General features: G+C 31.3%; 15 protein-coding genes across 20 annotated transcripts; 7 read left to right on the top strand and 8 right to left on the bottom strand.

Annotated features, from left to right (window-relative positions):
- Positions 1 to 14,679: 14,679 nt before the first annotated feature.
- LOC121209593 (two-component response regulator-like APRR3) lies at positions 14,680 to 15,942 on the top strand. Its single transcript, XM_041080511.1, has 4 exons — positions 14,680 to 15,116; positions 15,213 to 15,332; positions 15,423 to 15,551; positions 15,619 to 15,942. The coding sequence occupies exons 1-4, from the start codon at positions 14,763 to 14,765 to the stop codon at positions 15,715 to 15,717; spliced, it is 702 nt and encodes a 233-aa protein (XP_040936445.1). The 5' UTR covers positions 14,680 to 14,762; the 3' UTR covers positions 15,718 to 15,942.
- A 3,600-nt stretch (positions 15,943 to 19,542) lies between these two features.
- LOC107924629 (general transcription and DNA repair factor IIH helicase subunit XPB1) lies at positions 19,543 to 24,399 on the bottom strand. The gene is made up of 20 exons (XM_016855155.2): positions 24,252 to 24,399; positions 24,119 to 24,162; positions 23,956 to 24,034; positions 23,382 to 23,550; positions 23,081 to 23,303; positions 22,926 to 22,991; positions 22,697 to 22,840; positions 22,497 to 22,577; positions 22,292 to 22,379; positions 21,875 to 22,212; positions 21,717 to 21,792; positions 21,443 to 21,636; positions 21,197 to 21,360; positions 21,029 to 21,101; positions 20,732 to 20,845; positions 20,569 to 20,649; positions 20,416 to 20,475; positions 20,219 to 20,302; positions 19,997 to 20,139; positions 19,543 to 19,917 (listed from the first exon to the last, which is right to left on the bottom strand). The coding sequence occupies exons 1-20, from the start codon at positions 24,259 to 24,261 to the stop codon at positions 19,821 to 19,823; spliced, it is 2,328 nt and encodes a 775-aa protein (XP_016710644.2). The 5' UTR covers positions 24,262 to 24,399; the 3' UTR covers positions 19,543 to 19,820.
- Positions 24,400 to 26,110: 1,711 nt separating this feature from the next.
- On the top strand, positions 26,111 to 28,960 carry LOC107922740 (ubiquitin-conjugating enzyme E2 4). The gene is made up of 6 exons (XM_016852892.2): positions 26,111 to 26,323; positions 26,431 to 26,510; positions 26,826 to 26,940; positions 27,029 to 27,081; positions 27,209 to 27,337; positions 28,621 to 28,960. The coding sequence occupies exons 1-6, from the start codon at positions 26,280 to 26,282 to the stop codon at positions 28,752 to 28,754; spliced, it is 555 nt and encodes a 184-aa protein (XP_016708381.1). The 5' UTR covers positions 26,111 to 26,279; the 3' UTR covers positions 28,755 to 28,960.
- Positions 28,961 to 30,607: 1,647 nt separating this feature from the next.
- Positions 30,608 to 32,968, top strand: LOC107923242 (gibberellin 20-oxidase-like protein). Its single transcript, XM_016853457.2, has 2 exons — positions 30,608 to 31,217; positions 32,283 to 32,968. The coding sequence occupies exons 1-2, from the start codon at positions 30,850 to 30,852 to the stop codon at positions 32,881 to 32,883; spliced, it is 969 nt and encodes a 322-aa protein (XP_016708946.1). The 5' UTR covers positions 30,608 to 30,849; the 3' UTR covers positions 32,884 to 32,968.
- A 1,035-nt stretch (positions 32,969 to 34,003) lies between these two features.
- On the bottom strand, positions 34,004 to 37,235 carry LOC107922777 (transcription factor EGL1). The gene is made up of 7 exons (XM_016852943.2): positions 36,436 to 37,235; positions 36,101 to 36,358; positions 35,921 to 36,017; positions 35,727 to 35,798; positions 34,844 to 35,644; positions 34,335 to 34,772; positions 34,004 to 34,238 (listed from the first exon to the last, which is right to left on the bottom strand). Exons 1-7 carry the CDS (start codon positions 36,561 to 36,563, stop codon positions 34,143 to 34,145), a joined length of 1,890 nt encoding a protein of 629 aa, XP_016708432.2. The 5' UTR covers positions 36,564 to 37,235; the 3' UTR covers positions 34,004 to 34,142.
- An 11,934-nt stretch (positions 37,236 to 49,169) lies between these two features.
- On the bottom strand, positions 49,170 to 53,787 carry LOC107924541 (uncharacterized). 2 transcript variants are annotated; one of them, XM_016855037.2, is made up of 8 exons: positions 53,353 to 53,787; positions 52,411 to 52,473; positions 51,552 to 52,313; positions 51,266 to 51,397; positions 51,093 to 51,176; positions 50,756 to 50,815; positions 50,564 to 50,650; positions 49,170 to 49,699 (listed from the first exon to the last, which is right to left on the bottom strand). In XM_016855037.2, exons 1-8 carry the CDS (start codon positions 53,719 to 53,721, stop codon positions 49,511 to 49,513), a joined length of 1,746 nt encoding a protein of 581 aa, XP_016710526.2. In that variant the 5' UTR covers positions 53,722 to 53,787; the 3' UTR covers positions 49,170 to 49,510. The 2 variants fall into 2 exon arrangements, with proteins under 2 accessions (XP_016710526.2, XP_016710527.2); XM_016855038.2 differs by having other exon boundaries at positions 52,411 to 52,486; positions 53,353 to 53,774.
- A 1,484-nt stretch (positions 53,788 to 55,271) lies between these two features.
- LOC107924542 (glutathione S-transferase T1) lies at positions 55,272 to 57,496 on the bottom strand. The gene is made up of 7 exons (XM_016855039.2): positions 57,251 to 57,496; positions 57,081 to 57,154; positions 56,930 to 56,990; positions 56,785 to 56,838; positions 56,425 to 56,504; positions 55,837 to 56,042; positions 55,272 to 55,607 (listed from the first exon to the last, which is right to left on the bottom strand). The coding sequence occupies exons 1-7, from the start codon at positions 57,313 to 57,315 to the stop codon at positions 55,392 to 55,394; spliced, it is 756 nt and encodes a 251-aa protein (XP_016710528.2). The 5' UTR covers positions 57,316 to 57,496; the 3' UTR covers positions 55,272 to 55,391.
- Positions 57,497 to 57,620: 124 nt separating this feature from the next.
- LOC107924543 (glutathione S-transferase T1) lies at positions 57,621 to 60,710 on the bottom strand. The gene is made up of 7 exons (XM_016855040.2): positions 60,389 to 60,710; positions 60,215 to 60,288; positions 59,906 to 59,966; positions 59,777 to 59,830; positions 58,576 to 58,655; positions 58,101 to 58,306; positions 57,621 to 57,988 (listed from the first exon to the last, which is right to left on the bottom strand). The coding sequence occupies exons 1-7, from the start codon at positions 60,451 to 60,453 to the stop codon at positions 57,842 to 57,844; spliced, it is 687 nt and encodes a 228-aa protein (XP_016710529.1). The 5' UTR covers positions 60,454 to 60,710; the 3' UTR covers positions 57,621 to 57,841.
- Positions 60,711 to 63,149: 2,439 nt separating this feature from the next.
- On the top strand, positions 63,150 to 64,727 carry LOC107923711 (LIM domain-containing protein PLIM2b). Its single transcript, XM_016853881.2, has 5 exons — positions 63,150 to 63,389; positions 63,724 to 63,814; positions 63,936 to 63,952; positions 64,042 to 64,131; positions 64,213 to 64,727. Exons 1-5 carry the CDS (start codon positions 63,255 to 63,257, stop codon positions 64,486 to 64,488), a joined length of 609 nt encoding a protein of 202 aa, XP_016709370.1. The 5' UTR covers positions 63,150 to 63,254; the 3' UTR covers positions 64,489 to 64,727.
- Positions 64,728 to 72,210: 7,483 nt separating this feature from the next.
- On the bottom strand, positions 72,211 to 75,190 carry LOC107922749 (general transcription factor IIE subunit 2). The gene is made up of 5 exons (XM_016852904.2): positions 74,956 to 75,190; positions 74,132 to 74,429; positions 73,455 to 73,586; positions 73,235 to 73,351; positions 72,211 to 72,677 (listed from the first exon to the last, which is right to left on the bottom strand). The coding sequence occupies exons 2-5, from the start codon at positions 74,390 to 74,392 to the stop codon at positions 72,336 to 72,338; spliced, it is 852 nt and encodes a 283-aa protein (XP_016708393.2). The 5' UTR covers positions 74,393 to 74,429; positions 74,956 to 75,190; the 3' UTR covers positions 72,211 to 72,335.
- Positions 75,191 to 76,475: 1,285 nt separating this feature from the next.
- Positions 76,476 to 81,810, top strand: LOC107922893 (methyl-CpG-binding domain-containing protein 13). Its single transcript, XM_016853098.2, has 8 exons — positions 76,476 to 76,698; positions 77,262 to 77,417; positions 77,896 to 77,997; positions 78,345 to 78,473; positions 78,626 to 78,721; positions 78,988 to 79,131; positions 79,408 to 79,471; positions 79,581 to 81,810. The coding sequence occupies exons 1-8, from the start codon at positions 76,615 to 76,617 to the stop codon at positions 81,548 to 81,550; spliced, it is 2,745 nt and encodes a 914-aa protein (XP_016708587.2). The 5' UTR covers positions 76,476 to 76,614; the 3' UTR covers positions 81,551 to 81,810.
- Positions 81,811 to 82,458: 648 nt separating this feature from the next.
- On the bottom strand, positions 82,459 to 84,240 carry LOC107922822 (elicitor-responsive protein 3). 2 transcript variants are annotated; one of them, XM_016853001.2, is made up of 5 exons: positions 83,959 to 84,240; positions 83,435 to 83,500; positions 83,179 to 83,305; positions 82,824 to 82,938; positions 82,459 to 82,738 (listed from the first exon to the last, which is right to left on the bottom strand). In XM_016853001.2, exons 1-5 carry the CDS (start codon positions 84,023 to 84,025, stop codon positions 82,667 to 82,669), a joined length of 447 nt encoding a protein of 148 aa, XP_016708490.1. In that variant the 5' UTR covers positions 84,026 to 84,240; the 3' UTR covers positions 82,459 to 82,666. The 2 variants fall into 2 exon arrangements, with proteins under 2 accessions (XP_016708490.1, XP_016708491.1); XM_016853002.2 differs by lacking the exon at positions 82,824 to 82,938.
- A 3,559-nt stretch (positions 84,241 to 87,799) lies between these two features.
- LOC107924788 (E3 ubiquitin-protein ligase At4g11680) lies at positions 87,800 to 90,565 on the bottom strand. Its single transcript, XM_041080509.1, has 5 exons — positions 89,771 to 90,565; positions 89,382 to 89,501; positions 89,172 to 89,304; positions 88,502 to 88,666; positions 87,800 to 88,375 (listed from the first exon to the last, which is right to left on the bottom strand). The coding sequence occupies exons 1-5, from the start codon at positions 90,328 to 90,330 to the stop codon at positions 88,208 to 88,210; spliced, it is 1,146 nt and encodes a 381-aa protein (XP_040936443.1). The 5' UTR covers positions 90,331 to 90,565; the 3' UTR covers positions 87,800 to 88,207.
- Positions 90,566 to 92,220: 1,655 nt separating this feature from the next.
- LOC107923476 (protein HAPLESS 2) lies at positions 92,221 to 98,851 on the top strand. 2 transcript variants are annotated; one of them, XM_041080508.1, is made up of 18 exons: positions 92,221 to 92,459; positions 92,542 to 92,628; positions 92,833 to 92,921; positions 93,097 to 93,136; positions 93,391 to 93,448; positions 93,550 to 93,610; positions 93,929 to 94,007; positions 94,280 to 94,414; positions 95,011 to 95,205; positions 95,437 to 95,517; positions 95,604 to 95,704; positions 96,463 to 96,580; positions 96,734 to 96,766; positions 96,862 to 96,955; positions 97,078 to 97,166; positions 97,772 to 97,887; positions 98,008 to 98,108; positions 98,196 to 98,851. In XM_041080508.1, the coding sequence occupies exons 1-18, from the start codon at positions 92,277 to 92,279 to the stop codon at positions 98,618 to 98,620; spliced, it is 2,085 nt and encodes a 694-aa protein (XP_040936442.1). In that variant the 5' UTR covers positions 92,221 to 92,276; the 3' UTR covers positions 98,621 to 98,851. The 2 variants fall into 2 exon arrangements, with proteins under 2 accessions (XP_040936442.1, XP_040936441.1); XM_041080507.1 differs by having other exon boundaries at positions 92,542 to 92,685.
- Positions 98,852 to 108,572: 9,721 nt separating this feature from the next.
- Positions 108,573 to 111,791, top strand: LOC107922901 (ribosomal RNA processing protein 36 homolog). 3 transcript variants are annotated; one of them, XM_016853108.2, is made up of 10 exons: positions 108,573 to 108,685; positions 108,812 to 108,948; positions 109,042 to 109,172; positions 109,251 to 109,317; positions 110,103 to 110,155; positions 110,706 to 110,760; positions 110,838 to 110,912; positions 111,039 to 111,156; positions 111,317 to 111,363; positions 111,443 to 111,791. In XM_016853108.2, the coding sequence occupies exons 2-10, from the start codon at positions 108,823 to 108,825 to the stop codon at positions 111,554 to 111,556; spliced, it is 786 nt and encodes a 261-aa protein (XP_016708597.2). In that variant the 5' UTR covers positions 108,573 to 108,685; positions 108,812 to 108,822; the 3' UTR covers positions 111,557 to 111,791. The 3 variants fall into 3 exon arrangements, with proteins under 3 accessions (XP_016708597.2, XP_016708596.2, XP_040936440.1); XM_016853107.2 differs by having other exon boundaries at positions 108,594 to 108,690; XM_041080506.1 differs by lacking the exon at positions 108,573 to 108,685 and adding an exon at positions 108,703 to 108,721.
- The last annotated feature ends 5,638 nt before the right edge of the window (positions 111,792 to 117,429 follow it).

Raw genomic sequence — 117,429 nt, 5'->3', positions numbered from 1 at the left:
TTAGTGTTAAAATTCTGATTTTTAAAGATTTTGTAATAGTTTATAATGATGGAATAAAATGTTAATTGAGAAAAATTATCTTAATAGATGGGCTAATTGAGCAAGGACTGAATTGTATGACCTTTGAAATTTAGAGGAAAAATGGTAATAAACATCTTGAACTAAAACAATATTGGACAGCAAAAGTAGACTAACTTTGAAAAATCACCATAAATTGTAGAAATCGAATTAGAAGATGAATAAAATATGAAATTAAAGCTTATTGAGTCTAGTTTTTCATAGAAGAAACAGTGTAAGCAATGGATTTGTAAATTATGAGATATAATGAGTTTTGTGAGACAATGTTAGAATGAATTCGGGTTCCCCTGTTTTGACTTTGGAAAATCACTAAAAATTGGAGAAAATTAATTAGAGTCTCAAATTTATATACTTAGAATTCTTAATGAGTCTATTTTCAATAGAAATCAATGGGAATATTATCCGAGTTTTGTACTGTGATATAATTAATTTTTAGTGAAGAGAGGTCAGAACTGTTGGATAGTGAAATAGGGGAAACTTAAATGAATAAACTGTACTAATTGGCTAAACCAAAAATTCTTAAAATTTTATGGTGGAATGATATGTGAGTGTAATTTTAGGGAAAATTTTAATGAGTCTATTGCCTGCCTTTTTCTCCCTCCCATCAACCATTTCTTTCTTTCTTCTTCTCATTCACTCCACATGATTTCACTTAACGTATTTGTTATATTTACAAGTTGTGATTGATAGATTCGCTAAAACTCCACCGGTCACTAGTAGTTTTTCTTGAAAAGTTGGTGGCTCTTCGTCAACTTCTTAATTTGTTTCTACGTTGAGAGTATTTCAGAATAATTAATGATTTCACAAGTTGATCTGAACCTATGTTGTCTTAAGTTTTATTGTAATGACCCGAATTTTACCGTTACCTAAAAAGTGTATTTTCGGGTCTCTGTTTTTGAAAAATGGATTCGTAAATATTTATTAAATATTTACGAAGTAAAATGAGTAGTTAATTAGAGTTTAATTAAGTGAATTTAATTTAATTAAGAGTAATTAAGAAAAAAGACTAAATTGAATAAGGGGTAAAAGTTAAATTATAGATTAAAGAAAATAAAAAAGACTAAAAAGGAAATTATACAAAAAGTATAAATTGAGGCGGTGTACCGTCAAGAAAATCTAAGATTTTTTTATGTTTAATATATTATTATATTATTATATTATTATATAATAAAGATATTTTATGTTTTAATTATATTATATTATATTATATTATATAAACTAAAGAAACAAAAGAAAGGAAATAGAAACAGAATGAAACGAAACAGAGAGCAGGGGAGAAAAAGAAAGAAAGAAAGGGAGAAAAGAGAAAATTTAAGGTTTGAAGTTTTAAGCTTTAATAGGTAAGTCAATCAAGCCCTTTTTACTTAATTTTGATATTTTAGAAGTTTTAGAACAAAGTTTTGATGAAATTAAGTTGATATTTTGAAAGTTATTAGATTTCTAGATATCGTCCATGTTAAATAAAATGATGAATTAAGGGCTAAATTGATAGAAATTCAAGTTAGAGATTATATAAGGATTGAATTGTAAAGTGATTCATAAGTTTTATGCTTTAAGGACTAAATTGAAAGAATTTCAAAATTATGGTTTTATGATGAAAAATAGATAATTATGTCTAAGTTTGGTTAAAAATTGAGTTGAAATAAAGTATGAATTAAGATAGAAAAGTAAGTGAATTTAGTTAGGATTAAATTGAAATTAAAGTAAATCAATATTTTGTACTAAACTATTTTGGACAGCAGCAGTAGTCTATGTTTGAAAAATCACCAAAAATTGTAGAAATTGAATTAGAGGATGAATAAAATATGGAATTAAAGCTTATTGAGTCTAGTTTTTATAGAAGAAACAATATAAGCAATTGAGTTGTAAATTATGATATATAATGAATTTTGTGAGATAAGGTCAGAATGAATTCGGGTTTCCCTGTTCTAACTTTGGAAAATCACCAAAAATTGAAGAAAAATAATTAGAGGCTTAAAGTTATGTGTTTAGAATCCATAATGAGTCTATTTTTAGGAGAAATCAACAGGAATATTATCCGAGTTCTGTACTGTGAGATAATTAATTTTTAGTGAAGAAGGGACGAAACTGTCAGACAGCAGAATAGGGGTGAATTTAAAGAATAAACTGTATTTAATGGCTAAACCAAAAATTCTGAAAATTTTATTGTAATAAGATTTGTGAGTCTAGTTTTAGGAAAAATTAGTGGATCTTAATTTAGAATTCTGTAACTCAAGATATAAATTAGTAATGTATTAATGATTATGAATTGTATTAATTTCGTAGTCAATGTGGTACCGGAAATCTCGGCTAAGAAAGGACAAGACAAAGTCAACTGGAGTTACCTCAAAAATTACGGTTTGTATTTCTATAATCCGAACTTAGTTATTATTTATTATATTTATATACATATGGCAATTGTTAGTGTTAGAATTATGATGTTTTACAATTGGAATGGATTGATTTTGGTATGCGATGAATTTATTGAATTTATATTGATTGAAATTATTTTGATTGAATTTATATTGAATGAATTATATAATATATATGACTTATGTAGAAATTTGAATATTGAATGAATGTTATATTGAAAAATATATTGATTAGAAATATGAGGAAATTGATATGAATATATGAGATTGTGATATTTGAATATTTGGTATTGAAAAGTAAATTGAATTGTATTGAATTATGAATTAATGTGCATAATTGAAATATATTTGTTGAATTGAATGAAATTGTATGAATTGTGAAAATGGGTAAATATGTGTAATTATCGGAATGAGATATTGATGAAAGAATTATTAAATTGAGAAAGTGAATGAAATACCCTATTAACTAGTCGGGCTGAGCCGGATATAATTGGCATGCCATAGGATCTGGAAGTGTACGGGATTTGCCGGCTTTATCGATCAGGCACTTTATGTGTCGTATCAGGCACCTCGTGTGTCGTTTTAGGCACTTTATGTGTCGTATACTGATTAGGTACTATGTACCGTTTTAGGCACAATGTGCCGTACTAGTGTGTTTGGGTTGGAATCCGTGTATCCGTCAAAGTCCGAGTTTGTTAATAGGGGTAAATAAGTGAAAGATAAATCGAATAAATTTGATTGATCAAGCTATTGAAATGAAACGAGAAATTGAATTGAGAATTGAAAATTTATATGAAATTGAAAATATGAACCAAAGGTTCATGAAATGATTAGAGTTTGAATTGATGATATATGATGTCACTTGATGAATTGAAATGTGATTTGAGATATATGAATCGTATGTTTATAGTGAAAGCTATCAGGGATAGTAAGTTGATATGATATAAATGAAATTGATTGTTATTGAAATGAATTAAAATAGAATATGATTGATAAGTGTATAGTTGAATATAGTTTAATGATATTGAATTGTGAATAAATTAAGGAAAGCTATACCGAATAGTAAGTGAAAGAATGGAGTAAATATTAATGGATTTAGTTAAGAATTGAACAATTATGTTATTGTGTTTATTATATGATTTGTATAAAATTTATATGGTAAGTAGTTGAAATTTATCTACGAATAAATAATTGAATAATTGTAATTGTTATTATGATCTTAAGTATTTGTTATATTATAAATTGTTCGGATTATAGAAATACCACTGAGTATACCATACTCAGCGTACGGTTTGTTTCCGTGCGCAGGTTAAGTAAAGATAGTACGTTGAATCAGCATCCCAGGATGATCCCGAATTCATTAAGGTAAAGTATGTTGAGTATTGATAGTGGCATGTACCCAGGATGTTTAATGAGAGTCATTTAGGTTGTAGAAGTATTGATGAAATGAGTTAATTATGGTTGGCAACGGTATGTAGTATGAATTTTGAAATTTACTAAAAATTCGTAGTGATTCTAAATTAGTCCCGAATTGAATTTACTGTTCATATTGGACCGCAAGGGCCCATTAAAGGGACGACATCTTAAAACTAGGATGTGTGTGAATATTTATTTTAATTAATGACCGGAATTGGACTGTACTGACTGGTAATGTCTCGTAACCCTGTTCCGGTGACGGTATAGGGTTAGGGGACGTTACATTTATATTTTTTTTGTTTGTTTTTCCATTATTTAATAAATTTTTAGTTTTAGAAGTTTTTGTTTGCTCTTGTAGCACTTTTTTAGTCTTGCTTATACATGTAATTTTAGTTTTACAAATGATTTTAGGAATGGTTTTATTGTCGTACTCTCTAGTTTGATGAACGCTTAGCTCTTTTGTCGATTTTTGCTCGCCGCTTTAGACCATCTAGGGTTGATTTTCTTATCGTATTAAGTGCTTACAATCACTCCAGATATGTCATACTTGAGTTGTGACAAAACCAATTGTGAACGTGTCATGATGTTCTATTGATGTTGAGGTTAAAGCTTTTGTTCTATTTACCAAGCTTTTGTTCTATTGTACAGTTCTATTAATTGAATGAATTTACTTTTCAAAAAAATAATTAAAAATTATACATATTTGAAAAATCTTTCAAAATAAAATAAGATGAAAAAAAAAGGTAATTTAGAATGATAAAATTGATTCGATAGTTTACTTGTTTGGTCCTTCAAATTATTATTTTGGATTTTTTACTGTTTTGAATCAAAATCTCATTCGCATGCACATTAAACAAATTTGTTTTGCAATATTAAGAAAATTAGACTTTTAGAAATGAAAACCACGTGCTTTGTTAAGAACTTTCCAACACTACTAATTGTGGAAATATTTACATATAATGAGAGATTAAAATCAAGGTGTGTTTGAAGTTATAACAAGTAACGCCAATCAACTAAAATAGGTAAGAGAAACTACAGATTTAAACTAAAATAAGTTGCGTATTTCAAATATTTCAAAATCTCAATCTTATCCTTATGACTTTTATTAATGAAAACCGTCAGCTTTTCTAACATTGAAAAGAGCATTCCATGTAATTGTGGGATGTGGATGCATTTTTCAAACTTCAATTTTTCGTTTTTGCTAGAAAAGTACACGACCTCAATTTCATACCAACAAAATGCAAATTAGCAAGAATTATCAAATATGACGTAATTACGTGTTCAAATTTTTATAATTTATGTATAATTATTAACATTTTTATTTTATTTTGATAAGTTTGTTGACATAATATTTTAAAATAATAATAGTAATGTAATTACAAAAAAATAATAATAATGTTGTAATGAACTATCTCTTTTAGAGGTGTTCATAGGTTAGGTAGGGTTCAGATCAGGTCTAAATATTATATTAACATATTTTATGATTTGTTCAAGTTCGACTTAGTTTGGGTCTGGTTTATATTAGAGTAGTATTATATATTTAGTATATGTTTATTTTGCTAATGTATTATAAATTACATAATATATAAAAACAACATAATATAAATTATTATAAACCTAAAAATGGGTCGAGTCGGACCGGGCTTGGGTGAATGTTCAAGCCCGAGCCCAACCTATATTTTAAACAAGTCTAATTTTTTTGTCCAATCCTATTTTTCATACCTAATATTTTTGGTCAAACCCTCTCAAGTAGGGGCGAAGCCAAAAAAATTTTTTTTGGGGCCGGATGAAATTTTATTTTTTTATAGTTTATATTTTTATAATTTGTAAATGATTAAATCAAATTTTTATAATTTTAGGGGGGCCAAAATAGAATTTTACCTTTACTAATTTAAAATTTTTAAAAAAATTCAAGGCCTAAAATGTAATTTTACATTTTAGGCCCATGCCAGCCCCCTGGCTTCGCCCCTGCTCTCAAGTTTCGGGAGGGCCTTCGGACTTGAACAAATAACCTGACCGATAAATAGGTCTACTCTCTTTGTAACACATCAACAATAATTATTTAAAACAAATTACAAAAAACAAATCAAAAAGGTATTTCAAGAAAATGACGAAAACATTTTTCTAGAAAATGGACAAATATTTGATTAAATGACTAGAAAAGGCCTATTTTCAAAAAAAAATAACGGAAATGGGTCGTTTTGTTAAAAAATGATTGAAAAGAACTAATTTCACTAAAACGCGCTGAGCTTTTTTCCTTCATGACCAGTAAAACGCGCCCACATTAGCGCACTTTAGTGGAGCGCGCCTCCACGTAGGCGTCTTTTTGCCTATGCTCCAACGGCTATTTGAACTAGCCGTTGGACTAGACTCCAATGGCAAAAAAAAAAAAAAGAAGTATAACTCCCATACAATTCTCACAATTCTCTCTTAAATCTCTCAAATAGTCTTTTAAATTATTTTCCTAAATTATATTTTTATCTAAATTATTTATTATTATTATTTTATTAGTATTTTCAAGAAATAGTATTTTTATTAAAAATTTATTTGTGTTCAATTATATATTTAGCAATAGTCAAGTCTTTAATCTGTCTTAATAAAAAGCACATCTTCTTCAACTAATTGCAAACAGTCAGAATAAATTTTAATTTTTTATGTCATAATTATAATTGAACTTAATTATTTTATAATTTTTATGTAAATATGCAGAATATCAAATTTTGTAATGCCATATTTGTAGTCTACTTGGTTCTCCATCACCGTTAATTAAAACATTCTAAAAGAAGCTAATTTTTTACATATAGCCCTTGTAGGCTGAGGGTATAAATTGAACTTGAAACTCATAAGCACATTGATGGAGAGATAAAAACCCGAGACGTAAACATTTCAATTTCATACCACATGATAATTTTATTTACTACTTGTCTCTTTATATTCACCCATGTTCCTTTACAAAATTTTATCTTTCTCTATTATACAACAAATAAACAGAGATTTGTGATGTCATATAGTGGTTTAATGATGTTACCAAAATCCCACTTCCACATTTTTTTTGTAACCCTACTTGTCTCTGTACTTGATTTTTTTTTTGTTTATCTTCGCAATTCTTTTTAATTAGAAGCGTTTTTACATTATTTCTCTTAAAATCGATCTATATATCTAATTAAAAATAAAATCAGCTTAAATACCTAAATAAAAAATAAAAACAGCCTATAGGCCTAGCCCCAACATAGCATTAACAACTACGAACAACTTTTGGATACTGCTACAAATTAATCACCAATTGGTCTTTTCCTAAATAATCACTCCAACATTGAATGACTTCTTTTTTTTTATAAAAATATTAAAAATTAATTAATTATAGAAATAGAGTAGAGAACAAGTTAAATACGAAAATATAGTATTTGTTATACTAATTTTGATGACACCACTGAATTTTAAAAAAAGCTGAAAAAATATTTTTTTGTGCTGCAATCCAATAGGAAAAAAATATTGAAAAAGTGAATTAAAAAAAATTTGATTTGTAGTTCCAACATCAAATAATAACATTTTCCTTACAGTTAATGCCTAGCTTATTTATTTATTTAATCAATGAATATCACTTGACAAATTCGCGGAATCAATTAAAAAAAATATTTTTTAAACTTTTTCAAAAAAAAATTTAAATACAATCAATGTGTCATACGACACCTAAAATTAAATGTAGTAAATATCTCATTTTTATAATTAAATTGTTACAAAATAAATCAAAATTTTATTTTAATAATTTTGTTGATATAATATTTTGAAATAATAATATTAATGTGATTAAAAAATAATATTGTAATGAACTTTCTCTTTTAGAAGTGTTTATGATTTGGGTCAAGTTCAGGCTAGGCTTAAATATGATATTAATATATACTTTATGCTTGTTCAAATCCAGTCTGGTTCAAAATATAGGCTTAAAATTTTATCCAAATTCGCTCATATTACATTTTAAATATTATTTTAAAATATTTATATTATATTATTTTAATATTAATAATTTTATTTTTTATATAGTTATTTTAATATTATTTTAATATTTACATTAGAGTAATATTATATATTTAGTCTATGTTTATTTTTTTAATGTGTTATAAATTACATAATATATAAAAATAACATAATATAAATTATTATAAACTTAAAAACAAGTCAGGTTGGATTGAGTTTGGGCCTTGAATGTTCAAGCTAAAGCTCGACTCATATTTTAAACAGGCCTAGTTTTTTTTGTCCAACCCCTTTTTTTGAGCCTAATATTTTTATCTAAACCCTCTCAACTTAAACGAATAACCCGACCCATTAACAGGCGTACTCTATTTGTATAGGATCAACAATTTAAATCCTACAATAAGCCCAACTATTTTAAATAATTAGTTAAAAGAAAACTTAATATCAATAATATTTGACTTGGAAAATACAAACAGAATTTAAAGCAAATTACAAAAAACACACATGTTTCCTTGGAAAAGGTATTACAAGAAAATGAGGAAATACACGTTTATAGAAAAAAATATTTGACTTTTTATAGGAAAAAAAATAATATTTGACTTTTTCTTGGAAAAAAATAATATTTGACTCTATGTCCAATATAGTAATTTCATTACTACTCGTCCCTTTGTATTCACCCATGTTCCTTTAAAAATCTGCTGTACAACAAATAACCAGAGCTTTGTCATGTCATATACTGGTTTAATGATGTTACCAAAATCCTACCTCGACATTTTTCTTGTAATTCTACTTGTCCCTATACTTAATCTTTTTGTTTATCTTCACAATTCCTTTTCCACTTTCTTTTTCTATTTGGGTCTCCCTTATTTCATCGAACCCGACATCACAGTGGACGCCGATCATGTTTCTTCCTCTTCTTCTCCCGCCACGCTCCGCTGTGAAATCCCACTCTCCGTGTTAGTATATTAAATTAGTATATTGCTAATTTAATTAGTCGAAATAGTCAAAGTTTGTTAGAATTAACAAACTATAGTTTAGTTTGTTAATAGTCAGTTTAGTCAGTTTTCTTCTCTTGTAATTTGTATAAATACATTCATTGAACGAATGAAAATACAAGTAAAATTTTACCAAATACACAATTTCCACATGGTATCAGACGTTTAAAGATTCTTCCGCATTCTCTCTGCTTTTCTGCATTTTCTTGGCATTTTCTTGGCATTTTCCTGGATTCTTTTTCCATTATGCCTGTTAATTCATCAACGATTGAGCTTTCTGATCCTACAATTCCTATCCAGTCCTTATTATTTGCATCCAAATGAAAATCCTTCACTTATACTTGTTTCACCAGCTCTCAATAGTTCCAACTATCATTCTTGGTCTCGTGCAATGCGTCTTGCACTTCTCTCGAAGAACAAGCTTCAGTTTGTTGATGGAAGCATTACAGTACCATCTGACACTGATTCTCTTTATCCTGCTTGGGAACGATGTAACACCATGGTAATTTCTTGGCTTAATCACTCTATCAGTTCCTTCATCTTTAGCAGTGTTCTTTGGGTTAATACTGCATTTGATATCTGGAATGATCTTCGAGAACGATTTTCTCAAGGTGATGTTTATCGAATCTCTGATTTGCAAGATGAGATTTCATCTTTTAAGCAAGATGATCGGTCAGTTACAGACTATTTTACTGAGCCTCCACCTACTTCAACACTAAGTGATTCCTCATCTAATAATTCTGGTTTTACTTTGACTCAAGAGCAATATTCTCAGCTTCTTGCTTTACTCAAACCATCACCCTTTCCATCCATTCCCTCTTCTACCTCTTTAACCAACAATGTTATCCGTGGCTCTCACTTTACTCTTGCTACCACTGAAGGTATATCTTTAACTCCTTTTTGGATCATTGATACTGGTGCTACTGATCATATTACCTATTCTTTATCATCTTTTGCCTCATATAAACATATTAAACCCATCCTTGTTACTTTACCTAATGGTACCAAACTTGAGGCATGTATATCTGGTACTGTTATTTTTCATGAACATTTATGTTTACATGATGTTCTTTATATTCCAGCTTTTACCTTCCATTTGCTTTCTGTAACCAAACTTACTACTACTTTGCCATGTTGTTTTACCTTTCATTCTAATGTTTGCAAGATACAGGCTCTCCCATCCTGGAAGATGATTGGTACAGCTAGAGCATATCGAGGTCTTTATCTACTTGACTATCCATCTCAAACTTTTACCCTTTCTACTACAACCTTTACTGCTACTCCTACTACAGATGTATGGCATTCTCGTCTTGGTCATCTTTCAGACTCGAGAATAAAACTCCTTTTACCAAAAATACCTACTTTACAACTTTTTGATAATTCAGCTTGTAAAACGTGTCACTTGGCAAGGCACAAAAAGCTTTCTTTTCCTGTAAGCAATTCTGTTTCAATAAAGAGATTTGATCTTATACATGCTGATATTTGGGGCCCTAATCCTGTTGTTTCTATTAATGGCCATAAATATTTCTTGACAATTGTTGATGATTACAGCCGTTATACCTGGCTTATTCTTTTAAAAACAAAGTCTGAAGTTCGAGAACATATTCAAAATTTTTTCCAAATGGTTGAGACCCAATTTTCAGCCAAAATTAAAGTGATTCGATCTGATAATGGTTCTGAATTTGCTATGCCTTCTTTTTATGCTTCTAAAGGAACCATACATCAAACATCTTGTGTGGAAACACCACAACAAAATGGCTCGGTGGAACGAAAACATCAACATATTTTAAATGTTGCTCGAGCCCTCTTGTTTCATTCTCATACACCTCAATATTTCTGGGGATATTCAGTCTTACATGCTGTCTATCTCATAAATAGAACACCTACACCTCTCCTTTCCAACTTTACACCTTATGAAAAGTTTCACCAAACCAAACCAGATTACTCTATTCTAAAAGTTTTTGGTTGTTTGACTTATGCATCTACTTTAACAGCTTATAGGCATAAATTTGATTCTCGTTCTCGAACATGTATTTTTCTTGGCCTTTCACCTACAGTTAAAGGTTATGTACTTTTTGACTTAGATACCAAAATCATTTTCATCTCTCGAAATGTAACCTTTCATGAACATCATTTTCCATTTTTTCACAGTTCATTGTCTCCTTCATCACCTTCATTACCAGTTTTAGCTTCCTCTCCTACCTATGATGAACCTATATCAGATTCATCTTCTTCTATTGAAACACCATCACCACCCACAAATACTGAACCACATATTGAACCACCACCCATAAATACTGAACCACATGATAAACCACATATTGAACCACCAACTCCAAATGTAACCCGTCCTACAAGAAACAGACAACCACCTCGTTATTTGAATGATTATCAATGCTCTTCTCTACAGGCTGGTACCAATCTTTTCCCAGGTAATAATTACCCTCTTACTCAAACTTTTTCCTATTCAAACCTTTCAGTTACACATTTACACTATACTTTAGCCATTACTGCCATTACCGAACCAAAAACATACACACAAGCTGTAAAACATTTACATTGGCGAGAGGCAATGCAAGCTGAGATTACTGCTCTTGAACAAACTAAGACCTGGATTATTACTGAGTTACCACCTGGTAAGCAAGCAATTGGTTGCAAATGGGTTTTTCGAGTCAAACATAAGGCTGATGGCTCAATTGAGCGATACAAAGCTCGCCTGGTTGCTAAGGGATACACACAACGAGAATGTGTTGATTATTTTGACACTTTCTCTCCGGTTGCAAATATTACTACTGTGCGACTTCTTCTTGCTTTAGCTGCATCTCAGAATTGGTTTCTCCAGCAGTTAGATGTCAATAATGCGTTCTTACATGGTGAATTGAATGAGGAAGTTTACATGAAGTTGCCCCCTGGATTTGAAAGATCAGACAAGAGCAAAGTCTGCAAATTACAAAAATCTCTATATGGCTTAAAACAAGCTAGCAGACAATGGTTCTCCAAACTTACAGCTTCTCTTTTATCCCTTGGCTACAAACAATCCTCCTCTGATCATTCTCTCTTTGTCAAAAAGGAAAATGATTCTTTTACAGCCTTGCTTGTTTATGTTGATGATATGATATTGGCTGGTAATAATCAACATGAAATTTCTACAGTTAAGAGTTTTCTAGATCAGGCATTTAAAATCAAAGATCTTGGTGAGCTTAAGTATTTTCTTGGTCTCGAGATTGCAAGGTCAACTGCAGGAATTCATTTATCTCAAAGGAAGTATTGTCTTGAGATTTTGACTGATAGTGGCTTCATGGAATGTAAACCAGCAAAAACTCCAATGGCAACCAAATCAAGTTCAAAATTGCGAAGTGATGACAGTGAATTACTTGCTGATAATACACTCTATAGATAGCTGGTTGGTCGACTCATTTATCTTACATCAACACGACCAGACATTTCATTTGCAGTTCAGCAGCTAAGTCAATTCTTGGATAAACCAACTGTGTTGCATCTTCAGGCAGCTCATCATGTATTGCGCTACTTAAAGAACTCTCCTAGTTCTGGAATATTTTTCTCAACAACTTCTTCTTTGCTACTTCGAGGCTTTAGTGATTCTGATTGGGCTGGTTGTCCAGAAACCAGACGATCTATAAGTGGTTTTTGTATTTTTCTTGGTGACTCCCTTATTAGTTGGAAAGCAAAGAAGCAAACCACAGTGTCTCGCTCATCCTCTGAAGCTGAGTATCGAGCATTAGCAGCAGCAGCTTGTGAAATTCAATGGTTGCACTATCTACTTGATGATCTTCATCAACCAGTTTCTTCATCAACAAGATTGTATTGTGATAATAATTCTACTTTACAGATAGCTGCTAATCCAACATTCCATGAAAGAACAAAACACATCGAGATTGATTGTCATATTGTAAGGGAGAAAGTTTCAACTGGTGTGATACAATTGTTGCCTTGTTCTTCTAAAGATCAGTTGGCTGACATGTTTACCAAATCCTTGGCTACTGCTCTATTTCGAGAAAATTTGTTCAAGCTAGGCATGTTGAATATACATTCTCTAGCTTGAGGGGGGATGTTAGTATATTAAATTAGTATATTGCTAATTTAATTAGTCGAAATAGTCAAAGTTTGTTAGAATTAACAAACTATAGTTTAGTTTGTTAATAGTCAGTTTAGTCAGTTTTCTTCTCTTGTAATTTGTATAAATACATTCATTGAACGAATGAAAATACAAGTAAAATTTTACCAAATACACAATTTCCACACTCCGCTCTCTTGTTACGTGAATTATTACCCGTCGTGAAGTTTTCCGACCTCGTCGACCCTCCAGATAGTTGCACCGTCTGTTTTAAGGACTTCGAACCGGAGGATGAGATTTGGCAGCTGACGAATTGTCGACATGTATTCCACCGGAGCTGTTTGAACCGTTGGATGGGATATAATCAGAAAACATGTCCACTTTGTAGATTGAGTTTGGTTCCTCATGATAAGGAAGAGATGTATAATGAGAGACTATGGTGGCTTTGTAACAGCTGTCAGCTTTAAGATGACAAAAACACCAAAAATGTTCCAAAATAGATATTACAAATATAATAATTTCTTTTTATAAAAAAATCAATCACAATTTTTCCTTTAAAAAATCATCAATTTATTTATTTTGATTTCAATTTTATAATAGATCTTTTTATACTTTAATAAATGTTTAAACTAAAAATTAAAAAAAAATTTGTGAAAAAAATTGCATTAGATATAATTCAACTACATTAAAAAAATTATTTACCGAATAAAAAGTTGATTAAATGAATAGTTTATATTAAATAGATAACTAAACAACTTTACACTCTGGATATTTTGTGAATATTTTTATTATTACGGATATTATAAGTATAACTCTTATATTCTATCAGCATATGTAGTTTTATATTTTTCACATTTTTTTCAGTAAATATGAATAATTATTAATTAAAAATTGTTTGTTCATCGAATAAAATGTGTTTGATATTCATGTCATTTTTTCAGTAAAGAAAAAAGAGCTTTGTCATGTCATACGGTGGTTCAATGGTGTTACCAAAACCCTACTTCGAAATTCTTCTTTTAATTCTACTTGTCCTTATACTTAATCTTCACGATTCCATTTTCACCGCCTTTTTCTATATAGGTCTCCCTTATTTCGTTGAACCCGACATCACGGAGGACGCTGATCATGTTTTTCCTCTCCTTAAACCGCCACGCGCCGCCGCAATATCCCACTCTTGGCTCTCTTGTTACGTCAACTATTACGCGTCGTGAAGTTTTCCAACTCGTCGACCCTCAAAATAGTTCTTCCGTCGGTTTTAAGGACTTCGAAGCGGAGGATGAAATTTGGCGGTTGATGAGTTGTCAACGTATATTCCACCGGAGCTGTTTGGACCGTTGGATGGGATATAATCAGAAGACGTGTCCACTTTGTAGATTGAGTTTTACTCTCCTTATATGCAAGATTCTGTAACGGGTGATATGAAATTACGTAATTAAAATATAAAAATTAGCCACTGACAGTATAATTAAATAATCATACATGTGCCATTTGTTTCTAAACCAATTTTTAAAAATAAAAATATATAAAATTTTAAATAAAAACTAATTTATTATTTAATTTAACGAATAAAAATTAATTAATTTATTTTCAAATTAGAGGAGATAAAAATGGTCCTCTATGGTAAATTTAACCTCATATATAGTATGTCATTTGAAAAACAATAGCCTTTGTCTTGTTCTTCCATGCAATGTCAAACCCTGTAATAAACAAACTCAGTTCTTCAGTGTGTCACTTTGTGCTTTCTGTCTGTTTCACAGCCGAATAAAAAAAAAAAAAACCAAATTGGCTTTGGTCTTTTTATTGCGTTTTTGGGCTTTAATTTCAATCAAAACTTGGTTCATTTTGGTTTCAAAAATGTCTTATAATCTTTCATCAATTTCTGATTACTCTTGCTTCAACTATAAAATTCCAGAAATGGTTTCCACTGAAACCATCGATTTTAACATATTGTCTGATCTTCCCAGTTATGATCTTCAAGCTCTGTTGAACAACAAGGGAAACGAACAAAACCGAAACCAACTTGAAAATCTCTGTCTTTATCGAACAACCCAGTTTCAATCTCTGTCTTCTAGTCGAAATCCAGACAAAGGGTATGAAAATTTCGATTTTGCTTACAACGATGAAAATGTGGCAAAGTTCTTACAAAGAAGCTGCTTTAATGGCCATTCTTTTCGAAATTTTCAAGGTCCTGACAACAGCTTTTTTGAGGTTCGCTTCATTTCTTTGTTACCTTAAGTCCCTGTTTTATTTTTTTGTACTATGTTTCTTTTTTTTCTGAAATTTTATAACTGTTGGGCAATAAAGAGCTCGTTAATGGAAGAACCAGTCTTTAAAATAGGAGGTTACAACCCAGAAGAGAGACAAGAGAGGATTTCAAAGTATAGAGCTAAACGTAATCAAAGGAACTTCAACAAAACAATTAAGGTTTGTAATTATCTTTTTTTTGTCTTTTTGTTTGATTTTGATTATGTTCTGAACTTCTAAAACATGTTTTTTTTAATGGTGATTGAAAAGTATGCTTGCCGAAAAACACTAGCCGACAACCGTCCTCGTATACGTGGCCGATTTGCACGTAACGATGAAACTGTCGAGATTCAGAAAGCTCCATGTTCAACCAGACATGAAGACGAATTTGAATTATGGGTACTTTTTTAATTCAATGTCCTATATATATCTACATATATATGTTATTAAAGAATTGTGTTTGCAGGCGTTGCATGCGGTGGAAGATGAAACAATGGCCAAAGGGACATTTATGAACAGTTTCAGTTTACATCAGTTTCAATACAGCCGCCATGGCCACTTCTGAAGCTTTTCTTTTAGTTATGGCAGTCTCATAGAGCCCAAAAAACAGGGGAAAATTGTAATTATAATAAGTACTGATAATAAAAAAGGGTCAAATTTTAATGTCGTTGTAATAAAAAAAATTAATAATAAAAAATAAGGTGATCAATGATAAATATTTGACCTCGAATCTTTGACCTTGTGTAAATATCCACTCAATTTTCTTTGTAATGGAACTATGCTTTCGTTCATGAAGTGCTCGTACTTTAATATTAAAAAGTGAACTTTATGCAATTATTTTGATGTAATAAAAATAAAAAAAATAGTGACTTTTGTTTGTCTCAAAATTATATTTTAGTCATTTATGTTAAAAATGTTATGTTTTAGTCACTTATATTATCGTTTTGTTACAAAATAGTCATTTTACCATTAAACTCCGTTACCTCCCTGACGACAGTCCAAATGAGTTTTAAATAATAATTTGGATGTCTCGTTAGAATGAAAATAGGTTTTTAATTAAATAAATTTAATTTGAATTGCTACGTAAGACATCTAAGTTGACATTTAAAACTCATTTGGACTGCCACGTAGAACTGCCGTTAGAGAAGTAACGGAGCTTAACTGTAGAGTGACCACTTCGTAACAAAACAATAACGTAAATGCTTAAAATGTAATATTTCAAAAATAATGTTTTTTTTGTATTTTTAATAAAATATTCGTATTTATTTTTAATAAAAATGAACATATTGGGAATAAGGAAATTGATTTTAGTTGAGCAGTCTCTATGTATAATAAGGAAATTGATTTTTGCAGATGAGACTATTAGTCCATCCTTTATGTGAACTGACACTTGTAGACAGCACTTTGAAAAAATTATACATATAATCATGACAGCCGACTTTACTTGTTAAATGCCATGGATTACATTAGAGGGTAAATTACTAAGTTATTAGTAGGTGTAAGTTTTAATCACTTAATTTTAAAAACTTACCAAAAGATTATTTAAATTAAAACTTTTAAATAATTCAGTAGTTGTTTTATAATATTTTAAAGTTGAATGACCAGGACATAAATTTATTAATAGTTTAGAGACCTTAAGTGTAATTTACCCTATATTTTAAATGAAATTTGAGAAAATGACCAAAGATGGAAGTATGGATTTCAATATATAATCGGATCGTTTGGATTGAGAATTGATTGGGGTACCGGTTCGGATAAAATATTTAGATCGATTGATTAGTAAATTGACGATTGAACTAGTTTTCCTATGAGAAAAATTTATTTCATTAAATCAAATAAATCATAACTAGTGATCTGACAGGTTTAATAATCAATATGATTCTGAAAACCTTGGTCAGGAGAACTTGGCATGGAAAGCAAGATGGGTCAATTCTACAATAATTGGTTGTAACTTGAAACATTTAAAATTTTTCCTGTACTGGTGAAAATTTTGAAATTCACTTATACATTTTATTCAAATCCATACTTCTGAACAATGCAAAATCTACTTAAATTATAAATGCATGTAAGTGAATCTTTAAAAAAAAAGTCGAATTAAAGTTCTTTAAGGAAAATATTGACAAAAATGTTAAAATTTTAAACATGCAATATATGTGTATTTCATGCTAATTTTTATGAACTTTTATTATTATTTTTAAATATTTTATAATTTTAAATTATATATTGACGTGACATGTAAAACAAAAAAAAAAACATATTAGCATGAAGTGTAGGTGAACTACCACGCGCAAAGGTGAAGTTAGGAAATTGCTTTAGGGGCATAGATGAACTATAATTTTTAGGGCCAAATTGCAACTTTATTATTATATTAACTTGTATCTTGTAAAATTTTAAAGGGATTACAAAGGAATTTTACCATTTTTTGGGGGCAAAACAATTGCTTTCCCCTATCTACCCCTGACAACATGGGATGCTGCACCAATATTATTAAAAAAATAATGTTTCAGTAAATATTTTTATTAAAAAAAGTGAATTGATTTTTTTAAAAGATTAATACATCAAATTTAATTTAAAAAAATAAATTAATAAAAAATATAAATATTAAAAATTAAATTTACCATTATAAAAACGGTTGTAATCAAAAAAGCATTTTGTTTGGTACTACAAAATTCCAACGAGAAGGTATTTTATTTGGCAAATTGAAGGAAAAAAGAATGTAAAGCCTTTTCGGCTTTGCCTTTTATAATGATGAGACCGTACGTACATATGAAATATGTCCTTAGTTCAATTAATCGAGACATTGGTCGTGATTGATATGAACAAACAACATTTAGTTTTCAATGTATTAATTAGATAGATTTGGACAGCCAATATTTTGGTGGAACATCTAATCCCATGTCCGAAAGGCGATAAAAAAAGAACAATTTCCAGATTTAGTTCTTGCTTTTCTAAGAAATTGACACCCAATAGAATATCACTCTTAATTTTTATTTTATATTTTTTATAATTATAAGTGCTTTTATCTATTTTACCAACTTCGAACTTTAATTTAATAGATAAAAAATATAAGATAAAAGTGTACTGAGAAATTTTAATTAGAGGTGATCATGAATTAGGTTAGATCTCAATAGAATATTAAGTTCGTTTTTTAGGTTTGAATTTGACTCGACTTGAAAAATAGGTCTAAAATTTTACTCAAACCCAGTCTAGCTAAAAATGATAAAATCCAAGTCCGCCGGTCTAACCTGTTCGTATTAATTTTTTTATATTATTATTTTTATATAAAAATAAATTTTAAAAATATAATATATCAAATACACTAAAAATATTAAAATAAATGTTTCCCAACAACTTGAAAATAAATTTTAAAAATTATTTATATTTAAAATAACACTAAGATAGGTACAACTTAGCAAGTAAATACTTCTAAATTAGTAACAAATTAACAATAAAACAAGAGTTATATAATATCTAAACAATAACAATATAGTAGTAATATAATAGCAAAACGGCACCAAAACAATGACCAAATAGCAGCAAAAAGCAACAATTTTTTTTTTTTACAAATTTGGATCGGGTCGGGACGGGCCTGAGCCAAAAAAGCTTATCCAAGAGCCGGTCAATTTAGAAAACGGATTTCTTATTTTTACTCAAACTTATTTTTTAAACCTCTATTTTTATCCAATCCTTAATTTTGAGAGAAGTTTTTAGGCCTAATTAAGTGACTCGACAGGTCTAAAGCCTCTAATTATGAAGCAAGAAGATTCTAAAACTGCCTTTTGACCATCTCAGCAAATAATTATTCCTTGAAATCTACTTCCAAAAAAACTTATTAAAGAACTGTCTTTCAAGTACGGCTTAAAGATAAGAATCATATGATTGAGATTTGAGAATTTTAAAACTGTATGTTCTGAGTTTTATTCAGCACTAACCCAAATTTTAAATTATTCAGTTTTGGTGATTATGCTTTAAAAAAGTTATTCGAATGTTTTTATTTTTATTACTAAATTATTAAAATTATTATTATCAATCAATCGATAAGTTCTATTCCATTATATCAATCGTTAAATCGTCGTTTAAAACTTGTTAATAAGATTTAAAAAAAAACTCATCAACTCAATAACTTAAATAAAAATTATCAAATAGTTTAATTACTTAAATAAAAACTTTCAAATAATTTAGTAACTATTTTGTAATTTTTTAAAGTCACGTGACTAAAACATAAACTTACTAAATAGAATGACCTCAAGTGTAATTTATAATTTTTTAATCTAGATTCAAATATATTTACAATTATTAATCTGATTTTAGTTATATTTATTCCGATGTATTAATTTAATTATTCTTGAATTTGCAATCTCTTTAAAAATGAAAACTTAATCCCAACGAGTTAAAATTCGAATTTAAATATAATTTAAGCAGTTAAGCATGTACACGAGTGGGACATGATTGTCAACAGACCAGTGATGTTTTTCTTACAGGGATTACTAAATTTTGAGAATTTAAGTGTACCAGAAATTCTAATTAAAGATGCCTGCTTGGATTACTTCAATCTTTTGTGATTACTTTTCAGACAAAATTTACAAATACTTCATAACACATTCATAGATTTTCTTTCTTTAACAAGAAAATCCGACGTTCGGTTTTTGCTCGGTTCAGTTTCCCAACTCAACCGTAGCGTTTCTTGAACAAATGATGACGCTTCGATGGATCTTTCGGCTTGCTCTTGTTCTGACCCTGCCCGATGAGTTTATGCTTTGCAGTGCTGCAAAGACAAGATTCATATATAGATCGTTAAATGGTGATCTTAAAAGCAAAACTCGGGGAAGTACGCAACACCATACCTGTATTCCATGTAAACCATTCCGTTCGCACCCGACATTGAGCTCATGGATCCCGTAGTGCGACGAGCTTTATGAAGAGCTATATCATCTGCATCTTCTTCCAATTGCTCTAAACCGACCACGTCATCGCCTGCAGTCAAGACCTGATAAACAGAAGACCTGTAAGCAACTGCAAGTTTGATTATCTCTTGGAACATAAGAATAAAGAGGGACGATAAGCACTTTTCCGAGTAGGGCCAATTGCTCGTTGAGATGGTAGTAACTCAACTCAGGACCAGCATCGGGAGGAGGCAAGCTTGTTATCACCTATAGAAAATAGCAACAAAGCACATAAGCTTGTTATTCAGACTCGGGTGTATTTTGGACGAGTACTTCCAAAATTTGAAAACCTGGGGCAACAAAAATAATAAATGATATACCTTAAAGCTGTAACCTTGATCAATTAAAAACTGTTGCCGTTTAGTTGAGTAGTACATTTCCTGGAATGAGAACCGGTTAAACATCTATACGAGTCCGTTTACACTATGATAAGAATAAACATTGTTCTTGTACGGAAAAATATATTCGTATACCTGAGTATCTGTTGAAACAAGGGAATAGAAAAACGCATTAAACTCCTCTTTGCCACCTGCCATCCTATCTTCGAGTCTACCCTGTCAATCCGTATAAAATTTAAGCAACTAGAGAAACAAAGACAAAAAATTTTAAGATGCAAGATAAAATCACAACACTAACCTTCGCCCTAAGAATACGTCCTAATCGCTGGGCTTCTTGACGTCTAGAACCAGCATGCGATGAAATCTGAATGATCACATTTGCCTCCGGGATATCTATAGAGTTATCACCGACCTGTGTATTGTAAAAATGGCATGAGATCATTTTCATAGGACACAAACAAAAGATTCATGTAACTGAAACTCGGGGTTGTTAGGTCCCAAATACAAGCAAGTAAAACAATGAAAAAGAGAATTTAGAACACATCACGGAACAACAGAATCAGACTCATCACCTTAAATTCGATATGAACAATACCTTTGAGAGAAAAATAGTGTTCACATTACGGCTAGTTTTGAAAGCCTGAAGAATTTTTGTCCTCTCGAGATGGCTGCACATCGCAAGGGCAGATTGCTGCTCAATAATTTAAGACAAGACAAAAAAGGCGAGAACTATAACAAGCTCGTTTTATGGTTTGAAAACAACCTGGTAGCACCATAGATCATAGGCTTGCGTAATTTCATTGCATACTCGGTCAATGCGAAAAGATTGTCTGCAAAAACAATTATCTTATCGCCGCGCTCTTGTTCATGGAATCGAATGAGAAACTCACATGCCCTGAACTTATTAGGATTCATCACATAAAGTGCCTGAAAATGCAAGAGGCAACCATTACAGAACATCAAAGGTAAGCCAATGTCTCGGCTTTCGTATTAAAAAGATAAAGCAAACCTGTTTCTTTTTGGAATTTTCTTTCTTCAAATATTCAGCAAAAAACTCCTTTGTCATAGGGCACCATACTTCGGCACACTGAACATTTGCTATAAACCCTCCTTTTACTAAATCGAGCCAATTTGCTTCGTATAACTTGGGACCAATAAGGAAGTTCAAATCCGTAATTCTTTCATCCTCTCTCACGAGTGTAGCTACAGATAGGATTTACGTATTTAAGTACGAGACAACTGAGAGCTAACTATGAATCGAAGAAAAAAGAAACCATAAGTACCAGTAAGCCCGAGTTTGCAGTGGGATTTAGTGAGACTGATGACTTTCCGAAACATGTGAGCAGGAACCACGTGCACCTGCTCAGAGGAGAATGCTTTCCCTTATTGCATACAAAGTTGAAAAATACAGATGACATGAATAATGGGAGTTTATAATTACCTCGTCCATTAGCAACAGTCCCCATTCTCTGTTTCTTATCTCTTCGATAATCTTTTCGGATTCTTCAGATCGCTTACCACCAAAAGCAACCATATTGTACGTTGTCACAACAACTCCAGCATTGCCACGGAATCTCTCTTTGCTGTCAGATGTAAAACGACAAATCTGATCATCCCGTACGGTTGACCAAAGCTTAAACTGAAATGCCCACTGATCCACTGACACTGCATTTGTTGCTAAACAAAGGCAACTTTTCCTTATTCGGCTTGCTGCAGAAACACCGACTAGAGATTTTCCGGCACCACAAGGTAGCACAATAATGCCAGATCTTGCTCTACCTGCAGTATCGTATTGAATTTCAACATGCTCTTTAAAGTCGCATATATAGATTCATGGATGAAATATACGTAATCTCACCATTTCCAAACATTTTACTAAGACTCTTTTCCTGATATGGCCGCGGCTGTGCATGAGGCTTCAGTTCCATGTCTAGGTCGGGATTGACCTATAGGTCAAAGGAACAATAAAATAAACAAAAGATAATATCAGGGTCCGTATAATATGAACCGAGTTTCAACAATTTATTGGAAGCTACTCTATTATTAGGGTCAAAAAATGTTACAGTGTCGTTTCTAAAATCATACTCCTCTAACATTGGATAATTTAGAGCATTTGGCAAGCATCGTTGCTTTACGTTTTCAACCTGTCAATACACAAAGTACAAGGTAAAATAGTTTAACATACCAACAATTGTATCCTCAAAGAGATCATGTAATAAAAAGGAACTTAAAATAAGAAGTCGAACAATAAAAAACAAAATACCTGTGCAGGGTCGATTTCAAAGGCATGGGTTTCTTTCTCCTCAGCAGCAGCTGCCAATTCTGCTTCGTTAAGCAAACCGTCATGACCTGTTCCCATTTCACCCGCAGTTTTGCTGATAGTAAATCCGTCACTTCCGGGTGCATTCTATATAGCACCAAGACGGATCGATTATAAACACGAACCAGAAGGGGACAATATAATAAGAAAGAAGAGAGCATCTTCAACTTACGTAACAAACCTCTGAAACAATCCGCGCTCGAGCTATAACCTCATCTTGAAGAAGTTTCTTTAGTACCTGCAAGGATCAACATCACAAAAGAATGCATATCAAAATAACATATACATTCTAATAAATTATCAAAAAACGAAATACAACCAACTTGCCTCCGGAAATGGGGATTCGATAAAGTAACGATTCTTCTTGAGTACAAGCTTCACTTTGCCATAATTAGCAGTAGAGGCATGTATGAAATCAATCATTTCTTTAGGAAGTTTAGTCTTGGACAATTTATTCAACACGGCGATAATAGTTTCCGTTTCCAGCCCCACAGATACGGCGGCATACAAGGAATGCGGCGTTAGATTGTACTCGTGCATCGACTCCGGTCTATGCAAATCAGAAATCACATTCATAAAACATATAAAGACACAATCCAACTAAGCAAACAACAACAAAAGTCAATACCTGCAAACAGGTTCGGCTATAGCAATGAGGAAATCATAAGCTTGCTTGTACAAAGGAGAGAATGTCTCCAAGAAAATACGCCCATCAGCACAAGCCCATAACGGCCTATTCGCATGGTCTGGTTTTAGTTCTAATTTGCTAAAATCTCTATTCTTTCCTTCTTTCTCACCTTCAAATTAATCACAAAACATCACTCGAATTCAATACACAAGCATACAGAAAAAACCCTTTTGTCACTTTGGCCCACCTTCAAAACATAATCAAATTACAGTTTAGTAAATGAAAAATCATGAAAATTTTAACGGGACTAATGAGACAATTTGTGTGGCAATTCAATCCATACTTCATAAAAATTCAAAAAATAATAAAAATTATTAAAGAATTCGGAAATTTTCAACAATTCATAAAATTTATCAATATCAACATTGTCCTACGAGCTGCCACAGTTAAGTAAACTCTTCCAAAACAAAGCAATTAAAGTAAAATTTAAAGATTAAGGGCCAAAGTGGCAACATGGATAAACTTTAGGAGATGAACTTATTATTATGCCAAAAGAAAACAAGCAAATGGTTACCATCACGAGAATCATCATCCCCTTCATCAGTATAAAACGAATTTTCATCTTCAACAGCTGAGCTCTTATGATTATTATCCTGCAAAATTTTTTAAAATAAAAGCTTTTTTTAAAGAAAAAAACCATAAATTTTCACTAAAAAGAGTTAAAGAATTTGGATTACCTTGGCGGCAAGTTTAAGCTTTTTGCTAGGTCTACCTCTTTCTCCTGAGAATCAATCAAAAACGTTAAAAACCCTAACAATATCTACAGACAAAAAATGAAAAAGTTTAAGAATTTTTTTAGTGTTTAATTACCGTGTCCCATGTTTGCCTTTCGATCAACTGTTTTTTTTTTTTTTTTGGTTTTTCCTTTTTTCTGGTTTTTAGTGTTTCGTTTTACTAATACTCTCGTTGCCTGAAAAACATAATATCGTTCACAAACGCCGAGTTTTATTTTAAGACCAACCGCCACGCCTCCTTTTTTTGTGGTGGTCCTAAGCCGACTGAAACTCTAAACGCAGCGTTTGGAGGTGGGTCTTTTGTTACCATTGGTCTAGTATGGGTTTGGATTTTGGGTCTCGTTATTGGCCCAATAAGCACCGTTTTTGCCGGTTATTCAAAATGAATTTACTACCCATTAACTCCAACTTTATTTTTGATTCGGTTCGGGTTCGGGTTCGGGTTCAGGTTCAGGTTCGGTTCGGAGTATGATTATTTAACTTTATTTTCTTTCCTTTTATTTTTTATATTTATATTTATATTATTTATTAGTATGATGTGTTTAATTGAATTTGTATTATTTAGTAATTGAATTTCAAATCAGTTTCAAAAATATAAAAAAAAAACTATTTGGAGGTATTTATATTTTTTATATCTTAATAAATTTAGAAAATTAAGTAAACATGATGGGAATTATGAAATTTGAACTGAAAATATTGTAATCTTTCCTAGTTTAATTTCACAATTTTAAAAAATGCATTCGGTTTTTCCACTGTTTTCATAACGAAACCAATTATCTCAAAAATTAACTGGGGTATTAGTTGACTCGTAAACTGATTGAACTGACAGTTAGCCCAGTTAAACATGCTTTCTCTATTTTTTTTAAATTCTAATTTTTTTTTATGATTTTTAATCTATTGATTGTACTGAGAATAGATGGTTTGGTTGGTTCAACCATCTTATATTTTTTCACCCATTGTGAGTGTGTCGTAAATTTGTGTTAAAAAATTAAATTATTTTTTCAAACACTTTGTATTGGATTAGATTTGAATAAAAACTCTAATTCAAAAGCATATTAATATTTAATGTGATTTTTTAAATAGAAAATGAGATCACACAGTTTGAATCTTTATTAAATACGTGTTTAACAAAATTTTAACTCGATTCAAATATTAGATAGATAAGAAATTCAAAGTTTAAAAGAAATATTGAAATTGAATTGAGATGATAATACTTAAAATTAATAAATAAATAAAAACTAAAATCCCTAATTAAATTTCCATTCTCTTAAATATTAGATTTTGATGATACAAATGATAATGATTATGATAATTATTTGTCTAGTAATTATAAATAACAAACAAATAAATGAAGACAAATGAGACTAGGTCAGACAATGGATGACTTTAACAGGGGATTCAATTTTTATTCTACAAGACTTGTTTTAGGGAAGCATTAATAATGGATTTTTTTTACTATAAATAAAAAATATTTAATTTTTTAGAAACATATTTGAAAATAATTTATATATCAAGTTGACCAATGGTTTGAAGAAGTCGGGGTTAAGTTTGAATAAAATATAAACGATTATTAAAATTATTCATAGATCGAACTATAATTTGATTTAAAATAATTTTCAAACTCGTTTTATTATTCATAATATTAATGAAAAATAAAAATATATTTTCATAATTATTTAATTATTTAAATCGAATTCGGGTTAAACTGAATTGACTTAGACATGAAATTATTATCTAAATATTTTAAAAATAAGATACTTTATATTTTATATTGAGTAAATACATTTATTTATTTACGCAATAAATGACTGTATAATATGGAAATTAAATCGAGATAAAAGATATATCATGTAACTTTTTTTTTTTTGGAAAATTTACAGTCTGGTAAAGTGAAAAAAATAGAAGAAAAGGGGAGTCACTGACGGTAAAACAGTAGTGCGGTGCTGCACATATAAACTCCTGGATTCACTCATTGATGCCTGAACAACTTTTCTGGGGTTGCTTTTCCTTGTGAAGAAATCTCAAAGTTTCCTCTTTATTTTTATTTTTATTTTTCCTCTCTAAAATTAACCCAAAAACAAAGAAAAGAAAAGGGGAAAAAGAGATGTCTTCTCCAAGCAAACGCCGAGAGATGGACTTGATGAAACTGTAAAATTTGTTTTTTTTACCCAAATTTATATCTAATAGAAATTCTTAATATTGTCTTTGTTTTTGGTTTTAATTTTATTTATTTTTTTGGGGCTTATTTTTATTAGGATGATGAGTGACTACAAGGTGGAGATGATCAATGATGGCATGCAAGAATTTTATGTTGAATTCAATGGACCAAAAGACAGTAAAAAAAATCCCTTCTTTAAACCCTCTTTTAATTTTCATTTTTTTTTCATGATCTATCTCTTTACTTTTGCTCAAACTTGATTTTATTGGGTTTTTCTTAGTCATCTCAAAAGTTGTCTTCTTTTTTTTGCGTGGAAAGTATGTTGACCGTCTTGTTATTGTTACTGGGTTTGAATATTAATGTTTATCTGTATATTTGTGTTTTTTGTTCTTATTTGAGCTGCCCCGTTTTTTATTTCTTTGAAATTTGTGAATGAGAATAGGATTTTTTGATAGATTTTGCGTCTGGGTATTTGATATGGAAATATAACAGGTCCTTATCATGGTGGTGTATGGAAGATTAGGGTGGAACTCCCAGATGCTTATCCTTATAAATCTCCATCAATTGGCTTTATAAACAAGATCTATCACCCGAATGTTGATGAAATGTAAGGTTTTTTGGATGTTGAAATGTTCTAAATTTGGCTTTTAAATGCTCCGTTATTGTTTAATATGTCTTTGAACTATGAGTTTCAGGTCTGGTTCAGTTTGTTTGGATGTCATCAATCAGACTTGGAGCCCTATGTTCGGTAAGCATTGTACACCATATTTGGTTTTCTTGATTCTTTCTTGTTTTAATGCTGTTAATATTACTCTTGGAACTCGACAATTGATTTAACTTGTTTATTTTTTTCAACTCTTCTGTTCGATTTTTAGACCTGGTAAATGTCTTTGAAGTGTTTCTTCCTCAACTTCTTTTATATCCCAACCCATCGGATCCATTGAATGGAGAAGCTGCTGCTCTTATGATGCGTGATCGTGCTGCCTATGAACAAAGAGTTAAAGGTGAGCATTTTTGCTCAAGCTTTTCTATGAGTTAACAGTCCTGTAGCAGTGAGCTTACAAGAAATTTTTGTGGCCATTCATGTTGTTAAAAGAACTCACATGAGGCCACGAGTCTCACATGTTGGGAGCCGGAAAATTGTTTCTATAACATTTGACCACTTACCCTATTTAACTTATATTCGATTAGCTAATGAGTAATACCCATCTTATTGAGTAGTCGAGAATCTTGAACTTTATCAAAAGTCTAAACTAGGTAGCACCAATCTAAACTAGTTCCGGTTTTAGTCCTTAAATGCCTTGGCATTATAGTTTTGTACCATTACATGTTTTATTCCATTTAGATGAAAAGGTTGATAATGGTATTTTAGTCCTTGATATTTGAAAATCATGTTGCTTGAACTCTTCATTTTGCTTGAAGTATCCATATGTAACACTCGTGTCTGACATATATGTGGACCTGGGTATGGGAATATGATATTCCAAGGGCCTTTCAAATACATGGAAATTTTTTTGAATATACCCATATGGGACACTTGTATCCAACACTGACACCCGAGTCCAAACAACTTGGGTGAGAATTGCTTAGCCTTTTTTGTTCATGTTTGTACCATTTGAGGGGATACTCGTGAATCATTTGCATTTTTCTGTAAGTTATCATATTTAGCTGTGAGTACAAGCCGGTTTCGTTTCTATTTGGTGTTATATCATTTACCTGCAAGTTGCTTTAGAGTAGTCATCATGCTTACAGAAATCAAGTGGAATGTTTTTATCTTTGGTTCTTTCTATGTTTCGATTTTAAAGAATATAATTCGTGCATTGTAAACCTTGTGGTATTTTGATTGAGCCAAGAAGAAAGATCTTCTGAGAGATAATGCAATTAGCAGGTATATTTATCGGCCTAGCTATGTGAAAGCATGGCGAGACGAGTTTCCTTTCTAGTGAATATGAAAATGAGATCTTGTCGATTCCAAATACTATTCCCTATGCCTCATAATTTTATTTATTGCTGGAGGAAAGATTTTATTGTATGTTTCTTCGCAGAGGTTTTACCGTACGAAATAAATGGCAGTATTTTAGTTGCTTAAAATTCGTTGTTGCCATTCCAGTTTTCCTTTTCTCGGTCACTGGTAATAAGTTATGGTAACATTTATCATCCTCGACAAGATCTGGCATTGTATATTGTTCTCTCATTGCCATTTCACTTCTGTAGCAACATTCTTCAATTTAAGGAATCTGATCGTTTTGCAATGCTTACAACTGTTTATCGTTTTTTGGATTTCCAGAGTATTGTGAGAAATATGCCAAACCCGAAGACATTGGAGCAAAGGCGGAAGAGAAGTCGAGCGACGAAGAGCTGAGTGAAGATGAATATGCTGCCTCTGATGATGAGGAAATCGCCGGAAAACCCGATCCTTAAGCCAACATAAGATTACCCTTTTTTTCCTAGAGAAAAAATTGTGTGTTGTACATTGATATTTTCAGGTCCAGGAAAATTTGAAGTTGAGCAAAAACTATGGGGGGACTTAATGGAAAAAATTTCCAACCCCTTGTTTTTCTGTCTATTTTCCATGGATGTTGTGTAAATTAAAATCAACTGTTTACTTAAATATTTTCAAACTTCCATCCTCTCTGTTTTAAGACTTAAAAAGCTGCGATTTGCTTATGCTACTGTTCTTCATGTGATTGCATATGTGCACGGGAAATCGCCATGGCTGCACAGCAAAAATGGGTTCTCTTTCTTTTTTAAGTGACTAAATCTCTGGTGGATCTTACTGTACTGATCTGCTCAGTTTCTGACAGAACTGAACTCTGAATTAAAAAAAAACTGCGGAAATGTCCAAAACAGTAACATTACAGACGGTGCGTAAATCCTGATGAACACTGCCTTAACATCCTCTTTTCTCTTCTTTTTTGCCTCTTTTTTTACAGCCTACCGCTTTTCTCTCGTGAATGAGAGCAATGGAACCTAGGGACTAGCAATTATGAGCGACAAAACAATGAGGTGGGCACGTTTTAATGTTGGAAGATCCAGTCCAGTTCTGGTCCTGCAAATCAACATGGCCGGTCCATTACTATGGGGTTTTAGGTGGGTTTATGCTTAAAATAAACCAAACCTTATCTATCTATATAACCAGGTTACAAGTAGTCTGGATTTTTATAACGGTTTATTATTCTCGCTTGTATCCGACTCGTGTAAGACCCAAGTCTTTGAATACGAGCATGACGTCTCTGCTTCCGATAAAGAAATCTAGTCCAGCTCCTAACATGAATCAGCAGCTGCATGTGAACATTGTTTTTTAAACGAATGGTGATCGAATTAATTAGGCCACTAATTCGTCTAAATAAAAAAATTATTAAAAATATAAAAATAAAAAATTTAGTTCAATTAATTCAATTATTAATTTAATCGATTTAACTAATTTATATCGAATCTCGATCTAATCAATTTAAAATTATTCTCCAGTCTATTACATTGATCAATTCCTAATTCGACCGATGAGTCGGATATTGTTCAAAGATGCTTGGATGTCTATGCTCTTATCTATGTAAACCTATTTCTCACAAAAGGAGTTCTTGTCCATGCCATCATGTCTCTTTGTCTGCTCAAAAACCATTTCCTTTCTCTTGATTCAATGTATATGATAGTTAGGTTTATGTCATTTTCCATGTTATTTGCAGATAACCATTCAATTTTTTTTTTTTCATTAGTAATTAGTCCGCTAACGGTAATAGTTTTTAAAATTGACATAATAGTAACTTTAACCCTCAACATTTATACATTATGTCAATTTAATTTTGATTCTAAAAAATCTAACCCTCAACATTTTACACATTGTGTATTTTGATCTTATATGTACTTTTGCTTTTCTTTGTGGTTTTTTCACCTAAAAAGTTAAAAAAATAAATTTATCAACTAAATTTGATTGAAAATATACAAAAATCTAAGATAATATTTTTAAAAAAATTAACCTTTAATGTCGAAAGAAATCAAAATTGCAAAAAAAAAAATTACACAACGTGTAAAGATTGAGGGTTAAAATTGCACAAAAAAAATTACACAACGTGTAAAGATTGATGGTTAAATTATTTTAAAATCAATATTAAATTGACATAATTTATAAATGTGAATGATTAAAGTTATTATTATATCAATAAAAAAACTATAAGTGACATATATAGTATTATTAATGATTCACTGGATTTGTGGTGTCAACCATTTTCCTTTCAATTCATAATCTCCCCGACATCACTTTTCTTCTTCACCAATCACTCCAAGCATTAGTGGTAATGGTTGCCATTTTTGTCATTTCATTACCACACTCGATGTTGATTAACCGGTGCCCCCTTACCTTTTTACTTAACCTTAATCATTTCCCTAATGTGCTACCATGTTTATCTGCAAACCATAACATAATCTTCCTCCCCCTATATCCCTATATCTAACCAACCTATACCATTCCTACACACTGCAACCCCAGTATCTATCTTGTCTTGTCTGGTTTCTTTTTTTAATGATGTCTGAACTTGAAGAAGATTCTTTAAAGCTTCCAGTACTTGATCTAACCCAACCTGATAATATTGAATCCTCTTTCTTGTCTTCTCTCTTAAAAGCTTGTCAAGAATGGGGTTTCTTTTATGTTACCAACCATGGCATCCCCATTAATCTATTTACCAAAATTCGTGAATTTTCGAACCATATATTTAGTCTTGGTTCAGACACTAAGCTCAAGCTTGGTCCATCATCTCGTCTTAAAACATATACTCCCCATTTCATTGCTTCTCCTTATTTCGAAAGCTTAAGAGTAAGTGGACCGGATTTCTTTGATTCTTCTAAAGCTTCCATTGATGAACTCTTTGGCCAACACAAGCCTGAATTTAGGTAACAATTTTGTTCATTGCATTCGATTTTGGTGATAACGGTTTGGTTTTTAAGGGTTAATATAAATTTTAGTCAATTAAACAGAATTTTTTTTTGTCTACTATCTAGATTCATTTTAGTCATTTCATTGGAAAGGTTTTTTTTTTTTTAAATGATGTGAAACAATTTCAGGTAAAAAATACTATGAGGTTTTTGTATTAAGAGTCAGGTTGTATTTTGCCCCCTTTATTTATAAAGGACAAGTTAATCTTTGTACATTAAATCAAAAAGAGAAATCGGTCTTTTTGTTAAAAATTTAATTTATTTCTACTGTTAAAAATTGATTATTGTATGTCAACATGATGTACACATGTCATGCTATGTATCAATGTCTGGTTATTCCATTAGCCATGTCAGTTTTTAATGATACAAATGGATGAAAATTTTCATAGAAAAAATCAATATTTTCTTTAAACAAACAAACAGGAACTAATTTGTCCATTTTTTTGAGTAGATGAGACAAAATGCAATCTGAGTATTAGTATAAGGGCTTCCATGGTACTTTTACCTACAATTTTAAAGTATTACCTTACCAAACTTTTATATTTTGTCAAGTTTAATGACCAAAATAGACTTAACTATCAAGTTCAATTACCAAAATAAATAAAAAAGATATACATATTAAAATAGACTTAATTGCAAAGTTGATATATTATAATAATATAACAGCAATTATGCATCTAGGTAAACAATTGAATTTAATAAAAAAAAACTTAAATTTAATTGATACATTAGACTTTTAAATTAAAAATTACAATTTATATAATATTTTAAGTTATATCACTAATTTAAATATATTTTTATATTATAAAAGATTCTAAATTAATTAAAATATATAGAATTCAATTCAATTAGAGTAATTATTAGATTTTAATTTATTGCCAGCAACCTCTTAGTCTAATGGCTAGAGAATTATATTGTAAGCATGAGAGCTTGAATTCAATCTCAAATAACACCATTCTCCTTATTTAATTATAAAAAATAAAATAAAAATTATTCATGTGCATTAATTGTTGATTTATTCAGTGAAATATTACAAGAGTATGGGAACCATATGATGAAGTTGTCAAAAAGGATCATTGAGATCATATTAAAGAGTTTAGGAACCGGTTACGAAAAAAAGTTCCTTGATTCGGAATTCGGGAACTGTCACGGATACATGAGGATAGTGAACTACACACCGCCAAGCAATGTTAAAGAAAACCAAGTCGAAGGGCTTGGAATGCATACCGACATGAGTTGCATAACAATCGTGTTTCAAGATGAACTCGGCGGCTTACAGATGAGATCGAAAGACGGTAAGTGGTTAAACATACATCCGTGCAAGAATTCATTAGTAGTTAACATAGGAGACCTAATGCAAGCATGGAGCAACGGACGATTACGATCGTCCGAACACCGAGTTGTTTTGAGACGATCCCAGAACCGGTTTTCGTTAGCGTTCTTTTGGTGCTTTGAAGATGAAAAGGAAGTTATTGCACCAAATGAAATTCTGGGAAATGGTAACCCTAGACTTTACCGACCATTTGTTTGCTGGAAATATATCAAGTTTAGGGAAAGTAATGAGGTTGGTAATTTTGAGAAAATTGGCGACACTGTAAAAGATTTTGCTGGGTTAAATGTTTAACCATTGCATTTACCTTTCAATGTCTGTAAATTTTATATCATTTGTAATCCACTAGCAGTAAAAATATTTGTAATGCTTTTTATCATTGAATCTTTGTTTTTTATTATACATTTAATATGAATCAACTACCAAATCTAACTGATTAGATATTATACATTTAATATGAATCAATTACCAAATCTAAGTGATTAGACATAAATTTATGTAGAACGTGAAATGGTAAATGTGTCATGAAAGTCCTTATATTAAGAGTTAAATTATATTTTATCTCTTTTATTTAAAAAATTAATAAATTTCTATGCGTTAAATCAAATACTAAACATATCCTTTTAAAATAGTTATCTATTTCTAATATTAATTTATTTAAATATTTTTTAACAATTTTCTTTTAAAAAAATAAATCGAATCATATCCATTGACAATCACGATATACACTTGAATTATAAATAATAATAAAAATCCAAATCATAATAATCTAAATATAAATAAAAACAAACATATTTAAGGACCGACATATCAAAATATCATATGGTTAGTGGAAAATTTGAGTGGATTGATGTCAATCATCATTATTACCTATTAAGAAGCCCGACAAAGTTCCTTCATTTCAAGCCCCACACTCTTTTAATTATTGATTTAGGGTATAATTAATGAACAAAAAAAAATTGGTACTTTCTTTTTGTTTTGTTTAAAGGACTTTTATTTAAAATTTTAAATAAATTTCATTACTAATCATAAATTCTTTTATCACTTAAATATAAAAAAAACTCAAATATTTAATTTTATCTTTATTAACACTAATACACTAAAAAATAAAAATTTTTAAAATTAATATAATAACAACTTTGACCTTTATACAATATCATATCTTTTTACAAACTTTGTCAGCTTTTTTTTTTTTCATTTAAAGAACTCAGCTCCTTTTTATGCATTTTTTGACTTTTACCCGAAATCAACCCCCCCCCCCTTTTTTGCCTTTGTTTAAAGCTAGAATTCTTTATTTTTCTTGGCCTATCTGGAATAATTTATAAAAATTAATACAATTCGAACCAATTTTCCATTGTTTTTTTCTCTGAAAGGTGGAAGGTGGGTATCAATTGCTTTCTTTAAATCCATTAGATAATCAAAATAATAAGGTTTCTTGCATTGCACGGAAACTGATTTTTTTTTTCCTGAAATGTTGCACAAAGTTCAAAAGATTGAATAACTTAGGGTTCTTTCAGAACTTACAAGGGCTATAAACTAGGCTAAATTTCCCTTCAATCGAACTGAAATAACACAAAGGTTAAAGATTGAACCTTTTGTAATAATGCTTGCTTGATTGTCCCTGGTTTTGCAACACTTGATCCTTTGTACTGCAATCAATGTCCCAAAAAGAAATCATTAACGGTAACAGACTTGGTTTCTTAAACATGTTCTTATAAAAGCATAAGCTAAAAAGATTGTTTTACCCTTGATTTTATAGTCACAGAAAGAATCCCTTCGACGGTAGACGATTGAACAGAGTGGCAATCCAAATCAAGTACGCTTAGTGCATCCATTATCTCAAACAGAATTCCATCCCGCCATCGACACTTAAACTCGATTGTTAAATCCTTGTTGTTCGTATTAACGGTTAGATTATCGGTCGAGCCGTCTTTAGATGCAACATGGTCAATATCCTGTTTTGTTTCCTCGATATCGTACGCTTTCCTTTTATTTGAGGAAGCCGATTTGTTTCCGTTGGTGACTTTGTTACTGGATGTTCGCTCAGCACGATCCCGATGATATTTCCGTTTCGTTTTAGTCTCGGACTCGGTTAATTCTCTGCAACATTCCAATTCTTCAACTCTTCTTTCGAGGTCTTGTAGGTACTCTATTGTATCATCTAATATAGAAACTTTATCAGCCTGCATTGTGAAAGTTAAAATTAGTGAAGGCCCAGTTATGAATACGAAAGGGGAATGGGGCATTAAGCTACCTTGCTATTCATAGGGACCAATGATTTGAGGATCGTAAGTCGTTCGTTTATTTTTTCCCGACGCCTCCTCTCTGTTAAGACGTGGCTTTTACAAAGTTCATCCGCTTCTGGTCTCCAAACCGCATCTCCAACACCATCACCGACTTGTGGAGGTTGAAGCAATCCTTTATCATGCATCCGAGGGACTTCAAACAACATCTTCTTCAATAACTTTTGAGGGGTTTCAACCTTTGCTTTCCGATATTTCACCAAGCTATTCATCTTCCAGCTAATGAACCCGGATTCCTTGTTCGAGTTTCCTAAATGCGGTCCCAGAATAAACTGGGGCGAGCTCTTTAATAGGACCGACACGACAGTTCGGTAGTGCATATCATTGCTTATAGGATCAAAAGCAGCCCGGTTTATACGATCACACTCTTCGACATCTCGGAAATCATTGTCATTATCATTTTCACCCTGGCACAGAGGAACAACATCTTCATGATCAGCAAAGGTTTGAGATATGCAGTCACTTGTATTCAAGGAATGGTGGTCATCCATGAATTGCCAACTTTGCACCTGAGAAGCCCCACCATTCACGAATGGATCTTCTGCTAGTTGGTTAGGCTCAAAACCATCCGAAATCTCGTTTGGAGAACATCTTTCTAGTTGTTCACAGCCTAAAAAGGGACTCAATTCGGACTCAATTTCGTTCGGACCAAGACCTGGACAAGCAACATCATTGATGTTCCCTGTTATCGTCTTAGGAGCATCCAACAACAAACTTTTAACACGACGAACAAGACCGAGGTCTTTCGATACCTACAGAACTCAATCCAAACATAGGACTTAAAATTCGAAATAAATCCACATTAAAAACCAAATTATGTCCAAAAAAAGTTACCAAATCAGTCACACCAAGCTCAATCACACCTCCTGCATATGGAAAGCATACTACTGTCTGAATAGATGCGCTCTGATAGAACCGATCGACAACATTTCCGACCCATGGAAACAGAAACCAAACTGTCAATTTAATAACTTATTAACCGATCTGGAAACTTAATCAAACCATTAAAAGCACATGAATGAACCAACCTTAGCAACCAGTGAACGACTAAACACTTTACTATCTGCATATTGAGCATTACATAGCCAAATAGGTTGACCAATTGATAATGTTCTTCCAGGCAATCTATCAAACACTTCAAACCCAAATAAGTTGACTAAAATGCTAACAAAACATGGGGGAAAAATGGGAAAAAAAAAATATTTTACCCTTGGTCAATGTTGAATACAAATGACATACAGACCAAATAATACCATTCAGTAGCAGTGAGATCTTCAGGGGATAATGCAACTGAAGGTCTTTTAGTATGAGGACTAGTTTCACCAGCTGAAAGTGATTCAAATAGTTCTCTTAACTGCTCACTTCTTTGTAAACCTAGTTGGTCATCAGCTTTAGGTTCAAAAGATTGAACTGTTTTCCTTGTCTTTATATCTCCATTGTAATAACCATCACCCCATTCCAAGACCCTGCAAGTGTGTTGTTTAAAAGACAAAGAAGAACATAAAAATGGGGGCAAAAAAAAAGATGGAACATGTTATATTACCCTGGTTGTTTAGCTGAAATGGACCAAAAAATCCCATAGCTCCATTGAATGTTTCTAACAGCAAGAGCAAGTTGTTTCTTCAAGTTCATTGGGACCTTCCCTTGATTTTGAACCCCGGTAGTAGCCATTTGAAGGTTTATCTATGTTTAAAAACTATATATATTTATATATACATATATGAACCGAAACATGTGCTATATAGCTGAAGATGATGATTCTTTTTAACCCCAAAAACAGCAAAACATAGATGGGTTTTTATCAAACTATAATGACAGTTTTTGCCTAAACCAGAAACAACTCAGAGCTCAAAACCCGACATGTTTTTTTTTTCAATGGGCAAGACCTAAAAGGTGGTGTTTTGGCCTTTTGGGGAGGTAGCTATGAAGCTCAAAAAACCAGATGAAAATGGGGTAAGAGAAAGGAAATTGGCAATGCTTATTAACAGAATCAAGTAGGTCAAGTTTCAATTAAGTTACTATTACAGTACAGAGCTAAATTATTAATAAAAAAACACACACACACTTTGATGGACAAAGAAACAAAAATGATGTAAGAAAAAAAAAAACTCACTTTGATTGAAAGTTTGAAAGACAAAAAAATCAAAAGATAAAATATTAATATATTAAGGGAAAATTGTATTAATAGTCACATTTAAGGATAAATTGCATTAATAGTCACTTAATTATTAATAAATTTTAATTTTAATCACTCAATTATGAAAAGTTATAAATTTATCACACAATTGTTCAATTTTGTTTTTTTTTTGTCATAAGCTAGCTATTAGTTGATAGCTTCTAATTAGCACAATAGCTACTTGAACTCTCAATATTTATACATCATGTCAATTTAGTCTTAGTTTTAAAAAAATATAACTCTTTCCACTTATCAGCTTTTTATCTAAAAAAATTAAAAAAATAAATTTATAAGTTAAATTTGATTCAAAATATAAAAAGATAATGATTTCCTTTTGGGTGGGATTTGGTGAGGAAAGATAAAGAACAGAAAAAATATATATTATTATATAATGTGGATATCATAATCTAAATCTGTGTCAATTTTCTATTATCCAATGATTCCACATCTTTGAATGCTTGAAAAAAGTGAGCTATCATGTTTATAATATTTTCCTTTAAAAAAAGAAAATTAGAATTAACTTGGAGTTATTACAAGTAATATTTATTATTAATTTAAAGTTAAAGAGCATGAAGTAATTAGTATTAGTCTTGGAATGAAACATGTGCAAGAAATAGATTAGTTAAATACTAAGAGACAGGAGCACAGTCGGAGACAGACAAAAGGTCACTGTTTATAGTCAAGCTCATCGGAGAGTGCAAAATAAATAAATTTCACTCTTTTCCCTGCATTGATGTAATGATTTCAACCTTAATTAATGTGTGTTTATTAGTAAGGTTAATATAATATTTGGTATTTGAATTGGACATTGAATTTTTTTTAATTTGGTATTTAATTTTTATTTTGGTTCAATTCAGTACTTGAATTTAACATTTTTTTCTAATTTGGTATCTAAATTTTTTTTGCCAAATTTGATACCTGAACTTGACACTTTTTCTTAGTTTGGTACATAAATTTTTTTGAGCCCAATTTGGTACCTGAACTTGACTTTTTTTCCTAATTTGGTACCTAAGCTTTTTTTTAGGTTCAATTTGATACTTAAATTTATTAAATGTTATACAAATTATGCAAAACACTAACAGTATGAAAAAAATTTGGTATGCTACAAAAATGTTGTTAGTATTAAAGGAAATGTTAAAAAAATAGATATTGAGCATTACTCAACAAATTAATATTACATAAGGAAAAAAAAAGGATTTCTTAAATCTTAAAGTAAAAGAAATTCATTGTTTTCAATTAATAAAATAAAACTAAAAGTATTTGAACATATAAAATAAAAAATATATTATATCATTTGTCACATATCAGTCATACATTGATTATTTTTTTTACTTCATTAAAAAACAATATTATTAATATATTAGAGTAATTTGTAAAATATTTGATAAGTACCAGATCGAACAAAAAAAAATTAGGTACCAATATAGGAAAAAAAGTCAAGTTCAGGTATCAAATTGGACCCCAAACAATTTAAGTACCAACTTAAGAAAAAATATCTAGTTTAGCTACCAAAATAGGAAAAAGTGTCAAGTTCAAGAACCAACTATTATATTAACCCATTTTTAAATAGTTATTCAATTATTCGATTTTTTTTAAAATTATTGGATTGTTAATTTTTTTTTTAAGTTTAATTATAGAGTTCAAAGTGATGATACGACTATCGGTACAATGGATTGTTAAGTTTTTTTTTTTTAAGTTTAATTATTAGATCCAAGTTAATTTGATTATTAGTGTCGGATATTGGAGAAGAAATATGTTTGTATTTTATTCACAGATTTGTGATGTTCAAAGTTATTTTATGAAAAAATTTGGATGGTAGATAGTAAGAAAAATAGAGCTTTCAATTGGTGTAGGGGATACGAATAGCGAAGATCATACAACAACAATTTTAACAATCCGGTGACTTAAATGAAAAAAGTTGAATAATTCAATGATCATTTTATAACTTTTTAAAATTAAATGACCAGAACACAAATTTACTAATAATTTAGTGACCTTGACTTTATTTACCCTAGAAGAATTTTTAATAAACTCTTGTAAGTAAAATAACTTAATTTTTTTAATGTAATTAAAAAAATAATTTATATTTTAATTCTGAATTTGATAATTTCTAATTAGTTAGTACTAAAAATTATTTTGGACTTAATTCATATTTGAAAATGAAATAGTTAAATAAGTTGGCATTTTCTTTTTAGGTTTGTGGAGGCCATTAACTTTTGTTTAGACTATTTTGGATTTGTATATTTTTAAATATTTTTTATTTTATAATTTAAAAATAATATTATTAAAAAGCTAAAATTTTAAAAATAATTTCAAGGATTTATAGAAAAAATTCAGGCTTCTTTGGGTTTTTTTTAATATTTTAGAATCTATTTTATTGATTTTTTTATATTTTATAAAATTTTAATATTTTTAATTTAACATTTTTAAATTTTTTTTACTTTAAAATAATATTATGACATGTAGGGTGTTTAAATTTCGGTTAAAATTGAATTAATTGATCTAATTAATTGATCTAATTCGATCAAAGGTGAATTAATGATTTTTGAAAGTTCAATTATCGGTTAATTCGATTCGAAATCGGGTAATTAATCGAATTAACCAAACGTAATAATTAATAATACAAATTATATGTTGTTTTAATTCGGTTAATTTAGTTAAATGAACATTATCAATTTATTATTTTAATATGTTTTATACCTGTTTTAACCAAAAAAAAAGAAAACATATAAATTTCAATTAATTCAGTTAATCGAAATATTTCTGTTCAGTTAAATTTTTTTTTAAAAAAAATTGGTTCAATTAATTGTTAAATGATTAAAATGTTTTGTCAATTCAATTAATATTAATTTGATTCGGTTAACTGTTTGAACACCCCTAATGATGTGTCGTGAGTTGAAGTTTGTCGCATAGTATTATGTTATTGGCTATGGATGTGAAATCATAAAAAAAAATTGATGTAGTTAGATATAGGTACCTAAAAAAGATTATCAACTTAGTTAACGGTTTCGATTAAGATATATTTTTTAAGTATTTAGTTAACTATATCAATTTTTTGATGATTTGACATTGGTAACCAATATCACATGATAATCTCAAAATAAGAAACCTGACAATTTTTAGTTGAAAAATAAAAGCTTAAAAAGTATTAAAAAACATAAAATAATTGTAAAATAATAATAGATATAAAAATAAAAACATCAAAATATCATAAAACTTCAAAAATAAATATTTTATAAAAAGTTTAAAAATTTTATTGAAATTATAAAAATATAAAATTAACAAAATGTATGTCTAGAATAAAATTGGACAAATTGACGTCTAAATTCCAGGACAATCTTTTGTTTAATTTCATTTAAATTTGAATATTTATTTCTCTAAATTCTTAATAAAAATAGAATAATCTCTGAAAATATATATTTTTTATTTTTTATTCAAAAATTTAAGGCACATGCTATTATTTTAATGGTTGCTGGTACAAAAATTAACAGTGTCATTCAGGTAACTAATAAAAGTATAAGTTTTTTCAATTTCAAAAAGGAATTTAAATACCTACAAGATAAAAATTATCGAGTTTAAAAACTAAAATATACATTAACAAAAATATAAAAACATCAATGTTCTAAAAATAGATTGATTGTCAAACCATTCAAACAAACCATTTTCAATTTGATTGTCGGTGCAACTATAATTAAAAAATCATAAATATTAAAATAATATTAAAATTTTATAATTCTGTTGACTTCAATTCAATATTTTCTATTTCAAATTTTTATCGATTTCGAGAGCCCCTTCATTCAAATTTATACATTAATATATTCTAACAACAGTGATAAATATTGAAAACGCTATAAAGGCAAATTATACATTTTGGAGGTCTGCAATGACTAGAAGGACGAATTGTCTGCTTTTACTACATCGGGGCATCGGGTGCTTTTGACAGACACTTTAAGGGTATGTGTACTACCAGCCATCACATATAATTGTCCTTATTTCCTTTTAAATTTTATTCGTCTATAAAATACTTCTGTTGAATATAAATATGATTCGATTGATGACTTTACAGGTTTCTTTTTCCCATTTTATCTCTATGATTGGTTTTTTTTCTTCCTTTAAACTAGTTTGTAAAAGCATGAAAATTTTACCATATGCTCCAAAGAAAAATCATATAAAGTTTTAGTATCAAGCATTAATGCTTATAGAAATATAAATCAAATGGAAGTGGTATGAGCACTTGACAAGTGTCAAGGCTATTGTATGTTAATACGACACACGTCATGGTCATAAACTATCATGGTCAGGACACGTCATGCTTATAGAAATATTGAATCTCTTTTATCAAACGTAAAAAATAAAAAATAAAATTCAGAGAATACGGGTCTTTACTTATTTAGAAACCTTTCATGTAAAAAGAGTTCATTTACGATCAAATTTAGATAGATTTTAAGAGTGAACAATCATAGAAGTTAAATATTTTTATACTTAATTTTATTATCAACGACGTATTATTATTATTATTATTTTGTAATAAGATGATATGTTATATTTAAACTTGTTTATAAGTTGAGCTATTTAGTTCAGCTCGAAGGTTTGTCCGAAAAGAGAGAAAATTTGAGTAAAAATATAAGCTCGGAAAATAAGTTTGAGAAAAAAATTAATACCTGTTTAAAAAACAAACAATGCCTCGAATAAGACATTTTTGGCCAGGCCCGACTAGAATTCACTAAATTAAAAAAAAATGTTGTTTCTTTATGTTATTTTAATGATATTTTATTGTTATTTTCTCCATATTTTGTTATTATTTATCTATTATGTTTAATATTTTGTTGTTATTGTTTGGATATTGTATAACACTTGTTTTTTTTGCTAATTTTGTTATTATTTTAGAGACATATGTTTGTTAAGTTGCATCTATCTTAGTATTATTTAAGTATACATATTTTTTTAAAAATTTATTTTCAATTTAGTATTTTTGATATATTATATATATTATGTAAAAGTTTTAATATGGGCGGGCCGGGTTAGGCTCGGGGTTTAAAATTTTTATCCGGGTCGAACTTGAGAAAATTTTTATTCCCATTTTTCAGGCCGAGTCGAGCCTGGACCTAACAAACTAGCCTATGTTTTTGCTTGGGCTCGGCCCAAACCATAAATACCTCTAGTCATATCTAGTTTATGTATTTTTAGATGGGCGATGCATTTTTCTATAATTAGTGTAAAAATAGTAACGGCGATGAAATTAAATATTGTAACTTATAACAAAAAAAATCTAAACACATCACATTAAAAATAGACGTTGATTCAAAAAGGCCGTAATAGTTTCTAGAATTACACATTTTGTTATATACAGAGAGCCAAAGTTGAACAAAATAGATTTTATTTATTTTTTATAAAAATTATATTCATTTATAAATTTTTAATATCTGTTGACTGCAACCAGTTAATTTTTTGTGTTGGTAATTGGTATCAATCACGTCAACATTTGTCAATGATCAAACTGACCAACAATAATTTCTTTTAAACTGAATTCAACTATTAATAGTATCAAATTTATCATAAAAGAAATTCAAATTAACACAAAAACTCCGAGGGAGCATAAAATAAATTTGTCATAATTTTAGATATTTGTTACGAAAGCTAAAATGGAATCAGAAATTATCATTTTTGTAAGTATCTGTCATAAACGACAAAATAATATTTAAATTAAAAAACATAACATAAATTATTATATTTTTAAATAGATTAAAATATATTATGAGTTCATATACTTTTCATAAATTTGAAATTTAATTATGATAATTTTATTTTTGGGTTAATCTATTTATTTTTTAATTTTTAAAATTCGAGTCTAGTTATTAATATTGTTGTTTTTTTATTAAATTCATTTGTAGAATATTTTGAAATAATAATAAAAAGTCACTTAATAATTATGTAACTAAATAATAAAGTTAGACTTAAATTCACAAAATAATTTTAATAATATTAACAGTGAACTTAAATTTTAAAATATAAAATTTATATTCTAAAAAATAAAAATATGAATTTACGAATAATATAATTATTTCTAATATATTTTAACCTTTTAAATATTTAAAATAAAATTTAAGAAATTCAGGAAAAAGAAAATAAAAGTGATGGTCCTGCAGACCCCTTAACGCCGCCCCCGGTCATTTCTTTTATCTCTTGTCAAAGCTTTTATTGGTTTTTGTTTTGGTCACATGTCCGACAATTCCGTGAACTGACTGGCGTTTGGTCCGTTTTACTTAGGTTCTCTTCTCCGTGCAAGGGGGACCTTTAAAACCCTGCAACTCCATTGTTGGAACTAAGAAATCCATCTAAAATCAACTCTAAAATAGTTGAGAATTTAGTAAAATTACCGTAAAGATCTTTATACTATGAGTTAGATTATATTTTGTACCTTCTATTTATAAAATGGTAAATTAATTTCTATATATTAGATCAAAAAGTAAATTTATACTTCTATTAAAAATATCATCAATTTATACTATTAAAATTTGATCCATGTACATCATAATGAGATACATATAGCGTGTTATTCTGTCAGCCACGCCAATTTTTTATAATAAAAATAGATAAAAATTTTAACAAAAAATCCCATATTACTCTTTGGTCTAATATACAATAATTAATTTGTCTTTTTCTTTTTAATAAAAGAAGCAATATATAATTCGAATCCTAGTTCAGGGGCCTCTATGGTACTTATATCTTGAGAATTTTTATTTTGGTATAATCAAATACAATCCATGAAAATTAATCATTTCGAGGTTTATGTCTTTCACTTTCACCAATGTCATTTTCCAGATTCAAATCTAAGTTCTCATTTTAAAACTGTAATATACCTTATCACTAGTTTACAAAATAGATATCTTGAATATATGATTAAAACCTTAATACCAACTGATTATTTAATTTACGTGGCATTTGAACTTCTACATGTGAAACCACATGGAAGGATCGATAATAATTAGTTGGATCAGGGTTATCTATGGTATTTGATAGAACTTTTTTTTAGTAAATTACAATAATATGACAGAGTCTAAACAATCAACGCATCTAGTGTGACTCAAACCCGGGCAAATCCAAACAACACTTAGGACAGTGATCACGATTGAGCCATCACATGGAATTTTATGTTACATTCACTTTCAAGGAGCTATTATAATTATCATTTATAAATTTATTTTAACATCATCTATTTACTTATATATAAATTATAATAAGAACAAAATTTATCATAATTTTCTATAAAACGAGACTGAAAAAAAAATTAAAAGAATTTTTTTTTAAAATTTAAATTTAGTAAAAGTATATTTTAAATTAATATTACATCCGATCAACTAAATATTTTAAAATATTACATTCTAGTCAAATGAACTAGGATATATAATATTCCCGACATTTCACCTCGTATATTATATTTTCATAATTCTATTACCAAAATAATTTTATATTTAAAAATTTATTTATTTTATAAAATAATTAATTTGAAACATATCTGAAACATTTTTAAACACACTAACAAAATTACAATTGAAATGGTAAAAAAAATGAAAAAAAAAAGAGTAAAAATATTTTCAAACAAACTACTTTTTAACTGTACAGAATTTATGAGAAATTCTCTCAAAAACAGCCGTCCCCAGAAAGAGCCTACGTATTCATTATTACTTATTTTTTAGCAAATAAAAGCCTGCGAAACATATTTTCACTGACGGTTTCAGACCGACTGTTTACATAACAGAGTTACTTTATTTATTTGTACATGTAGTATATAATTATTCATAAGCTTCGTATTTTAATATATTCAAACTCATTTTTTTAAAATATTAATAATGCTCATGCACGATGGACAAAGACTCAATCAGCATTTAATATATAATTTTATTTTCAATTAAGCTTGATAATAATAATTTGTAATCTATAATATTATAAAAAGTATAACCTGATAAAAATATCTTTTTATGTGAAAATTAACAAGATTCCACACAAAATAAAATTTAAAATTTTTTTGTTGAATAATCTAGATATAAGTTCTGATTATGTCCGATATTTTTGACACAATACCTAGAACTACTTATAATCTCTCCTCCCCAACCCATAAATGAGAGGATAATGTGAGCACTCGAACCCATATTTTTATGTCACAAGTCGATCAAACACTAACTCAATTGAGAAATAATTGAAAACCCATTATTTTTTATTTAAAATAAGTTATATTATTATAATAATTTAATATTTTTAAAATATTTTTATATAAAATTAATAAAATTCCTTATAAAAAATTTATTTAATTATTATATAATTTTTTAATAAATATATTTTTCCCCTCGTATTTACATAAATAAAAGTAAAAATATATAGGAATGTTTTAACTCAATAAAAAAAATACATTCTATATGTAAAGTCAGACATTATTAATTAGGATAAGATAAAATAAATAAATGTGAGAAAGACAAAAAAACATTTAAATTTCACCTTCTAATAAAAATATTATTATTCTATTAATGAAAAACTGAAATTTCTCTTTAAAAAATAATAAATTTATTTTCATTCAACGATTAAAATAGATTTTTTTATTGAGTACAAGAGATATGCATTTTTATAATGTAAGGTTCCAATCCAACCACACCAACCCAAAGAGATTAGCTGCCCTACTAGTCAAACTCTACCTACTTCTTAACATTATATATATACTTTTTTTTTATATTACATAATATATATTTATTTGCACTAAAAATAGCATATTTTTATATAAACTAGAATGTTTTGCCCGCTTTGGGGCCTCAAAAATTTTTTTAATTATATCTATAATTATATTATGGGTAAATTTTAAATTTGATAAATTTTGATTAAATGTGATATATGAATTTTGATTTGGTGTAATTATACACGTAAGATTTTAATTGTGGTTTAAATGTGTACATGAAATTTTAATTTTAATTTAATCATGTACACATTTAAAAAAATAAATATATCAATTTATTTATTTTATATTGAATAAATATAATTATTTGTTATGTAATATATAAACATCATATCAATAATCTGTGAGAATTGGATCAAATCAAAATTTTATTTATAAAATTGCACAAAATTAAAATTTAAGTACAAAATTATACATTAGACTGAAATTCATGTATAGTTTTGAGATTTATCCCATTATATTATAATTATTTATTCAATGTTTATTAAAATTGTAATATATATTTATTAAAATAATTAATATAGACTAAATCCTACACTTTACATTATATTATAATTATTTATTCAATGTTTATAAAAATTGTAATATATATTTATTAAAATAATTAATATAGACTAAATCCTACATTTTAGATAAGTAGAGGGATCAATACTAAAAAATTATCGTTATCTTATGGGGCCAAAAAAAAACGACACCTGTGATTAGAGAATCACTTAGGACATTCTTTTTATATAAATATCTCAGGAAATTACAGAACATTGAGGTACCGAATAATGTATAAGAATAAAGTATAGAGATCAAATATTAAATTCTAGCATGGTATAAGGACCAAAATTAAAATTAAACCATGTTTATGCCATCTACATAAAATAAAGGGAGCGGAATTGCAATTCAACCATTATGTTATAATAAAAAAGAAAAGCCTCCTGAGATGTCAAAAAGGCAGGCGGGTTCCTTTTTTATATAGTAGAATATATAGAGGGATATTTTATTTATGGTTAAATTGTGCTATAGGTCCTTGTATTGTGCTTAAATTATGGATTTAGTCCCTGTGGTTTAATTTAGGCATTTTTACTCTCTATACTTTTAGAATTTTGAAATTTTAGTCCTAATCGAATGATAACTATTAAATTCATTAAATTTTGATATTTTTAAAATTTAATTCGACAAATATATTATCACATGCGTAATATAATTTTTGTTTGTTATTTTCACATATTACTAAAAAAAATCAATTAATAGATATAATGACTGTTGTTTGCATTGAGATTGAAGATATAACAACTAAGAATCATCTAGTTGGAAAATATTGACTAAATCTATACATTTACGTATAAAATAAGACTAAAAATAAAATTTAATCAAATAAATTTAATTATTACTATTAAATAAGGACTAAAATGTGAAAAATTAAAAATTACAGAATATAAAAATAAAACATGAAAATAAATTTGATTCCTGCGACAATGAATGGGACAAATTTTAAAGATACGTACATATTAATCGTGTCTGCTTTCTATCTAATTGGCTAATAGGAGGTTGGGGTCCATTTTGATCATTTTCAAAATTTCAAATCTACAATCATTCAAAAAGAAAAAATCATGAAGGGAAACACGTTTAATTAATGTTTTGTTTCTTCGTTATTGATTTTATTTTTTAAGTAATACGTTTGGGGTAAATTGATGGGTAAATTATACTCAAGATTACTACTAACTATTAGTAAGTTTATGTTTTAGTCATTTAAGTTTAAAAAAATTAAAAAATGATCACTAAACTTTCAAAAATTTTCCTTTAAATCTCTAGGTTGATAAAATTGATGTTATATGACCCTTTCTACGATTTTTTTTTTCATGAAACAGTCTTGAATGTTACGAATATGCGAACTAAAATCTAAACAACTTTATTCTCTAATCTCCAACATTGGTCGTCAGATCAACTTGGATTTAATGTATGTTTTCTTGATTGTCAATGGGTACTAATCCACCATACCAATCATCGAATTATCACTTGAAGCTCGTTAGCCAGACTTTCGAAAAATAAAAATTTAACAACCCAATGACTTAAATAAAATTATTTGAACAATTCAGTTAATTAGATAAAATTTTTTGAATGATTCAGTGACCATTTTATAATATTTTAAAGCTGAATGACCAAAATAAAATTTATTAAAAAATTAGTTACCTTGAATAAATTAATCAAATAAATGATATAGGAGAAAGGAAAGAAGAGAATGCACGCTTTGTGGTTATTATTGAGTTTATAGAATAATAAAAATAACAAATAATAGATTAGGTGAAGGAGGCTGAGGACATGTGTTTTTTACACATTAAAATTCCTTTAAGCAGGCATGGTCGTACCATAAGTCAATATCTTGATTATGAAAACCACTGCATGCGTTTTAGATTTCATTTTTTATATACTTCGGATCTCGAAAATGACATTTTATTCCTTTTTTTCAAACTTTATTCTAAATTTTATTTGACTTATTAGTGCATTTTGATAGTTTTCAGCATTAAATTGCTATTGAATTAATTCAATCAACGACCACAAGTTCAATTAGCATTCTAGTATACATTATTGTATAATTTTATACATAAAATTTCGATTGATTTAATTTTTATAAATTATTAACGTATAATATCATTTTATGTTTATATATTGGACACATAAATAATTATATTTATCCAATATAAAAATAAATTAATGTATTTATTTCTTTAAATATGTATGATTAAATCAAAATTAAAATTTCAATTATACATTTGAACCGCAACTAGAATTTCACGTATAGAATTAAACCAAATTAAAGCTTATATATACAATTATACATTAAATCAAAATTCATGTATCTCATTATAAAACCAAAGAAAAATTGATGCGAAAAGAAAATAGAGATTGAATCCAATAAAATAAAGAATTAAAAAATCGTATGAATTAAATTTAACCTAATTTAGATATTTAATTTTATTGATATAATTTAAATGTTTATATTTATTGTTAGGGTTAAATCAAGATTAGGACTTGACAAAAATTCCCATAGGAGTTTGAATTTTTTTCAGTTGAAGTTAATCTTATAACTTTGTAATTATTCTTATATTAAGACTAAATTAAGTAATTATTCTCACATTAAGACTTAAATCTTTTTTATTCAAAAAAGTCCTTAAACTTAATAATTGGAACTTAAATTTTAAAGTTTTTAAGAAAATATTAGAGATTTACAATAGACCCAAATCACTATACATTTATTATTAAAAATTATTTTATAATTTCAAATTGACGATGCTGGCATATTCTCTTTAAGACCCTACATAATGAGAATAACTAAAATTTAGAAATGGGATTAGCTTATTCAAACTAGAAATTAAATGATAACCAGAAATAGTATGAAGAAGCAAAATGCCTTCCCATGATCCATTTCTAGGTAAAAATGGATTTCATTTTAAAGCATAATGCAAAATATCAGTCTATCCAAATGAACTGCTAAAGGACTTTTTTTGTAAATAGATTTCGGGGTGTAATGTGACTTCAAGAACTAACTTAACTAAATTCCGATATTTAAAAGTAATACTAGCTAAATCATGGCTTATGCTTGAGAACAAACCAATAATTTTTGCTGGAATCTCAGTACTAACCTAACCTTAATGTATATAGATGTATACATATATGACTATGTCTAACTGATAGGAAAACACTCAACTGTACAAAGGTCACTTTTGCTCCTTACTCCGCATTTTTTGTAGATTCTGATTCACGGGGGCTAACTGACTTCTTCTCGGGAATTTCAGGCTTCGCCATGGCTGGTTGTCCCAAACCAGCACCCTTGGCAGAACTTGATGATGGCTCTATTGTAAGTGAAGATGCCTCGTCTCTAGAAGCATACCAGGAATTTCCACATGCAATACATTCCAACTGAAAACACAAAGGGGAAGTTTTAAGGTTTAATGGTTAAAGATGAAAATGAATATCTGACTGTATATTCCAACAACAAATATACATATGCCTATCAAACACAATCAGACATTCACATATGTAGGAGCATGATACATGTTTATCCATTTTAGACAAAGATTTATAATACCATCTTCAATAAACGTACCATGTTGGTCCTTGTACTAGGAGTCGGATTGCATTTTGCCCCCTCTACTAAAAAACTGAGCAAATTAGTCCATGTACGTTATATCAAAGAGCAAACTAGTCCTTCTGTTAAAAATTCCATCCATTTTTACTGTTAAAAACTGCTCTATACATCAACATGAGGTGAATGTGGCATGCTGTCACATGTAACTGTCTGGTAATGCTAGTTTTTAACAGTAGAAATGGATGGAAGTTTTAACAAAAAGGACCACTTAGCTCTTTGATCTAATATATAGGGACTAATTTGCCTATTTTCAGGTAAAAGGAGCAAAATGCAATCTGACTCCTAGTTTAGGGGCCTCCATGGTACTTACTTTTACCTACCATCTTCTAAGTACTTGTGTCAATATTATGCCCTTATAAAATCAAATTTCTACGTGAAAGTATATTGTTCTCTTGCTCAACATGGCTTGTGAACTTCTAGTCATTGTCTGAAATCTTTGTACAAAGACAAATCTTTCTCTGCAGTTGCAGTTATTGGTCTCTCCTACATAAACAAGTTCGACATTTGTGCCTGTACATGTCTAACTAGGGTGAATCACAATATTTAGACATACACTAGCTTAATCAACTTAGTACCATCCTAATAATCCAAGCTTATTCTCGATGATGGAAATGGAGAAGAAAATATGAGATAACCTGGTAGCGATCTCCATGTCCTGCTTGGATAATGTCCCTTAGACAGACTTTAAATTCATTGCATCTTGAGCACCGAGCATCAGTCATCTGCTTAAAGAGTAATCGAACAATCAATGAGCATATGTCAACCAAGTTAAAAAGAAAATTGTAATCAGATTTATTCTTCAACAAAAATTAGGTTAAGAGAATGACCTGCATGCGCTCTGATTCATCGGGCTCTTTTTTTGCTGTCTCTTCAGCAGTTAAACCCTCCTACATAGAAATCATTAATCACAAAACAATGCCACTTGCAATAAACAAAAATCCTAAGGACATATATATAATGAAGTGGGGGATCAATATTTGCAGTTAAAATTAGTTGCAAAGAATTGTAAGCTTAAAATTTTTCTAAGCCATTGAGATATTGAAACCAAAATGACACAAAGATAACCAAGTTCAAGAGTTGAACACATTTCCACCTACATGAGGTAGCTATCGCTCTCTTAAACCGACACGAAAGAAGAGAACTCAAGGCCCTTATAGACTATACCTTTAACTCAGCAGGTGTCATGTTAAGTATTGTTGAAGGCTCCAACTCTCCATTTAGTAGACGTCGAGCGAGCAATGGATTGTTCTATAAAAAAGAAACAAGAACCAACACCATCTTAAAGTGAAACAAGGGAATATATATCTATATAGGCTAATAAGCAGAAAGCTCTTGACCTTCAGGTTGAACATAAGTTGCCGTAACTTCTGGTTATATTTCATGTCAGGTGAAAAAGCATCATGTGAGGCCTTCTCGAGTGCAGTTACAGCAGCAACAGCAGCATCTGGCCACTGAAAAGACTTGCCAGCCTGCAAATCAAGAAGGGCAACAAATATTATGCAAATCATTGGATCAATAACCATTCAATAATACCTATTTCTACTTATCATCACATGGGAAAGAAAAAAAAAGAAAGATATCCCTACTATAAAAGCTAAACATAGGTAAAAAGTCACTGCACACATTTGAACTCTTCTCTTGTGATCCATTTGCAGTTCCTGAACTCTTAGCACCTCTTTCAGGTTCCAAGCTATCAGAACCACCTTTTACTTTGTCATCATTATGCACGCTATCAGGAGAACTACACATATATTGAACTGCTTGGAGAAGCCTCTCCATCCACTTATCACGATGGGTTACTCCAGTTAGCACGTTAGCTTTTGACAAAATAGTGTAGTATTCAGTGGTATTACTTGTACAGCTTCCAGGAGTTTCAGCTTTCATATGTTGATCAGACCTTGTAGTTCCTTCATCGTTCCTCGTAACATCAAGAGGTGAAATGTTCTTTTTCCTGAGTGTTCTTTTCGCTTTCAATTGCTCTTCCTGATCAACAACTGCAGCAGCAGCATCAATCTCAAGGTCAGGGAGATCTCCCAAACGTGATAAAGTTTTCTGAACAAGTAGATCAATCTCATGCTGTTTACTATCCTCATAATCTTTATCAGTTAGCTTCCAAAGTTTCCGCTCTACAGTGTCATAAACTCTTTGCACAATAAAACCTGGATGCTGTTTACGGTTTGGATGTTGCTTATGTATGGGAACAAAGTGCACTACACACTTGTGCATCACAGATTCAGCTGGAACCTCATCCCTATGGAAACTATAAAACAGCTCTCTGGTATCACGTGATTGCCAGCTTCCACCACCTTTTTTCTCAGCCTCTTCAGGGCGATAAAACCACTGGCCAGTAACCATAATGCTCCCATCCTTAGTCTGACTAATGTCCTATCATTGAGAAAAGCTCCATTATTTGAGAATAAGCGACTAAGAAGTAAGTCGAAGGTAACAAAACTAAAAATGCGATACCAGGCAATGCAATTACCTTAATGATTGCCACATAAGGCTTCTGCTCCTGATCTTCGGGAACTAAAAGAACTGGATCCTCCTGTCGAGGAACACTAGAAAACATAAATAATGACACAAAGGTGAAAAGTTATAAATTAACAAAGAGACCCCAAATTACTGCTGCAAACAAAATAAAAATAGAATGCCACAAAAATGGCCCACTTAAATCTGGAGTAATAACTTTTCACAAAGCAGTTCTACAAGCATAACCATTTTTAACATTCACTTCTAATGCCTACCAGCATCCACAAAGACACTCTTTTCTGCCGCTGCTATTACGACCGCCATATTTACAGATCAAAAGAGCAACAAATAAACATAATACATAACAACTATACTTATTTAAAAGGGTGACTGAAAAACATAAACGTAAAATTAGTAGTAGAACTCATTTATACCAGGAATCAGTATCTCATTTCAGCTTTCTTTGACCACAATTCCTGAGAAGCTAAAGAAAGTATTATCACTCTTCACAAACATCGAAACATCTAAAAAAGCCTCTTTTTTCCCCCAATTACAACTAAAAATAATAAAAAATCTTAATTTCTCATAGAAGATAACTTAAAATTAAGATAAAAGAAAATGACCCAGAAAAAGCAGCTTCAGCCACTCATTTTAAGGGGAAAAAAAGCACTTGATAAATCCATTAAAATGATTGAAATCAACTAACAGATCTGACATTTATAGAACAACCAGAAAACCAGACCATAAATCCACATAAACACAAGTAAAAATTTTCAAGCCAAAAAAGTTCAAAAACCCTAAATTCCAGCAAAACCTATCAAACAGTGCCGCACAACAAAAAAGAACTCAAGCCCTAACAATCAGAAACCCCTAAATTCAGAATCCGAACACTCGGAAACAGATTAACAAAGAGCAAAAAACCCTAAAAAATCCAAAATGCAAGTAAAGAACTCACGAGATCATATCGATTGCCATCAAACTCAAAAGCTTCATAATGACTCCTCCTTCCTCTTCCTTTCCCAGAAACCCTAACGGCTTCCCCTATTGGCTTCGCATCCTCTTGAACTCCTTCTTCCTCTGGTTCCTCTTCTTCCTCTGGTTCTTCTTCTTCTTCTTCCTCCGTGTCGTCATCTCGCTTTTTCTTATTCTTCTTCGTTTTCTTCAATGCCCTCTCTTCTTCCTCTTCATCATCCTCTTCTAGTAGCTTCATTTTCTTCCTTTTCCTTTCTTGCTTGGTATCTTCCGGCCGGGACCGTCGGGTACGTATCGGAACTTCGTCCTCATCGTCGCTAGTGGATACCTGAGCGAACCTTCTGTTTCCCATTTCGGACAAAGGCTGTTTTTTTTTTTCGGGTGTTTTTCAAGGGGTTTTTAAATGAGATTAAAATAAGGCTCGTCCGAAAGTCGAGAGGTTAGATAAAAATATAATTTCGAAAAATAAGTTTAGATAAAAAATAAGATTCAAGTTTAAACAATAGTTTTGAGTAAATTTTTTTAGTTCGAGTTTGGCCCGGCTTGAATATTATTTTTTTATTATTATTTTGATACAATTTTACTATTATATTGTTATTATGTTGTTATTATTATTTAGATATTGTATAATCTTTAATTAATTGTTAATTTTATTACCATTTTAGATGTATTTATTTGCTAACTAAAGTTGTGCAAATTTCGATTCGATTCGAAAAACTCGATAAAAAATTTAAAATTTGAATTAAATAATTCAAGTTATTTGGATCAACTTGACTAAAAAATCTAGTTTTGCGGTTTAACTCAAATACGAATTACATAATTTGAGTTATCTGAAAATCCGAATAAAAAAGACAAAACTATATTGTTTTAATAAATGTCTATCTTTTCTAAAATTAAAAGTTAAAACTATTAAGTTAAAAACAAAACTACATCTTTTTTATAAATATTTATCCATTAAGGTAAAAAACAAAACCATTATATTGTTTATATAGATAAATAATCTTCTACTTCATCTACTAATTAAATAATTGGTCTATGTAAACGCAACATTGAGTATAAATAATAGGATTTGTTAACTCGACTCAAAATTTCTTGACTCGATTCGATTTGATTGGAAAAGAATTCAAATTAAATTTAGGTGCTAAAATAGGTTTCGTCAACTTGACTAACTTGAAAATTTTTTACTCGATTCGACTCGACTCAATCGAATACTCACCCCTAGTTACAACTATCTTAGTGTTATTAAAGTATAAATACTTATTTTAATGTATTTTTAATTTGTTGGGAAAATTTATTTTTAATATTTTTAGTGTATTTGTTGTATTATATTTTTAATTTTATTTTCATATAAAATTTAATACGATTGGAGATGCCTAGACTCGGGTTCAGTAATTTTTTATTTGAGCCAGACTTATATAAAATTTCATACCTATTTTTCGAGTCAAGCCCAAACATAGAAAATGAATCTAAAATTTTAGATTAGCTTAATCCAAACCCGATTCAATCCATGATCACTTTGCTTTTTTTTTTCCTTTATTACATTACCTTTGCTGAATCCTTAAATTGTATGTATTTCTTTTTTCATATTTCATTTTCATCTTAGTTTATCCAAAAATAAGTTATTAACAATATGATTCTCAAAATATATGAAAAAAACCATTAAAAAATTAAACATATCCAATCAGACACATATTCATATATCCAAATATGAGTAAAATAGCAAATTACAGGACTTAAGAGTATAAAGAAACAATAGGTAAAACATGTTTAATTATTAGTTATGAGCCAATCATTGCTTATGATCCATCACAGTACCATCTATTTGTACCAATACGTAAGATGTGATTATAAATATTCTTATCCTACACTCACAGGGCTCGGAGTACAAAAAAACAGGTAAAATAGGAATAATACTTCATCATCCATTACTATAGCATCTATTGTTTTTCAAAAGAAAGAAGAGCAAAGATTAAAACGCCACATGTTCTAATGATACATACTGGTAATGCAGTTTTTCATTTGTCAAATTCTTGAATGCAAAGTTCTTTTCATGTCAGATCCGCCACCTTCGTTAGTCGCTCCCTTCATCCGCGGATTTTGCAGTTTTTCTTTGGCTTTCATTAGGATCTTATGCACTTCATCGAAGTGAGGATTTGTAGCATTTCTTGTGTTTTCGATCCACTGCTGAACTTCCTTGTAAGGACCCAATAACCTGTTTCGTTCCGTCTCACCCAAAAGCTATGTCGAAGAAATTGTTATCAATCTTAATGTCTCTTCAGATAATTTCATTTTCTAAGCACTCATGCATGTGCAAGCCAAGAAGGAAAACGAAAACATAAATAAGACTATGTTTTGAGAAGAAACGCAGATAAATCTATGGGGGCACGGGTGAACTGTAATAGAATATTACGTTCCACCAGAGAAGTAATGCTAATGACAGTCAGAAAGAAATGAAATGTGGACATACCTCGAGTTGCATTATGTCACAAACGAGGCTAAGATCGGCTATAGATGGTTGGTTCCCACCAAGCAAAAAACGGCCATTACCCTTGAGCCAAACGGACTCTATCTTCGACAGAGATGCAGACAGAAATTTCTCACCTTCAGCAGCTGCTTCTGGATTCAATGGACGGCCAAGCACAGGTGCTAGGACAGTATTCCGAACAATTGTGGCTGGAAAACAGAAGCATAGAGTTCAAAAGCCATACCTCACCAATCAAAAGGGAGCATTGATACACATAACCACAACACAACTATATGTAGATAGAAGGTAACATATCGGCATAGATAAACCAAAAAGGATTCGTGTTTAGAGACAAGCACAGATATAGGATCGGTCCACCAAGGGAAATAACATGACATAAAACAATGTCATAAAAAGGATTCATGTTTGGAGACAAGTACACGCATATAGCATCGGTGATTGGTCCACGAAGGGAAAAAAATGTCATAAGATACGAAGCAAACATTATCCTGCAACATCAGTGCACCAATCACTATGAACAAGCAAGAAAACTCAAAAAGAGTTCGATCCATTTCGGCGTTAATTACATACTTGGACCACGACGTAAGTTGGAGTGATGCCAATCCAATACCGAGTGTATCTTACTTCTCTTGAAAACATCAGCCGGGTACCTTGAAACAAGGAAAACGGACACTCGTTATAATAAGAGTGGCATATCTGAACTGAACATGAAATGCACCAAATTTATATTGATAATCCCATGATTGAACCGCATAAGTCTTGGTAAGACAGTAGCCTAGAGCAAACAAACATCGGCACATAAATTGGTTAATCCTTCCGATAGTAACATCATAGAACACCAAGACATTAACATACTGTTGAAGTTGTCCAACCATCCACCATGTAATAACTAACAAGTAATCCTACAAAGAAAAAAGTAATTGCACTCACCAATGATCTGCAACTCCAGGAAATGAAGAAGCAAGATAGACAAGAATGGCATGGCTGCAACAACAACAAAAAAACTAATAGTAATGAATATATATATTTAATATGGAACGTATGAACTAAGGGGAAAAAAGGGGTCTTTATTTACCTCTCAAACAGCTTAAATCTTCCATCAACAATGGCGGGCAGCTGCTTCATGGGAATAATTTCTGCAACAAAATAATTCTTAATTTATAAATTTCAAAAAAGAAAAAAACAAATCAAATAGTTAATAACAAATCGGTGCATAATTTGAATACCCGCGTATTCAGGAGTTAAATGTTGACGCTTAGCGATATCAACTCTAATCTCCTCAAAGTCTATACCATTTTTCCTAATTTAACAAAGAAAGAACATGAAACATGAAGAAAATTTTCAAAGCAGAAGAAAACCCAGATAATAGTTCATCAGAAGATGGGAAAAAAATTACTTGCAGAAGATGATGACAGCTCGAACAGGCTGAGACATGCGATCTGCATATAGTTTGAGCTTCATGTTTATCCCTTTTGATCTTTCTATTTCCGTCTCTGTTTTCGGTATTTTTCCCTTAATTTATCCTCAGCCATTATTTATTTATTTTGTTCAAACACCTTTGTTTTGTTGACCTTGCTTCCTTTATCTCATTTCTTCAACCGCGAATTGACTTGGGCAGGTAGCATACACGTGTGATTCCTTCTGGGTAAACCACAAAATTACTAAACTATTATATATAAATAATTAAAAATTACATATATCCATTTTCCTCATCTCGAAATTGGAGTAAAATAGATAACCAGAGGATTTGCAGTACAACGAAACAATAAGTAAAACAGAGTGAAACTCTTATATAAGCCAATATTTACTCATCATCCATTACAATACCACAGCATCTGTTTATATAAACATAAGCCCCTGTTCTTAGTGACTGAAAACATACCACACGTTCTAATTATACATACTATAGTAATGCAGTTCTTCATTTCTCAGATTCTTGAACGCAAAGACTCCACCACCTTCATTATTTGCTAAACCCTTTTAATTGCTAATTTTGCAGTTTTTCTTTGAGTTCCTTCAGGACCTTATGCAGTTCATCAAAGTGAGGATTTGTAGCATTTCTTGTGTTCTCGATCCATTGCTGAACTTTCTTGTAAGGACCCAATAATCTGTTCCAATCCGTCTCACCCACAAGCTACATCGAAGAAATTGTTATCGATGCGTGATTTAATTTTTAAAGCACGAAACATTAAGCATATGGGGGCACGGCGGAGATGACGAAAAAGATTGATTCATAAAAAACATACCTTAACTTGCATTATGTCACAAACGAGGCTAAGATCGGCTATTGATGGTTGGTTCTCACCGAGCAAAAAAGGCCTATTATCGTCGAGCCAAAAAGATTCGATCTTCGACAGAGCTGCGGACAGAATTTTCTCGCCTTCAGCAACTGCTTCTGGATTCAATGGACGGCGAAACACAGGCGCTAGAATAGAATTCTGAACAATTGTGACTGAAACAAATAGAAGCATCGAGTTTCAAAAGGAACCACAACACAAGCATATCTAGATAGAAGGTAACATATCGACATAGATAAACTGAAAAGGATTCATGTTCAGAGACAAGCACACGCATATAGCATCGGTGATTGGTCCACGAAGGGAAACAACATGTCATAAGATACGAAGCAAACATTATCCTACAACATCAGTGCACCAATCACTATGAACAAGCACAGAAAACTTAAAAAGTGTTCGATCCATTTCGGCGTTAATTACATACTTGGACCACGACGTAAGTTGGAGTGATGCCAATCCAACACCGAGTGTATCTTGCTTCTCTTGTAAACATCATCCGGATACCTCGAAACGAAGTAACAAAAACTCAGTTATAATTGGTGTGGTATATCTTACAACTGTTTATGGATCGGACTATCTGTACAGGTTTGAAGATTTGTCTTAATTTTAAGAAGATTTAGATAAAAATAATAGGCCCAATAAATAAATTTGGATAAGAAATTAACCTCGTTTAAAATATGTGTCAGGTTTGGGTTTGAATATTTAACGATCAAGCTTGACCCATTTTTAAGTTTATAATATTTTATATTATGTAATTTAAAATAAATTAAAAAAATATCTATACTAAATATATAATACTACTCTAATGTAAACATTAAAATAATGTTAAGATGACTATAAAAAATTTTCAATAAAAAAAAATATAAAATTCTAAAAATTGAAATAATATAATATAATATATATTTTTTAAATTTTAAAAATAATATAAGCGAGTTTAAAATGGGTTTAGTTAATCTTTTACAAGTATAGATGGATTCGGATAAAATTTTAAACCCATATTTTAGGTCGGATCAAGCTTGGATAAGAATAAAATAAATTAATATTATGCTTAAACCTGACCCGACTCTAATCTCATCCCGTCCATGAGCACCTCTATTTACCTCTATTATATCCAAACAAAATGGGAAATGTGTCCAATTATATCAATAATCCCGTGATTGAACTGCCTAAAAATTTCAGTAAGGCATTGGCAGATAAGTTAGTTAATCTTTCCAACGTTAACATCACAAGAACATTGAGCCATCGACATACCATCGAAGTTGTATTTTGGCCTCACTAAAATTTAAAATTTAATTATAACCTCTCTAAAAGTGTAAAGGTTATAATTTAATCTCTTGAAAAATTTTTAAATTTTAGTGATGGAATTACATTTTTAGCTCTCCCAAAAATTTATGAATCAAATCTAGTCCTTCCAACAAAAAATTCTGGCTTCACCCTGTTTATATGGTTATACTTCTTTCAAAAATGTTAGTGAAACTAATCTATTTAAAAAAAAAATTAATCATGGTTTTATTTTCACCCACTCGGACAATATCTAATGGTTTATAATATTGTTCAATAATTATTTTTTTTGGTGAAAAAAATAACAAATAATCTGCCAAAAAAAAAAAGAAAATTGCACCTACCAATGATCAGCAACTCCAGGAAATGAAGAAGCAAGATAGATAAGAATAGCATGGCTGCAACAAATAAATTTAATCAATAAATATATCGAATCATTGAACTAAGAGTAAAAAAACAAACACTTTGATTACCTTTCAAACAGCTTAAATGTTCCATGAACAATGGCCGGCAGCTGTTGCATGGGATTTATTTCTACAACAAAATAATTCGAAATTTATAAATCTAGTAAAATAAATAAGGTAAAAATAGCTCTCCAGTCCATCTCAATTTCAATATTGAGCAAATTGGTCCCTCTAAAAAAATTTAAAATTATTTAATCTTTGTTAATTTCAAAAGTAATCAACTAATAACAATTAATTAAAATATGAAACACCTGTGAATAGCAAATAACAAATTGTAGTAGAATTCGAATAGTGAAATTAGAAGGGGAAGAATAATACCTGAGAATTCAGGAGTTAAATGTTCACGATTTGCGAGATCTACTTTGATTTCCTCATATTCTATTCCATTTACCCTAATTTACCAAAAAAAAAGGAGATTAAAGAAAATTTCAAAAAAAAAAAGAGAGAAGAAAAACCAGATAATAGCTCAAGAAAAGGCGAGGAAAAAATTACTCGCAGAAGATGATTACAGCTCGAACAGGCTGAGACAAGCGATCTGCGTATACCTTAAGCTTCATCGTTTTCTGTATTTTCCCTTAATCTTACGTCTTTGCTTTGCTTTTCCCTTTGTTTGTTTATATAATTTCTTCATCTGCACGTTGAAAATGGCGGATAGCATACACGTGGATTTGTTCTTTTTCTCATTGCCAGAGGATCAGAGAGAATACATTTGGTCTAATTGATGAAAAATATATATGTTTGTTTTAATTTCTTCTCAATTTTTTTACTTTGTTCAGTGGAAACTGGAAAGTGTCAAGAAGACACAAAGCATCAGCTACAGAATGAAAGCTAGTGGGAGTATTATTAATAAATGAAAGTTAAAAGTATCTTCATGGCCTTGCAGTTACACTAATGTCTCTTTTTCTCAATTAATCTTTATACATTATATTAAAGCGTTATTTTTATAAAAAATTTATCTATTATTATTATTATAAGTTGGTTTGATTGATAGAATAATCAAACAGAAATACATGATGTGTCATGTATGATTATGTTAATGTATAAGGACCAATTTTTAATACTAATAATAGATAATTTTTTTAACAAAAAAATAAATTTACTCTTTAATTTAAAATTTAAGGACTAATTTATTTATTTTCTAAATAAAACAGAATACAATATAATTTAATTCTTGATGCAGGGACTTTTATAATATTTTTACCTAAATAAATAAATAAAATACGTAAACAATAAAAAGAAAAAAAAGCTTTTAAGGATGCTTAGATTTGATGAATTTGGACAAAAATAAGGCGGCTATCATTATCAATATTAGAAAATAATTAAAGTATCAAATAGGATATTATATAATATAAATACGACATTGTAATATTCGAACTACATCACTTCGGTAAGGGTTATTCACGAAGCCTTTGTCTCAAAACATGTTGTTACTACGTTTGTTTATAGTTAGACAAGATTTGCTTAAAAAGGGCGAGAATTTAAATAAAAATATAAATTTAAAAATAGATTTGGGTGAAAGATTAGACCTATTTAAGAAGTGGGTCGAGCTTTCGAGTAAGATTTTTTTGGCCCTAACCTAGTTTGCTTCAAATTAAAAAAAAATTGTTGTTTTCTTACTATTTTTTTCTGTTTTACTGCTATTTTCTTGTTATTTTCGTATTATTTTACTACTATTTTACTATTATGTTGCTATTATTTTTTTGTTATTATTTAGATATTATATAATTGTTGTTTTATTGTTAATTTTATTACTATTTTAGAGACATTTACTTGTTAAGTTATACTTATCTTAGTGTTATTTAAATATACATATATATTAATTTATTTTCTAAGTATTTGTTGAGAAACATTTTTTTTAATGTTTTAGTATTTTTAATCTATTATATATTTAAAAAATTATATAAAAATTAATACAGACGGGCTGGGCTTGGGTCAAATTTTAAACAAAATTTTCAAGTTAGGCCCTTACCTAAGATTTGGGTTGAGTCTAGACCGAACCTGATCTAACCCGACCCGACTCATGAACACCTCTCATTATTACTTTTACACAATTTGAATTTTAGTTTTTGCAATTTAAAAGGTGAAAATCATTAATACTATTAGTATTTTGATGTATTAATATTTTTCAAACTTTAAGTAGATAAACTTTGATAAAAGAATACTTATTATATTAATGAATGGACCAAAATTTTTAAATAAAAAATAAAATAACTTAAATTTTAATTATTGAAGTGTAAAAATTATATAAAAAATAGGACACTCAAATTTTTTAAAGAAATAGTTATGTTTTGACGTGTGTATACGGATGAAATATATGTTTTCTTCTTTATAATTATAGATAGGGCTGTACATGGGTGGTATGGTTTGAAGGTTCGCTTGAAAAATTAGAGGATTTTTGTAAAAGTATAAGTTCGAAAAATGAGCTTGGTCAAAAATCTAAACGGGCTAAGCTTCGGGTGAAATTTTTTGGTCCTCCCCAACCCGAATTTTCAATAGAAAAGACCTTACTATTTTTTCATATTTTGTTACTTTTTTCCCATTTTTTTTCATTGTTTTGCTATCATTTCACTATTTTATTGTTACGTTTGAATATTGTATAACACTTATTTTATCGTTAATTTTGCTATTATTTTAGAGGCATTTGCTTATTAAGTTGCACTTATCTTATTGTTATTTAAGTATAAAGACTATTTTTTATTTATTTTTAAATTTTTGGGAAACGTATATTTTAATATTTTAAAAAAAATAATATGGACTAGGTTCTAGTTTTAACATTTTTATCCAAATCGAGCTAAGGTAAAAATTTAGACTCGTTTTTCAAGCGGGCTTGAACCTAACAATTAGGCCTGAAATTTAGTTAGGGTCCAGCCCAATCATGAACAACTCTAATTACAAGTGTTCTCATCTAATTTATTGTTTAAACCTAATTCAATTTGGACCGATTAAAACTTATTCCAAATGTCTAAAAAAAAATTGTGATTAATATATGATTGTTTCAAAAATATAGGAAAAATTGTTACTCATCACTCTGGAAAACTTGGTCAACAAAACTTTGAATCTACCATAAAAACATGAATCTCTCCTATTCTAAGTGTGTTACCTAAGGATGGAGCTTTAATTACGTATCCTTAGCAAGCGCCAATTCACATAATTTTTAACTTATGAACTCTGTCTGTTTTTAACATTTGCTAATTAAAGTAAATTCTTGAATTGGATGGTTTTTCTATATCAATGCTTTGAGACAGACATTAGAAACTCACTCTTGTTGTCTTCCATTGAATTAAACCTCCATTTTCTTTTCTTTTTTTTTCCTTATTTTCTTATTGCCATTTGTGCCTTTTTTTTTCATTACAAGAAAATGGCATTCAGTGGGACGACAGAGAAATGCAGGTCTTGTGATAAGACTGTTCATTTCATTGAAATGGTATCTGTTGATGGTGTACCTTATCATAAGACTTGTTTTAGATGCAGCCATTGCAAAGGCCTTCTTGTGGTACCTTTTCCGTGTTTACCATAATATTTTTTTTTTGAAATCTACGATGAAAATTTTGCTCCGCTAAAAAACTGAAGATGTTTAAATTAGATTAGACCGGTTGAATTAATTAAAAAATAAATTAAACTTGTGATTGAATTAATATTTTTTAATTGAACTGGTCAGATCGACGAATTGATGACCTAATCGATTTGATCCCCAGTTCAATTTAAAAAACATTGTTTGATAATACTACTATTTTCATAGATGTTAGATACTTCCAACTTCACTTTACTTGTTGTCTTGTGCATTGCTTTAATTTATTTTTTATATTTTGTTTTTCATTTTATCCTAGATGGGCAGCCATTGTCAAAGGGAAGGAAACCTTTATTGCAAGCCTCACTTTGAGCAATTCTTTAGGGGAACCGGGAGTTACACTTCCAAAGGTGACATCTTTTATATATATATATATTTTGAGATTAAGCTTTTCGAACTACACTAACTTATACTTTGGTTCATTTTTATTTTCATTTTGGCTAACAATGGTTTGTTTTAATGGATTTTCAGACAAGCCAAATGGACTGGTAAACTCCAACCATGCCTTAAAAACATTATATATATATTTTTGATAGATAAATTTCATACATTCATATTATTATTTTTAATTATACAGCAAAGGGCACCAAGCAAAGTTGCATCCCTTTTCTCTGGCACACAAGACAAATGTGGAGTCTGTAAGAAAACTTGTTATCCTTTAGAAAAGGTATTGTTTTCATTTTCAATTTTTTAGGACATATTTTCAAACATAAGTACGAGAATATACCATCCAACCTGTAAATTACAGGTGACTGTGGAAGGTGAAATATACCATAAAAACTGCTTTAGGTGTGCACATGGAGGTTGTTTTCTTACAACATCGTCATATGCTGCATTGGACGGTTTCCTGTATTGCAAGCACCATTTCGCTCAATTGTTTAAGGAAAAAGGCAGTTACAGTCATCTAACTAAGACATCTTCGATGAAGAGAAGCCCCTCGGGCGGGAAATTCGATGCTGAATCCGATTCGGAACCGAAATTGGAAGATAACAAAACCGGAACGGAAGCTCAACCTGATCAATGAAGGAAATATACTTTGATTTGAACCTTCATGGGACAATATTTGTGGTTTAAAATCTCAGTATATTTTTGGTGTTTGATATTTATATATAGATATATGCATGTGTCTTGATTTAGTCCCATGAAGATGTTCAATGTGGGGTCTAAAGGTGTTGTTTGATATTTTATTAAAAATTAATTGTTGTTTTAAATTATGTGAAAAATTTTATCAAAGGGGAATTAAAATGTTACCTTTTATTTAAATTGCCCCAGTTGAACAATCGTCAGATTATTTTTAATGTATTTTTAATTTGGTATTTTTTAGTTAATTTAGTTATTAATTGTTTAAAAAGAGTTAAATTGTAAAATTTTAAAATTTTAAAAAAATTATTAAATTTCATATAAAAAAATATGAAATATACCTAGATTGTCACGCGGGTTATTATGTTTTAAAATTTTAACATTTTAGTTAATATTTTTACTAAAAAAATCAATTCAACTTTTTTCAAAAAATTAATAATGAAATTTGATTTTTAAAAAAAATTAAAACTAAATTTAAAAATAAAAAATAAATTGATAAAAAATTATGGTTAAATATAACTTTATACTTAAAAATTTCTCTCATTTATACATAAGAAATGGTTACTAACTTATTTCAAAGCAAACTGGCGACAGATGTCTATAATAATTATTTAAACATAATAATTAAATAAACAAATATGGGTTGTCGAAAAATATTCAACCGTCGAGCATGCTTTGACCATTAACTCCATATAGTTGACGTACACGGTTTTAAAATTTCCTCTCAAATTATTGCCTTTTTTTGAGTTTTTGACCGATTAATACGAATCACATCTCGGATATTGATATATGTTTAATATAAAAATATTTTTAATTTTTTATATATTTAAAGAAGGGTAAATTGCATTCAAGGTCACTAATATTAGTAACTTCATGTTTTAGTTACTTAACTTAAAAAAGTTACAGAACAGTCATTAAACTATTTAAAAGTTTTTATTTAAGTCATCAAACTGTTAAAATCATTAATGTATGACCTTTTTTGTTCGTACCGCCTACACCAAACAAAAGATTTTCTTTCTTTTTTCTTCTGTTGTTCATTTGTTTTCATGAAACAATTTTCTTTTTCGATCTCTAATATTGACCATCAAATCACTCTGGATCTTAGGTACGTTCTTCTACTAATCAATGGGTATTGATCCACCGTACTAATTTTCGAATTGTTATTTGGAGTTCAATGGCCAGACTTTTTAAGAAAAAAAAAATTTAACATCCTAATAACTTAAATAAAAACTTTTGAATAATTTAATAATTATTTTATAAATTTTTAAAATTAAATAACTAAAATATAAAATTAATAATAATTTAGTGACCCTTTAAAAGAATTTTTGGGATTGCATATGAAGATATTAGTGGCCTTAACCGTACAAAAAAGCGGAGACGATTTTTATATTGGATACCTACACATATCTAGACTTAAATCAATAACACGTTTTAGCAGTAGACGAATAAGCCAATCTTTTCATAATCTTCAAAACCAATATAAAATAATCAAAGCATTGACTTCCAATATCTACCTCCCAACATTTTTGTATGCTTTCAGACTACAAAAAATATTTAATCGAAGGTAATAATTGAAAACAAAACATAAAAATGTAGTGACGACTTTGTGTTCAGACAGACCAGAAACCAAGACATAATTTCACAATATGTAATGATGTTTTTTACCAACACATTTCAACTTAGGCAGCTCAATGTTTTTTCCACAACCATCATAAACATGAAAAAACAGCATAAATCCTAAACTTCATACTTAAATTCGATTCGGATCCATCAGATTATGGCCTATGAATTTTGGACCTACATATTAGTATCATCCACGTTATTCTTATTTGATGAAATATAGTGTATATGAATATATATTCGATATGATTCTTGTTCACAATAGGTTGACTCTTTTAAGAAAATTTTTGAAGTGTTATTTATTGAAAGTTGATAATTTTCTCAATAGATTTGATATTATTTTTGATCTAAATTTTATTTTTCGACTTTGATAAAAACATAAATAATTAAAATTATTTAAATAGATGATAAATTTATAAAAAAAAACCTTATCGAATGAGATCATGTGTGATCCAAGATCACCTATGATCAAGAAAACGTGGATATTTGAATTTAGTAAGGTTTAAATGGTCGTATATGGAATAACTATGATTAGTATCACATCACACGTATGAATTCCTTGGAAGCAATTACATTGCATGTTACGAAGAAAACGGAACGGTAATGCTGCCTGCCATTTGTCTTGGACAGCTTCGGGCACATGTCAATGAATTCATTCACCTCAAGAAAAAAGAACCATCAATAATAATTAATTAATATTGAGCCTTGAAATAAAATTTATATATATTTAAAAAAAACAAATTGGCATTAACATCGATCCGAACGAGTGTAAAGTCAACGCTTGCAACAGCTTCTTAGAAACGGTTTTTCAAGTTAACACTCCACCAGATCCAAAAGGACCGATTTACCCTGTCCTCTCTTTCTCTTACTAGTTTTTCACTATGGTGTTGGTTAGGCAGTATAATTAATAACACGACGAGCAACTTCAGCCACGTTTAAAGGGCATTTCCGCCATTACAACATAATTAATAGTAGCAAGTATTTGACTTTTTATTTCACCATGATCTCCCATTAAATACACTTGAACTCTCTTTTTCTTTAAAACCCAATTTCCATAAACCATCTTCTCATTTCCATCATCTTATCATCATCATCATGATCATCATTTGTAACCCCAAATTCTTATTCATCTTCTTCACCATTATTTTTTCCACCGTCAACCTCTCAAGTTGCGGTCGCTACACCCTTAAAACTATAAACCCTGAAGAACCAACCACCATGGCGACGGAGCTCTCAACAACATGGTTCCATTTCCCAGCAGCTAAGTCTACACAGCCATCTGTTGCAGAAAAGAGTAGTCGACCGATTTATGAAGTTTCATATCGAACAGTTCCAGGCGGACCAAACCCCCTCCACAACTGATTATATTTTATATTTTTATTTATTTATTTTTGCAGATCTTGAATATGTATAATTAAGTTATACAAAAAAATTTCCTCAATCTTAGCGCAGAGCAATTCTTATTTATTTATTTATTTTTTCTTTCTTTGGAAGTCATGTATATGTATACCAGATACAGTTTGAGATAAAAAACGTTGTGTATCTATTGTTGTTTATGGTCACGATATTCGGATCATTCAAACTATAGAAATTGATTTTATAGTTGAGTGTTCTATTTTTACCTTCAAACCAACGGAAAATTGAGAGACTTAGAGGGTATAGGGGCAATGAACGGAAGTGTTTATTACCCATAAGATTGTAAAATCACAAGGCATCTATTCATTGAATTATAAGACTTTTTTGACATCAACACATTTCTAAATAAATGAAAAATGTGCACTCGAGCGTGGCAATTGAATTCAGCGGATGTTGGATTTTGTGAGAGATTCTCACAGTGCCTCTTCAACTAGTTAAGCTTCACCCACTGATCTAATTTGAAATTCGAGGGAAGGTTAGTACTTGTTCCCAACACTCGAACAAAAATCTCTTGTAGATTAAATTTATAGCTTCCCCTTACAATACATTTGTCCACTGATAACTTCATCAGCAGTGCAACATACTATAATGTTATTGTCACTTTCTGTAACAAAAACGAAACATATAAGTCTCTGATCTCCAACGTTCAATTAGAGAAGATAAGAATGTTAAAGCGCAAGTAATTCTTTCAATTTGCCTTGCGTGATGAGAATAGATGTCCCATAATCGAGGAATGATTATCTCATCGGGCATGCCTATACAAATAATGTTGTGAAGCCAAGCCATACAATGATGCTGCACATCCCTATAAACATGTACTTGTTCGGATCTTAACGAGTTAATAACCATTACGATATGATTAAAAATTATAATTTGAAGACACTTAACTATGCACGGTTTACGATGGAATTTAGGAAACCATTCATTTACACATATATGTTAAATTTAGTAGCGAAGGAAGGGTGGACGCTCACAAGTGTCAACTTCAACCTATTTTTTTTTGTTAAAATTAAGATTAGGTCATCCATTTTTTAAATTTCTATTAATAACTCGAGATTTAGGATTTAAGCTTTATCCACATTGATTTCAAAATTAAATTATATTGTTGTCGTATAATTTCAAACTTTACACCATGAATTCGAAATCTTTGGTTGTCAACGTGCCCTAGTTATATCATAATAATTAATTTAAAAAATAGTCTCTCATCCTTAACCAGTGGTCGATGGTTCAATCCTCGTTCTGAGTATGAAATTTTAAAACTTATTGCAAGCGCTTACAATAATAATATTAGAATTAGATCGATTTTTTCGATTCATTAAACAAATAACTAATAATTTGATTGGTAGTATACATTTGGGTCTGATAAAAAAATTAAAAATAAGAGTAATTAACAATTGAGTTGAGTTTATGAGTTCTTTTAAGAATTTTTCTACTCCTATTAAATTTTTATAAATTTTTTTATTTTTAAATTACCAATTAAAGTGAAACCTAGTGAATTTTACAACATCTACCCTAGAATATCACTATGGTTTTGGCTGGGAGTATAATTAATAAAGATGATGATGGGCAAAATTCAGCCACGTTTGATTGGGTATTTCCGCCATTACAACATAATTAATAGTAACATGTATTTGACTTAGATTTCACCACTGGTTTACTCCTATTAACAACACCTCTTTTCTTTAAAACCCAATTTCCATTAACCATCTTTGCATTTTCTTCGTTTCATCATCAAAAATCATGATCATCATTTCTAGTCCCAAATTCTTATTCATCTTCTTCACCATCATCCTTTCCAACATCAACCTCTCAAGTTGCCGCCGCTACACCCTTAAAACTCTAAAACCTCAAGAACCGACACCCATGGCCGCGGCGGAGCAGCATTTCCCACAGCCATCTGTTGCAGAAAAGGGTCAACCAATTTATGAAGTTTCATATCGAACAGTTCCAGGTGGACCAGACCCCCTCCACAACTGATTAATCTCTCTCTCTTTTGCAGATCTTGAATATGTATAATTAAGTTATACAAATTTTTTCATCCTTAATCATAGTGCAGAACAGTTCTCATGTTTTCCCCCCCTTTCTTTTGCAGTAATGTATATGTATAACAGATACAATTTGAGATAAAAAGAATATATTTCTTTCATACTCATCTACTACAGATATTTGTTTTGCAAATAAGAATCAAACTTCATGCCGAGTTCTCTTCTTTGCTTTCATTTATCAATTGAGTTTCTTTATGTTGTACTGGACCAAAAATTAAATGGTATATTTTTATGATAATATAAATATAATTTTATTATTTTAATAATTTATATTTTTATAATTTTTAAAAATTAAATTAAATATTTATCATTTTTGAAAGATTAAAGTATAATTTTATTGTTATTTTAAAATTTTATAAATTATAAAATAATTAAAGGGAAAATTTTTCCCTTTTAAGAGTTGATGAAGAAGAAGAAAAAAGGGTCACCGACTAAAAAATTATATATTTTGAGAAAAAAAAAACCGATGAAATGATTCTGAATCTGGTAAATTTAAATATTTTATTTATTTTAACGTGTGAATGGTGGCATTTGCATTCAGTAAAAAGGAAGAACAATGGGAACAATATTTTAATGGTTTTCCATGTTGTTTTAAAGGTCAAACCCCACATTTCTTGGTGGCTTTCTTTGATGTTACTTCCATGATTACAAAACAAAACAAGAACATCAAAAGTTTTTACTTTTTATATTACATACAATTGATATCAATAAGAGTTTGTGTCAACAAGCAAATGTGGTCCCTCCAATTCTATATTTGGTTAACTTATGCTATTAATTTTTGTACTTCGTAAATTTGGTCAAATTTAATTTCTATATTTTTAAAAATTTGAAATTTTAGTCTTGACCTAGACAGTAGCAATTAAATTTATTCGGCTAAACTTAATTACTAGTCATGTACCGAGTGCATAATTGTAGATTTAGTTTGTATTATCAAATTGAATCATTCAAAGTCCCTAAATTTTTTAAAATTTGAAAATTCAATATTAACGCAAATGATAGTTGTAACATCCATTAACTAGATTTTTAACGAGTAATATGTAAAAATAATAAATTATCATGACATTACATATATGTTAATATATTTGTCGTATCAGATTTTTAAAAATATCATAATTTAACAGTTATTGATGAATTTCAAATCAAAGGTACCGAAAAAGAAAAGCAATTTATATAGATTGCTCAAAGTGGAGCGTTAAATACAACATCGTGTTTTACGTTAAAGTGTCAACCATGAATATTTAATAAAAACGAAGTATTGGAGCAAACAGATGAATATATAAACATATGTATTGTAGGTTAAAGTAGTTCGGAGGTCTTCGTATTATAAGGACCGGATCAAATTAGTCCCTCTGAATTAATTTAATTTTTATATTATCAAAAAGAATTAAATAAGTCCAAATTCAAATAGAATTATCATTTACTGTATAAAAAATGTATTTTAGGTTTTTTTTTCAATTATTATTTAATTCTAAACAAAAAATTCATTTATAAAATCATAAAAATTTTAAAAATATTAATTCCATTAAACAGTAAATAATTTATTTTAATAATACATAAATTAAATTAATTCATCTAAAATTAAAAGGATTAACTTAATCGGGTCATTATAATAGAGGGACCTCTCCAATATATTCACCGGACTAAATTGTAAAAAGAAAACAAAAAGTGATTTTCGTACAAGAATCTTGGAGAAGAGACGTATCAAGTAACCGGCCTCGTTAAAGTGTTCCAATCATTGCAATAATTTTAAGACAAAAAACTGAACATTAAATAATTTAATTTCTCCTGAAACATAACTATCATGCTAGCTGTTTCTGGGTTTACAACATGTTGGGGAGTTTAAATTTATCAATGGGCACAAAGAAGAATCTTCAATCACTGAATTAAATAAAAAATAAAAAAAGGACAGAACACGGTTTCAGTGAACAAGCAATGCAACAATGGAAGTACATATGATCTCAGCTTTTGTGGGACTTCTGAATTATGAGCAGTATATATTTAATGTATGGGTAAATTTCATTAATAGTAACTCAACTACTAATAAATTTCGTTTTTGGTCATCCAAGTATGAAAAAGTACAAAGTGATTACCCAACTCTTAGTAAATTTCTCTTTTTATCACCCAATGATTTCAATTGTCTTTTTTTGTCACCAACAGGTTAACAACGGCAACTTTTAAAATTAACATAATAGTAACTTTGACCCTCAATATTTATAAATTATGTCAATTTAGTCTCGATTCTAAAAAAAAATTAACTAGCAACATTTATACATTATGTAATTTGCCTCTTTTTTTTGGTTCTCTTTGTGACATTTGGGGTTAAATTTAAAAGAGTGAGAGAGATGAAAATTGTTATATTAGATTTTGGAGTATTTCCATTTTTTTTAATATATTCTCAATGAAATTTAACTAATAATTTTTTTTAAATCAAGACTAAATTCACACATATAAATATTAAGAGTTAAATTTGCTATTATACCAATTTTAAAAACTACCACTACTTCTATTATCAAAAAAAAAAATTACTGATAGTTTGAGTAACTATTTTAAGTTTCACAGTTAGGTGATCAAAATGAACCAATCAGTAAGAAAATGAAATTACTGTTATTATTACAAGAGAAGTAACCATTGGATCAAATTATGTTGCTACATACAAAAAAACAAGAAGAATAGCTAGTTTCGTCTATGTGAGAGACCCCGTTTTCCGGGTTCAGGAATTCTTGAGATTCTGGAAAAGGTCAGGAAGATGTGCATTTGTTAGTTTAGCCTTCTTGGAGAACTCCTTGTTTTTCTGTTTAGGCTTTGGCTTGGCGGAAAAGCCCTGCACTTGCGCAGCAGCTCTTCTTTTTGCCGTGTTCGTGGCGGGTTTCATTCCATTCTTCTGCAGATCTTTCTCAATGTCGAGCATGTCTCGTGGCAATTCAATTGAACGAAATAACTCTTTAAGGTCATCATCTACCTTAATAGGTACCCTGGGATCATTAGGGAAGGCTATGTCTTCCTGAGAATCAAAATTCGATAGCAGCCAAATCTGACCTGCAGCTTTCAGAGCCTACAGATATAACAACAATAACCAGATTTTTCGCTTTTACCAAATGTACATCGTATTTGTGTCATGCATTCATATCATATCCAGGTAAAGTATTACGGCACTAAAGACTTTGATAAATCAAAATCTAATAGGTAAAAGAATCATGGAGGCCCCTGTACTAAGAGTCAGATCACATTTTGCCCCCTCTACTAAAAACTGGGCAAATTAGTCCCTGCATGTTAAATCAAAGAGCAAATTGGTCATTTCTATTAAAAAAATTCATCCATCCATTTGTACTGCTAAAATATTGGCATAGATGACGAAATAACCAAACAATAACACGTGGCATGCCACATGTACATTGTGCTGATGTACAGGGACCAGTTTTTAATAGTAGAAATGGATGAAATGTTTTACAGAACGACCAGTTTCTATTTTAATTTAACTTATAGGAACTAATTTGCCTATTTTTTTTAGTACAGGGGGCAAAATGCAATCTGACTCCTAGAATAGGGGCTTCTATGGTATTTTTACCAATCTGATATGGTAAGTGAAGGAAAATATCAACTTAGTTATACCTGCAAGTCTTCCATCACATTTGGGTATGCATCCTTGAGATCGATAACAGCAATGCCTTCTATAAATTTCCGAATCAAAACAAGAAGTTCGTTCTTGTTTTTTACATCATGCTTAGCCTGTAAGAATAACATATACAAAATTGCAATCCTTTAAGGAAGACGCTAAGCAATAGGGGCAATGCTTATTATAAAAAAAAAAAACAAAAGAAGTAAACGTCACCTTGTAAGAGAAGCGCTTTCCGTCATAGTACACTTTTGGATTTTTCCTCAGGCCCTCAAAAACATCTCTATTGCCATTCACATCGACATAACATGCTTCATTGATCTGTTCCGGTGTGAAAGCTTGCCTTGTCTGCAGCCATGAATATATAGCATACAGCATTGAAATAGTTAAAAGTTTTCAGCTCCTTGTGAAGCACGAGAAGAAACAAAGAAACATGTAAAGTCCATAGTAACGTCAACTAACAGTTTTTTACGAGATCTCAAAAAGTGAATACCGTATAACATTTCAAGCTCCCCACCATTCTTTGATGTAAAATCAAACCATCAATATCTTAACTACTCGACGATTAATGATTTAGTAGAATCCCAAACCTACAGTTTTTTACCAGACACTTGAAATAATGTTAGAATACAGTACGGAATCCCTATCATTTTCAACTTAAAAAGGCTACAAAAGCAAGCAGTCCTGTAAGGACCTACGGGTTGCTATCCCGAACTCTAACATCCAATCACTTGAACCAACTACTCTAAAAAGTTATCTAGAACATTATAGAAATTTGCTGCATAAAAGATCCATCCTTACAACGATAAATATCATTTACATACGTTAACAATGAATAATATCAATTATTTGCATCAACCACATAAAGATTGAATTAAAAGGGGCTAAAGAACCTGAAAAAGAATGTCGATAACACGTTTCATCTGAGCTCCAACAGGAGATTTCCTGATGCTATTAATATGTTGAAGCCTCTCGGTATCATTTGAGAATTTGACAGGAGCAGAAGGCCTTGCACCAGAAAAAGGCGGTGCAGATGCCGGTTTTGGAGCTGCGGCTGCCCTAGATGATAATGATTTCCCGGCGATGTTGGAGAGCATCGACTGACACTTCTCCTGCTGCTTATTAAATCTATCCAACTTCTCTTGCAATGCCATTACTGAAGAATTTATTAACCTTCACAACTCTCAAAACCTGGAGATACACCAATTGCAAAAACAATGCTGAAAATCTAAAATAAAAGCTAATTCACCATATGTGATGATTGGATCATAAATCAAACATGAAAGATAAATAAATAAATAAATATATGTATATATTCAGAAATCCAAAAAAATTCCAATCTGATATGTTACAAAGGTACCATGGACAAAAATTCCATAAGCCAACAAGAATATTCATTTCAAAATAAAAAAAAGGAAGATTGGATCCTAAACCCTAATTTAATAAAAGGTTAAATCTTGATTATTGCTTTAACTTCATCTAATTTCGTCTTAAAAACACATCAATGGATGAATCTTCCAAACCCATATCTAATTTGAACCAAAATTTAGAAACCCAATCTTTGCATTCCATAATTAATCAAATTATCAACATGAGAATATATAAAAAGAAATGATTTTGACAATTGACAGTCAAAATGGAGATTTGAAAACAATCGGTTCATTAAAGAAATTTATTCAATGAATTGAAGATGGTAAAAGGGGGAAAAAGCGAGAACCTTTGCGTTTGTAGGGCTTTTCTCTTCTCTCGCTCTATTGGGGCTTCAATTTCCCTTTGGTTTTTCTGAACCCCAAAAGAAATTAAAATACTATCCCCCTTTGTTTGACCGTAGTTTGATAAAGGAAGGAAGACTGAGGTCCTTGAAAATGAATAAGCAAAAGTTCAGGGATATGCCCCCAAAAAACCCTTTTCACAGCGAAGAACTCAGCTGCTTTCTCCAAGGTAACGCCTTCAGTTTTTTTAGCTAAAATTATATTTTAAATAGGGTTAATATGTTTATCCTTAAATTTGTTCAAAAGTATTTAGTTAATATTTGAATTTATATTCAATTATTTAAGTTTGTATTTCTGTTCTAGTATCGTTAATTTGTGTTAACATGGTATTGATAACTAATTTAGTAGTAACATGTGATAGCTTATCAATATATCATGTGACAAACATAATTTTAAAAATTTTAAAAATCTTTAAAAATAAATAAATTAGTAGAAAATAATATAATTTTTTGTCGAGGTTGATTCTTGAAGCAAAAGAAAATATACTTTTTTAATTTTTAAAAATTATAAATATCACATGGTATATTAAGAGGCTACTATGTGACATCAAGAAATTGGTTATCAATATTATATAACTTAATAGTGCTAGTACAGAATTACTAACTTAAGTGACGAACGTACCAACTAAAGTTAAAATTTTAATTTATTTAAAAGGTGTTATATAGAAAATGATAATAAATAAATATTCTTGTAAACATATTTATTAATTAACTAAAAATAAGTTTTTATTTTTTATTTTTTTAATTTAGTTGTTGTTCACTTAAATTTTTATAATAAATACTTTTAACTATTAGTAGAGATAATATTTATTTATTTTTGGATAATAAATCTATTTTATAGGTATCATATATTCTTATTGTATATAAATATGAAATAAATATAAATAGTCCCCTAATATTTACTTATTTTTTCATTTTAACCCTTATTTTTAGGTTAATTTCAGCTTTTAAAATTTAATTAAATTGTTTATTTTTTTGACAAAAAACTAACTAAATTGTTAAACTATTAATGGTATTGACGTGACAGCTTACATTAGGTTTTACTTATATTTTATTATTAATATGAAATTATTTTTAAAGGTTTTTATTAACTTTTTTAACTTTTTTTATTTTTTAAATAATTATTATTATTTTTAATTTTTATAAATTATACATGGTCTTATTAGTGGACACATCAATATTATTAAAATTTAAATAGTTTAGTCAATTTTCTATTTTTCCATTCAAAAGCGAGCAATTTCACTAAAATTTAAATATTAAGGATCAAAATGACCCCAAAAAGAACCAAAATGATAAAATGAATAAACGATGGGGTTAAAATTATCATTATTCCTTTAAATATTTATAATACGTAAAATATAAAACAAACTGAATTGCCTTTTAGGAATCTTTAAAAATAATAGTCCACGTGCTGGTTTTCGACTTACACGTCGTTGTATTTTTTGTCGTTCAGTTGACAATTTCATTTCTCAGACAAACTCCCAATGTTCAAAGCTCAGTTAAAAACCTCACGAAAACAACTCTTCTTCACTACTCCTCTAATTCAAAAATAAATAAAACGAAAAAAAATACATTTGATTACCGGAAATCTAATTTCCGGAGATAATGACGGAAGAAACTTCACCGGACTGGCTTCCCGCTGGCTGGACCCAAGAGTTCAGATTCCAAAAGACCGGTCGCAGAATCACGGTTTGTTAATTATCACCGAGCTAGTATAGTTTTTTCTAGGTTTTTCTTTTTACTTTTATTTGGTTTGATGTTTTAGTTTAACAGAAAATTAGCTGTTTTTTTGAAGAATTTTAGTGAATTAAGAGTGATGTGGACTGATCAAGTTTTAAGATTAAGATTATGGAGCTTGTATTGGCCGATGACCGGTTTTTTTATTTGCATGTGAATGAAATGTTGTTAAATGATATACCTAGATTTGTGCATGTTGAATGTGAAGGTTAATGAAATAAATGAGGGTTCCATTTTGTTGAATTATAAGTTTTTGGAGGCTAAACAGTGAGGGATTAAGGCTTGATTCTGTTGATTTTGCATTTTAGGATATATTGCATGAAAATAGTTCTTTGAATAGTTAGTACTTGGCACTTGGCAGTAAATGTGTGTGTATAACGCGTACCGACAAGTCGATTTTGTTCTGTATGAAGAGTTTTTAAGACATTGGAATATTTGTCTTTGTTGTCTTTAGGTCGGAAGACGTTAGATGGCACCAAAACATTGATTTCTATATTTCCTGTTCTCTTTTGTAGCATTATGTAAACCTGGCAACTGGTCTAAAATTCTTTACCAAGGATGATCTTATTCGCTACGCCAAAACCGAAACCAAAACGGAAAGCGAACAATGTGATGACAGGTTGCCAACTTTAAAGCAAATTACAAAACCGTCAACGAACAGCCAAGTAAATGTATGTGTTGATGATTAATTAATTGTACTTTTATACATTTGTATTCTTTTATTAAGTCATCATATAGATTGCTTTCCTTGTTGCGGATATATGTTAATCCATCAACTGGATTTAGATTCTATTCCAAAAGTATAGAGCTTAAAAGTAATATATATAAAACTAAGAACGAACTATTCTCTCTTGTACAATCAATTATGGTAACATTTCAAACAAGTTCATAGTCTCCACCTGTTTCTTCACGGTGTAACCAATAGATTACTGTTAAATTATCCAAATTCCATTTTAGCATCCTGTAACAACTAATTTAAATCTTTTCCTTTCTCCTTAACAAACTCATGTTATGTGAAAGAAACATTTGCAGTCTTATCTTGGCATCCTGTGTTAAGTTAAAATGCCCTCTGCAAATGGTCACATAATGTGAGTTTGCTGCCCTTTTTCCCCTTAAGTTTTACTTTTTAATTATTTGATCATTGTATAGGCTGCTGTAAAAGAAAATGAATGTCCGGAATGGTTGCCTAAGAATTGGTTCGTGGAGGTAAAAACCCATAAGAGTGGTGAATTCATTGGAAAGCAAGTCAAGGTATGAAATTTGTTTTTCCTTTTCTTGAATAGGAATCATGGTGCTTTTTCTATCTTCTAGTACCACGTGGAATTTGTAATATTATATTATTGTAAATTAGCTTTTGCATAACTACCCCATTGCTGGTTCGGCATTAATGGCTACTTTGTCAATGAGCATGCATGGCTTGTCCTATGTCCCCACTGATATCTGCATTAGATCATTTATACAGACACATACATGAATTAGATTTCTAGTTAAAAAGTTCTTTTATGACCATGCATTTACTAACATAAGGAACTTTAAGCTTGTTTTGTGTCTTTGTAATATTTCAATTTTATCTTTATTGAGCTGCTTTCTTGTTGCAGATATATGTTGATCCATCAACTGGATTGAGATTCTATTCCAAGCCAGCGGTATTTAGATTTCTTAAACAAGCGGAGCAGAGGAATAGAAAAACTAACAAAAAGAAACGAGCCGCCCACTCTAGAAAGAAAGTTGGTTCTCGAAAATATTTTTGCTATTATTTGCATATACTAAAATACATAAAAGTTGTACTATATTTAGGATACCTTTTATGAGATATAGTTTATTTTTATTTTTACTGCTACTGAATGAGATATGCTGTCCTGGATTTTGTAAAACTTAGGTTGTGATTGAGAAATCCACAGTGGATGATTTACCAGCAGGATGGATTAAGGAAATCAAGATCCGAAGGAATGCAAATGGAGTCCGAAAAGATCCGGTATGAAGTTACTCTCCAATTCCTGCAGTTCCCCCTAGCCTAATCTTTCATACATGGACAAATCCGACTCATTCATTCATTCCATGATTTACATGCAAGCATACCAAAAATATTTGCCACAACTCTTTTTCTCATGTTGCTTCAAACTACAGCATGGCAGTATAATGAACTAACTGCTGCATGTTGATGGAGTTATAAACCTATGGTTCCTTTAAACATGCCTAGTATTTGCAAATATTGATCTGTAATAATTATGAATGCTACAGTATTACACTGATCCAGTTAGCGGATATGTTTTTCGCTCGAAAAAGGCTGTTCTTCACTATCTAGAAACTGGAGAGATTGCTAGAAGTGCTTTTTTGCCACCAAAGTCCAATGATGATCAAAATTTAACTGATGAAGATGGATCAGTAAGTTTGGACTTAGCTTCTGCGTTTTCTTGCTATGTTTATCATGGTTCACATGCTTGATTTATCAAATAATTTACATGATGCATACCGTATCAAAACTAAAATACCATTATCATTTATTGAATGGCATAGTGTAAGATCATGTTTTCTGGACAAATCTATCTGCTGGATAGGGTAAGACACGTAGGCAAATATTAGAAACAGAATATATTTCAGAGACATATATTACATTTTAATTTAGATGAGTGAGTTTATCCTGCCTTCTGTATATATTAGCAACTCCCGGAAGCTAAAAGGAAGAAAGTAAAGCTTCTTGCCACCAAGCGGCAGCTTGTAACAGGTAAAGGGTGGAAAATTTATAATCCCTTTTAATCCTGAACAACCAACTTGAGTATTTGAGTTGGGCAGGTTGGCTTATGTGAGAAACATATGTGAATTTCTGGCTGCAGGTGGGGAGACATCTGACTTATCGGGTCTAGAAACCGAGATCTCTGAGAAAGGCCAAATTGACCAGGACTGTGCTGAAACTGGGCTTGCTACAGAAAGGAATCCCAAGACTGCAGAAAAATCCAGTCAGAGCAGCTCTATAGCTCATAAAGCTTCCAATGGAGAGCAGGGTAAAATAGTCTCCGCTGATAACATGCTTGCTTCAACCGCTGCTGATGATGAAAAGGAGAAAAGCAATATAAGCTCTAGTGATTCTGGCAAGTCAAACAATAAGAAAGAGCTTGATTTGCCTCATGGGTCTTCAAATCAACTTGATCAGCTTGAACCTCAGCAGGTGGCTAGTGGCCTTGAACGTGTGAACCCTTGCCAAAAGGAAGCCAATAGTCCATGTGTTTTAGAGAAGGAATCACCTCTGCAGTTAAATGTTTGCTCCAATCCAGAGTTGGCAAAGCAACCCTCTGCTTATCCAAAAGTTAAATCGCGCTGTGCGCTAGTGAAGACCATAAAGCCCATTGAAGATGAAGATGTTCTCAGAAAGCAACCACAAACGTTGGAGATTGAGAAGACTAGTGACACTAAATCAGAAGTACAGCCTATGTTTTCTTCAGACTCGTGCCTAGAGTTTAGGGTGAATACTCCTAGAGGTGGGGTACCACATGGGGATGCTTCCGCTGAAGGCCTTGTTTCAACTGCAGCTTCCAGTGTCCTGCAAGAGAAGAATCTAGGGAAAACAAGGATGGAAAGCAAGAGAAGAAATTTAGAAAATAAGAATTCGAGCAAGGTCAAGAAGATGAAAGAGCTTGACTTGCCTCGTCGCATTTCAAAACGACTTGCTGGGCTTGAACATGAGCTGGTTGGCAATGAAGTGTCTGCTGAAGAAGCTATCCAGAATACAACCAGAAAGTCTGGAAAAACCGAAGCAAAACCAACATGTGTTTTGGCGGATAAAGCAACTCAGCAGCTAAATGTTGGCCTTGACGCCACGGTCTGGAATCAAGCTTCTCCAGCAGTTGTTGGTACAGAAATCAATAACATAAGTCCCCACGAAGATAGAACAATTCTTGCAGAGCAACCACAAATGTTGGGAACCCAGGACAGTGACAGCAAGTCAGACCTACACCCTTTCTTTTGTTCTGACCCGTGCCTGGAATTTGCAATCAAAACTCTTACAGGTGCAATACCATTAGAGGATGCTATCAACGAAGGACTTGTTTCAGCGCCTATTGCTAATATCCAGCCACAGAAGAATCTAGCTGAAACTACAACTGAAAACAGCTGCTGTAGAAAAACTCTTATTAACACAATTAAGTCTAAGAAGAAGGATGCCGATTCGCAACAGCGGTCTTCAAAACGACTTGCTGGACATTCTCCTGAGCTGATGGCAAATTCTTTGTCCAATGAACAATTTCTCAACTTGGCAGCTCAAAAGTCTTACGATAGCAAAGCCAGAAATGTGAATTTGCCTTCAGCGAATCTGACGGAGAAATCATCTCAACAACTCGAGTTTGGACCAAGAGTGGCCCTTGAACATCAAGACTTTACATACCGAACCAATTCATCTCACAACGAGTCATCAAACAAGAGCAAAGAGCCTCATCAAAACCAAACCATTCCTACAGGACTGAACAATGAGAATCCGGGGGGGCTGCCATCTGCAGTTCCATTCGGTAGCCTGTGCTCTGATCCATACTTCAAGTTCCCATTCAATACTCTTACAGGTTCTAGTGCTGCAGAGGACAGTTTTACTTTTCAGAGAAACTTTGCACTGCCAGATTACGGCTTCCCCAACATTTTCCAAAGCGATATCCCGACGCAAGTATTTCCCGTGGAACAACCTGTTCTGCAACAACAACAACAGTTCCCTTACAATCCTCCATTCCTTCCCCCCGGAAACGTAAGCTTACCCAACAGCGGTACAATCAATGCTCAACAATCTTACAGGACCGGCAAAACGAATTACCAGACAAGGTAAAATCCTATACATAGCTTTACTAAAGGAAGCAAGACAAGTTCAGGTTAGATACTTCTTTTTGAAACTGGCATCTTTTTTGGGTTTTTTTTGACATGGTGGTGTTGCAGCTTTTTGTATTCTGGCATGCTTTCTTTAGAAGAAAACAAAATATAGGGTAAATGGCTTAGTGTGAAAGTACATCGGCTGTTAATCTAAAGACATTACACCTTGAACTCTTAATCTTATGTTAAAGATACTTTAGGTCTTGCTTTAAAATCCAAGGTGTTGTTAGCTTCTTGGTTTTCCCTTGCATCAGTTTTGGGTGTTCATTAGATTTTAAAGGACAGTAATCTGCCTGATAAGCGTCTCTTGATTGTTGAATGATTTGAAATTGAAATTAAGATTTTAATTGTCATCGAAGTTTATAAAATTTAGGGTAAAGTACATGAATAGTCACTCATCTATTCAGTTCTTTTTATTTTAGTCACTCAACTATTAATTTTTTTTCATTTTAGTTATTCAACCTTTAAATATTAATATTTAACTTTTCAAAAAGTTGAGTGACTAAAACAAAAAATACTAATAGTTGGGTTGAGTAATTAAAATAGAACGAATTGAATAATTGAGTGACTTTTCTTTGTACTTTGTCTAAAAATTTAAAATTCTAGTCTAATCATTATCATTATTAACTTTAACATGTTTCTATTTATTGACGACACATTACATGAGGGCAAGTTAATCATTGACAAATTTTCACAAAAATATTAACAATTATTGGGACTTTTATTTAAAATAGTTTGAAGACTTAATTTCTAACCAAATCTCGAATTGTCAAAGTACAGGGACTAACGGTATGTTTTTTAAACCGTGTTTTTTTTTCCGTGTTCAAAATTTACGGGCTTACTTAAAAACCAACCAAACCGTATCTCTTGCTCAAATCCAAGAACCAACATGTCACTAAATCTCCAGAGTACAAATTAGGCAAACATTTCAATCAGTGACAATTTCCCAGTGTCACAATTAACGGCAGTAAAAAGACAACATGGTAATAACATCCAACCAAACATGGTCCGAAAATCAAACTTAATAGTTACTTCTTGAAACGGGAATTAAGGCTGAAAACTATAAGTGGCCTGCCTAATCAGTGTATGAAGACTGCTTCCACCCTCCAAAAGATTCTTCAACTTCAAAATCCCTGCTTTCACGTTCCTGTTTTGAACCAATTCAAGTTCTTGCATTTTAGTTAGCTGAAAATAATCAATCCAAAAACCACTTCAAATTTGTGAAAATTTACCTCGGGGGTGAAAGTGAGACCAAATTTAATCTCCCCACGATATTCTCCATCCTTGACAACAGTATATGGAGTCAGGGGAATGTTTCTTTCGATAAATACAGGCTCCAGTGGTATACTGAAAAGCATCTAAAAAGCTCTTCTTCAGATGCCATTTTACTATATATATATATTGGAGTTTGTCTAAATTAATAATATTTATTTTATTTTCCATTTTTCTTATTGTATTCGTGTAAAACACTTGTATATCCAAAGTAATTTTGGATGAGTATAGCATATGACCCTTCAAATACATAAAAAATATTAAAAAACAGAGAAACCCGAGTCCAGTATATATCTATCCATATACGACACTCACGCTACTTCTCCCACGAAATCATCCTGAGAACCAGCATCACTGTCCATTATTTTCAGTGCGAGTTCCGAAGCACCTTCGGAGATGTTGAATATGAAATCCTCGTTCCATTCTGGTTCTGATCCTTTTCCTGAGAAAATTTATTGTTTCAAAAACACTATCAAATATGAGCAAAGTTTGAATCGTGATAGTTGATCCATCGATCAGCAAGATGAATAAATTTGTTGAGAATTTAGATTGATCTATAAAGCTCCCAAACCTGATGCAACACTGCTTTTCTGCTCCTGGGTTCGGCAAGTAAGAAGCACGTAAGGATCCATGTTACCTGCTCGTTTCCAAAATTTAATTTCTCAGAAACATTACACCATATTCTTTCGAGTATTCGTTTCCAATACTTACGGAGATGCAATGTTTCAATATATATAAATATATATACTTCGAAAATAGCACGCTAGTGTCAACACGATATGCAACTATATAGCGGAAAAACGAAAACTAAACTAATATAAATTATCACTTCCAAGTAATAAATCTACAAGCAATTCTTTCCGCTGTTCATCAATGCAATTCAGATCAGATCCATCGTATGACCAAAAATTTAGTTTAGATTGGCTAAACGTTCTTGATCTGATCAAAAATTGTCATGAGATCACAACAGAAACATCTAAAAGTAATCGAATGTACTCAGATCTTAACAGATAAGTTCGAAATTAAGATTAAAAAAATGACAATCAGATTTCAAATTAACAAGAAAAAAGAAAAGAAAAGAAAAGCGGAACTCACAGAGAAAATCTGTGTTCTCGAGACCTTTGGCACTAACAAGGACAACTTGAAGCTTTCCCTGAGGCATGATGTTTTGGAGAGTAGAAACCGAGAAAAAGAAAGAAAGAAAACTGTGTCAAAAAAATTCAGATCCCAGAGACCAATATATATAAAGGAGAATGATTTTGCTTTCTATCTCTTTGGATTCTCTTTCTAAATAAAGCTTTTTACAAAGATATTGTAAAAGGAATTATCACATGTGCGGACAAACTAGTAGAGTTTTCCATTGATCACGGCTTGAAGATTCCTTTAAAAAATTGGAGAGTTTAGATACAATTATAAATTCAAAATATGAGTTTAGACAAAAAAAAACAGATTTAATTTTTACCCAAGTCCAGTTCGGATATATGTCTTTTTAATATTTGTTAGTAAATATTTATTTCAATGTTTTTAATATATTTTTAATTTATTAGAAAATATTTATTTTAATGTTTGTAGTATATTTGATATATTATATTTTTTAAATTTATTTTATATAATAAAAAATGTATGTTTTAAATTTAATATAGGCCGAATCTGGGTTTAGCATCTATAATCTTGATAAGGCTTGGGCAAAAATTTAACCTCGTTTTCAGATTAGGCTGAGCCCAAGCCTAAAATTTTATTATGGCCCGACCCATGAACAACTTTACAAACTAGTCAATTCAACTACCAACCACCATGTGTGAAAATAAGGAGGGTAAACTACACCCATAGTCACTAAACTAATAATAAATTTATGTTTTGGTCACTCAACTTCATAAAGTTACAAAATGATCACTTAACTATTTAAAAAATTCATTGAAGTCATTGAACTCTTCGAAAGTCTTTATTTACAGCATTGGGTTTTTTTTTTTTTTTGAAAGTCCAACTAGCAAACTCCAAGCAACAACTCAATGATCGGTATAGTAAATCAATACCTATTGACGAGTAAAAGAACATATTTTAGATCCAAGTCGATCTAACGGTCAATGTCGAAGATTGAAGAAAAAAGTTGTTTGGATTTTGGTTCGTAAATTCTTGAAGTTCAAAGTTATTTCATGAAAAGTAATTAAACTGTAGAAGAGAAGGTGAATGAGAGCTTTTGATTAGTATCAACAATGCGAACAGAGAAGGCTATGTAACAACAATTTTAACAACTCAATGACTCAAATGAACACATTTGAACATTTTAGTGACTACTTTGTAACTTTTTGAAGTTGAGTGACCAAAACATAAACTTACTAATAGTTTAGTGACTTTGGGCGTAGTTAACCCTTGTTTTAAACTACAAAATCGATATTTTTGTTTGAATAAGTTTTCATTTATGTCAACCAACTTTAAAGGATTACTATATGACTACTATCATCGATATATTATGTTATAGTCACCCTGCTATTAACTTGGGTCAAAATTGTACAACTAATTCTAGTATTTTTTTTGGTTAAGTTGTGCTTTAGTTCCTATATTTTGTGAAAGTTATGGATTTAGTTATTGTACTTCAAAATTGATCGATTTTAGTTATTGTACTTTTTGAATTGGTCAATTATAATCTTTGTACTTTTTGAAATTTGAAATTTTAGTCCTGACTCAAACAATAGTAGTTAAATATGTTTGTTTAAATTCAATTACCAATCATGTATTATGCATACGATTGTATATTTAATTCATATTCTCCAATTGGATCATTCTAAGTTCTTATACTTTTTGAATTTTGAAATTCTAATTTTGATACAAATTATAGTCGTTAATCCATTAGCTAAAATTTTAATGAGTAATACGTGGGAATTAGAAGTTGACATGGTATTATATAATAACATGTTTGTTGCGTAATATTTATGAAATACTTTAACTTAATTAATTTAATAATTATCATTTTGTAGTTACTGAAAATTTGAAGTTTAAAAAGTATAGGACTAAAAATAATCAAATTAAAATATAGAAACTAAATTCATAACTGTTGCAAAGTTTAGGGACTATTGGAAAATTTTAACCATTTTTTTTACTTTTTTACCAAATTTAATATATGTATTTTCTTTTCTTTTAGATTTCCTTTTCCATTTCTGTTTATTTATTTATTTATTTATTTTTTTCTTCTTCTTTCCCCCTTTCTTCAATGGGCTATTATTTTGTTTCCCCACTAAAGACCCGTTTTTCTTTCGGCCGAAAGAAAAAGACCCTTTTTTAGAACGAGGAGATTTCCTAGTAAACCAGGTATAATAAACTCTGGTTAAAATATGTCATCAGTCCTATAATCTTCCCAAATTTAGAAGGTAGTCCCTATATTTTTATTTTCAAGAATTATTCTCTCTACTTTCAAATTTCAAAATTTCAAGTTCAAGTGCTAACAAAGTTATCGCTAAATTTGTTGGTGTGACATTTATACTCACTTGATAGTCATGTAACTAAAAATAACGTTGTAATGAACTTGAATTTAACAAAATAATTTTAATAGTATTAACAGTTGAACTTGAATTTTAAAATTTGAAAGTAGAGGAATTGAATTCCTAAAACAAAAGTGGAATTTATGAAGACTACAAGGAGTTTTGGCATACTTTAAACCATAATTTATCGATCATCCTTTAAACAATCTTATGATCCTCACTGTATAACATTGAGCCTACTTTGTATCCTTGGAAATAGGGGTGAAACTAAAATTTTTAATAAGGGGGTCGGGATATTTATATGACATATATATATTCAAAGTAGGCCCGGACCTACTTTGAACGAGGTATTTTTAAATTTTAGATAATCTTGATCACCAAAATTTAGGAAAAAATAAAATAAGTTAAATGCTCATTTTGTATTAGATATTTAAATTTATTTTTATCTAATTAATATTTAGATATTATTTATACTTCGATGTTGCAATTATTAAACTTTATTTTTACTAAATTAATATTTGGATACTACTTTGTATTAATTTACAAAATTAAACTAAAAATGTTATTAAAATGATTATTTAAAAATTATAAATTCTATAAAAAATCAAAAAACCTTAGGGTGAAACACAAATTTATCCTTTTTTTAGACACTACACTATAATATCAAAATAAAAAAAAAATTCAAAAGGGCTTAAAAGAAAATTTAGGTGCTGGCCCCCTGCCAGCGCCAACTAAATTCGTCTCTGCCTGCAAACCAGTAAAAGATTTGAGTGTGGTAAAAGCAAAGGAAGAAAGAAAAGAAAATAATACGCATCCACAAGATCTAAGCATCCAACCATGTTCTCATGTTCAATCAACGCCATGTATGGAACAAACAGTAAATATATGGGATTTGGTCTGGCGTAGCTATGCAGCGCTTTATCTGAGTCATTTGGCCGGCCGAAGTAATTCTAGCACCCGATTGCCAAAGTATTTAATTTTCAAGATTAAATTAAAAAGATATTTTAAAATTTTTTTCTTCCACCAATCATATAATTTAATATCTCTACTTGTCACATTTTGACTTTTAATAAAATTTTGACCATATTTTTTAAAATTTATTATGAAAAAATTTCTAAGTGCGCTCCAAGAAAAAGGTATAACAAAATTTAGTTAAAATTTCTAATTAAAGCTTTGGTAAATGTTAAAAACTTTGATATATTTTTATATAATTTAAAAATTTTGGTATACCTTTTTTTCCAAGCGTACAGCAAAACCTTCCCTTAGTCTCCTTTAAAATCTGGGTTTGTTTTATGGTAACAATCTATGCATTAAAATTAAGTATTTTAATAACCCAAAAATGGGGTTGTCATTAAATAGTAACATATTGCAGTCAATAAAGGGTCAAGGGAGAACACTTTTTTTTTTTTTTTTGCTTGTTCATAAAAAGTATGTGCATTCATACATAAATGCAGGTATCCTACACCAACATTCATACATATCATTGATCATAGCACTGGGCAAGAAGCATTTCTTAACATTATGCACTCTGAAACAACACCTCTTAACACTTGTTCACGAGGGTTTCAGTTTCACCTACAAGACTATACAAAATATAATTCAGAAAGAACAAGACCTGAAACCAGAGTTAACCCCTACATGTTCCTGTCAAATGATTTAAAGGAAAGAGAGAATACAAGCAAACGAATTCTATGACTCAGTGCTCGAGATAGATGCTCTGGAAAACATTAATTATACAAAAAAAAAATCCCATGAAGGCTAGGGCTAAAACAAGCACGTCACGAATCACCAGAACTATGATGACAAACATCTACAACTATTACCGTGATAACACAGATATGACCATGACTAAAATTATTTTGATTCGTCTAAACTTCCTCATGAGTACTACTCTTTAAAATGTTATATTTGCATAGAGGACAGGTAGCATTGATATGCAGCCACTTATCTACACATGCACAGTGAAAATGGTGACCACAAGGAAGTTCCCTTAGCTCAACTCCATCATCATAACCCGAAAGGCAGATGCAACATTCCTACAAATTAACCCAATAATAAAAGATCAGTTGGGTACCGGACTTAAATTTCCTTCAGCTCAACAATGACAAAAGGAATTACCCAAAAAAACAAAGAATAAAAAACCAAAATGGAGATCAACTTACTGCATCATCCTCGGATAGCACACGTTCCATGGGGGAATCAGTGCCACATTCAGTCATTACTCCCCCAACGGATCCTTGGACATCACCGGCAACTTTATCATCATTGCCAATTATTCGAAATTTATATTTTGGCAACTGATCAATGTCTTCCTTGGATGCTCCTTCCTGATGCAAGAGGCCATTTGAAGTTGGTAAAAAGGAGAGTATACCAAAAAAGGAAGATAAAAGTAAAACTATCTTATTGCTGAGAGCCATAATAGCAGGAATCGAAAATATTTACTTAAATGCACTTAGTTAAATCTTGCCACTCAAATGCAGCATATTCGTTAATTTAAAAGTGCTTAAATGGTCATTAAGTAAATTCTACATTCAAAATGTGTATCACACAACTTTCTGAAAACAAACCTCTATCAGTTTCCTTTTAGTTCACCGTGATAACACAATTATCTAGATTAAATTAGATTCATGTTTAAAGCTCAAAATTCATACAATTACACAAAATGGCCTTTCCCATACTACCTAGGTGCTTATAAGTAAACCAACCTTCATTAACCATCTCATTACAAAATTAGATATTCAAGAACAAAAATTAAGCAACAAATGCACACAAACAAATTAACGAAGCATACACAACGATGTCAATCTTTTGCATAGGAGGATATGAAAGTACCTGATCTGCCACAGCATATAGGATTGCAATAATACATGGAAGACAGCAACAAACAGCAATGCCAATGATGCATGCCAGCGCAACACAGAAAACAACAAAGAACACATCAAAACCAAGAAACACGATACAAAGCCTGCAGAGTTGCATCGAACGAGTTAGGATCCAGTTACAATGAAAGAAAGCAGCACGAAAAATGACACAAGAACTTACCAATAAAGCTGAGGGGAGCCACCAGCCATTGCTTGGCCACCTACAGATACCCAGTAGAACCCAATGATCCACCAGATGAATGAAAACATAGTATTTGCAGATTCCAGATGCTTTGCAACACTGATGAAAACATTTTTAAATGATTAGCTACGATAGGACGAGTCTACAGTATCATATATATCCACAACACTTAATTCAACTATCGCGAAGGGCGGATTCTCATAACACATTAAAACATCAATAAAAGTGATGCATCTGCACAACTTAACCGTGTAACACTGAACATATGCATGAAATCCTAAATCTCTATTGAATTCCTAATTGCAGTATATAAAAAGTAATCTGAAACTATCATTAAGTTCCCAAATTCATTGAATAAAAATATATACCTTCCACCATCTTCTTCCAAATGGGCCAATGTTACGTATTGCTCCGAATCTACCCTCGATCTTGGACTCAAAGCCCCTTCCTCTCCTGTATTAAATGACCTGTAATTCATGCTCCGTTGCCTCCTCCGTCGCCTATACTCCACACAAACGCAAACCATATGCAACAAACACTGCAATGCGTACCCAATTATCCATAGCCTCAGCGGCATACTCGGCCTCTCGTTCCAGCTCAAAATCAAAACCCCAACCGCCGCCGCTACGAACGCGAAATTCCAGATAATATCGAGGACCACCACGGGCTTCGAATACGCCCAATCGCTATGCCGTTCCTCGAGCTGCTCGGCAGCAGTTTCCCGAACCAACATGGACGGCTCGCGCATGAGTCGACGGCTACTGGCTCGGCGTAGGAACCGAGCCGCTTCCCGAAGGCTCTGGCGACGAACGGATCCACGAGTGGCAGAATCGTCCCGCGAAACGCTACCTTGTGATGAGAGAAGCGACGTCGTCACATCAGTGATGTCATCCGAGGAGGACCGGTTCGATGCAGCCGTCGAAGCCATATTTGGGATTTCTCCCCCCAAAAAAGATTTCCCAAAATGCTTTTAATATAAAAAGTTGGATTTCAAATGGCTTTTCAATTTAATGCCATGAAGGAAAACATTATTAGGGTTCTATGTGAATATTAGAGATGAATAGACGACAATGATGAATTGAAGATGCTGAAGGTTTGTCTCTTTTATTACATAGGGGGAGGTTTAATTGTCCGGTAATATTTAGTGCAGTTATTTCGGTTTTTATCATTGTTAGATAAATTTTAAACTCAATTATCTATATGTACTATAATTAATGTATGCATCTACTGTTATCTTTTTACGAATCATATCTTTTATGTATGCTATTGTTAAAAACTATATTATCGGTATTACGAATGAATCGGATTTTATTTATTTAAAAATATTAAAAATTTTAAATTGATTTTAATATAATGTAAACAAGTAATTTGAAATATTTATATATTATAATTTTTAAGGATAAATTCATCTAAGGTCATTAAACTATTAGTAAGTTTACGTTTTGATCACTTAATTTTAAAAAGTTACAAAATGATTACTAAATTATTTGAAAGTTTTCATTTAAGTCACCAAACTGTTAAAATCGTTGTTGTATGGCCTTTTCTATTCACAATTCACACTGTCTGCACCAATTGAAAGCTCTCATTCCCCTTCACTTTTACAATTCAGTTATTTTATTTTATTTTTATAAAACAAATTTGAACGTCATGAATTTGTGAACCAAAATTCAAACAACTTTCTTTTCTAATCTCCAACATTGGCCTTCAGATTGACTTGGATCTAAAGTATGCTCTTCCACATGTCAATGGGTACTAATTCATCATATTGATTGTCGAATCATCGCTTGGAGCTCGCTAGCCAAACTTAAAAAAAACGACCTTAACAATTCAATAACTTAAATAAAAGCTTTCAAATAGTTTACTGACTTGAATAAAAATTTTTAAATAGATTAGAGATAATTTTATAACTTTTTGAAATTAAATGAACAAAATGTAAATTTTATAATAGTTTAGTGACCTTGGTAGAAATTTACCCTTTCTTAAAATGTATATTTTCGGATTACAATTTTTTTCTTATAATTGAGGTAAAGATCGAACCAAAACTTTTAACCGTCCAAGGTAAAATCGTTAATAGTTAACACGATTCTTCGGAATTCCTAAAATGGAAAAAAAAATATCCATGATTTTGTAAGAAAAAGTCCACCATATTTTAGAAGATAATAAAAATGTTACGGTAGTGTAGGATTATCCATATTTAAAAAAATGATATTTTTTTACGTTTTTAACGTAAAAATTAAATTAAATCCATACATTATAAATTTTAATTAGATTGGTATTACCTTTAATTTGGTCTTTAAAGAATGAATATTGTATCAAATAGATATTTTCATCGGTCTAACAATTAAATTAAGTATTGAATGGTATATTAAATCTTATATATAGTGTATTTAGAGCACATAATTAAATTATTAACACATATATATCTACTACATAAATTGTTCATATCCAATTTGTTAAAAAGCAATAACCTCAAAATAATTATTGTCACTACTTGTTTTTAATATGTCATATCTAAATTGTTTGTGTAGTAAGTACACAATCTGCGTGTTTTTAATATATCTCACTTCAAATTTATAGTGACATTTAATGTTTAAATTAATATTTATACTAATAATATACTTGATTGATATAATATTAATATTTTAAAGATTCAATTAAAATATTTTAGAGTTTAGAAATTAATTTAAAATTTAGAAAATATTTAGTGCAATTAAAGCAAGTAGGCCCATAATTGGGCCGATTGGTAAACAACGACGTCGTTTGTACAAAACGTCGGTTAATTGTTCTTCTCCCCCCTCTAAAGCCCTCCATAACCGCATTTCAAAATTCTCCTAATCCAACGAAGAAAAGAAGAAGAAGAAAATATTGCTGAAAATGGGACGATTGGCGCGATTTCTCATCTACATGATCAGACTCCTCTTCCTTCAAAATATGGTTATTTCAGTCGAGATCCTTTCGAAATCGAAGCTTGAAAAGTGCGAGAAAAGAACGGATTCCAACGACAAACTGAATTGCACCACCAAGATCGTCATCAACATGGCCGTTCCCAGCGGTTCAGTAAGTGAACTTGTTTTTGTTCTTATCGTCGTTATTTAGTATCTTTTTTCCTTTTTCTTCTGAATGTTTTATTCTTTTTTAGAGTGGCGGCGAGGCGTCCGTAGTGACGGAAATAGTGGAGGTGGAGGAGAATTCGACGAATAACATGCAAACGTTACGAGTTCCGCCGGTAATAACAGTCAACAAATCCTCTGCCTACGCGCTCTACCAATTAATATATATTCGAGTACGTTCCTTAATGAGAAAAATAAAATTGCACCTTTCAGTTTTTTTGAAAATTTGAGGGAAATTGAAATAAAAATCGCGGAGATCGTAGAGAAAGAATCTCTCGTTTTCGAAATTGCTTGTTTTATCGAACGTTTTGCTTTTTCAGGATGTTCCTTTTAAGCCTCAAGAGTTTTTTGTTAAGACACGCAAATGTCAGCCTGATGCTGGTGCTAATGTTGTCAAGATATGTGAGAGGCAAGAACTGTTTTCGATTTAATTTTCTAATGTTTAGTGTGCGTGTCCGTGTATGTATGTATGTATGTATGTATGTATGTATGTATGTATGTATGTATGTATGTATGTATGTTAAAATTGATGCTTGAACATACTAAAGGAAGTGATTGACTGGTTTCTAGGATCTATTTTGTAGGTTGCGCGATGAGGATGGCCACATCATTGAGCATACTCGAGTTGCATTTTCAACTTATTAACATAATTTTGAAAGAAATTTCATATTATGTTGAACTTAACTGTTGCTTAGTATTGTTGCTTTGTTGTTCATGTTGTTATTACAAACTGCCTAGTTAGTTTATTGTCTTTGACATGGTATTTATAATAGATTTCTGTTGCTAGCTTTTATATCTCTTGAAATATAGTGTAAAATTTACTTTGTGATTCCTTTTTGACTATTTATTTGTCTTTTGGATCTTCTGCCCTTGTTTAGCCTATTTGCTGTCCTTGCGGGCCCCGAAGGCGGGCACCTTCATCTTGTGGAAATGTCTGTGAGTGCTCTGTGTGTTTTCCAGCACTGTCAAAAATTTCATTTGGATGCTGAGTTTTCTGGAATTTGATTGTTGTTGCCTCTGTGTTTACATTTGGGTAGTTGACAAATTGATAAAAGGAAAGGCCAATACTGCTCACTGTCTCCGATTCCCAGGTGACTGGTATGGTCTTCACTTACGTTCTATTGGTTACATATTTCGTCTTTTTGAGTTGTTATTTGTCTCGCTGGGCCAACGTATTCCTCGTAGGTAGTCAATGAAAAACTTTGGTAATAAGTCATTTTCAAACTAGGTTTTTATCTTTTACCTAATTTCATTACAGTATCCTTTTTCATAAAAGAAATTCCAAATAAGAGTAAATTAGAGAAAAATAATCGAGATTGATTTCTACTTTGATAGGTGATCCATGATAAAGCAGCAACTTCTAACTATCTTTTTCAGCTTGATCTATAACTAGTAATAATTGTTTTATCCATGTAGGTTCCATGTTTTTGGTATTGGACAGCAGTCAATTGGGTTCAGCGTTAGAATTGAGATGAAAACAGGAAATAAAGTTTCGGTATGTAGTGCTGCATATGATTTTTCAGATGCTTACTGAAGGACTTCTTTTCACTTTTGTAATATGTCATATTTTACCGATCAGGTATAAACTTATTTCCAGGATAGTGACAAGTTCTGAACAAATGCATATTTGTGTTGGTTGGATATCTGTTGGTAGCTTCACGTAATGATGTTAGGATTAGATACAATCGATCTATAACTTGAATTGAAAAGGGATTTAAAATTTAGTAATAATAACTTACCTTTCAAACAAATTATTTATGTTTGCAGGAAGTTATTGTAGGGCCTGAAAACAGAACAGCAACATCCAAGGACAATTTTCTAAAGGTCAATCTTATTGGAGATTTTGTTGGATATACAAGTATTCCTACATTTGAGGACTTCTACCTGGTCATTCCAAGGCAGGTCAGCTTGCTTAGAGGATACTGTCATGACTATCCTGCCAACAGATATATTTTAGTAATCTTTTCAATTACTGTGAGATGGCTTTTCCCTTGACATTTCACAAGATGAATTAATGTTATCAGGTTGTTTGGTCTATTTCGTACTTACCATGTTGGGATCATATGTGATTTTCACTGAAAATTCTGCAAAAATATGACCATTGAACAATTATTCTGATTTAAAACATGCAAATAACCAGCAATTATTAAATTTGGTGATGGAGCTTGAATTGAAACTCAGAACCTTTTATAGGCATTGCTTGGTTTTCCCTGTTTTGTCTTCTTATTGACATGTTTTTGTTAGAAGGTACATGCTTGAAATACTGTTGCTGTATATAGTAATGAGTTCCTGTTGAGCATGAGAACTAGCAGCCAGTTTGTTCTTTTGTTCTTAATTCTTTTAAGTATGGGAGATTGGCTACAATATGCATGGCAATGTAATTTGAACATGTTCTTCAGAATATTTTGCTGCATATCATCTTCATTTGTTTATTGCTATTTTCGTGCAAATTCAGTTATTTTGTATTTCCGAAACTCCTTTTTTTCCTTCATTGACAGGGTAGTCCAGGGCAACCCAATGATTTGGGAAGGAATCTTTCTATGTGGATGCTGCTTGAGAGAGTGAGGTTTACCTTAGATGGTGTTGAATGCAACAAAATTGGTGTCAGTTATGAGGCTTTCAATGGTCAGCCAAACTTCTGTTCATCGCCATTTTGGAGTTGCTTGCATAATCAGTTGTGGAATTTCTGGGAAGTTAGTATAAAAAGCTAAACAGTAATTCTTTTTCTAATTTCTCTAACTAATTTGATGCAAGATTTAGCATTGGCAAAGTTATGATTTTCTGCTGTTTTGTAGTTCAATCCTACTCTAAATTGTAAATTTTGTTAGTTTTGTATTTGTTGCTACATACATGAATTAACCTTTTTGGTGCTCTGAATTTATTCTATCATTTTTACTGAGAAGACACTGCCTTACTGCTAACAGGCTGATCAAAACCGAATTAAGAGGGGGCAAGTTCCATTGTATGGCGTGCAAGGGAGATATGAAAGGATAAATGAGCATCCAGTTAAGATTCCACAATTGTACATTCCTTCTGTGCAAGTTTCTCCATAATTTAGGTGGGCTAATTTATGGTTCCCATTTGGCTGCAGAATGCAGGGTCCCATTCATTCTCTATTGGAGTGACAGAAGTTCTTAACACAAACCTCCTGATAGAACTAAGGGCTGATGACATAGATTTTGTTTTCCAAAGGCAAGTAATCCTGCTACAATTGGTAGCTAACACAGAGATTTAGATCATTTGAACGCATTCTTATTATTTTTGGCAAATGATTCATCAGGAAGATGGATTTGCAATGTTCAACTTGATTATACGAGCAGTTTAGACCAATTTGTTTTCTGAAGTACTGAACCTGATTTTTGCTCAATAGTTGCCTGAATCAGTGAACAAATATTGTTTCTACAATGTGGCCATGGGACTGAGAAGGTTCATTTCTACAATGTCCCTTGTAGAACATTGACTGCTGCTTCAATCTTTCATTGTTCTGTAAAACTTGTGCCTAGTAGTTTTCATCCAATCACACCCATAGGCCATAGTTACTGCCTTATCAATTCTTTTTCCTATTCTTTTAAGAAATTACTTTGATAGAAGACTGAAAAACTGACCTGATGTTTAGGTGGATTGAATTTTTGGTTCAAAAAATTCTGCTACTCACATGGAGGTCCTTCATTAATTAAGTAGACCACCGATTTACTTAGCATCTAGGTCAAAGTATTAAGGATCATAATGTATGTGTTGACATATGTTCATACACGCAATACATAGATCTTTCTGCTTCTGTATGCTTGAGTTCTAGGTTATTACTTCTTTCTTATACCATCACTCAAAACATTTTAATATTATTTATGGTTAGTGATGTCTTTCGGTTTCATATCTCAGCAATCCCTCATCTTCAATGTTTTTTTTTCTTTGTTGATGACAAAATCACATATACTTTCATCTTCCCGCAGGAGTCCTGGAAAAATCATGAGTGTAACAGTTCCAACATTTGAAGCCCTCACTCAGTTTGGGGTTGCCACAATTACTGCTAAGAATACCGGTGAAGTAGAAGCATCATATAGCTTAACGGTACTCAAGAGACTCATTTTTTTCTCATTATCTTTCTTAAAGGCATAAATATGAGTTTCTATTTAAACAAATATGTTGAAATTGTTAAATTGTTTTATATAAACTTTTATTGCAACAAGTTTGCTCTAGTTTCAACACTTTTTCCTTGTGCAGTTCGACTGCTCAAAAGGTGTTGCCCATATGGAGGTATTTTCTCTCAACTCTTTTTAGACATGGTGGGCATAGGTTGTTCTTAATCATGGTTCATCAAATAATATCATCAACATTGAATATTTCTGCAGGAGCAATTCTTCATTATGAAGCCAAAAGAAATTTCAGCTCGATCTTTTAAAGTCTATCCAACAACTGATCAGGCTGCAAGATATGTTTGTTCTGGTAAGAATTAAAAGAAGGTCCTTAAACTATCTTGCATAAATTTTTATATACCCAAATTTTAAAATCACTGATATCGACACAGTTCTCTCAACATGCTTTTCCTTGATATGCTGAATGCACAGCTATATTGAAGGACTCTGAATTTAGTGAAGTTGACAGAGCAGAGTGCCAGTTTAGTACTACAGCTACCGTTTTTGAAAATGGATCACAGGTATGATAAGTGTATGATATGCTTATATGGTCACCTCATTGAGATAGAAACCAGGCACAAATGTTTGTTAAGTATCAAAGGGATATGAATATAAAGTTCTAAAACCCATGTTGCTCGGTTTCTTCATTTTTTATGAAGTACCTGTTTCTGCCACTTGTGTTCGACACATGGATATGAGGATATGATCTCCAAAGATCATTCAAATACATGAAAAAACTTAGAAAAACTAACCATACCTGTATCTGATACCTACACCCAAGTCCGAGTAATAGTCTAAAACTATGTTGCACCAACTATTTAATTTTCTTGAAGTACGTGAGTGACACATTTTTGGACCAAAAATGGCAATATAGTCCTCCAAGGTTTACCCTTCAAAGTTCAAATGCATAGAAAAGTTTAGGAAAAAAATTGAATACGTACATGTTAGATAATTATCCGTATCCAACACTTGTACATAGTTACTAACAATTGAGGAGAACTTTAAATTAATTATGTGCGTTGTCAATGTCAACCATAAACGCTATTTACTGCTGTGAACAAAATATCACTCGGTGATCTTGATGTGTAAAATTAGTAAATCCCTTAAAACTGTGAATTTGCTTCAGATTACTCCTTTTCAACCACCAAAGACTGGCGTGAATGGTTTCTTTGAGTCTCTTAAAAGAATTTGGAAAAACCTGTGGGAAAGTTTGGTGGACTTCATCACTGGAGAAACTTGCAGGTCATTTTGACAATTAGATTACACATTTCCATATATTCTAAAGTTTATTGTAACCTTTAAACTTTATTTACTTATGATGCTATTGATTCAATGTTATATTTGTTTTCTTTTGTTGTGTAGCGGGAAATGCTCGGGCTTTTTTGACTTCAGCTGCCACATACAGTATATCTGTATGAGTTGGGTAGTACTTTTCGGTTTACTTTTAGCTATATTTCCGACCGGTAAACCTTCGTTCTTATCAAGAAACAAGTTATGGATAACGCAAATAATATGCTTTGTTATATTACAGTTGCGTTTTTGAATTGCAGTGCTTGTGTTGCTATGGCTTTTACATCAGAAAGGCTTGTTTGATCCTCTTTATGATTGGTTCGAAGATCATTTGGGGCTCGATGATTACGGATCTAGTGATATCCATAGACATGGTATCAATAACCGCCACTCCCACTTTCATGCCAAAAAGCTTACCAGGAGCAAGTACCACAAACATGATGCTCGATATAATCGAAACGGCATTCACCATGATCGCCACCGGCACATGCATTCTGAAAGGGACTGCGATTATTATCATTATCTGCATCATGTTCACAAGGACAAGCACAAGCACAAACATAGGCATGTTAAGAGTTCTAGCATTGTAGAAGTTCAGTTGGATAGGAGGAAACATGATGATGTTGGGCACCACAAGCATGGAGGAGCAATAGAGTCCATAGAAAGACCATTGAAGCTGAGATAGAGATAGTAGTACACAGCAGTATGAAGTTAATTGTTGAATACCTACTTAAACTTGAAAATACATTGTATGTTTGACCACGTGTGGAGACCTTGCTTCATCAACTTCGAGAATAACCTTGCAGAAACTCTACCTTCGCAACCCATGACTACAAACATGTGGACTAGTCATGATCTATTCGTGACCTTTATATTCCTCACATATTTATCCTATTGAATTTGAGAAATTATATAAGCCTTTTTCTATGATTTAATTGAGAATGATATGGACTATACATGATCTACATGCGACCTTTATACACCTCACATATTTATCTCATGAAACTTGAAAAATTATATAAGCCTTTTTCAATGACTTAATTGAGAATGATATGGGTTATGCATGATCTACATGCGACCTTTATACACCTCACATACTTATATCATAAAACTTGAGAAATTATATAAGCCTTTTTTTACAACTTAATTAAGAATAACCATTCTCAACATAAAATAATAAAAGGGAAAATAAAGAGAAGAGAGAAGACTCTTTTCATCCAATTCGAAAACTCTTTCGACCCTTATTTTTATATATGATTCTCAATCTTCGAATGAATTACATTAATTGCTAAATTTATATTTATCCATTAACAATATACTTAACCTTTTTAATTCAAACTCTTTTTAAAAAAAAGTAATAGTATATCATACAAATAAAATTATGTTTTGGTAACTCTTTTTATAATTAATATAAAATGCTTCCTACAATTTTAAAAATTCATATAAATAAAAGGTATAGTAGGGACATAAAAATGGAATTGTAAACATTAAATTTTAAAATTAAATTTTCATGTGGAAATTGGGATCCATCGAGTAATATCATGATTTGGGAAAAAGAGTTATTCCTTACTCAAGTTCGATTGGATTTATTTAGCTTAATACAATTTAATTAATAAAAATATTTTTATTTTTATTTAATTATAAAATAAAAATAATTGTTATTTTATTTGATATACTACCAACTAAATGTTTTTAATTTACAATCAGAATTTCAACACGATCAAATTTTTTTAAATAAATATGCCTCCACTTGTAATGTATAATGAATATAAATGTTAACATCAAAGTAAATTTAACATTTTATTGTTTTTTTTAATAGGAATAGAAACTATAGCAGTTTAAATCAAAATTTTCCTACTAGTGTCACGGACTTAGAGTTTTCCCAAGCAATTCGTGCGGCCTTAAGCGTTCCTCCGCTCAAAAACGCCTAAGTCAGTCTATCTCGCAACAATTAAGGATTCAAAGGAACTCCTCTCAAGAACGCACGAAGAACAGCAGAAGAACGAAGTAAGAACGATCTCAAAAGATGAATAAAAGCCACAGAAAAATAAGAACACTTGAGAGAAAAGTTTGAGTGAATGCTCTCAAAATTCTATTAATCAATGAATGAATACAATAAGGGGGAGAGGCCTCTATTTATAGTTGAGCCTTCCCAATATCAACGGTACAAATCGAAATACATCAATGGCCAAGATCTAAAGCTATCAAGATATCAAATCTCTAAGATTACAGAATCGTATCTTCTAAAGATTACATTAAAGTCTAGGATCGCATATCTTTGAAGATTCCCTTCCATATTTGCCAAGCATATCTTTGAAGATTACTTTCCATATTTGCCAAGCTCCGGAGATGGGCTTTCAATCTCTTCAAGCACTGGACCAGTCTGATTGGGCCAAATGACCTCCCTCAAAAACGATAAATCGTACAAGTCCGTCATGGTTGCAAGTTTCCCTTCGCAACCCATGACATTCTCCCCCACTTGTTCTAGCGACGCCCTCGTCGCGTCCCCCTCATGGAACTGGGCTATCTTCTCTTGAAATTGCCACAATGCCTCGGCAGGTTCCCAACTTGCTTCACTGTCAGGTAGTCATTTCCATCGTACCAAGTATTCATGTCGTGGCCGATGATACCTTCGTCTCACCACACGATCTGCCTCAATGTTTTTAGCTTCTCGGTCATAAGGGACTTTTGCCCCCATTGGTGCTCGTTCCGACTTGCCTCGATTTGGATCCTCTTGATCCCCATGGTATGGCTTGAGCATACTTACATGGAACACTGGGTGGAGCTTCAACTTTGCGGGCAACTCAAGTTTGTAGGCCACCTTGCCTACCCTCTTCAAGACTTTAAACGGCCCCTCATACCTTCGCACCAGCCCCTTGTGCAAACTCGTATATCGCAACATCAAGTGTAGTTTGACAAGGACTAAGTCCCCCACCTGAAACTGCACATCCCTTCGATTCTGATCGGCCCACTTCTTGTTGCGCTTACTTGCTTTGTGTAAACAAGCCCTAGCCAAGTTATTCTTTTCTTGCCAATCCTTCACAAATCGATACGCAGCAGGATTTGGTCCTGTATCACGGGTCGCAACAGCGTTGGGTGTGAGTGGCTGTTGGCCCGTCACTATCTCGAACGGACTTTGGTTCGTTGCCCCACTTTGCTGCAAGTTGTATGAAAATTGGGCAACATCCAACAACTTGGGCCAATCCCTTTGCGTGGCACTCACATAGTGTCGAAGATATGTCTCCAACAATGCATTCACTCGTTCAGTTTGCCCATCAGTTTGTGGATGCATGCTTGTGGAGAAGTTCAAGTCCGAGCCCATTGACTTGAACAGCTCTGTCCAAAATCTGCCCGTAAATCTCCCATTTCGATCACTGATAATAGACAGTGGCACTCCCCAATATTTTACCACGTGTCTAAGAAATAAGCGAGCTGCCTCCTCAGCATGGCACTCCTTGGTAACAGGAATAAACGTCGCATACTTTGAAAACCTGTCTACCACAACAAGAATACTTGCAAATCCGTCAGACTTAGGCAAACCCATAATAAAATCCATGGATACACTCTCCCATGGCCTTTCCGGAATGGGCAAGGGTTGTAGCAAGCCGGCGGGACTCTTTAACTCAACCTTGTCTTGTTGGCACACTAAACAAGTCTTCACATAGGTTTCCACATCTTCACCCATGTGAGGCCAATAGTATCGATCCTCCAAAAGGGCCAAGGTACGGTGCATTCCCGGATGGCCCACCCATCGTGAGTTATGGCATTTTTTCATAACTTCCTTGCGCAATTTCCCATAATGAGGCACATAGAGGCGGTGCCCATGGGTGTATAGTAATTCCCCATCAAGCCAAAATCTCCTCGTTTTCCCCTCATTGGCCAGCTCAACCAAGCTTTTGGCTGTGGGGTCATGGGACAACCCTTCTCGAATGCGTTCCAATAGGGACCCGTCGGGTTGACTGATGGCCGCAAATTCCATCTTTCGGCTAAGTGCATCAGCCACCATATTGGCACTTCCTGGCTTGTATTCCATTGTGAAATCGAACTCCGCTAGAAAAACCTGCCAACGAGCCTGTTTGGGAGACAACTTTTTCTGGGTTAGAAAATAACTGTCGGCAACATTATCGGTAAGGACCACGAACCTGGAACCCAGTAAGTAATGCCTCCATGTGCGCAGGCAATGTACCACAGCGGTCATTTCCTTCTCTTGGACCGTATATCTCCGCTCCGTCTAATTAAGCTTTCGAATTTTGAAAGCAATGGGATGACCCTCTTGCATCAGTACTCCCCCAATGGCATAATCTGACGCATCTGTGCGTACTTCATAAGGCTTCGAGTAATCCGGTAATACAAGTACGGGCTCACTTGTCATTACTTGCCTTAATTGATTGAAGGCCCTCTCACACTGTGGGTTCCAATCCCATACCTTACCCTTTTTCAACATGTCCGCCAAGGGTGCGGTAATTCTAGAGTAGCCTTCGATAAAGCGTTTATAGTAGTTTGCCAACCCAAGGAAAGATGTAATACCCCTACCCGTATTCATTGCTGGAATAGGGTACGAGGCATTACCGGAGTTTACGAATTAAATTTTTTTTTTCAATTCAACATATTTTCATGATAGATTTGTGCATTTATATAAGATAACGTCATCACGTATCTATAACCAGGTTTGTTAACCATACCAATAGCTAACTTTACATTCATTTCACGTTAACATTTACTTTGTTAGCTTATACATGCCATTGATTTCCAAAATAAAGTTTCTTTATATACCGAAATCCTGAGGTTGACAGTGTGATGTGTCTCCGACCAAATCCGACCTCCGAGCTCATGTAACAAGAATTATACTTACCTAATATTTTCAATACAATATAATAAACATTCATATATCCATTTAATGCATTATTACCCTAACATACACAAACTCAACATTCAAGTTAGTACAATAATTTCCATGTATCAATAATATATATATACCATGATTGATGTACTCATCAATACCATGATTTTCATTCCCTTATTATTTTTCATATTTATCCCGTTGAATTTATCGGAATTTCGATGGATTTTTAGAGGTACACTTTTAGTGTACAATTCCGGGTCCGTCAATTCATATTCATGTGCACACATTTCCATTTCAGAGAGCACACTCCCGCGAACCTCAACCTTGCAGCGGGATTACCAGTCCAAGCTAAATCCCCTGCAATATAAACTCATAGAGTATTGTCGGGATTACCAGTCCAGGCTAAATCCCCTGCAACGACAATTACTCTAATGAGCTTGGATCTGAATTACCAGTCCAGGCTAAATTCAGACTCTAATTCGGATTACCCGTCCGGGCTAAATCCATTTTTCACATATTCTTCGGGAGGGCTATATCAAGATAGGATCACCCGTCCGGGCTAGATCCTTTTTACCGTCAATTCCTTTTCAGAGATCCATTGAATTTTCCTTTCATTCAAACGGGATTTCTTCCCCTTTTTATCAAATATATCAATGTTTCACCAATTTTCATACAATGAATATTCAAACCATATTCACATAAATAACATAAAATCTCAAGCATTTAAGAATATAATTCAAGTTACATGAACTTACCTCGATACTTGTTTGTAAACAGTAAAAATCTATTAATCCCGAACTTTTTCCTTTCCTCGATCTAGCTTCGTATTTGAATCTTCTGAATCTAAATAAATAAATTTAATTATCAATTTAATACATTTCATGTTCAATATGCAACATTCTCTATAATTCAACTATTATTTATAGTTCATTCAAAGCTGTCTACTTGAGTCATAGTCACTAAATTATTTATAACTTGAGCTACGGAACTCCAAATTAAGATCCGTTAATTTTCCCTGAAACTAGACTCATATATATTTTTATCATAAAATTTTCAGAATTTTTGGTTCAGCCAATCAGTACAGTTTATTCTTCAAAGTCACCCCTATTCTTTTGTCTAACAGTTCTGACCCTTCTTCACTAAAAATAAATTATCTCTTTATACAGAATTCAAATGATGTTCTTGTTTGTTTCTATTAAAAATAGACTCATTCAGAATTATAGACGTATAAATTTAAGTCCCTAATTATTTTTATTCAATTTTTTATAATTTTTCAAAGTCAGAACAGGGGAACCCGAATTTATTCTGACCTTGTCTCACAAAATTCATTATATCTCAAAATTTACAAATCCATTGCTTACAATATTTCTTCTATGAGAAACTAGACTCAATAAGCTTTAATTCCATATTTTTTTAATCTTCTAATTCGATTCCTACAATTTTTGGTGATTTTTCAAAGTTAGTCTACTGCTGTTGTCCAAAATGTTTTAGTGCAAGCTGTTTATTACCATTTTTCCCCTAAGCTTTTAATAAATGATAATTTCGTCCCTACTCAATTAGCCTCTCAATTGAGCTGATTTTTCTCAATTAACATTTTATTCTATCACCTTAAACTAGTTTACAACCTTTAGGAATCATTATTTCAGCAATAGACTTTAATTCCAAACATTTTCACAATTAGGTCCCAAAAATCAATTTCCATTGAAATTGCCTAATAAAATCATCTCATAAACAAATTAAAGCTTTAATTTCATTCTATTTCATCATAAACTTACAGCACTTAACCATGGTGACTTTAAATTTCATCCATGAAATCAAAAACTAATGAATTTAATAGTAGGATCTAGTTGTAAAAGTCTTAGAAACACAAAAATTACAAGAAAAAGGCAAGGATTAACTCACTTGGTGCAAAAATTATGAAATACCAGCTTAGAGAACCCTCCTATGGCGTTTTTAGCTGCTGGAATTGAAGAGAAATGAAGAGAAATCTAGATATTTCCTATTTAGTCCTAGTTTTATTTAGTTAATTTTGCAATATTTCAATTTTACCCTTAATTTATCAATTTTTCTGCCGATTTCATACCCTTGCCGTCCAGCCCAAATAACTTTTGGGTCTAATTGCCTTTTATATCCTTTCTCATTAGACTAATAAGCTATTTAATCACTCTAGCAACTTTTACACCTATTACAATTCAGTCCTTTTCATTTAATTGACTACCCAAACATTAAAATTTCCTAACGAAATTTTAATACCACATTAATAACATTTCATAAATATTTATAAAATTATTTTTGACTCAGTTTTACGAGATAGAGGTCCCGATACCTTATTTTACTCAATTTCTTCAATAATTTCTTTTTCTAACTAATCACTAAATTGATAAAATTTTCCTATCAATATTTTCATACGATTTTCCTATCATATAAAATTTCAAGCAAAAATATTGAAATAAATTTCTCTTTAAATCGGATTTGTGGTTACGAAACCACTGTTCCGATAACATTGAATTTACGCCATTACAAAAGATCTCAACTCTGTCACCTTGGTTGGAGCCTCCCACTCGGCAATGGCCCGAACCTTGCTTTCATCCATCCAGATCTTGCCACCTCCCACAATGTGGCCTAGAAAACGGCACCTCTCGTTGAGCAAATGTGCATTTCTCCTCTTTGACGAACAACTCATTTTCCCTCAAAGTTTGGAACACCTCCCTCAAATGTTCCACATGTTCATCGAGTGATTTACTGTACACCACAATATCGTCAAGGTAAACAACCACGAAACGATCAAGGAAAGGTTGAAGTACCTTATTCATCAAGGTACAGAATGTAGCTGAGGCGTTCGTGAGTCCGAATGGCATCACTAAAAACTTATATGAGCCATACCGCGTCACACAAGCTGTCTTTGGCTCGTCTCCTTCGGCTATCCGAACTTGATGGTACCCCGATCTCAAGTCCAACTTGGTAAACCATCTCGCACTACCAAGCTGGTCGAACAAGTCTGCAATGAGGGGAATAGGGTACCTATTCCTCACAGTGATCTTGTTTAAGGCCCGATAATCAATACACATCCGTAATGACCCATCATGTTTCTTTTGAAATAGCATCGGTGCACCATACGAAGATTTAGATAGCCTAATGAATCTCGTATCTAAAAGCTCCTTTAACTATTTACGTAATTCCTCCAATTCCGGTAGGGACATACGGTATGGGGCCCTAGCTGGCGGCACCATATTGGACACCAATTCGATCTTATGATCCATCTCCCTCTTAGGTGGCAAATTCTTTGGCAACTTTGCAGGCATCACATCTCGAAAGGATTGTAATACTTGGCCCACTTTCTTAGGGATCTCACCCACGGTCTTACCGGTTTCCTCAATCTTCAAAGTGGCTAAGTAGGAGACTTCATCTCTACGTACTCCCTTATCAAATTGGATTGCGAACAATGTTTTCCCTTCCAGGCTCCCCTTTCTTGTCAATCTCACCATACATTGATGGTTCGAACCCGAAATCACCATGAAATTACCGGAAGGAAAAATCGTCGCATTAACCTGACCAAGAAAACTCAATCCAATTACAAAATCATAATCATCAAGTGGCATTACCTTGATGGATGCCGTACCAGTCCAATCGCCGAATTGGAGTTTTACTCCCTTTGCAACCCCCTTGATTGGAACACTTTCCGAATTTACCGTCTTAATCCGACCCGGCTCATTTTCAATTTTGAGGCCAAGTTTATGCGCAGCCCCTTCGGACATGAATAAATCAGATGCACCTGTGTCGACAAGTGCATTCAACTTTTTGCCAGCTACCATGATTTCCGCAAACATCAGCCCATGACTCATCTTGTCTTCAACACCCCCTAGTATTGAACCAAGATTGTTATCCTCCACATCGGACTCCGCTTTTGCTTCCACAGTGGAGAGCGCCGCCTTCTTTGGACAATCCTTAATCATGTGTGGTCCATCACAATGAAAGCACCTTATAGGCCCACTCTTCCTTTTGTCCCAAGGCTTCTTGCCGTTGTCATTTCTAGGGGGCCTTTCTTTGTCTCCCCCACTATTTCCCCTTGGTTGGGACTTGGGCTTAAAAGACTCAGGCCTGTCTTTCTTCCCACCAAATTCAGCCAACGATTCTGCTACAAACATGGCCTTGGTAAGTTCTTGGACTCCTCGGCGTTGCAACTCTTGCTTCGCCCATGGTTTCAACCCATCCATGAAGGAAAAAAAATGCTTCTTTCTCACCCATATCAGAAATTTGAAGCATGAGTTCGCTAAACTCCTGCACATACTCCCTCACAGTGCCTTGTTGCGAAAGCCGACGCAACTTTGCCCGAGCTTCATCCTCGGCATACTCAGGGTAAAACTGCGCTTTGAACTCGTATTGAAACTCCTTCCAAGTTCCAATTTCTGTCCCACCACGTCTCACATCGGTGGACCTACGATGCCACCACAATAAGGCAATGTCAGTAAGATACATAGCAGCAGTAATTACCTTAGTGGCATCATCAGCAATGCCCTTGGCACGAAAGTATTGCTCGACTCCCCACAGGAAATTGTCCACTTCTCTTGCGGACCTTGTTCCCTTAAACTCCTTTGGCTTGGGAACATCCACGCTGGGCTTGGGTGTTACAGCAGCCAACCCTTCATTGCCCAAAGCAACCTTGTAGATTGTGAGTTCACCTTTGAGCTCCGCAATCTCCTCTTTCAAGGCCGTCAACATAGCCTCCATGGCATCAGTCTTACCAGCCATCATAGTCTCGATGGCATCATCCCTACTCGTCATCTTCTCAATGTTATCCAACACATACTCTTTGAGTTGCTCTTGCATAGACTGCAACCCATCATTGACTTTATCATCGATATCATCAACCCTCTCATTGACATCCCCCACGGATTCTTCAAAAGTGACGACTCGATCTTCCAAAGCGGATAGTATGTCCCTCGAACGGCTAGCTTTCCTAGCCCTCCCACGAGTCTCCATTCCATCAACATTCTCAGCAGCTTCTTTCGACATCGTTCAACGATGCCTTTGAACGCTAGCTCGGATACCAACTGTCACGGACTTAGAGTTTTCCCAAGTAATCCGTGCGGCCTTAAGCGTTCCTCCGCTCAAAAACGCCTAAGCCTATCTCGCAACAATTGAGGATTCAATGGAACTCCTCTCAAGAACGCACGAAGAACAGCAGAAGAACGAAGTAAGAACGATATCAAAAGATGAACAAAAGCCACAGAAAAATAAGAACACTTGAGAGAAAAGTTTGAGTGAATGCTCTCAAAATTCTATTAATCAATGAATGAATACAATAAGGGGGAGAGGCCTCTATTTATAGTTGAGCCTTCCCAATATCAACGGTACAGATCGAAATATATCAATGGCCAATATCTAAAGCTATCAAGATATCACATCTCTAAGATTACAGAATCGTATCTTCTAAAGATTACATTAAAGTCTAGGATCGCATATCTTTGAAGATTCCCTTCCATATGTGCCAAGCATATCTTTGAAGATTACTTTCCATATTTGCCAAGCTCTGGAGATGGGCTTTCAATCTCTCCAAGCACTGGACCAGTCTGATTGGGCCAAATGACCTCCCTCAAAAACGATAAATCGTACAAGTTCGTCATGGTTGCAAGTTTCCTTCGCAACCCATGACACTAGAACCAATGCTGTTGCCATCATCCTGTAGCAGTCGATTACCTCGTGTCGTGTGGAGCTTGTAGGAACTGGTTTATTCTAAGAAAAGACTCATTAAATTCTAAAAAAAAAACCAGAAAAGAAAAGACTAATTAAAGAATTTCATAATTTATTTGAACCCCCCACCCCCCGCGGCGCCCACCAAAAAAAAAAAGAATTTGACCCAAAAAATCATATCGAAACCCGATCAGCCCATTAAGAGGCCATGGTTAGGTTAGGTTCGGACGGCACCTTCTTCTTCATCATTAAGTTCGCTCTTTTTATTATTTCGCCTTCGTTTCGCTCCCTACTTAGCTCTCTGTATTGTGTTTTTGAATTTGAACTTTTTTGCACTCTCAGATTCAGAAAAAATGAAGGAACCCTTTAACTCAATTGCAACTTCGAGCAAAACCCACTTCGAGGAAAGTGAAGAAGAAGAAGAGATCGAATCTTCATCCGAAGAAGAGAAATCCGATGACACCATTGATTCTGATGAAGTGGGTATATTTCATTATAGCTTGAATTCTACTTCCTTCAATTGTCAATTGAATATTGATTGGGTTTCTTTTGTGTTTCTGGGATTATTGTAGGAGGAAGAGATAGAGCGTGAATTAGCAGAAGTTACATTCGAAGAGCTACAAAAAGCACGAGCCGATGGTACTGATTCAATTTCTCGCAAACCCCAAACAGAGACCAAGCGTCGTCGCGCTAACAAGAATAGGTATCTTATTTACAGTTTGATAAGGGTTCTTTCTTTTGCTTTCTTTTAGGGCTTCTTTTAATTTTTATTTGTTTGTAGGCCAATGGAGCTTAGTAGCAAGGAGCCAGTAAGGTCATTTAGACAGGTTATTCAAGCTCCTAAAAAGGTAAATTATGTTCTTTTAAAATTATGCCCCCCCCTTTTTTTTTTTTTTCCTTTTTGAAGTTTAAAACTTGGCTTTTGTTTTTAATGGAATTTAGAATAACATGTTATTAGCTGAACAATTTCTCTTAAATTATGTCTCTTGAATTTTTTTCCTTTTTTTGTTCTTTTTAATGGAATTAGAATAACTTGTTATTAATTGAACATTAAGTCCTATAATTGTAGTTTTACTTGCTCAAATTTATGTTCTTTTGGTTTTTAAGCATCTAACTTCTGCTCTAATGGAATTATGTGTTGGGTTGGAGAGCTTTTGAATATCTTAATTGTGTCTCAGTTGCCCGAGTGGCCGAGCACATAAACTATTGAATTTGATATTCTGGTTTGTGGTCATGGGTTTTTTTTAAAGTTCACAGCTTTATGTTTATTATTGATGTTAATTTGGTTTGCTTATAAGTGGCAATCATGATCCTGCCGTAAAGTTCTAGATTTTGATTAATTTGACAAATAATGTAAAAAAAAATGGTCTGCACATATGGTTTATTTTGTAAATGTCACATCTCTAGTAGTTTAGACCATTTTTAGTTAACTGTCCTTTACAAAATTTTATTTTTGAGAATTTACTATTGCGGCGTCCAAGTTATTGTAGCATTGATTCTAATGGAAAATCACAACACTTGGGATCCTTTTTTTTTGGGAGAGAGTATCACTTGCTAGTTCATGTTTTCAACTCTAGAAAAGAATAAAGAACAATAAGAGGTGAATTAAATCCGTTTGCTTCTTTATGTTCAGGTGGTACGAGACCCCCGTTTTGAATCTTTATGTGGTAATCTCGACGTCGAGGGGTTAGTGTCTTCTCTCTGTATCATTCAATTATTTTCATTGTTGTCGTTTATTGCTTTGCATGTGCTGTGCTCTATATTGGATCCATTAAAACTTTTATTTTCCTACATGAAGTTAGTTTAAGTCTACTCTACCTGTGCGTATCTTTAACAAACGACTGAGATGCCAAATTTTTCATGTATTAGTCAGTAGTACTCTATTACTTGATCTTCAAGGAAAACTTTTTGATTGGTTGGTTGAGCTTCATATGTTAATGTACAAAATCCACCGCAAAAATGTTATTTGGACTTAATGATTAATGTCATATCCAGAATAGTGGAAGAAATACGAGAAAATATTAAGAAAACTAGGTTATCTTTAGCCAGTCTATGGAGCTATGCTTTGATACATCTGTTCATGTTGTTCATCTGGTGTTATTTCTCAACCTCTTGATTGATATAGCATTTGATGGTCAAAGTCTTGTCAAAGCCGATGGTTGACTTACCTTACAGGATTATGTCTATTTTTTACATCTTCGCTTTCCTTAGTCCGCAGCTGATTTTCATTTTTCAGATTCAGAAAAAGATATAATTTTCTGTTTGAGAACAACCTACCAGCTGAAAGAGAGGTATTATCATCCATTTGACCTTTTTTTTGTGTGTTTATACCGTTGTTTTTCAACGATGTATTTCCCGGATATGACAGGAGGTGCAGAAACAACTTAAAAAAGCCAGAGACCTGAAAGTCGTTAGTGAACTAAAGAACCATATTTCTTGGATTGTAAGTATATATATTATTCAAAAGAAATTACTATAGTCTGCCTCTTGTTTTTAAACTGTGGTCTTTTGTTGGATATATCGAAGCACCTCATTATCAACTTTTTTCTGACATTGTATCACATATCAGGACAAGCAATTAAAGTTCGAGTCGGCAAAGAATACCGATGCAGTGATTCTGTCTGCACACAAGAAGAAAGAAAAAGAAGCAGCAAAGCACGGGAAGCGCCCTTACTATCTTAAGAAATGTAATGTCACGAGTCCCTCCTCTTTCTCACTTACTATAGCTTTCTTCCTGTTTTGTGCTTTTGGAACCGGACGAGGACTATAACAAGCAACTGTTATTGCATTAGTTTTTAACCTTTTACAGAATGTTGCATCGTGCTAACTCAGATAATTTCTTTGCAGCTGAAATTCGGAAGCAAAGGCTCATCGAGAAGTATAAAAAGCTCAAGGTATACATTTCACGTAACTTGTAATTAAAAAATATTCCCTATTCGAGTAACTTTTGACTAATTAATGATATATTATCAGGCATCCGGAAAACTCGAATCCTTCATCGAGAAAAGGAGAAGAAAGAATGCTGCTAAGGATCATAGATTTATGCCTTATCGTCGACCCAATAACAACGGTGAGCAACAAAGTTAATGATTCCATAGGGTTTTTATGGTCCTTCATCTTGGATGGTTAAGAAATGCCATTTATAGTTGGTGTTGAGATTAGATTTAGGGTTTTGACTGGCATTGTGCTATCATTCAGTGAGTGGGAAAAAATGATATTTTTTGATCTCACTGTTTTGAGATTTTGTTATAAGCTATAGATTTTATTTGATTGGATTATTATCTAATTTGATTCTAAATGAAGCTCGACGAATTATTTACAACGGGATTGAATTTTATTGTTTGGAGGCTCAACCCAGAGTTAGTATTGTGTAGCCACCTATATTTGTACTAAATATTCTACATTAGTTCTGAAACTTCTCAATTTTGTCATTGGAATTTATTTTAATATTAAAAATGTTAATTTTTTAAAGAATTTCATGTGATGACGTGTAACTAGAAATTTTTTAGGGGCCGAAATTAAATTATAATTTTTAAGATAGTAAAAATATAATTTTACCATTTTAATAATTTATATTTTTATAATTTTTAAAGAATTAAATTAAATTTTTATCATTTTTAGGGGATCAAATTATAATTTTATTAATTTAAAATTTTATAAATTTTAAAGAGTTTGAAAAAATTTTCATTTAAAGGGGGATTGAAGTCTGCTAGTCCCATCATTATATCTTAATGGAATTTTAAGTTCAAAATCTAATATAAGATGATAAGATTAACATTTTTGAAAATGTTGGGGGCTTAATAAATTTTTTGAGGAGAGTAACTTTTATCTTTTTAAAAATTTAAAAGATTTAATAAAAAAATTGAAGAGTCAAAATTAAAATTTTAAGGGATTTAATGAAAATTTCTCAAAATTTTGAGACTCCAATAAAACACCACCATTACTAATACGATAAAAAATATATGAATATGGAATATTTAAACATAATTATAACAATATGAAAAAGAGAAAGTATGCTAAAACATTCGAAATACAAAAAATTTCAATTAATTACTGAAATATAATTATGAATTTTGAAATAATTAATTTTTATGAATAGTAAATTAGATATAAATGATATTTAATTTTTTTTAAATCTCAGTTAATTCAATTTTTTGTTATCTTTTGATATTAAATAAAAAAAATTGCTCAAGTAATACCTTTGGAGTTTAATTCAAGTAATTCATATATTTTAAAAATAATATTTAATATATGGATTTTTTTACCAAGTGGAATATGCTTATTTATTTTCAAACAAAAACACACATTAAAAATAAGTACTAATTTTATATGTTAAAAGCTAATAAAGTTGTCGGAGAAAATTAGTAGGTGTCGAGTAAAACTATCTTTAGCGACAAAAAGTCGAGGTAGTAAGAAGTACGGCTTCGGGCGTCGAAAAAATTTTCGTTGTCCTTTTCTCCGCCGTTTGTCTGCCACATTGGTCCATTTTTTTTTGTACATGTACTTTTATTTGGATTTTGTGAGAATTTGTTTCTAGAATCTATATTATGTTATTTATGAGGTAAACTATAAAAATAATTATTTTTATTTATTTTAGATTATATTTTAGTTATTATGTTTGACATGTTACGTTTTAGTCATTTATATTATATTTAATGTACCACGTTAACTTATCATTACACCGTTAATGGTAATTAACAGCTCAGTGACTAAAACGTAACCTAAGACAAATAAAAATAGCTATTTTAATAATTTACCCTATTTATGGAGATGTCATAAATTAATTCTCTACTAATTTGATTGATAAAATATTTTTACAATGAGCATTTAAAGAATGATTTTTTTTGTCTTAAATTATTTTTATATGAAACCTTAAAACAAAGTTAATATCCCATCAATAGACACATATTTTTTATTAGAATTGATGCATATAAATACCAATCTATTCAGTGTCATTTCGAATTTATCAACATTTTAAAAAATTATTAATATATAAATATTTTACAAATATCAAATGAATTATATTAAATAAATTTAAAATATAAAATATTTATGCATCAATTTAAGGTATAATAATCCAATAAACGATTTTATTTTTCATTATCATAACAGTAAAAAGTTAGGAATTTTAGATTTTTAATACTATTCATGCTTCAATTAGTGCATAATATTTCGATCAGAGTGATTAAAATTGGACAGGACAGACCAATGTGACTAGTACAGTATAAACTGAATTTTATATCAGTGTGGAAAAAAAGATTTTATCATTGGTTTATTATTGGAACGGTGCACACCAATGAGAACTAGAGCGAAACCAAGTATACTACTATCTATATTAGGTGTGTTTATGGTGGGGTTGAGTTCTAACATAGCTTATGCATGATATTATTAAAAACATCATGGAAACTCATGTACTATGAGCCAGATTGCATCTTATTCCTTCTATTAAAAAAGTGAGCAAATTAGTCCATGTAGACTATATCAAAGAATTAACTGGTCATTTTTGTTAAAAATTTCATCCATTTGTATTGTTAAAAACTGATGTGACTGATAGAATAACTAGACAATAATACGTGGAGTGCCGCATAGACCTCATTTTGACGTATGGGAATCAAATTTTAACCATAGAAATAGATAAAATTTTTAATAGAATGACTAACTTGCTTTTTTATCTAACGTGCGAAGGCTAGTTTATTTATTATTTAAGTTGAAAGGGCAAAATACAATTCAACTTTTAGTACAAGGACCTCCATGTGTTTCAAATTTTATTCAAAATTTTCTGTATTTATAAACGATTACTCAACGTTGCTCGCCTAATTTTTTATTTAATATTCCAATTATATATTTTTATTTTTATTTAAACATAAACAACTTTTTAACCATTAAACATAAACAAACTTAATATTTTTAAAATTATGATTTTTTCATACAGTATGAATTTATATTCGAGATCAACTATCAACTCATTAATCTTGAGAGCTAGGCTTAGGTTTTTTTTTCTTCTAAAATGTAATGAAATAAAAATTATTTATTAAAATAATTTGGTTCCCAATTTTATTTTTATTTTTATTTTTTTCAACAATTTGGGGCCAAAATTCACCTCGAGAATCATAAATCGCCAATTTCAATGAGAATTTGGTGTCAATCTGATTCTGTACGGTAGATCTCATATTATTCCGATAAATAATTTTAATATCATATTATTTAAGTAATTAATTAATATTTTTATAATACTTGTGATGAAAACCAAGCAGAAAAAGTGTAATAACTCCAGGCCAAAACATATCATTGAAAGCCTTTTTTTTTTCTCCTTTTTGGGAGGAAAAAAACAGCTCTACATACTATATAAAATAAATATAAAAGGGTTAAAATTGCTATTAGTCCCTATACTTCTCTAAAATTTGAGAGTTAATCCTATACTTTAAAAGTAAAAAACTAAACCCTCTTACCTTTTCAATTTAAAAATTATACATAGCCTAATCATTATCTTTGTCGGTATTTTTAATCAATTTTTGTTAATTTAATATAGCCTAATCATTATCTTTGTCGGTATTTTTAATCAATTTTTGTTAATTTAATATGTTTATTTTTTATCAATTATATACATCATATGAGAGTATTCTAATCAATATGTCAAATCGGCAGATTTTAGCAGAAATACTAACAATGTTAATGATAGGATTGAGTTTTTTAAACAAGAAAAACGAGAGAACTTTTATATCTTACTTTTTAAGTATAGTGACTAAGTTTCAAAATTTGTCAAAATACAAAGACTAACATCAAAATTTTCCCTAAAAAAGCATATTATAAACTAAAAAACGAGATGAATAGAGCTCAAATTTTGAATGTTGAAGCTCGATTTTTTTTTTGGATATGGTAATTTTGTCTAAATATTATCTTCTTCTTTTTTTTTTACTAATGCCTTATTTTTTTTTGATATGATAATTTTGTCTAAATATTTCTAAATTTTCAATAATCTTCGAGCATAAAAGAACAACTCAATTCTTAAACAAATCTATTGAGTTGGTGTTTTTTTATGTCTAAAATAATAACAATTACACATTAACCATAGTATCCTAAGATGGAGGAAGAATTCTTTCTTCATAATTGATCCGCTACTACTAAAGATATATCCTTAAAAGCATGTGGATCAACAGGAAATTGCTTCGTCAATCCGCAAGAACACAATACTACGATTCAATAGCTAAATCTTTATTCAATTAGTGTTATTAATTATTCGGAACAAATATTATTAGAAAATGTTAATCTTTTTTCATCTTTTTTATATAAAATTTATAAAGATGATTTGAATTTAAGAATAAAAAAAACCTTTCGACACTAAAATACCGAATTAATTATCATTTCAACTAAAACTTCATTTAAAATTTTTATAATTATTGAAACCGATATTATTCAATTAAACTTACCAAAGGTGGCCCTAACATACCATATATTACCAAAAAAACGTACACCTAGGAAATCCAAATAAGCAGTTTAATGAAATTACAATAATAACCCACTATTTTCATATATCTTTAGTAAATTTAATATTTCTCACCTGTTGTTATCTGTAATTCACCTTATTACAATGTAAAAAAAATAAATAAAAATCCACAAATAATAAATTTCCATAAAAAAAGAAAAAAGGAGCTATTTATTTGTTTGAACTCTTGGACATTGATCCTCAGGTGCTTGAACTCGATAACTTGTTTTATCTAATATATCTTTTATCCTTGATATAATCCAGCGGCGCCCTTTTTCTCTCTGTTAAGAACAAGTCCGGTTTCTATGTTATTTTGATCTTTACATTTTCATTTTCATTTTTTTATTTTACAGTTTTGTTTTTGCTCTCTTCAGTATGCTTGTTTCACTGTGAGGAAGTCTCTCATTAACGGTCCTATTCTTAAAATCTTAAAATCTTAAGAGCTCTTGCTTTTTTTTGTTTTTTCTAGCTGTTGTTTTGTCTACTCATTGAGAGAGCATTAAAGAGTATCGTTTTAAGTACATTGCTTCTTTGTTAAGCAAAAGTGAATGGATTTTTTTTTTAATTCTCAATGGCTTTTTTGGATGTTTATTTGTTTGGATTGGTGATCAATGTTTACTTCTCTTGCTTTTTTATGTCTATTCTGAATTTGGGTTTTTGTCTTTTTGGTTGATTGTTTTGATATTATATTTGTTTTGCCCCTAGACTGATTACTGGGTCATTTTTTAGTTGATTAGGTGGTCTTCTTGTTTTTCATGCCGGTTTCGGTTAACGTTTTTTTTTTCTTGTTTATGATATAAAACTGTTTGCTTTAAAACAATGTGCTTGGAACTCTCATGTTCATCAATGGACCTGATCATTAAATCAGTAGTGATTCTTTTTCTTTTGATCTTTTAACTACTGATTAAACAATGAGTGACAATGATGTTTCATTTCTTAGTTATGTGGTGTTTATATATATATATGTACATACTGTTCAATGTTTTGCTTTTATTCAGTGATGCTGTTATCATTCTGTTGGCAATCAGTGTTGTTTGGACTAATGAAGAACTCAGATATGTGTTGGCAATCAGTGTTGATTGGCATAATTAAAAACCTAGATTATGTATCGTGTCGAGGTTTATAAGTGGTTACGGCAGTAGATCATGCATTTTACTTATGATCAATCGATATGTGAGTAAGATGCTTGTTGAAAATTTGATCAGTGGACTTATTTAATTGTCGGCCGTTACAACGGCTATAACTATCAGTTTAGATTCTTATTCTATGCTTATTCCAACATATCAGGCTTTGTTCGCCTTCTTTGTTGAGTAAACAAGGCTAGGATAGGACTTATAGATTATGTGTTGGCAATTAGTGTTGATAGGCCTAATTAAGAACTTAGATTTTGTATCGTGTCGAGGTTTGTAAGTGGTTAGGCAGTAGATCATGCATTTTCGGTATGACCGATTGATATGTGAGTAAGATGCTTGTTGAA

Source organism: Gossypium hirsutum, chromosome A11 (assembly GCF_007990345.1).
Source record: "Gossypium hirsutum isolate 1008001.06 chromosome A11, Gossypium_hirsutum_v2.1, whole genome shotgun sequence".
Taxonomy (NCBI): Eukaryota; Viridiplantae; Streptophyta; class Magnoliopsida; order Malvales; family Malvaceae; genus Gossypium; species Gossypium hirsutum.
The sequence above is the reverse complement of the archived record's forward strand: the minus strand, read 5'-3'. Positions and strand labels throughout refer to the sequence as shown.

Excerpts from the sequence above, each read along its gene's own strand:
- LOC107922749 (XM_016852904.2), bottom strand. The coding sequence starts at position 74,392 with ATGGCATTGCAAGAGAAGTTGGATAGATTTAATAAGCAGCAGGAGAAG. Across the intron at positions 73,587-74,131 it reads TTATCGACATTCTTTTTCAG|ACAAGGCAAGCTTTCACACC; the intron begins GTTCTTTAGCCC and ends TCATGGCTGCAG. Across the intron at positions 72,678-73,234 it reads ATGTGATGGAAGACTTGCAG|GCTCTGAAAGCTGCAGGTCA; the intron begins GTATAACTAAGT and ends TTATATCTGTAG.
- LOC107922777 (XM_016852943.2), bottom strand. The coding sequence starts at position 36,563 with ATGGCTACTACCGGGGTTCAAAATCAAGGGAAGGTCCCAATGAACTTG. Across the intron at positions 36,018-36,100 it reads GTATTCAACATTGACCAAGG|ATTGCCTGGAAGAACATTAT; the intron begins GTAAAATATTTT and ends AGTGTTTGATAG. Across the intron at positions 34,239-34,334 it reads CTGTGACTATAAAATCAAGG|TACAAAGGATCAAGTGTTGC; the intron begins GTAAAACAATCT and ends CATTGATTGCAG.
- LOC107924542 (XM_016855039.2), bottom strand. The coding sequence starts at position 57,315 with ATGAAGCTCAAACTATATGCAGATCGCATGTCTCAGCCTGTTCGAGCT. Across the intron at positions 57,155-57,250 it reads GCTGTCATCATCTTCTGCAA|GAAAAATGGTATAGACTTTG; the intron begins GTAATTTTTTTC and ends TTGTTAAATTAG. Across the intron at positions 56,505-56,784 it reads CCTGGAGTTGCAGATCATTG|GTACCCGGCTGATGTTTTCA; the intron begins GTGAGTGCAATT and ends CCTTGTTTCAAG.
- LOC107923242 (XM_016853457.2), top strand. The coding sequence starts at position 30,850 with ATGATGTCTGAACTTGAAGAAGATTCTTTAAAGCTTCCAGTACTTGAT. Across the intron at positions 31,218-32,282 it reads CAACACAAGCCTGAATTTAG|TGAAATATTACAAGAGTATG; the intron begins GTAACAATTTTG and ends TGATTTATTCAG.
- LOC107922740 (XM_016852892.2), top strand. The coding sequence starts at position 26,280 with ATGTCTTCTCCAAGCAAACGCCGAGAGATGGACTTGATGAAACT. Across the intron at positions 26,324-26,430 it reads GAGATGGACTTGATGAAACT|GATGATGAGTGACTACAAGG; the intron begins GTAAAATTTGTT and ends TATTTTTATTAG. Across the intron at positions 27,338-28,620 it reads CTATGAACAAAGAGTTAAAG|AGTATTGTGAGAAATATGCC; the intron begins GTGAGCATTTTT and ends TTGGATTTCCAG.
- LOC107924788 (XM_041080509.1), bottom strand. The coding sequence starts at position 90,330 with ATGGCTTCGACGGCTGCATCGAACCGGTCCTCCTCGGATGACATCACT. Across the intron at positions 89,502-89,770 it reads TTGGAAGAAGATGGTGGAAG|TGTTGCAAAGCATCTGGAAT; the intron begins GTATATATTTTT and ends TGTTTTCATCAG. Across the intron at positions 88,376-88,501 it reads TGCTATCCGAGGATGATGCA|GAATGTTGCATCTGCCTTTC; the intron begins GTAAGTTGATCT and ends GTTAATTTGTAG.
- LOC107924541 (XM_016855037.2), bottom strand. The coding sequence starts at position 53,721 with ATGGGAAACAGAAGGTTCGCTCAGGTATCCACTAGCGACGATGAGGAC. Across the intron at positions 52,314-52,410 it reads CTTATGTGGCAATCATTAAG|GACATTAGTCAGACTAAGGA; the intron begins GTAATTGCATTG and ends TCTCAATGATAG. Across the intron at positions 50,651-50,755 it reads ATGAATCAGAGCGCATGCAG|ATGACTGATGCTCGGTGCTC; the intron begins GTCATTCTCTTA and ends CTCTTTAAGCAG.
- LOC107923476 (XM_041080507.1), top strand. The coding sequence starts at position 92,277 with ATGGGACGATTGGCGCGATTTCTCATCTACATGATCAGACTCCTCTTC. Across the intron at positions 95,705-96,462 it reads ATAGATTTTGTTTTCCAAAG|GAGTCCTGGAAAAATCATGA; the intron begins GCAAGTAATCCT and ends ATCTTCCCGCAG. Across the intron at positions 97,888-98,007 it reads ATCACTGGAGAAACTTGCAG|CGGGAAATGCTCGGGCTTTT; the intron begins GTCATTTTGACA and ends TTTGTTGTGTAG.
- LOC107922822 (XM_016853001.2), bottom strand. The coding sequence starts at position 84,025 with ATGCCTCAGGGAAAGCTTCAAGTTGTCCTTGTTAGTGCCAAAGGTCTC. Across the intron at positions 83,501-83,958 it reads CGAGAACACAGATTTTCTCT|GTAACATGGATCCTTACGTG; the intron begins GTGAGTTCCGCT and ends GGAAACGAGCAG. Across the intron at positions 83,306-83,434 it reads GAAAAGCAGTGTTGCATCAG|GAAAAGGATCAGAACCAGAA; the intron begins GTTTGGGAGCTT and ends AAATTTTCTCAG.
- LOC107924543 (XM_016855040.2), bottom strand. The coding sequence starts at position 60,453 with ATGAAGCTTAAGGTATACGCAGATCGCTTGTCTCAGCCTGTTCGAGCT. Across the intron at positions 59,831-59,905 it reads ACATTTAAGCTGTTTGAAAG|CCATGCTATTCTTATCTATC; the intron begins GTAATCAAAGTG and ends TATTTGTTGCAG. Across the intron at positions 58,307-58,575 it reads CAACTTACGTCGTGGTCCAA|TCACAATTGTTCAGAATTCT; the intron begins GTATGTAATTAA and ends TATTTGTTTCAG.
- LOC107922893 (XM_016853098.2), top strand. The coding sequence starts at position 76,615 with ATGACGGAAGAAACTTCACCGGACTGGCTTCCCGCTGGCTGGACCCAA. Across the intron at positions 76,699-77,261 it reads AGACCGGTCGCAGAATCACG|CATTATGTAAACCTGGCAAC; the intron begins GTTTGTTAATTA and ends TCTCTTTTGTAG. Across the intron at positions 79,132-79,407 it reads TAACTGATGAAGATGGATCA|CAACTCCCGGAAGCTAAAAG; the intron begins GTAAGTTTGGAC and ends TGTATATATTAG.
- LOC107922901 (XM_016853107.2), top strand. Across the intron at positions 110,913-111,038 it reads AGAACCATATTTCTTGGATT|GACAAGCAATTAAAGTTCGA; the intron begins GTAAGTATATAT and ends ATCACATATCAG. Across the intron at positions 111,157-111,316 it reads CCCTTACTATCTTAAGAAAT|CTGAAATTCGGAAGCAAAGG; the intron begins GTAATGTCACGA and ends ATTTCTTTGCAG.
- LOC121209593 (XM_041080511.1), top strand. The coding sequence starts at position 14,763 with ATGTCTTATAATCTTTCATCAATTTCTGATTACTCTTGCTTCAACTAT. Across the intron at positions 15,117-15,212 it reads CTGACAACAGCTTTTTTGAG|AGCTCGTTAATGGAAGAACC; the intron begins GTTCGCTTCATT and ends TGGGCAATAAAG. Across the intron at positions 15,552-15,618 it reads AAGACGAATTTGAATTATGG|GCGTTGCATGCGGTGGAAGA; the intron begins GTACTTTTTTAA and ends TTGTGTTTGCAG.
- LOC107923711 (XM_016853881.2), top strand. The coding sequence starts at position 63,255 with ATGGCATTCAGTGGGACGACAGAGAAATGCAGGTCTTGTGATAAGACT. Across the intron at positions 63,390-63,723 it reads ATTGCAAAGGCCTTCTTGTG|ATGGGCAGCCATTGTCAAAG; the intron begins GTACCTTTTCCG and ends ATTTTATCCTAG. Across the intron at positions 64,132-64,212 it reads CTTGTTATCCTTTAGAAAAG|GTGACTGTGGAAGGTGAAAT; the intron begins GTATTGTTTTCA and ends TGTAAATTACAG.
- LOC107924629 (XM_016855155.2), bottom strand. Across the intron at positions 22,380-22,496 it reads ATGATTTTAGAAACGACACT|GTCAATCCCGACCTAGACAT; the intron begins GTAACATTTTTT and ends TTTGACCTATAG. Across the intron at positions 20,846-21,028 it reads ACACTATTTTTCTCTCAAAG|GTCGGTGATAACTCTATAGA; the intron begins GTATTGTTCATA and ends TACAATACACAG.